Genomic DNA, 141,423 nt, shown 5'->3' with positions numbered 1-141,423 from the left:
TATGCAACAGTCATACCATTACTCAAAAACAGCAAGCTTGACCCTACCTGTCTTTCTAACTATAGACCTGTCTCCCTCCTGCCTTTTGCCTCTAAACTCCTTGAACGTCTTGTATTCTCTCGCTTGCTCCATTTTCTCAAAACCTATTCTCTCCTAGACCCTCTACAATCTGGCTTCCGCACTGCTCACTCCACGGAAACAGCCCTCACTAAAATAACTGACAACCTCCATGCTGCCAAAGACAGAGGTCATTACACTCTGGTCATATTACTCGACCTCTCTGCAGCATTTGACACCGTGGACCACCCTCTTCTCTTTCATATTCTCCATACTCTTGGTATTCGGAACAAAGCTCTATCCTGGATCTCATCCTACCTCTCCCATCGTACTTTCAGTGTCTCTTCTGCTAACACCTCCTCCTCCTCTATTGATTTCTCTGAGGGGGTACCCCAGGGCTCTGTCCTGGGACCTGTTCTCTTTTCTCTGTACACACTCTCTCTAGGTGAGCTAATAACATATTTTGGGTTTAAATATCACCTCTATGCTGACGACACACAAATATACTTTTCAACACCCGACCTTACACCTGATGTACAAACCAAAGTTTCTGAATGTCTCTCTGCTATATCATCCTGGATGGCCCTCCGCCGCCTTAAACTCAGCATGGCTAAAACAGAGCTCCTCATACTTCCTCCCAAACCTGGCCCTACTACCTCCTTCCACATTACTGTTGGAACTACGATCATTCACCCAGTAGCCCAAGCACGCTGCCTAGGGGTCACACTCGACTCCTCTCTCACATTCGCCCCTCACATTCAAAACATTTCTAAAACTTGTCGCTTTTTCCTCCAAAATATAACAAAGATACGCCCTTTCCTCTGTTGCTCGACTGCTAAAACTCTGACTCAAGCCCTCATTCTCTCCCGTCTTGATTACTGTAACCTCCTGCTGTCCGGCCTTCCTGCCTCTCACCTGTCTCCCCTACAATCTATCCTAAACGCTGCTGCCAGAATCACTCTACTCTTTCCTAGATCTGTCTCAGCATCTCCCCTCATGAAATCCCTCTCCTGGCTTCTGATCAAATCCCGCATCTCACACTCCATTCTTCTCCTCACTTTTAAAGCTCTACACTCTTCTGCCCCTCCTTACATCTCATCCCTAATTTCTCGCTATGCACCATCCCGACTCTTGCGTTCTGCTCAAGGATGTCTTCTTTCTACCCCTTTGTATCTAAAGCCCTCTCCCGCCTTAAACCTTTTTCACTGACTGCCCCACACCTCTGGAATGCCCTTCCCCTCAGTACCCGACTAGCACCCTCTCTATCCACCTTTAAGACCCACCTTAAGACACACTTGCTTAAAGAAGCACATGAATAGCACTGTGGATATTCTGAACACAGGATACATAAAGATTGGCCCCCTGCAGACGCACTTACCAGAACTCCCTCCTACTGTCTCTGTACGTTCTCCCTACCTACCAATTAGACTGTAAGCTCCTCGGGGCAGGGACTCCTCTTCCTTAATGTTACTTTTATGTCTCAAGCACTTATTCCCATGATCTGTTATTTATATTATCTGTTATTTATTTGATTACCACGTGTATTACTACTGTGAAGCGCTATGTACATTAATGGCGCTATATAAATAAAGACATACAATACAATACAATAGAGAGACGATGGGGTTTAGAGGGGATGGGCATGAGGGGAGGGGGAGGTGGGAGGGGGTGGGAGGTGGAGGAGGGAGTGAGAGGAGAGGGTTGGGGGTATGGGGATGACAGGGGTTAGAGAGGAGGGGGCTTAGAGGGGATGGGGCATGAGATGGGATGTGGATGAGAGGGAGGGGTGAGAGAAGAGAGGAAGGCTGAGAGGAGGGGTGTGGGAGTAGGAGGTGGGATGGAGATGACGGGGGTTAGAGGGGATGGGAGAGGAAGGGGGGATGGGGATGAGAGGGGTTACGGAATGAGAGGGGGGTTAGAGGGGAGGGAGGGGGTATTGGTGGAGGGGATAGAGGGAAGTGTTGGGGGGGTGAGGGTAGGGGGGGTGAGGAGAGAGGGGTTGGGGATGAGGGTGGGGTGGGGGGGAGAGCAGGGCAGTGAGGGGCAGAGGGGTGGTGATGGGAAGAAAAGGGGGAGGGAGAGAAGGGGGGTGAAAGTGGAGGAGGAGAGGGAGAGAGGATGAGGAGCGGGGTGAGAGGAGGAGAGGGAGAGAGGATGAGGAGGGGGGTGAGAGGAGGAGAGGGAGAGAGGATGAGGAGCGGGGTGAGAGGAGGAGAGGGAGAGAGGATGAGGAGGGGGGTGAGAGGAGGAGAGGGAGAGAGGATGAGGAGCGGGGTGAGAGGAGGAGAGGGAGAGAGGATGAGGAGGAGGGGGGTGAGAGGGGGAGGTAGGAGGGGGTGAGGGGATAGAGATGGGGATTAGAGCGGATGGGGATATGGATGGGAGTGGGGAGAAGGGTTACAAGGGAGTGACGGGGGATGGGGATATGAGGGGTTAGAGAGGGGATGGGGAAGAGAGAATTGGGATGATAGAAGAGGAAGGATGAGGTGGGGTGAGAGGAGGGGATGGTGAGAGAGGGGAGGAGGGGTGAGAAAGGAGGGGGTGGGAGGAGAGGGGGTGAGGGGATAGAGATGCGGGTTTAGAGCAGATAGGGATGGGAGTGGGGAGAGGGAATTGGGATGAGAGGAGGTGATCAGAGGAAGGGCGGGTGAGGAGAGGAAGGGGGGTGAAGGGAGAGAGATGGGGATTAGAGCTGATAGGGATAGGAGTGGGGAGAGGGGATAGAAGGGAGGGAGAGGGGTTGGGGTGAGGAGGAGGGGGGTGAGGAGGAGGGGGGTGAGGAGAGAAGGGCGGGTGAAGGGAGGGAGAGGGGATGGGGATGTGAGCGGGAGAGGGGATGGGGTGAGGAGAGGAGGGGGGGTGAAGGGAGATAGATGGGGATTAGAGCAGATGGGGATGGGAGTGGGGAGAGGGGTTAGAAGGGAGGGAGAGGGGATGGGGATATGTGAGTGGGAGAGGGGATGGGGGAGAGGGAATTGGGATGAGAGGAGGGGGGTGAGGAGAGAGGGGTGAAGGGAGAGAGTTGGGGATTAGAGCAGATGGGGATGGGAGTGGGGAGGGGTTAGAAGGGAGGGAGAGGGGATGGGGATGTGAGCAGGAGAGGGGGGTGAGAGGAGGGTGGTGGTGAGAGAGGGGAGGAGGGGTGAGAGGAAAGGGGGGGTGAGAAAGGAGGGGTGAGAGGAGAGGGGGGTGAAGGGAGAGAGATGGGGATTAGAGTAGATGGGGATGGGAGTGGGGGGATGGGTTAGAAGGAAGGGAGAGGGGATGGGGATGTGAGAGGGGATGGGGAGAGGGAATTGGAATGAGAGAGAAGGGGGGTGGTCAGGGGAGGAGGGGTGAGATGAAAGGGGATGAGAAGGAAGGGTGAGGAAAGGGGGGTGAGACGGGAGGGGTTAAGAAAAGAAAGCGGGGTGAGGGAGGAGAGGGGTTAGAAGGGTTGGGGATGAGAGGTGGGTTAGAGGGGGAGGGAGGGGGCAGTGAGGGCGTTGAGATGGGGGTTGAGAGATGAGGAGGGGGTGAGACTAGAGGGTAAGAGGAGAGAAGGGGTGAGAAGAGGAGAGGTGAGAAGGAGGGGTGAGGGGTTGGGGATGAGAGTGGTTAGAGGGGAGGGGAGGAGGAGGGGTGAGAGAACGAGGGTGGGAGGGTGTGAGGAGGGAGGGGGGTTAGATGAGGGAATGGATAGTTAAAAGAGGGATAGAGGGAGACGGGGAGGAAGGAAGATGGGGAAGAGAAGATTAGAGTGAATGGGGAGGGAGAGAGAGCTAGGGGAGGGGAACAGAGAGAGTAAGGGAGGGAAGGGGAAAGAGGGGGGTGAGATAGGGGAGCAGGGAAGGGAGAGAGTCAGAGTGCTGAGCTACGGGTGTGTCCGTCTTTGTCGTGGTCTCTTATTTTGTACATATTTGTGCAAGCATGTGATAGAGCTACGAGTGACAGTCATACATTGCATAGCCACGCTCTCGGGGACGCAGAGAGGGGACAGTGACAGAGAGGGGGCTTACAGTGAAAGAGAGGGGTGTAGTGACAGAGAGAGAGGGGGAGAGTGACAGAGAGAGAGGAGTACAGTGACAGAGAGAGAGAGGGGGACAGTGACAGAGAGGGAGGGGGACAGTGACAGAGAGGGAGAGGGGGACAGTGACAGAGAGAGAGAGGGGGACAGTGACAGAGAGAGGGGGACAGTGACAGAGAGAGAGGGGGACAGTGACAGAGAGAGAGAGTGGGGGACAGTGACAGAGAGAGAGAGTGGGGGACAGTGACAGAGAGAGAGAGAGGGGGACAGTGACAGTGATAGAGAGAGGGGGGCAGTGATAGAGAGAAGGACAGTGATAGAGAGAGGGGGCAGTGATAGAGAGAGGGGACAGTGATAGAGAGAGGGGGGCAGTGATAGAGAGAAGGACAGTGATAGAGAGAGGGGGGCAGTGATAGAGAGAGAAGGACAGTGATAGAGAGAGGGGGGCAGTGATAGAGAGAAGGACAGTGATAGAGAGAGGGGGCAGTGATAGAGAGAAGGACAGTGATAGAGAGAGGGGGCAGTGGTAGAGAGAGGGGGGCAGTGATAGAGAGAGGGGACAGTGATAGAGAGAGAGGACAGTGATAGAGAGAGAGGGGACAGTGATAGAAAGAGAAGGGCAGTGATAGAGAGAGGGGACAGTGATAGAGAGAGAGGGGGCAGTGATAGAAAGAGAAGGGCAGTGATAGAGAGGGGGCAGTGATAGAGAGAAGGATAGTGATAGAGAGAGGGGGCAGTGATAGAGAGAGGGGGGCAGTGATAGAGAGAGGGGACAGTGATAGAGAGAGAGGACAGTGATAGAGAGAGAGGGGACAGTGATAGAAAGAGAAGGGCAGTGATAGAGAGAGGGGACAGTGATAGAGAGAGAGGGGGCAGTGATAGAAAGAGAAGGGCAGTGATAGAGAGAGGGGACAGTGATAGAGAGAGAGGGGGCAGTGATAGAGACAGGGGGCAGTGATAGAGAGAGGGGTAGTGATAGAGAGAGAGAGGGGGGCAGTGATAGAGACAGGGGGACAGTGATAGAGAGAGAGGGGGCAGTGATAGAAAGAGGACAGTGATAGAGAGAGAAGGGCAGTGATAGAGAGAGAGGGGGCAGTGATAGAGAGAGGGGACAGTGATAGAGAGAGAGGACAATGATAGAGAGAGAGGGAGCAGTGATAGAGAGAGGGGACAGTGATAGAGAGAGGTGACAGTGATAGAGAGAGGGGACAGTGATAGAGAGAGAAGGGCAGTGACAGACAGGTGCCGAGGTCCGTCCGATGCTCACGTCTGAGGTTACCTTGTTAGCAGACTGATCCGTACTGTTCTCCTCACAACGGACAACAAACCTGTCTGACGGGTGACACAGAGTATCAGGAAGTAACAGTACTGAAAACTGCAGAGCATCGCACTACTAACCCCTCCCCTGCCAGAGACTGGAGAGCATCCCAACAGTGAGTGAAAAAGAGAGGGGTGGCTGGAAAGAGAGAGATGGAAGGAGAGGGAGAGGGCGGGTGGTGGTAGAGAGGCACGGAGAATTAACGAGGAAGTGAGAGAGGTGTGGGTAACAAAGGGGGGTAGTCAGACAGTCTGTGTGTCACCGCATGTCTACACACATACTACTAGTGTCTCTGCCAGGAGGAGAGAAGGAATGGGAACACGGGCAATAGGTGGAGCTATAGGGAGAGGTTAAATGGGGTTATAGCAGGAGCTCTATCAAATGGTTATATGGGGTAATAGGTACAGTTATAGAGAGCGATTTATGAGAACCAGGATCAAGTTTGGTTACAGATATGGAGAGAGCATAGAACAAGGATGACTAGAGTGTGGTTAAAAGTATGGAAAGCAGCAGAGACATCAAGTAGAATGACCTTGGGATTTTACTTCATGGACATCATTGGCTATTTTAGCAAGGAATGTCTCAGTTGAGTGAGCTGTACAAAAAGCCAGATTGCAGAGGGTCCAGGAGGGCATGGGAATGAACCCTTAGAATGTCCTATTGACATACCTGGTATGTCATGAGGTCTGGCACACCAGTGACCCATGTGACATATCAAGTACATCATCCTATTTAGCTTGCTTTTTGGTGGAGGTCTCGTTCATCGAATGTAGTGGTAGGCGGTCAGTAGATGACATCCACATGTAGAGAGAATACAAAAGCTGGCCAGCGTGAACCTCAAGGGAAGATGCAAAAAAATGGTTGGGAGCATAGGGTAGGGCTGATGTTAACAGTGGGAAGAGAGGTGGAGACCTACCCCACCACCCCAGCCATTGGGGCGTGGGGTGAGCAAGAAGGTAAGATCACCATAGGAGATGGTAATCTCCACAGCAGAGTCATATTGTGAGGGCCAAGAGAACGAGAGAAGAAGAGGTCATGTACAGCTAGAGCCTTGTTCATCAGAGAGAGGACATTCCAGAGGACACATGAGAAGGATAGAGAGAAGAAAGGGAGACAAGAAATATGTATTGTTAGATGGGTTAACACGCTTAGCACAGTGTGAGGCAGGGAGGCGTGGGCAAGAGCAGGTGTGTTTATGCCTAGGTCCAGGATTAGGAGAGATCCCCAGCAGCAAGACGGAGTAGAGAGAAAGGTGAGAAGAGAACTTGTGGGGGTGCTTTATATTGAGGTGTTCAGAAGTAGCTGGGATAGAGGTATGTAAATAGTGGAGCAGTGTATGGGCACAGGCAAAGGGGGAGGGAAGGAGAGATGTGGGTAGAGGGAGGAGTTGTGGGGAAGATGTAGAGAATAGAAAAGTCTACAAAGGAGTGAGGAAACTGCAAGCAACGGGCTAAAGGGAAGGCAGGGTGTGGTACAAGTTAGGGTTTAGGGGAGAAACAAAGGAATGATATAGCAGAGCCTAAAGCATGTGAAAGAGCAGATAAGGTCGTGTGTAGAGTAGGGTTCAGCTACAATGGGGGTCCCTGCTCAGCTAATCTATGATAAAGAAGTTGCACTATCAGAGATAATCAACTATTAGACAAAATAAAATACATTAGAAGTAGGAAACCGGTGCTTCAAAGGTTAATTGTATCCTTATAATTATATAAACACTGCGCAATTGGACTCCATATAGCTTGTAGGAAATATCAGAATCCCATAACCAGGGAATGGGGTACTAGTACCTAGTGGTCTAAGCACAATCATAAGAGGACATTGTATGTCCCCAAACTGACCAATAAAGTATAAATGAGGAAACAGAGCTGAAGTACCTCACTCAGTGGATGTCCATTTGTCCTCTCTGTCCATGTAGTCCACATTGCAGATCCAACGGTGTGCAAAATCTGCCCACAAGAATAGGCAAAACAAAAATAGAAACAGGGCAGAGCACTGTCACAAATGATTAGGAGGAGGCCGACATTTAGAAAAATATAAAAAAATATTTATTATTGGATCATAGCAGACCCCTTAGATCAGGGCTGCACAACATACGGCCCGCGGGCCGCATGCGGCCCCCCTGGCCTCTCTGTGTGGCCCGCGGTGACTCCGGCCGGGCGCCAGTTAATTAATTAAATTAAATATGTTTTTTTTTTTTTTTCCCCCAAAGTTTCAAAAATCGGCGGCGATTCATCCCCCTCCCCTCCTCCACCGCCCCCCTCCCCTCCCCTCCCCCACTGCCCCCCTCCCCTCCTCCACTGCCCCCCCCCTCCCCGCCCCGGTTTTGCAGTGCGCGGGGGCAGAAGCAGCATGAGGAGGATGCAGGATGCCGGGGAGGTCAGAGCATGCTGGGGGCGGGGCTTAGTTCCGGGGAGAGGATGTGCTGATCTAAAAGAGGTAGAGGTGTGTGTGTGTGTGTGTGTAAAACGGGCTGGTGGGGGGTGGGTGTGAAAAACGGGCTGGTGCAGAGGTGGGGGGTGGGCTGCTGACATGTGAGGGGGGGGGCTGCTGACATGTGAGGGGGGGCTGCTGACATGTGAGGGGGGGGGTGCTGACATGTGAGGGGGGTGGGCTGCTGACATGTGAGGGGGGTGAGCTGCTGACATGTGAGGGGGGTGGGCTGCTGACATGTGAGGGGGGTGGGCTGCTGACATGTGAGGGGATGGGCTGCTGACATGTGGGGGGGTGGGCTGCTGACATGTGAGGGGGGGCTGCTGGCATGTGAGGGGTGGGTGGGCTGCTGGCATGTGAGGGGTGGGTGGGCTGCTGGCATGTGAGGGGTGGGTGGGCTGCTGGCATGTGAGGGGGGGTTGCTGACATGTGAGGTGCAGGGGGGGAAGTGATGTGAGGTGCAGGGGGTGTATGATGTGAGTTGCAGGGGGGGAGAGAGTGTCATATTGAGGAGAGGGGGAAAGAGTGTCATTGAGAGGAGGGGGAGAGAGTGTCATTTAGGGGAGGGGGAGAGTGTCATATTGAAGAGAGGGAGAGAGAGAGTGTCATATTGAGGAGAGAGAGACTGTCATATTGAGGGGAGGGGGAGAGAGTGTTATATTGAGGGGAGGGGGAGAGTGTTATATTGAGAGGAGGGGGAGAGAGTGTCATATTGAAGGGAGGGAGAGAGTGTCATATTGAGGGGAGGGGGAGAGTGTGTCATATTGAGGGGAGGGGGAGAGTGTGTCATATTGAGGGGAGGGGGAGAGAGTGTCATATTGAGGGGGGAGGGGGAGTGTGTCATATTGAGGGGAGGGAGAGAGTGTCATATTGAGGGGAGGGAGAGAGAGAGTGTCATATTGAGGGGAGGGAGAGAGAGTCATATTGAGGGGAGGGGGAGAGTGTGTCATATTGAGGGGAGGGGGAGAGTGTCATATTGAGGGGAGGGGGAGAGAGTCATATTGAGAGGAGGGGGAAAGGGTGTGATTTAGGGGAGGGGGAGAGTGTGTCATATTTTGGGGAGGGGGAGAGAGTGTCATATTGAGGGGAGGGGGACAGTGTCATATTGAGGGGAGGGGGAGAGAGTCATATTGAGAGGAGGGGGAAAGGGTGTGATTTAGGGGAGGGGGAGAGTGTGTCATATTTTGGGGAGGGTGAGAGAGTGTCATATTGAGGGGAGGGGGAGAGTGTCATATTGAGGGGAGGGGGAGAGAGTGTCATATTGAGGGGAGGGGGAGAGAGTGTCATATTGAGTGGAGGGGGAGAGAGTGTCATATTGAGGGGAGGGGGAGAGTGTGTCATATTGAGGGGAGGGGGAGAGTGTCATTGAGAGGAGTGGGAGAGAGTGTGATTTAGGGGAGGGGGAGAGAGTGTTATATTGAGGGAAGAGAGACATGGGGGGATGCTGACTTGGGGGGGGGCTGCTGACATGGAATGGGCTGGGGGGATGTGGAGGGGGTATTGTGTTTTTGATGTGGAGGGTGGTATTGTGTGGGTGAGGGGGAGAGATGGGGTTATGAGAGATAGATGAGGATGATGATGATGGAGAGGTGCTGGAGGAGAGATGATGATGATGATGATGATGATTTAACCCGTGCGGCCCAAATTTTTTTTCCTTGGAGCAGTCCGGCCCTTCTCACTTTACGAGTTGGGCAGGCCTGCCTTAGATAGTAACAACGCACCTACGCGTTTTGGGCAGTTTGCCCTTTATCAATGTGTTGCATGACTTACATATCCTACCACTATCCCATGACAAGCCGAGGCAGGGAGGGACTGTGACTAATACTGCGAGGAAACGTGCCAAACGAAAGAAAAATGTGTTACGTAACCAGGTTAAGTACGTAGAGGGGAAAGTTTCAGGCTAGTTGCAGCCCAGAAACAATCGTGTGCGTACAATGCCCTTCCCCTATACTGGGTGTCTTTCCCTTTTACTTACCTGTAGAAACAAGAGGTAAGTACTCATATGTAAATATGAACTGCCCGTAAAAAATAACTTGGAGGCTTAATCCTCTGCTTCAACAAATGTGGTATTCAGGCGGTATAGAAATGGATATGGATGGCAACTGGTTATATATATATATATATATATATATATATATATATATATATATATATATATATATATATATATATATATATCCACTGTGTGCTCATTTGCATGTCATTTCCCAGAATCCCTTGCTGCAGTGGAAGTGCTGTATGCTGGGTGATAATGAGGAAAGGTGGGGTTGCAGACCTGCCTAAGACATGCAGATGAGCATACAGTTGTATTTGCACACATATATATATATATATATTAGATGTAGATGTATCTGTACAGTGTTAGCCGAGCTTATTAATCAAAAGCGAATAGACGATACCGTTCTGTGGCTAACGAAATGCTTTTTTATGTCTCGAAAGCTCAGTATCTCGAAAGCTCGCACAAATAAAAGCATTTCCTTAGCCACAGAACGGTATCGTCTATTCGTTTTGATTATTTATATATATATATATATATATATATATATATCTCCTGATGAAATCAGCTTGTCTGAAGAAACGCGTAGGGCTAGGTGTGCTGTGGAAATTCTAGTGTTGCTCATGACCTGCCGCATATTCCGACTACAAGCGTGCGACGTCACAAGCTGTTCCGCTGTATCCGGCTTCCCCCACCTCCCCCGGTGGGAACCAGGGTCATCTGCTGGTGTGTTCCCAGGGGAAGAGTTCGTGTAGAGCCCGTCATCGTGAGATCCTGCTGGACGGTGACTCACGAGGGTCAGAGCGGACCTGGTGGAGTTGCAGAGCTGCGGAGCAGTGGAGCAGAGGAGCGGACTCTCGCTGTACACTTGGGGCATGAGTATTATCTCATAAACTGCTGTTTTTACTTTGTTATTTGTGAGTTCTATGTATGAGCTTTTTTGGAATATTAAATACCCCTTTTGCACAGTAATGCACTAGGATCGGGCGCTTTTTTATTTCTTTTTAAAAAAATAATAATATATATATATATATATATAGCTGTCTGTGGGTGGTTTTCTGGGTATGCACCTTAACCCTGGCTGTGCTCAAAGCTGTGACCATGCAGCAAGCTTAAGCCTATAGGGAACCATGTTAAAAATGGTTATTGAGGCAAAAAGTGACACTGTGTGCTCATTTGCATGTCATTTCCCAGAATCCCTTGCTGCAGTGGAAGTGCTGTATGCTGGGTGATAATGGGGAAAGGCGGGGTTGCAGACCTGCCTCAGACATGCAGATGAGCATACAGCTATATTTGCATATATATATATATATATATATATATATATATATATATATATATATATATATATATATATCTTAATATATAAAATGGAGATTTGTGGGGTTGTAGATGTGGTGAATCTGATTGGTCCGTGGTCGTCACTCAGCCTCTGGCCAATCAGATTGGTCCGTATCCCTCTATGACATCACCCAACTGCCACTCTCTTCTCCTCACTCGCAGCTCACCTTCCCCCTTGGCCTCACCCAACTGCCACACACACGCACCCAGCGGCCCGGACCGCCGGCTCCCCGCCCCCATCACTTCCCAGCTCACCCCACCGCAGGCTCCCCCAATCACCCCCCCTCACCCGCAGCTCATTGCGCGTGCGCACAATGCTCCTGTTACCTAGCTCCATTGCTTGCCCGCGTGGGGAGGGAGATGGGTGCGGGGGGGTGGGGTGGTGGTGGGCAATCCTTCCCCTGCGAGCGGGTGACGCGTCGGTCCCGTGACCCGTCCCGCCTGCTCCTTCCCTTCCCTCTGGCCCCCTTCCCCACGGCGCTCCCTTTCTTGCCCACGTGGGGAGGGAAATGGGCGTGGGGTGTGTGACACTGTGTGTGAGTGTGTGTGTGTGTGACACTGTGTGTGTGACACTGTGTGTGTTTATGACACTGTGTGTGTGTTTCACACTGTGTGTGTGTGACACGGTGTGTGTGTCTCACTGTGTATGTGACACTGTGCTGCACAGGGGGGGGGGAACAGAGCTGCGCAGGGGGTGGGGGCTAGAGCTGCGCATGGGGCGGACTAGAGCTGCGCAGGGGGGGAACAGAGCTGCGCAGGGGGGGGAACAGAGTTGCGCTGGGGGGGGGGGTCAGAGCTGCAGAGGGCGGGACCAGAGCTGCGCAGGGGGGGGAGCGGAGAGAGGGGAAGCGGAGAAAGACTGGGGGAGTGGAATGAGGAGGAAGCGGGAAATTTGAATCACGGGCAACGCCGGGTCTCTCAGCTAGTATATATATATATATATATATATATATATATATATACATACCGTACTTATTACCTGCGCTCCTCCCTTTGTGAAGTACGCCGCTGGTAAGAGGATTGGCCTTACATATATGGAAAACAAAAGAATAATTCCTGCGCTCCTACCAATTTGGGCTAAAATATACCAGTGATTTGTTTACATTTAGAACGTAAGGCCGTGATTATACCAGAAATCGCTGGCGGCTGGAAAACAAATAGCTGAAATCCGGTGAAGGTTTACATACCAGCGCGCCGCCTGGGGCTGCAGGGCGACCTCTACTGAAGAGACTTTCCAAATAGTTTTTGGCAGGCGACGGCCGCGTCACATGAGCGGTTCAGCCAATGAGGGCGAACCGCTCATGGCCACGCCTCCCTGCGTCCGCCACGCCTCCTCTCCTGTTTCCCCTGTATGATCAAGATGCCGCTCGGCGGCAGCGCAGGGTGACGACACCGGATCACGCTGCTGCTCAGCGGCATCTGGTATAATCAAGGCCTTAGTCATTTGGTTGCATCTTTTGATCAAAACATGATTCAAGCCTGCCAACCTCGTCAAGGCAGACTGTTTAGCAGGTACCTACACTGAATACAGGAAGTCCTCGGTTATCCGACACAATGCGTTACTCAAAATGGCGTTGGATAGCGAAACGTCGTAAAGCGAAACACGTTTTCCCACAGGAACACTGTTTAAATGAAAGGTTCCGTTCCTGAAGGCATTTTTAACACTAAAATACACCAAATATTTTACGCAGGCAATAAGATATGCAGCACACACATAAATTATATAGTGTATATACTGTATTATATATAATATAACATAATATATAATAATATAATATATTATATAGTATAATATATAATATATAAATATTATATACACATAAACAACTTTGCAAAGTGTCATAAGAGCGTTGGATAAGCCGTTTTGGAATAATCTCGCAGGCGTGCCACAATGGCTACCGGCGGGGTAATTTTATTCAGTGCACGGTAGTCAATTGCAAGTCTCCATGTGCCATTTGGTTTCTTTAAAGGCCAAATAGGCTAATTGTTTGCTGATGTGCATTCTCTCAGCACTCCCTGCGGCAGCAGAGATGTAACAGTCTGTACTACAGAGGGTGAAGCCTCGGCGAGAAACTTGTACTGTCTGTGTGGGGGTGGGTCAGGTCCCTGAACCCATCCTTCCATATTGGAAACCCTTCCACAATATTTTTTTGATGTAGCCCACACAGAAGATAATTTCAGCAATATATTGGCAAGCTCAGGACCCTTAGTCGCCAGTAGGCTGGGTGGATCTAATACATCTGAAGATTTTATGGGAGACAAGGAAAAACATCTGTGATAATGGTTGGCCGCTGACTACGGGGCTCCATCCACAGGCGAAGATTATGCAAATCCAGAATAATACCAAACGTTCCCATAGAGTCAATTCCCAGAATAGTTCCCTCATGTGTCTTACGTCAGTATTTGTGCCTCCAACACTTTGTCAGCAATCTGCACTTGTGTTTTCTCTGAAAGATGTGATGTAATTGTGGCACCGCCAACTCCCATTAAGGATACAGCAGGTGCCCCTTTCTGTCTAGGTAAGTCAAGGTCAGTTACACTCACGGTAGAACCTGTGTCAATTAGGATATCAGCCGGATGGCCCCCTATCCGTCCGCTAATTCGTGGACTACCGTCCTTGACAATGTCAGTTAATTGGGCAGGGGGCTGACACTGCTATTGTGAACCGTAAGGGTTAGACTTGGGGTTGTAAACTGAGCCCTGAACCAGTTCAATTGGATCAGCCATGTCCAGAGACTGACCATTAGGCTTATTTAGTTTAGCCAATTCCCTCAGAAGTTGGGAGTAACGGGATTCCCCTTTATCCTGCCCATTCTTGTTTCTGTGTCTCCTGTCTGTCTCATGTTCTCTTTGTTCCAATCCTGACCTGTCCTGCCACAATTGTAACACTTGATATTTGCTTGGTTAAAGCGGCCCCCTTGATTACGGGCGACTGCTGAAACCTTTTTAGATTTGCCAAGAGGGGTTTACAGTTCCCAATCATTTATCCAGTCCTGTAAGACTGTGAGGAATTGTTCTTAGCTGCTGCTGGACTTAGAACTTTTGCAACTCATATTGACAGATTTATTATAAATCATTCTTCCTGGCAATGCACAGGTTATTAAGAATTTATATTAGTGTAGGGACCCTTGAACGTGGTCTGCCGTGAAGTTTGGCTCAAGGGCTTACAACAATTTGGCCAAAATGTTAAACTAAAAGACCATTTTATTTATTAGTTATTTATACATGTATATTTAGACACTGTACCATATATAAGTTTTTCTGGATGTGCACTGAGCTTTGTCTGTGTTTTATGTTATGTCTCTGGTTTTAAATATAAATTGCCATGCTCAGTAGCACTCCTCTGTGAAACTTATATGCTTATATATATGTTGTGGGTATTTTGGGGGTTCAATTTGAGCTTGTAGGTGTTCTGTATGTTTTATAATTCTTGTGCAGCTAGTCTTGGCTGTTTTGGAGGGTGGCAACCTCCTATCCAATTGAAGCTCACTCCCTCCCACATTTAAATGGTTAAAAGCTCACTCCATGGCATCTCCAACTATCAGGGGAACTTGCCTGCATGCAGTGTGATTGTGACAAATCTATTACAGAGTGCTTTTCCTGGTAATGTACAGGTTAATAAAAGCTTCAATCAGACTTAGAACTTTTGCAACTCATATTGACAGATTTATTATAAATCATTCTTCCTGGCAATGCACAGGTTATTAAGAATTTATATTAGTGTAGGGACCCTTGAACGTGGTCTGCCGTGAAGTTTGGCTCAAGGGCTTACAACAATTTGGCCAAAATGTTAAACTAAAAGACCATTTTATTTATTAGTTATTTATACATGTATATTTAGGCACTGTACCGTATATAAGTTTTTCTGGATGTGCACTGAGCTTTGTCTGTGTTTTATGTTATGTCTCTGGTTTTAAATATAAATTGCCATGCTCAGTAGCACTCCTCTGTGAAACTTATATGCTTATATATATGTTGTGGGTATTTTGGGGGTTCAATTTGAGCTTGTAGGTGTTCTGTATGTTTTATAATTCTTGTGCAGCTAGTCTTGGCTGTTTTGGAGGGTGGCAACCTCCTATCCAATTGAAGCTCACTCCCTCCCACATTTAAATGGTTAAAAGCTCACTCCATGGCATCTCCAACTATCAGGGGAACTTGCCTGCATGCAGTGTGATTGTGACAAATCTATTACAGAGTGCTTTTCCTGGTAATGTACAGGTTAATAAAAGCTTCAATCAGACTTAGAACTTTTGCAACTCATATTGACAGATTTATTATAAATCATTCTTCCTGGCAATGCACAGGTTATTAAGAATTTATATTAGTGTAGGGACCCTTGAACGTGGTCTGCCGTGAAGTTTGGCTCAAGGGCTTACAACAATTTGGCCAAAATGTTAAACTAAAAGACCATTTTATTTATTAGTTATTTATACATGTATATTTAGACACTGTACCGTATATAAGTTTTTCTGGATGTGCACTGAGCTTTGTCTGTGTTTTATGTTATGTCTCTGGTTTTAAATATAAATTGCCATGCTCAGTAGCACTCCTCTGTGAAACTTATATGCTTATATATATGTTGTGGGTATTTTGGGGGTTCAATTTGAGCTTGTAGGTGTTCTGTATGTTTTATAATTCTTGTGCAGCTAGTCTTGGCTGTTTTGGAGGGTGGCAACCTCCTATCCAATTGAAGCTCACTCCCTCCCACATTTAAATGGTTAAAAGCTCACTCCATGGCATCTCCAACTATCAGGGGAACTTGCCTGCATGCAGTGTGATTGTGACAAATCTATTACAGAGTGCTTTTCCTGGTAATGTACAGGTTAATAAAAGCTTCAATCAGACTTAGAACTTTTGCAACTCATATTGACAGATTTATTATAAATCATTCTTCCTGGCAATGCACAGGTTATTAAGAATTTATATTAGTGTAGGGACCCTTGAACGTGGTCTGCCGTGAAGTTTGGCTCAAGGGCTTACAACAATTTGGCCAAAATGTTAAACTAAAAGACCATTTTATTTATTAGTTATTTATACATGTATATTTAGGCACTGTACCGTATATAAGTTTTTCTGGATGTGCACTGAGCTTTGTCTGTGTTTTATGTTATGTCTCTGGTTTTAAATATAAATTGCCATGCTCAGTAGCACTCCTCTGTGAAACTTATATGCTTATATATATGTTGTGGGTATTTTGGGGGTTCAATTTGAGCTTGTAGGTGTTCTGTATGTTTTATAATTCTTGTGCAGCTAGTCTTGGCTGTTTTGGAGGGTGGCAACCTCCTATCCAATTGAAGCTCACTCCCTCCCACATTTAAATGGTTAAAAGCTCACTCCATGGCATCTCCAACTATCAGGGGAACTTGCCTGCATGCAGTGTGATTGTGACAAATCTATTACAGAGTGCTTTTCCTGGTAATGTACAGGTTAATAAAAGCTTCAATCAGACTTAGAACTTTTGCAACTCATATTGACAGATTTATTATAAATCATTCTTCCTGGCAATGCACAGGTTATTAAGAATTTATATTAGTGTAGGGACCCTTGAACGTGGTCTGCCGTGAAGTTTGGCTCAAGGGCTTACAACAATTTGGCCAAAATGTTAAACTAAAAGACCATTTTATTTATTAGTTATTTATACATGTATATTTAGGCACTGTACCGTATATAAGTTTTTCTGGATGTGCACTGAGCTTTGTCTGTGTTTTATGTTATGTCTCTGGTTTTATTTATCCAGTCCTGTAAGACTGTGAGGAATTGTTCTTAGCTGCTGCTGGACTTAAGAGTAGCACGTATGCTCCGCTCCAAAAATGGCATGCGAGCAACATCTGAGGATAGAAAACCAGGATCATTCATAGTGAGATCGCTCTGCCTGTGAACAACCAGGTGGTACAGATCATAATCCCAGATCATAAATTCTGCGGGAGAGTCTGTTATATTCATTTTCATGGATTCTAAAGTAGTTATATCAGCTCTGCTTTCTCCTCTCAAGATTCTTTTTATCTCTTCCAATCGTTCACATTTGCTGCCCCAACCTGAATTTCTATTCGGGCCAGCTAAGACTGACAATCCCACTGGAAGACAAATTGGGTGGGAGATGAGCTTAAATAGCTTACAGGCATCCTTTGCACTCAACTCATCATGTTCAACAATAGATTCAAAATACTGCATGAGCTGTGAAACTGGCAAAGTGGAGTAAAAAAATACCCAATAACAGCTTCAGCTGTGTGATATCTCTAAGTAGTTGTGTAAACAGGTGAACAAAAAGGCGCGAACAGCTTAATAAGGGGTGAAATAAATAATATTAATAAAAATGATGAAAAAATAAATGTGATGACCAAACCCCCACCTCAAACCTCACTGGTGGGACCTGTTTCACGGGTTCCAAAGTTTAGAAGTATCTCAGAACATCCAGGGGGAGCATATGGAGGAATGAGAAAACAAAACAAGATACACAAATATAAGTGCAGACGTAATGCAGTGGGTGGATAAATATAGCAGTGTCTTGGCTCATATAGCTATTCTACTCACAGGACTAAAGAGTAAATATAAGCAGTTGGCAAATTGGGTTGCCACCCTTGCAGGTATCTAGGCACCGGACCCCCTATCGATATTCCGTCAGCAAGTGCCACAATGTGCTAATAGAATAAAAGCATTTATCACAAATTGTGAATTGGAGATGTCCCGAGCAGCTCACCGCCTCCCTTAGGTCATCAGGCTGGCTGCCACGGCTCTGTACCCTGGATCGGAGCCTCCCTCTGTGCGCCCGTCTGATCCTCTGACGTCACGGCTGCAGGGTTGGTTCGCTACGGGTCGCCTCCAAGACCAAAATAGGTCTGCTGGTTTACTCAACGCGTTTCGCCCAGCTACCAGGAACTGTTCTCGGCTTCGTCAGGATGCGAAACGCGTAGTTCCCTGCCGGAGCCCATTGACTGAAGGACCCAGCCAGCCTGCTGACATCCGGTAAGCCCTCCTCTTCCGGTCCCGCCGTCGGACGCGATCACGGGAGGCACACTGGTGAGAGGAGCAGGACCGGACGATCGGGCTGATGCTGGGCTGTTGCCTAAGCTGTATCGTGAGTGTTATCTTGTTTTTTGCTGTTTTTGCACTTAATAAATCCTATTTTGCTTACTCACCGTGTTCGGCCCTCTTTCTTCTAATTTGGGCACCCGGGAGATAAGCCACTTGCATACTGCCTCCACTGGGAGGGTGAGGAAGCTATCCATTGCTTCTGGCAGCACTCTGCTAAAGAAAGACTGCCTATTAGATTCTGCAAACCAGCACAACTATCCCATTCAAACCTCTGACAGACAGCAGGCTATACAAAAGCCTGCAAATCACCCGCTCACACCACCCCTTTTTATTCCACTTACCCCCAATCTTAGATCTGCTCACAAATTGATCAATTTACCACAGAATTTTATTTAAGATTTTTTTAAGAATTTTTTAAAATTTTTATTTTATATTTTATGAGACAACTTTTATCAATGTATACTGTTTGGCTACCTAAACACTGATTACGTGTTCCTTATCTTCTCATTTCATCTTCTGAGCGAAATCCCGTGCGCTGACCAACCCTCCATCTCCACTGCAACTACAAGAAGATTCCGGGCTTTATCTTCTCTACAGGTCCAGCTGCAGAAAACAACAAGGGCAAGTATACACTACCCTTCATTTGGTTACACATTTCAACTTAGGTAGCATCACAAGCCTTAAAAAAACAAGGGAGCGCCCCAGCCTCTTTTCTTTTTTATAACAACACATGGTTACATTAAATAAAGAGAGGTTATACAGTTAATTCACATACATTTCATGGACAGATAGAGTTGGAAAATTCGGTTCAGGGGATAAAAAGGCTGGTGAGTTTCAGATTAAAATAGAGCAGTTTTAACATCACCAAACGGCTCACACCCTTTGCGGCGACGCAGATGTAGACTGAAGGGGTTCAGATTGAATGCAGCTGTGGTTTCAAAAAGCCCTTTGTCCTCTTGCATCATTAACATTCCAGAGGGTGGGACTGACGAAATACAGCAGTTAGCAAACTCCGATATTAACGCTTAGCCCGCTGGATATGTGCAGAGGGAGCAGCTCTTGGGGAACCCTATCAGGTGTCCCCCTTTGGGGCGATGCAGATGTAGACTGAATGGGTTCAGATTGAATGCAGCTGTGGTTTAAAAAAAGTCCTTTGTCCTCTTGGCTCATCAACATTCCCTCAATTTCACACTCCGGGGCTTATGCAGAGAGGTACTGCTTAAATTCGCCGCAGGATTGGAATTTATTGTTGTGCTATGCAGGGTACTCCGGTACCACGTTGTGCCTGAAATTGCTAATTAGGCGAGTTTCACTTGGCGTGAAACTCGCCATTCAGACCCGCGCGGTATTTGCCCACAATACAGCCAACTTTTGTTGGCGGGCAAAATTTCCCCTAAACGCGCCATTTAGTAGCTCCGATTGGCGCGTTCATGCGCATCGGAGATACTGGAATCGTGCGTCTTTTAACAGTGGCGAACTCACACTTCTCGCCACCCGTCTGGCGAATTTGACTAGTCCCTCCAAGTTCTCGCCACTAACTCTTTGATTGCGGACATTTTTGCCGCAAACCTGCCGAATTTCACCTTACCGTACCTCTCTGCATAAGCCCCTCCATCTTTTAATAATTACTGTAGAGTTAGAATTCAGTGTTTGTTCAATTTGATTGTGTCCATTCTCTGTGAGGACTTTTACTTTTTCTTCAGCAAGCTCCTTTTGGAGTGCTAGGTGCTCTTAAGCCAAATTTTGATTCTCCTCTTCAGCTGTGCGTTTACTTTCTGCAAGCACCTTTAATTCTGATCTTTCTTTCTCAAGTTCTTTTCGAGGGTGAGTTGCTGTTCAGCCCACTTTAGACTCACCTCTTGGGCTATGGAACGCATCACAGAAAGCATTGACAGAATGTTTCCTAATTTCACCTTCCCATCCTTTTTATGTGCATTACATTCTTTACATTGCTCTTGCAAGAATAAAAACTGATCAACCACAGGGGGATGCAGAATCCACTGTGAATTGACAGGCACTGTACTTTTGAACATACTTCTCAAAAAGTTCCATGTTGTATTTAATTCCTAGGAATGATCAGTCCCCAGCAATAAATACCACATGTATTACTACTGTGAAGCGCTATATACATTAATGGCGCTATATAAATAAAGACATACAATACAATACCACGTAGGACCAGTCACACACCCAAATCCTACGTCGCTATTACTCTATTGACTACCCACGACCAGGTCTTACACGTCTGTTCACTGGGGTGTCCGGCTCCCAAAGTGATCGCTTAACTCCGTCTGCTGTGAAACTCCTTGTGCAATCCACGATCCCATGATGCAGGGGCCCCTTCTGTCCCCTACCCACAAAGTCCAACTCCTCCTTCACACCACCGGGCCCACAGGTGTTCCTGGAAGTTGCCTTTCCAAGATCATGACGGGGTCACCAATGTAAAAAGGCGAGTCTGAAACGGAGGTGTGTTCAAAGAGTTGAAATCGTTTATTATGAGCGCAGCATCAATACGAGTAAAATAGCCAGCTCCGTCCTTTGTGTGCAAGATAAAGCAATCAAGAGTACTCTTCTCTCATCAAGACAAAGGAATCTTATTCAGGGCATATACTTATACCTTCAAAAACTCACACTAATCATTCTAGGTATTAGCATTCTCTCTGCGCATTCTCCCTTCTTTCATAACTCTTTCCTTTGTTTAGTGTTATCTGTTGCTGGGCCTAGCTGTGTGGGATGGTGTAAGTCTTGCTGTCCTGTATTGTGTCAGGAATTCCAAGTTTGGATTTTTCATGTTGCCTTGTCTCTTTGAGACATTAACGCATTCCTTGCTGGATCCCACTGGCCAAGTCTTATAAACAGTCTCTCTTGTTACCCAGAATCCTCTGAGAGTAAAGTCCAGGGGTGTTTCAGGTCCAAAAGCGCAACCTGAAAAGTTCCATTTACGACAACTCTATTGTCTATTCTTCAACCAGTTTTCAATCGAGGTGCAAATATTTTTATAGAGTCCAATATGCTTTATTTTGTACACTAACCTCATGTGGAACCGTATCAAAAGCCTTTACAAAATCTAAGTAGACCACATCAACTGCATTACCCTGGTCTAAATTCCTACTTACCTCCTCAAATAAACTAATGTTAGTTTGGCACGACCTAGCCTTCATAAATCCATGTTGACTATTACTAATAATTTGGTTATCCATTAGGTATTCCTGAATATTATCCTGTATTAAACCTTCACGTAACTTCCCCACTATTGATGTCAGGCTTACAGGTCTGTAATTCCCCGGTTGTGATCTAGCTTCCTTTTAAAATATAGGCACCACATCTGTTTTACGCCAATCTTGTGGTACTGCGTCTGTGGAAATAGAGTCCTTGAATATTAAATGTAATGGTTTAGCTATTACTGAACTTAACTCCTTGAGAACTCGTGGATGTATGCCATCGAGGCCAGGTCCGTTATTTACTTTAATTTCATCAAGCCGTCTATGCACTTCTTCCTGAGTTAACCAATTGTTTGTTAATATAGAGGTTGTGAATTCCTCCTGCGGCACTACTATTGCAATTGATTCTTCCCTGGTAAATACAGAGGCAAAGAATTTGTTTGATACCTCAACTTTTTATTTATGTAAATAATTTGCCTGCCCATCTCAAACTGAAAGGGTCCTATATTTTCTGTTCTAATATTTCTGTTATTAAACTTGTGAGTGGGGTACCTCAAGGATCGGTACTGGCATCCCTGCTTTTTAATTCTTTTATTAATGCCCTTGAGGTTGACATTAGTAAGACCACACCTTGAATATGGAGTACAATTTTGGGCACCACTCCTTAGAGAAGACATTATGGAACTAGAGAAAGTGCAGAGAAGAGCCACCAAATTAATAAATGGGATGGATAATCAGACTTATGAGGAGAGGCTAGCTAATGAGATTTTTTTTTACATTATAAAAGAGCTGGCTAAGAGGTGATATGATACCTATATACAAATATATTCAGGGAAAATACTGTACAAGGAGCTATCAAAATAACTATTCATCCCACGGGTACTACAAACGACACTGGGTCATCCTTTAAGTTGGAGGAAAGGATATTTCACCAGCAACAAAGGAAAGGGTTCTTTACAGTAAGGGCAGTTAAAATGTGGAATTCCTTACCCATGGAGACTGTGATGGCAGATACAATAGGTATCTTCAAAAACAGGTTTGACATCTTTTTAGGAAGGAAAGGTATACAGGGATATACAAAATAAGTAAACATGAGAAGGATGTTTATCAAAGGAGTAATTTGATTGCCAATATTTGGAGTCAGGAAGGAATTTATTTTTCCCCTAATGAGATATCATTAGAGGATGTGTCACTGGGGTTTTTGTTTGCCTTCCTCTGGATCAATATACTGTAAGTACGGATATAGGGTAAAGTATCGGTCGTCTAAATTTAGTATAGATTGAACTTGATGGATGTTTGTCTTTTTGCAACCTCATCTATTATATAACTATATACAGCTATATCTCTTCTCGTTTTAGGACAATATCATTTTATTCACTTTTGATAACATGTCTGATAAGTTATTTCTTTGCTTACTGCCATCAAATAAAAATATAACTTGTGAGCACATTCACGTCTCAGACAGGTCTGTAACCTTGCTTTTCCCCATTATCTCTTAGCAGACACTGACTCCACTGCAGCCAGGGATTCTGGGCAACGATATGCAAATGAGCACACAGTGTCACCTTTTGCTTCAAATCCATTTTAACATGGACCCCCTATAAGCGTATGCCTGCCGTATTTCACAGCTTTTCAGCACAGCCAGGGTTAAAGTGCATAGCAAGTAAACCTACACACAGACAACTATTCTGAGCTTTTGGCTCATCAGTGTGGAACTGGTTCTACTGGCTTCGTAATGTGACGCTCATTGTATGCTAGAGAGTGTTTTTGTCGCTTTTTTTACCCACCATAACTTATTTAATGTTTGGTGGAAACTTATATTCATCCAATATATATGTTTTATTACAACTATATTAATTTCCTCATATTTTAGATATTGAATGCATTTAAACATTTTTTAATTACCTTTAAGTTATTAGTTCACATTTCTATATATATACCTGTTCCAAAATTCTTTCCATGTTTCTTATACAGTTAATTGCTACAGGCTTCCTGGAGCAGCTGAGCCTCCCCTACGCTGACACCATCCTGCTCCGAACAATCGCACCGCAGCCCTGCACTAGGAACTAGCATTTTATGTGCTAGTAGCCACCAATCCATCTCCCTCATTCGGGGTATTCCTGTGGGACAGCTTCTCAGAATCAGGAGAAACTGCTCCACAGATGAAGAATTTGAGAGACAGGCAGAGTTAATTCCATAGTTACATAGTAGATGAGGTTGAAAAAAGACATACGTCCATCAAGTTCAACCTTTTCTAAATTGAGACGACAGATACTTTATCCTACTGTATATCTATACTTACAATATATTGATCCAGAGGAAGGCAAACAAAAAACCCCAGTGAACCATCACCCAATGACATCTCATAAGGGGAAAAATAAATGCCTTCCTGACTCCAAGAATTGGCAATCCGATTACTTCCTGGATTAACATCCTTCCCATGTTTATTTATTTGGTATATCCCTGTATACGATTCCTTTCTAAAAAAGATGTCCAACCATTTTTTGAAGATATTGTATCTGCCACCACAGTCTCCATGGGTAATGAATCCCACATTGCAACTGCCTTTACTGTAAAGAACCCTTTCCTTTGTTGCTAGTGAAATCACCTTTCCTCCAACCTTAAGGGATGACCTTGTGTCATTTGTACTGCCGTTGGAATGAATCGTTCTTTTGAAAGCCCCTTGTACTCTCCCCGAATATATTTGTATATAGTTGTCATATCCCCTCTTAGAAGCCTCTTTTCTAATAAATCTAAATAAATCTAATTTAGCTAGCCTCTCCCCAGAAATCAGATCACCCACCCCCTTTATTAATTTGGTGGCTCTTCTCTGCACTTTCCTGTTCTTGCCACATGACGCCTGTTCTCCGTTCTCTGCACAGGCTGACTGTAAAATGGCAATTTTATTTCGAGATTGGCTTGTTCACATTCAAAGCACTACATGTCCAGGGTTCCAGCTATCTGAGAGAGCTTCTAGTTCGCTACACTCCCATTCGCTCTTCAGATGAAGGACTTCTAACCGTTCCCAGAATCTCCGTGACTTCCTTTGGGGCCCTAGCTTTTAGCCACACTGCTCCCACTCTTTGGAACAGTCTGCCTCGTACAGTTCAAGAGGCCTCCTCTCTGGAAATCTATAAAAACAAGCTCAAGACCTACCTGTTTACCCAGGCATTTAATTAATGAACCACAACCTGTCCGGCATTTAATAGCGACAGTACCGCCCCATCCTGTATTGTATCTTTCCTTGTGTTTGGTCCCTTTTATAACCTTAAATGTTTTATTATTTTCTGCTTCTTGTTAATGTGAAGTGCCTTGGGTCCCATTGGGAGAAAAGCGCTATATAAATAAAGTTATTATTATTAATACAGTACATTCCCAAATACAGGGCTATTGTGCACTCACCAAAGGGGGTGCTGCAGTTACAATATATTCCCCTCCAAGGTATCACAGGGACAGAGCACAGAAAAGCACAAAGAGGAACTAGCACTCACAATGAAAAAACAGAGTGGAAAAATGCACTTAATATCTGCAACACACTTTTTTGTGGTAATCTCTTCAGTACAGGTAGAGTGACGCTTTCACCCCACAAAGCACAAAGCATTTTGGGATCATCTGTCCCTAACTACAGCGGTACTACATTACACTTTTGTAGAAGTCTGCAATACCAAACCAATACTAAATCTTGATATGCTAGAAAGCCTGACACTGCAAGACTGGAGATACTCTGAAAGTGAAAAAGCTAAAGCAAACATTTCCCCTGTATGTTATTTATTTGCCACCTGAGCATGGCGTTTTGTTTCAGAATCGTAGGAAAAAAAGAATGGTATCTGAGCTGAATCTCTTTTTCATTGAAGCACTGGAAATTAACAGAAAAGTGCAATATCTCCTGCACTATAAGTTCTCCAATAGTAAGTTGTTTTTTGTTGTTGTTGTTTTTTTTTTTTACAAATAAAAGACTTTTTTTTTTTTTGATGTATGAAAAGAAGCTGAATTGTAGTATTTTGAGCAAAATTTCCCTCCCCTCTACCAGAGAAACTTACATTTTTTTTAAAATTCCATTTGAAAACAAAAACAAAATCAAAGATCGCCGCTAGGGTCGACCTAGACTAAGGACTAAATTCTGTATAGACCATAGCGACCGTTTGATGAAAATTTGACTTAAATAAAGGGGGTACAGTAATAAAATTATTTAAAAGGCTTAGAAATGAGCTAAATATACCCACAGAAATGAACTATTAACGGATAAAATAACAGCCCCTTAATGATGAAAAACATATCAGATTCATTGATACCTACAATCAACAATGACATTTGGCTAAAGATATCCTCAGTAAGCATTGGCATATTTTGCTAGCCGACGATGAGTCAGGCCTCTGTAATCGCCGCGCCCCCCCATCCCCCTAGAAAATCTCGCACCCCCCAGTTTGCGCACTCCTGCCCTAAACCAGAAGGCTCCAAAAAGGTGATACAGTAGATGTAAAGAATGTGACTTTATGATAGCAACAAAAACATTCAAAAACTGTGATAATACACGGTCCTGACATCTGGAAACCCATAGACTGGCAGACAACAGGCATCATTTACATGGCAGTTTGTACATGCCCTCCCAAAATAGGTGGGAAAAACTAGACGCCTGCTAAAACGAAGCATCCTCAAGCATATTGGCACAGTTAGGAATAAGCTTGATACTGTACACCCATACAGTAAATAGGCACGACAATGAGTTCCACCATGGCGGCAGTCAAGTATTACAATTTATCAGAAAATACTAATTATCACTTGGAGTAAAGAAAGGAGACTGGGATACAGTGTTGCTAAACAAAAATCCAGACTGATTTACACCTTGCAAACACTGTACCCAAAAGGGCTAAACTTTTCATAAGATCATAGAATTAATAACAATCTCTGACTTTATTTATTTTGATCAATGAAGGAATATATATATATGTTTAATGTTATTGTTAAATCCTATTAATAAGCTGTATGAAGCCTGAAAGTGGGTAATCAGTGTGGCTGAGATATATCCATGTGAACCATAACCTGCCTAACAAAAGGACATAGTTCTAATCGAAGTGTATTTAATTAATATCAGCTTTGTACAGTATAACCCCCAGCCCCATGATGAGTCTTGCTATACCCCCAAAAAGACTGCACAGATTGCTTCCAGTATTGTGGAAGTAAGTTTTAACATTAGAGATCTCGGAGCGCCACAGCAGCTGCTGCACTGTAACATTTTAGTGTCATCCATTTGCTACAAGAATCATATCATGTGATACCAGTTTGAAACAATATAACCCAAGTCGTCACATTAAAACCCTTCCCAACCTTGCAGTTGTGGAGAAAGAGACAAATGTATCTGTATGTTTTAGATACAAAATTCCATACATTTGTAATATAAGCATACTTATTTATTGAGGCACCAAATTATGCAGAATCATAATAATGTCTGGTAACTAGCTATCGACAATATAGACCACAATGGTTGTTTTAATTGTGTAGAAAAAAAACTATAATCATATATACAGGATATACGCTACAATGGTCTCATATCACAAAAAGGAAGGAAGTACTATTAAACATTATACAAAAATAACAGCATAAAATAAAAAGATTAAATACATCTACAGTATATAGTAGCCATTAATTACTTGTTAGTATCACAATATGAAGCACAGCGGCTCCAATCACTTTATATATTGATTAAGCGTCAAGAAGCAGTCTATGGTCTTAATTTAGTAAGCAATGGGTTAACAGGAGGGACCAGAACTAACGGATCTACCTATAAATGCCCCCCTACCTCTGATGGTAGAGGTAATTGGCTGAGCCTTGAGAAAACGTGGTGTACAATGGAAACGCACGTCGGCAAAGCGGACTCCAGCCTATGTCACAAGGGAGGGGGTGCTTCACTATGGTGTTTCCACACAGCTTGCGCTGGTCCCATTGCTAGACACTTGCGGGCATCTTTTCACGGAGCACATTTCACAACCTTTAGCTTGGTTCTCTCTCTGTTATAGGGGTTTGAGTACGTTTTCAAGGGTGCCACCTGCACCTTGCATTCCTCTCCCCCGTGGTTTGTCTGTCTTCTGATATGATTCTCTATTCAGGCTGATGTACTATATAGAGATTAACACAATAACAAATTAAAGAGATAGCAGCCATTCCAGATGGAGATCGATTAATAATTATAAATCAGGATTTCAAATGGACACTGACTACAGGATCTATCTGGCTAGATATCCTGAATAAATATAGGTGACATTACAGCTAAAATAAACTGATAGGCGAACTGGGTTGTATATAGGGTATCAACCATCTTAGCTTCCAGTACTCCACAATACACTTTGGTGTTGAGTACTTACCAACAGAGAGAAATGTAATTATGATCGCAGACAGTCTTTGGAGTTTATACTGTACAAAGCTGATATTACTTAAATACACTTCGATTAGAACTATGTCCTTTTGTTAGGCAGGTTATGGTTCACATGGATATATCTCAGCCACACTTATTACCCACTTTCAGACCGTTTATTGTTGGCACTGAGCATATTGCACTGGGATCCTTTGTTGTGTTTGAGTTTGCTTTAGACTCATCCTAGGTGTGCACCTCTGCCTAATTCTTACACAGGCTGAGCAGGGGTTTTCTCTAGTTTGTTTCCCCCACATTATTCCCCAAACCTCTGAATGGAGACCAAAAGGAGGATCGTGTCCGATACGGTCACTACGGAAACATCCAAATGATGTTCCTCTTCGGAAAAAAGGAAAGCTCCTTCACATCATATGGATCTTCAACTCTTGAACTCCAATCCCTCCTGAGAACAGTAGAACAATTTTCTTCAGGTGCCTGTAAGACTTTACCAACTTGACCTGTATGATGTTGAATTGCCCCTTCAAGTCTTTTTACATGGGGCCTGTGGCAGGACGGCCTGTAGCCGAGGTCAGGGAACAGTCCACACGTGTAGTTTCAGGATAACGAAAACGTTCAGTGGCTTTATTTCTCCACAGCATAACATGACATGTGGGTACACTGTCCCTTTAAACACCAAAACAAATCCTGCTCCACATTGGGAGAACTGACTAACACTCCAGGCCTATCTAGCAGGCTGGCTGGCTAAACCATTTACCAAACCATAAGTGTATATTAAGCAGTCAGGAAAACAAATGAACAATTCTTACTTTGGTTGGAAGAGTTAGTTTGGTGAATCCGTCTGGCTAGCAGCTCACATAGCAGAGTTCTCTTGTCTAAGGCAGCCAGCTACTGCCAGTAACAACATCATTTTATACCTTGCTGGTTATCAGGTGTCAGCTTACATCCTGATTACCTAGATTCCTCCTGAGTTAACCTTCTGAGTGCTGGATGAAGCACTCAGACATATGTTTCCCAGGCATAACTGATAGGGGGTGACTTCACCCTGTCACAGGACCCTTCTTCCTTTTTTTTAGCCTGAATACAATTCTGCTTTTATCTTTTTTTCCACCTGGATTACTTTTTCAGTATGATCCTCTGTTATTTCCCCTGATTATTCTTCAACTGAAAGTGAATTTGAGGAGGTTCCCTCTAAGGGATATTCTAACATGCCAGTTCCGAGCTATTTTTGCACTATCCGTAGTTGCTTCTCCTGCAGGAGGATCTGGACTAATTCTGTCTGCAACTTTCAAGGCACGATCATAAAGTGTAAAGTTTTCTTCAAAAAAAAAATCCCTGCTCCCATATGCCTGAAATATTATTTAATGTTTCTGGACAATTCATATTAGAATGCCCAAATGTATCACATAAATTGCACTTAATCTTTGTACAACTTTCCTTCTCGTGGCCCAAGGACGGGCACAAGTTACATTGTGGAACGTTGCATGCATTGCTTAAATGTCTGAATAAACCATATCTATGGCACATGGTGGGCTGACCATAGTAAAAACAATTTCCTATGTTTCTTCCAATGAAGAAAGAATTGGGCAGGTGTTTTCTAAGATTGCCCTTTTGCCTATGTCTGACTTGCACTTTCCAGCCTCCTGTCCAGATGTCCTCCTCATCCATGATTCTTGTAGGTGAAGCCATTACTTCACATCGTTTGCCTAAGCCATATACGTATATCAGAAATTGGGACCAACTCATGTCTAAAGAGAATTGTCACAGTCTTAATTTTCGGTTTAGACACAGGGATAACTGCAGGAGGCTTCCACAATTCAGTCAAATGTTGTCCAGAAATAATTCAAAGATTGAGGTCTTTTAAAGCTGACATGATACTCACAGGAATCTGGAACATGGATAAGTGCATACATGTCATCTGCTCTGAAGCCCAAGGATTCCTTTAATAGATGTCTTCCAACAAAAATCTTGCCAGGGCTTATTTCCTTGCCTCCTATATACTAAACCTCAACCTTACAACATTTCTCCTTTTCAAAGGTTGAGCATTTCTGGCAACAGCGCTTACAAAGGACCCACTCCAGGTTGAAGGAGGTGCTGTATGAGCTGGGGTTACTTGAAAACGATTAGTTTGCTTTACACCAACTTCTCATTGGGCCACTCCTTTATCAGCAACCATCTGCATTGAAGTAGCAATTTTAGCCACTCTAGCTTTCAATTCAGCCGCAGGCACTACAGAGTTAATGCTCTGCTACAGACCCTGACAACCTGGTCAGGAACTACAACTCTGCCTTATCCTCCTCTCTTGATCTACATGCCCCGCTTTCTCTCTCCCGCCCTCGCCCTTCTAACCCTAGACCCTGGCTAAATTCCCACACGCGCATGCTGCGTTCCTCCACTCGTTCCTCTGAACGCCTCTGGAGGAAATCTCACACTCTCGCAGACTTCCTTCACTACAAATTTATGCTATCCTGTTTCAACTCTGCCCTCTCGCAAGCTAAACAAGACTACTTTTCTGCACTAATCAACATGCACAAGTCTAACCCATGCCGACTGTTCTCTGTCTTTGATACTCTACTCAAACCACCCTCAGCTGCCTCTCCTTCCTCCATCTCCGCTCAGGACTTTGCTGACTATTTTAAGGAAAAGGTGGAATCCATATGTCAGAACATCCCCTCTGTTTCTTCCTCCCATCCTACACCTCTTCCTAACTCTCCTCCTGCCTTCCTTGACTCTTTTTCCACTGTCTCAGAGGAGGGTTTGTCGCTGCTGATCACCTCTTCTCCCACTACCACTTGCCCTCTTGACCCCATTCCCTCCCATCTCCTAAAACCTCTTGCTCCTACTATAATCCCTACGCTCACACACATTTTTAACTCCTCCCTCTGCTCTGGAACCTTTCCATCCTCCTTCAAACATGCAACAGTCATACCACTACTCAAAAACAGCAAGCTTGACCCTACCTGTCTTTCTAGCTATCGACCTGTCTCCCTCCTGCCTTTTGCCTCTAAACTCCTTGAACGTCTTATATTCTCTCGCTTGCTCCATTTTCTCAACACCTATTCTCTCCTAGACCCTCTACAATCTGGCTTCCGCACTGCTCACTCCACGGAAACAGCCCTCACTAAAATAACTGACGACCTCCATGCTGCCAAAGACAGAGGTCATTACTCTCTGCTCATATTACTCGACCTCTCTGCAGCATTTGACACCGTGGACCACGCTCTTCTCTTTCATATTCTCCATACTCTTGGTATTCGGAACAAAGCTCTATCCTGGATCTCATCCTACCTCTCCCATCGTACTTTCAGTGTCTCTTCTGCTAACACCTCCTCCTCCTCTATTGATCTCTCTGTGGGGGTACTCCAGGGCTCTGTCCTGGGACCCCTTCTCTTCTCTCTGTACACACTCTCTCTAGGTGACCTAATAACATATTTTGGGTTTAATTATTACCTCTATGCTGACGACACACAAATATACTTTTCAACACCCGACCTTACACCTGCTGTACAAACCAAAGTTTCTGAATGTCTCTCTGCTATATCATCCTGGATGGCCCTCCGCCGCCTTAAACTCAACATGGCTAAAACAGAGCTCCTCATACTTCCTCCCAAACCTGGCCCTACTACCTCCTTCCACATTACTGTTGGAACTACGATCATTCACCCAGTAGCCCAAGCACGCTGCCTGGGGGTCACACTCGACTCCTCTCTCACATTCGCCCCTCACATTCAAAACATTTCTAAAACTTGTCGCTTTTTCCTCCGCAATATAACAAAGATACGCCCTTTCCTCTGTTGCTCGACTGCTAAAACTCTGACTCAGGCCCTCATTCTCTCCCGTCTTGATTACTGTAACCTCCTGCTGTCCGGCCTTCCTGCCTCTCACCTGTCTCCCCTACAATCTATCCTAAATGCTGCTGCCAGAATCACTCTACTCTTTCCTAGATCTGTCTCAGCATCTCCCCTCATGAAATCCCTCTCCTGTCTTCCGATCAAATCCCACATCTCACACTCCATTCTTCCCCTCACTTTTAAAGCTTTACACTCTTCTGCCCCTCCTTACATCTCAGCCCTAGTTTCTCGCTATGCACCATCCCGACTCTTGCGTTCTGCTCAGGGATGTCTTCTTTCTACCCCCTTTGTATCTAAAGCCCTCTCTCGCCTTAAACCTTTTTCACTGACTGCCCCACACCTCTGGAATGCCCTTCCCCTCAGTACCTGACTGGCACCCTCTCTATCCACCTTTAAGACCCACCTTAAGACACACTTGCTTAAAGAAGCATATGAATAGCACTGTGGATAATCCTGGACACATGATACATAAAGCTTGGCCCCCCTGCAGACGCACTTACCAGAACTCCCTCCTCCTGTCTCTGTACGTTCTCCCTACCTACCAATTAGACTGTAAGCTCCTCGGGGCAGGGACTCCTCTTCCTTAATGTTACTTTTATGTCTAAAGCACTTATTCCCATGATGTTATTTATATTATCTGTTATTTATTTGATTACCTGTATTACTACTGTGAAGCGCTATGTACATTAATGGCGCTATATAAATAAAGACATACAATACAATGCTGTTTCTGATGCTGCTAATTAACATCTGATGTTCTCCCCTTGGGGCTATGAGTCACGGGACGTGCCAGTAAGCAAGGAGAGGTTTCTCACACACTGAATTAAAGCAACCATTTAGTGCGTAGAATAATTAACTCTACAACACACCAAAGAACTGTTATATATTAGAGAGAAATGACAATGAGAAATTGTTGGGTCAAAGCCGTTATATTTACAATGTATCCATTATCCTGCTATTTGTATTAACGCTGTATACGTTTGGCTTTTGTACACAGTTTTCATTATTAAAATTAATTGCTGAATCTATATGTTGCGGCCAAATTATGGAAGTTGGCAAAAATGGAACATTCTAATCTGCACCACGTGATCGGTAACAGTCTATGAAAGACTGTATATGGTAATAATTCCATTGGTAGGTCACCTGACACGCTCAGCCTTGCATATCCCTATGAATACACGCCATTTTGATTATCTGGTGTGACTCTTTTTCCTATGTGAAGGAGAGATCACTCTTCAAACTTCCCGAGTCTCAGCCGTGACAAATTTGTCTCCTAATAAAGTCCAAGTAAGCACAGATTCTTTGGCTCATTGCTCTCAGGAACAAACTCCTTTTCCACCTGTGCTGGATTTCCTACCAACATTTCTATAACGCATTTATTTTGTGGCTCCCTGAAATTCTTTGTCATCTTTAACCTTTCCCAAGATGGGAGTCTGAGATAACCGGACGACACAGGTTTCTTTACATGAGAAATTACTTTTTACCGAATCTTCTGCTGCTTTTGCCATCAAGCTCTGGGAAGCTGGAAGATCGGAAACAGACCCCGGCTCACAGTTTGATACACACAGGGAAGTGGTTTCCCTTTTCAGAAGCCTTTGGAGCCCATTTTCCTGGCTGTTGCTTTCTCCTGTAGAACCATGTGGCTGCCGGTCCTTTGCTTTCCTTTCTTAAGCTGCTTTACCGTTTAGATTTTTCCTTGCAGTTGATTGATTTAAAATGACAGGATACAGGCCAGCATTTTGCTGGGTTAAGTTTTACCCTCTGTATTGTCTTTAGGCTTTCTGGGATCTAGTCTCAATCCCACTTCTTTTAAGTGTCTGCCAACTTCTTTTTTTTGTTGAACTTTTCACGTGGCTCCAACGGGGGGCTCTGGCTTCTTGATCCACAACACGAATATACGCTCAGCACAACACTCTTGGTTTGCTCCTCATTTGTTTTCAAAAAGGCAAAACCCAAGGCCGACACCGCTGCTGCAGCCTGCAGTCTCTCCTACATCCATCTCCACTAACCCTTGGATCTAAGGCCATCCTAGATTACCTGCAGCCCATCTTGGAGAAGTTATATTGAGTAATAAGAGTTATGGGGAGGGGTTATATGGAACAATAGGAGAAGTTATAGGGAGCGGTTATATGGGGGGAATAGGCATTATAGGGCGTGTTTATATGGAGCAATAGGAATGATAGGGAGTGGTTATATTGGGTAATAGGAGGGGTTATAGGGAGTGGCCCGTCAGTGATACTCAGAGCATTGCAGAGCAACCACAGTGACACAGTTACCACCAGTCATTTATTAAAAAAGATTCATCACTCGATTCAGGACAGCAGAGCGGGGAGGCACTCTGGGTCCTTATTGGGGTAATAGTGGTAAATACAAATAATTAGTAAAGTCTCTGCATTATAAACACTCAGTCTCCCTGGGGGAACAGGGACATGTGGAGTGGGAAATCCAGCACCTCTGATCTGCCTTAGGGCAGGTCCACCAGTCCTCTCTCTCTCTCTCCTGGGTCAGGGTTAGGGACCTCCTGGTGGTGTCCAGCCCCCCAGCGCCTTCTCCAGGTGACGAGCGAGGGCGATTGTGAGGTGGTCGTTGTAGTGAGACGCGATGAGCTGTATACCGAGAGGAAGCCCCTCCTCACTCAGGCCCAGGGGACACTGTGTGACTGGGACACCCAGAACGTTAAATATACCTAAAGGGATGGGGAGAGAGAGACGACGTGAGAGATAGACAGGGGGAGACGAGAGGGGGTGGGAGGTGAGACGTGGGGGAGGAGTGAGATAGCATGAGAGAGAGAAGAGGGAGCGTGAGAGGGAGGGAGATAAAAAATGTCTCTGTGTCAATGTCACCTTGCTCATGAGGGACAGACTTCAAGTCACCTAGCTTCCCTCTGCCAGTGTCCCTGTACCACGTGGGGCACTTACCTGTATAGGCAAAGTTGAAAGGCATAGCAATTGGCTCGTGGTGTCTGGGGGCGATCTTGGGATGTGAGGGGTACAGCAGGATCCCGTCTGACCCCAGCAGGGTGTTGATTTCGTCTTTCAAGTTTCCAGCCATCTTCTCCAACCTCTCATTTGCCTGAGTGTTCAGGTGCGTCAGCTTCTCAGTGAGAGCCAGACCTGCGCAGATCAGAGAACGGGTACAGATTAAAACTCCCGCACTAATATATACAGCCTCCCCCTCACACACACAGCGGCAGTGCCAGCCTACCCCTCACACACACACACACACAGCAGTAGTGCCAGCCTCCCCCTCACACACACAGCAGCAGTGCCAGCCCCCCCTCACACACACACAGCAGCAGTGCCAGCTTCCCCCTCACACACACAGCGGCAGTGCCAGCCCCCTCACACACACACAGCGGCAGTGCCAGCTTCCCCCTCACACACAGCAGCAGTGCCAGCATCCCCCTCACACAGCAGCAGTGCCAGCCTCCCCTCACACACACAGCGGCAGTACCAGCCCCCCCCCTCACACACACACACAGCAGCAGTGCCAGCTTCCCCCTCACACACACAGCAGCAGTGCCATCCTCCCCTCACACACACACAGCGGCAGTGCCAGCCTCCCCCTCACACACACAGTGGCAGTGCCAGCCTCCCCCTCACACACACACACAGCGGCAGTGCCAGCCTCCCCCTCACACACACAGCGGCAGTGCCAGCCTCCCCCTCACACACACAGCAGCAGTGCCAGCCGCCCCCTCACACACACAGCAGCAGAGCCAGCCTCCCCCTCACACACACAGCGGCAGTGCCAGCCTCCCCTTCACACACACAGCGGCAGTGCCAGCCTTTCCCTCACGCACACAGCGGCAGTGCCAGCCTCCCCCTTACACACACAGCAGCAGTGCCAGCTTCCCCTCACACACACAGCAGCAGTGCCAGCCTCCCCCTCACATACACAGCGGCAGTGCCAGCCTCCCCCTCACAGCGGCAGTGACAGCATCCCCCCCTCAAATACACACAGCAGTAGTTCCGGCCTCCCCCCTCACACACACAGTGGCAGTGCCAGCCTCCCCCCTCACACACAGCAGCTGTGCCAATCTTGCCCCCTCACACACACACAGCAGTGCCATCCTCCCCTTCACACAAAGCAGCCATGCCAGCCTCCCCCCTCACACACAGCAGCAGTGCCAACTTCCACCCTCACACACAAACGGCAGTTCCAACCCCCCCCCCCCTTCGCACACAGTGGCAGTGCCAGCCTCCCCCTCTTACAGCGGCAGTGCCAGCTTCCCCCCTTACACCTGACCCCAATTCTGCGCTCGACTATTTCCAATCCGAGTTCTTAACACTCTGTGATGCCCATGCTCCACTATGCAGAATAAGGGTATGGAGGGCCCACCTTCCATGGGTTACAACTGACCTTATAGCACTCTACCAGTTCAGGGATGCCTTGTGGAAAAGCTACAAAGTAACAGGCACTACCAAGGATCTCAATTACCACAGATGCCTGTGGAACATGTGCACAAGGCAAACAAGGCATGCAAAAGCACAATATTACTCTGACAATCTCCTCCAGACTACATCAAATCCAGCTAACTTCTGGAAGGTTATCCACAACATATTCCAGCCTTCTAACCATCAACAACCAAGTAATATTACTAAGGGGGATTAGAAAAAAGGGTGGTGTGTATAGCGCTAAAAATAGAGGTGAATACAAAATGTAATACAAATATTAACAACAACGTGGTGGATAATATTGATAATAATTAAATAAAATATGGCAAGGCTGCCAGGAAAAACTAACCCAAACACAGTTAGTGATAGACAAAAAAAACAATACAGACCGGCGCCTTAAAGTCCAAATGGGTGATATATAAAAGTCCAATGGATGGCTTGGAATATCCAATAGATGGTGATCTAGTCCAGTGGACCATCAGGTTCCTCAGCAGCAAAAATGATATGACATGCAGGGGAGACAAGAGGACAAGATCATAGTGTAACACAGTATGGTTATAACAATTAACACATAGACATAGACAGACAGGCACACACAACACTAAACAAATAGGCTGACTAATACAATAATGATTGAATGAACACGATAAAATACAGCAGGCTGGTGACGAGCAGGTCTAGGATCCGGTGTGTAAAACCGAAATCCTACTTACAGCAAGTCCCTAGGATAAGCGCAGGTGAGTGGAGTATAGATGGTCCGGCGACAGATGTTGGTGGACGCGTGCCACGTGTAGATGCCTGCAGGAGCATCCTCGGATTACTGCCGATGATGGCGACGCTGCCTTCTACTACACGGGACGCCTTCCGTTGGCGCCCGGAACTACGTCACAGCGGGCGGGACAACACACCGGATCTCACTGCCGATACAAGCTCCTATGCACTGCGACTCCCTGCTGTTTTCTGGACAAGGCATGCACCTTGTCAGCTTCAGAGAGAGAGAACAGGTGCTGCTGCTTACACAGTTCTACCTACATTCATCAGCTGTATTGGTAGAGGAGCAGACCCTTGAAGCAGTTCCTGGAGTCGCAGTGCATAGGAGCTTGTATCGGCAGTGAGATCCGGTGTGTTGTCCCGCCCGCTGTGACGTAGTTCGGGGCGCCAACGGAAGGCGTCCCATGTAGTAGAAGGCAGCGTCGCCATCATCGGCAGTAATCCGAGGAGGCTCCTGCAGGCATCTACACGTGGCACGCGTCCACCAACATCTGTCGCCGGACCATCTATACTCCACTCACCTGCGCTTATCCTAGGGACTTGCTGTAAGTAGGATTTCGGTTTTACACACCGGATCCTAGACCTGCTCGTCACCAGCCTGCTGTATTTTATCGTGTTCATTAAATCATTATTGTATTAGTCAGCCTATTTGTTTAGTGTTGTGTGTGCCTGTCTGTCTATGTCTATGTGTTAATTGTTATAACCATACTGTGTTACACTATGATCTTGTCCTCTTGTCTCCCCTGCTGCTGCTGAGGAACCTGCTGTCCACTGGACTAGATCACCATCTATTGGATATCCCAAGCCATCCATTGGACTTTTATATATCACCCATTTGGACTTTAAGGCGCCGGTCTATATTGTTTTTTTTTTTTTATTACTAAGGGGGATATTACTCTGACAAACCCCACTGACATTGCAAATGCATTGTAAGGAATCGGGGAACACGTCCTTTGCGACGTGTTCCCTCCTTACCTGCATTGCCTCAGACCTCCACTCTGGTACCAGTGCGTGCGCGCCCCCCGCTCTGTTTACAGAGCGCACGCGCAGCTCTTCTAGAGTTCCACGGAGCTTAACTCCGCCCCCTCGGACGTGCCGCGCTTCTCTCTCGCGCGACAGGCACACGTGATGACGTGCACCACTCCCCAGCTGCGTGGCAAGTATTCTCCAAGCTCACTTGTCTCCTGTTGCCAATCCGTGTCTCCGGAGGCCGCGCCTCCATTCCACCTCCTGTCTCATTGCATCTTGTATGCCTTATATGCCTTGCTCATTCACTCCTGCTTTGCTGAGCACAAATGGTTGTAGCCTTGAGCTCCTGCGTTTTGTTGTGCCTTGCTCCTTTGTCCTGTGTTTACCCTGCAGCTTGATTCTTCGTGTACTGTCCCGACTTAACCTAGGAACCCCTCTGGATACTGACCCCGGCTTATCACCTACTCTGCGACCTCACTAACCCAGACCACGGCTATACAGACCACTACAACTCTAACTTCTCCAACCCCAAACCACGGCTCTACGGTCTACTATGATTCGGATCCCTCCAACCCCAGACCACGGCTAACAGACTTAACTATTCTTACTTCTCCAATCCAAGACTCTGGCAAGTATCTATTACCCACTCTCTCCAACCCAGACCCAGCTACGTTGACAATCCGCCTGCCAGGCACGCTTCCGCTGCGGTGGGTGCGTGGTTTAATACTTTCCCACCTCAGTACCGGGGACCTGTCTTGCTCGTGGGCAGCTCAAGCATTACATGCATTCAATGACTACTTTGTGGGGTGTACTACAAACTTATTAGCGAAACGCAACCCAAACCACAAACAGGAATCTCATCCTGGGAGTGCCCACATAGCCCCACCCCCTCCCAACACTGCCCACAATTTTAATTTGGCCCAGTATCCGACGAGGAGATTACACAAGCGCTCCTCAAACTAAAACTAAGCAGCCAATGTGGACCTGACTTACTACAATCTAAGTTCCTACGACTTGGTCCCCCAGCCATTGCCAAACCAATTGCTTCCATAGTTAACTCTATCCTGTCCATAGGCCATATCCCTAAGAACTGGAAAACTGCCAGAGTTGTCCCAATCTTCAAAAGTGGGGACAAAAACACTGTCTCACACTACAGGCCAATCTCACTTCTCCCAATTCTATCCAAAATCATGGAAAAATGTGTTCACTCCCAATTAAGCGATTACTATACCAAGACAAATTTCCCTAGCCAATTCCAGTCTGGGTTTCGCCCCAAACACTCCACCGTAACTACCCTGCTAAACGTTTGCAATGAAATCCAGTGTGGTATGGAACTGGGACAACTCACTGGTGCAGTATTCCTAGATGTTGCAAAGGCTTTTGACACAGTTGATCATGTTATCCTGCTTAACAAACTCCGGAGCTCTGGAATAGGGAAGCATGCTTTAAACTGGTTTCAGTCCTACCTATCAGGTAGATCCCAACATGTGTCCATCTCAGGCTCTAACTCCAACCCTCGGGAGAGAAATTACATCCTGCTCTGATTCTACTACCTTACAAAATTTAGTATCATCAGCAAAGATGGAGACTTTGCTCTCGATCCCAACCTCAAAAACGGGCATGTAACACTTAATAAGTGTATCGGAGGGTATGAATAGCCTGCTGGCTCACCATCCCGTCGGCTCCACGTGATCCACGTAGCGAAACGCGTAGAGTGGGAGTATCTTGCTGCGGAGCTGTAAGGAGAGGAGTCATTGAAGGCCAGCCCCCACCTGACCGAGGAAACCTGATCTGACGTCAGACGCCGAGCCGTGCGGTGACGCAGTGGAGCAGAGGCAAAGACAGACGAGTACCGGGAGTTGCGGGATGGTGAGCCAGCAGGCTATTCATACCCTCCGATACACTTATTAAGTGTTACATGCCCGTTTTTAACTGTCACATTGTGAGTGTATACTTTTTTTTACATAGATAAACTTTGAAAACTTGGTTGATCTGTGCTATGCCAGTTTGTTCTCTCTTTTTGGGTCGTATCCTCCTGAGTTACCAGAACCACCTTGATGACTACAACTTCACATACTCACCACTGACTAATAGTCAACCCTGCTGTTTTGACTCTTACATCTTGTAAGTAGTCATTTCTAAAGAGCCAAGATTGTGAAATCTTTTATATTACCCATTTCCATTCTGCTGCACTTAGAATTGTTTTGTTTCTCCCCTATGCTCCCCCTGGATTTCGTGTCTACAGCCTCCCACTCATATACATAGCAGCTGTGCCGGCCTCCCTCCCGCCCCCACACACACAAACACACACACACAGTGGCAGTTCCAGCCTCCCCTCACATACACACACAGCGGCACTGCCATCCTCCCCCTCACAAAAACAGCGGCAGTGCCAGCCTCTCCCTCACACACACACTCAGTGGCAGTGCCAGCCTCCCCCTCATACACACAGCGGCAGTGCCAGTCTCCATTCTCACCAATCGCTGGCAGTGTATGGTTTGAGAGACCAAATATCCATTTCACGAGCTCCCAGCTTGGCCACAAAGCTCTGCCGTTACCTGACATTAGTTCTGCAAAACTCTGCGGGAGACAGAGAGTATTACAGGGTATATTCCAGCAGTCACTGTGTGCATATAGCAAGGTATACTCCTGCAGTCAGTGAGCGTGTGTGTGTGTGTATAGCTGGGTAAAGTCACCGCAGTAACTGTGAGTATATCAGGGTATATTCCTGTAGTCACTGTTTGAATATAGCATGGTATATCCCTGCAGTTACTGGGTGTGTGTATATACAGCAGGGTATATTCCTGCAGTCACTGTGTATATAGCAGGGTATATTCTCCGCAGTCACTGTGTGTAGTACATCACAGGGTATATTCCTGCAGTCACTGTGTGTGTGTATATAGCAGGGTATATTCCCACAGTCACTGTGTATATTCCAGTAGTGACTGATGTATATAGAAGGGTATATTCCTGCAGTCATTTTGTGTATATACAACAAACGACAGACAAGCCCAATGCTACATCCAACATGACAAAAATACACAGTAAAATACTTATATATTCTCTTGAAAAGGGGTCATTTAGTTTAACCCTTTGGCCAAAGCGTTTTAAGCCACATCAAGGCAGACCCTGTTCGCAAGTCCTAACACTACCAGATAAAATACTAATATACCTATATTAGGATTAAAATTCTCATTTACCTCTATTAGGAGGGAGAAAGACCACATTGGATCTATATCCAGTAGAATGAAAAGGACCTACTAACTTCCCAAGTTAGTAGGTCCTTTCATTCTACTGGATATAGATCCAATGTGGTCTTTCTCCCTCCTAATAGAGGTAAATGAGAATTTTAATCCTTAAATAGGTATATTAGTATTTTATCTGGTAGTGTTAGGACTTGCGAACAGGGTCTGCCTTGATGTGGCTCGCAAGCTTACAATGCTTTGGCCAAAGGGTTAAACTAAATGACCCTTTTGCAAGAGAATATATAAGTATTTTACTGTGTATTTTTGTCATGTTGGATGTAGCATTGGACTTGTCTGTCGTTTGTTGTATACATATGCCACGCTCAATAGCTCTCCTTTTTGACACTTATATAGGCAGACCGTCTGAACAATTTATAATGGATAAGTGAAAAAGGGAGTTACACTCACATGGTATCAGTTAAAAACAAGCATTTAGATCTCTCTGGATCTCGCTGGCCGGATGGATGGTGTCTCCTCTTCCCCTCTCTCGTGGCGTGCGTTCCAGCGGTGCGTTCCACTCAACCGGAAGTGATGTCATCCGCTACGTCCACTTCCTGGGGTTTCGGCCGGCGCTGAAGAAAAACGTCACTCTACGCGTTTCACCACATAGGTTTCATCAGGAGTGACGTTTCAGTGGATAGGGGCGGTGTATATACCCTAATTCTGGGTCTCATTAGTCAGAAAAACACCTGATACTACTTTAACTCATAGTATACATCTGTGGCTATAATGAGCTATACAAAAATGCTATCTCTCTATTGCACACATATGAAATTTATAAGTTAACTCATATATGTTGTGCAAATAACATTTTTGGTATACAGTTCTTAAAAATACATATTATTTATACAATCATTTTAAAATACATCAGGTTTGTTAAAAATATATATTTGGTTGAAAATATATATATACTATTTAATCTTCAGTGCAAATATTAGCAATAAAAAATGTATAAACTTTAAATATAAAATACACTGCCTAAAAACACTTTAAAATAGTTAAAACAGGTATTACAAAGAAATTATCTCTAAACTGGAGGTATATATGTGGAAAGTGCTGGGCAAGAGGCATATTTCTAAAAATAGAAAGATAAAATGTTAGTGCATTATAAAATCATAGGAAAGGTTTAAGATCAAATTCTAAATTCAAACCGGATGGAGATATAGTTTTTAGTTCGAACATCCAGAAGGATTCCCTTTTAATCAATGCTTTATTTCTGTTTCCTCCTCTCCAATGGGGCATAACTTGTTCGATTGCTTTAAATTTTAACCCCTTGGGGTCCGCATTATGTACCATCAAGAAGTGGTTTGGAACACTATGTGTGGTCATTTTTCGTTTAATATTTCCTATATGTTCCAAAATGCGTGTTTTTAGGGGTCTTATAGTTTTCCCTATATACTGTAGACCACAATCACATTCAATCAGATAAATAACGAAATTGGACCTACAGTTTAAATGCTGTTTTATACTATATACCTAGAGACACAGATAGACTTTCTTATAAAATGTATTGAATTTGTCCTAACAAAAAAATTTTTTTGGTTTTGTGATGAGTTTTTCCTGCAATTATGTGGAACCGCCATGGGGACCAAATTTGCCCCCAGCTATGCCAATCTATTGATGGCCATGTGGGAAGATCAGTATATATGGTCTTGGATAGGTCTTGGGGCAAATTTGGTCACATGGCGGAGGTTCATTGATGATATTGTCTTTGTTTGGAAGGGTACATTGGAGGATCTAGATACATTTCTTCTGTATCTGAACAATAACGAGCTAAATCTTAGATTCACCTCCATTGTAAGTAAAACCACTGTAAACTTCCTGGACTTAACAATTTATATAGAAAACAATGTTATTAAAACAAAAAATTTCTTCAAAGATGTGGATGCAAATAATTACATCCTACAGTCCAGTTGCCATCTTAATAAATGGATTAACAACATTCCATATGGCCAATACTGTAGACTGAAACGAAATTGCACTGATAACAAAGTATATGAAGAACAATCAACTACACTGTCCAGGAAGTTTGCAGAACGGAACTACAGGCCAAATGTCATCCAAAAAGCGTTGGATAAAACAAGACAAATATCCAGAGAGTCTATGTTGATCCCCAGAGAAAAAAGTGGGGAAGACGATAAGCTAAGGGTACCCTTTATTACTCAGTATAATAGGGATGCACACAAAATAAATGATATATTGAACAGTCACTGGTCTATATTGAGAAATGATCCCATTATAGGAACTGCACTGCCCAACAAGGTTCAAATGGTATATAGAAAAGCACCGAATGTAAAGAAATTTGTAGCACCTAGTGCTTTGAGGAGTCCTACTGTAAATAAAAACCCAACGTGGTTACAACCACCGAAAGGGTTCTTTGATTGCAAATTCTGCACTGCTTGCCATTATAGTTGCAAGAATACTAATACCTTTGAATCTAACATCACAAAAAAGGTATATAGTATAAAACAGCATTTAAACTGTAGGTCCAATTTCGTTATTTATCTGATTGAATGTGATTGTGGTCTACAGTATATAGGGAAAACTATAAGACCCCTAAAAACACGCATTTTGGAACATATAGGAAATATTAAACGAAAAATGACCACACATAGTGTTCCAAACCACTTCTTGATGGTACATAATGCGGACCCCAAGGGGTTAAAATTTAAAGCAATCGAACAAGTTATGCCCCATTGGAGAGGAGGAAACAGAAATAAAGCATTGATTAAAAGGGAATCCTTCTGGATGTTCGAACTAAAAACTATATCTCCATCCGGTTTGAATTTAGAATTTGATCTTAAACCTTTCCTATGATTTTATAATGCACTAACATTTTATCTTTCTATTTTTAGAAATATGCCTCTTGCCCAGCACTTTCCACATATATACCTCCAGTTTAGAGATAATTTCTTTGTAATACCTGTTTTAACTATTTTAAAGTGTTTTTAGGCAGTGTATTTTATATTTAAAGTTTATACATTTTTTATTGTTAATATTTGCACTGAAGATTAAATAGTATATATATATTTTTAACCAAATATATATTTTTAACAAACCTGATGTATTTTAAAATGATTGTATAAATAATATGTATTTTTAAGAACTGTATACCAAAAATGTTATTTGCACAACATATATGAGTTAACTTATAAATTTCATATGTGTGCAATAGAGAGATAGCATTTTTGTATAGCTCATTATAGCCACAGATGTATACTATGAGTTAAAGTAGTATCAGGTGTTTTTCTGACTAATGAGACCCAGAATTAGGGTATATACACCGCCCCTATCCACTGAAACGTCACTCCTGATGAAACCTATGTGGTGAAACGTGTAGAGTGACGTTTTTCTTCAGCGCCGGCCGAAACCCCAGGAAGTGGACGTAGCGGATGACATCACTTCCGGTTGAGTGGAACGCACCGCTGGAACGCACGCCACGAGAGAGGGGAAGAGGAGACACCATCCATCCGGCCAGCGAGATCCAGAGAGATCTAAATGCTTGTTTTTAACTGATACCATGTGAGTGTAACGCCCTTTTTCACTTATCCATTATAAATTGTTCAGACGGTCTGCACTATGTCCAGTTGTATCTTTTATTAAGGTGCCTGGGAGTCCACATATCTGGGGGAACATTGAGTTCTGCATCTCCTGTCCACCGAGTGAGCAGCATCTTAAAAGATACCTTTATGTGCCTTATACCCTCTCACGTTTATTGCGCTTCTAGGACATTTCTTCATACTGTGTGTGTATATAGCAGGGTATATTCCTGCAGTCACTTTGTGTGTATATAGCAGGGTATATTCCTGCAGTCACTGTGTGTGTATAAAGCAGTATATAACTCCTGACCGGCTCTTCAGCTGATGACATCATTGCTGACCATATCTGGAAGGAGTAGCGCAGGTTGTGTATTCTGAGCGGCTGCACGTGCACACCGAGCGTCGACTCCAACTTCTCAACCACCTGGGGGGGAGGGGGATAAACGGTATGGGCAGAGCTGGCTTCTGAAGTGGGAGACGTCTCTTCTCCACGCTCCTTCGCAACCGTCTCACACATCCCTCCCTCTCTTGCACATCCCTCTCTCACATCCCTCCCTCTCTCACACCCGTTTCACACATCCCTCCCACTCTCACACCCATGTCACACATCCTCTCTCCCACATCCCTCCTTCCCCATCTTTCTCGCACACCCCCTCACACTGAAACATATCCCTCCTCTCACCAGTCTCTCATCCATCACACACACACACACACACACACACACACACACACACACACACACACACACACACACACACACACACACACACACACACACACACACACACACACAGCCCCCCCACACACACACACACCCTTCTCTCTCACAGATCCCTCCCTCTCACACCAATCTCCCACATCCCTCCCTCTCTCACATCTGTGTCACACATCCTTGTCTCTCACACACCCGTCTCACACATCCTTCTCTCTCACACATCCCTCCCTCTCACCCATCTCACCCATCCTTATCTCACACATCCCTCACTCTCACACACCCGACACACATCCTTCTCTCTCACACATCCCTCCCTCTCTCACACCAATCTCCCACATCCTTTTCTCTCACACATCCCTCCCTCTCTCTCACACCCGTCTCACACATCCTTCTTTCATACCCATCTCACACTTCCCTCCCTCTCTATCTTTCTGACACACCCTCACTCAAACATATCCCTGCCTCTCTCACCAATCTCTCATCCATCCCTCTCTCCCACACACACATCCCTCTCACACATCCCACCCTCTCCCCACCACATCCCTCCCTCTCTTTCCCATTTCCACCCTCTCCCATATCCACACCCTCTCTCCTGCACCCCTCTCTCACATCCCAATACCCCCTCCACCTCTCTCACACATCCCCCCTATCACATCATCCCCCCCCCCCGTCACCCCTCTCTCTCACCCGTCTCTGGGCCTGTACTAGTTCCTTATCCACTGGGGACACAAACGGTCCCCCACCGTCATTCTCCATAGTGAAGAAACGGAGACTGCGGAGAGACACCTCCTCATCCAGGCGCAGCCTGCGAGACAGACAGAGAGCTCAGAGAGAGATAGAGACAGCTCATCACCCAGACGTAGTCTGTGAGTCAGAAAGAGACAGAAACACCTCTTCATCCTCACGCCACTCCCTGCCACTCTCTCCCCCTCAATTCCTGGCACTCTCTCCCCCTCACTTCCTGGCGCACTCACCTTCACTCTCTGGCACTCTCACGCCTTCACTTCCTGGCGCTCTCTCCGTGACACTCTCTTACCCTCACTTCCTGGTGCTCTCACACAATCACTTGCTGGCGCTCTTGCACTCGCTCCCCGGCGCTCTCTTGCACTCACTTGCTGGCGCTCTCTCCGGCCATCACTCTCAGCACCGGGGTGAGGTCCTCAGCGTATCGACACATAGGACCCGTGCACAGGAAGTAGCAGCGTAAGCCGTGGGCGTTCGGGAACTGGCCCTCATTGGGGACCACCCCTGGGTACAGTGGAGGGACAAGACGTGACTACAGCAGTGACAGTTATTACACGTGATCGTCAGATAGGGGGGTGGGAGCAGGTGGTTACGGGGGGTTCCTTAGTACGAACAGAGGAATATGGAATATGGCATCCTAATGTTACTGTAGCCAATTGTCATCATTATTATTATACTATATGCCATATCACTGTGCTCTCTCTCTCTCTCTATATACATGCACAAACAAACAGGAGTATATAGACAGAGGGGGCATATATACACAGGGGTACATAGAGGTGATAAATATACAGTGGTACATACAAGGGGTATATATACAGAGGGGTACATGTATTGTGTACCTGTAGTCGGCTTGTGTCCGTATACTCCATTGAAGAACGCCGGCATCCGTATACTGCCTCCGATATCAGAGCCCACCCCGATCACAGATCCAGCTGTTCCCAGGATACAGCCCTCCCCACCTGTATGTATAGTATGTATAATATAAATATATATAGTTCATTTTAGTTGTTCTCAACCTGTAAAGTTTTGCGATACCCCCTTAAGTGGAGGCGTGCTTTTACTTAAAGAAATTAAGATGCTGATAATGATATACACATGCACACACACGTATGCACTACCCCCAGTACACAACCCTCCCACCTGCAGTCTTCCAAGTCTCTGGCTGGAGCCAAAACATAGACACAATAAATATCACTTATTGATGATTTAAGTGCTTGCCCTTCTCTTTACCTACTGTACTCTACACACTGGGTTCAGAAAAAACGGGACGCCTTTTATTTTTCGTTGTATCTTGCAGCAAACTCATTCAAATTTCAGGAAACTTTGAGCAATTCTAGGCCTGTCACAGTAGATTATTACATTTAAGAATTACTTGATAATCTAATAAATATTCTTTTGGAATTGGCGACATCATAGTGACCTCATCAAGTGCACAGGTACAAAATGGTGTTTAACGAAAGAAGATAAACACATTATAAAGTGCTTGAGACAGAGCAAGGATTGTGGTCCAAAACGCTTACATACATAGCTATACTGATAAAGGATGGCCGCTAGGAGGCCTGGAAAAACGAATTTGTATCGTTCAGGAGTGGGAGCAGCTGGATCAACGCGTTACCGATGCTTCAATCAGACAGTTCTTGTCTCCAGGCATGCATTTTAGCAGAAGGAGGACATAGTAATCTAAGTGTTTCAGATTTGATTACAACAGATTAATGCATTTACGAGCTACGAAGGAAAAACTCCTATTTCTCGCTTAATGATCACGTACCTCCCGCAGTGTATCTGGTGCTTGCTGACATAATACAATGACATCAATTTAGATAACATCAGTTGATTGTCTACATTGTGCTACAATGGTGCAAATTTTCATGGGCATTGAGCTTGCAATATATAAGATATAATGAAAAACAAAAGGTTGTGTGTGCATATATATATATATATATATATATATATATATATATATATATATATATATATATATATATATATACACACACACATACATACACACACACACACACACACATATACATATATATACACACACATACATAAAAACATACACACACACACACACACACACACACATATATACATACATACACACACACACACACACACACGCACGTATGTATGTATGTGTATATATATATATATACACATACATACATACATACATGTGTGTGTGTGTGTGTGTGCGTGTGTGTGCGTGTCTGTATGTATATACACATATACAGATAGGCCATACATATAGTTATCTTGTCCTCTCCCTGTCCCCCTCTCCCCAGATCTACTCCCCACCACGTGACAGAAGTTATAGGAGTTCCTGGGACCTCCGTCTCATCTCTCTTCCTAGTCTCCCCCACCCCTATCTTTATTGTTCTCCCCGCCCCTTCACCCCCCCCTCTCACCGGAGCTGCCCCCCACCATGTGGCGGGGGTTGTAGGGGTTCCTGGTCTTGCCGTACACCTTGTTGCTGCTCTCGTACCACATACACAGCTCACTGCAGTTAGTGACCCCCAGCGGGATCCCACCCGCTCTCTTCAACCGTGACACCACCACTGCGTCTGTCTGGGATCGCAGCTCGCGGCGAGAGAGGAGGCCGGAGCTGTTCGGCATGCCTGGGTAAGAATGTGTGTTATATACATACATATACCTTCATTTCGCATATACGGTGGGCGTATTCAAAATGGCCACCCTTTGTGCTCACCCTCCAGAGCGAACGCTTCTTTAACAGTGAATGGGACCCCGAGGAGGGGGAACTTGTCTCGAAGGGTCTCCACATCCTCTGTCCCTGCGGACACCAGGTCATCGACGCTCTGCGCCTCACGTAAGGCGTCATCAAACCGCTCGCTCACGAGGGCGTTAAGAGCCGGGTTCACCTCCCGGATCCTGGAGATGAAGGACTGGACCACGTCACTACTCCTGAGCTGAGGACAGAGAGGGGACAGTGACATACCCTGTTATATACACATATATACCCTGCTGTATATACACACTGCTCCGGAGCCGAGGACCGTGACATACTCGGCTATACACACACACACATCATCATATGCAGCCATTATCAATCCACTGCTGGATGGAGGCCTCTCCAATGATCTCCCAGGTACTGCGCTTAGAAGCCTCTCATCTCCAAGTATTCACCATGCTTCCTTATTTCACAATGTTGCTGTGAAAAGCTTTGATGACACAGTGTCTCCCTGCCGCACTCCCTTGCTGATCCTTAGGCCTCGGGCATGGTCAGTGCGTACTGAGGCGCGCTTGTACTTACCTGTGTGCCCCTACAGCCGCAATGAGAGCGGCTTTAGCGGCGCAAGTGCGCGGAAGCGTAGGTCTTAGCAGAATTTTACATTTCAGCGCTCGCCGGAGTGCAGGGCCGGTCACGTGAGCGGTTCGCCCAATGAGGGCGAACCAGCTCCGTGACGTGACTGGCCCGCCCGCTGACACGCCCCCGGACGGCGCGCTGTCTAAGGCCAGGGAAAGCACCCGCTTTCCCTGAGCCTCAGCGCGTCTCCGCACGCCAGCAGGAACCCTGGTCGAGGCCTTATCTTGCTTGTATCTTCATGTAATCTAATGGCTGATGTGGCTTTCTTGGGGTCTTCTTTGCCTCCATTCTTATGAATGAGTATTACTATGGCATTAATCCATTGTTCTGGAATTTTTCTGTTTTTCAAGCAGCATGTACAGAGGTTTTGGAAGGTTTTTCTCCATTTACAAAATGTTTTATCAGGAAGTAATCTATTGAGAGTTACCTCTCGTTCTCAAGTATGTTTCTTCCCTAGCTTTTTTCAAGATTTCAGTTGTAATTCTATCTTCCCCGGGAGCCTTCTCATTTTTAATGGATTTTATTGCCTTTGCCACTTCTTCTGGAAGGATGCGTGGTCCACCATTGGTGGTTTCTTCTCTCTCTTCCTCTGCTGAATTATGTCCTGCGTCATCTGTGTTCTTGTACATTTTTATTTAGAAGTCCTCAACTCTCTTTATGATAAGTGCACAGCCTTTTATTGTTGATCCATTGTCTTGTTTGAGTGCAATGATTTACTTCTTCCCCATCATAAGTCATTGCTTTGTTTTCTTCAAGCATTTGTTATCTTCAACAGTCTTCCTCACCATATCACAGTTACATTTTTTTATATCGAGTTAGACATTTGTGGATTGTCTTGCACAGCTCTGCATATTCAATTCTTGTATCTCAGGATTGCTTCTTTTCTTGTAGTTTCCTCAGTCACGGCTTTGTCTCATCTGCTATTTTCTTCATAATTGTTTGTTAAAGTGACCCCATGCATTTCGAGCAAGCTTAAGCGATTTTCCAGCTCCAGTTGAATTTGTCTGATGTTATTTTTGAGGTTATTGATGTTGATAGTTTTCATCTTCACATTCAGATGTAAGCGGCAGAGAACCAATCAGTGATCTCCCCATGTGCCCAAACTGTTAAGGACTGTGCAGTCTTCAATCACGTGTTTCAAGTTAGCTAGGATATAGTACATTTCATGCTTTATTCCATTGGGTTTATTCCATGTCCATTTTCTATTTGGATTCCTCTTGAAGAATGAATTCATGATGTAGAAATGTTCACATTTTTCAAATTCTACCAATCTGTCCCCATGTTCATTCCTGTTACCATAACCATACTTAATGCTGGGCACCAATCTTTGCATTGAAATCTCCCATAACGATCTTTAGGTGACAATTTCCTTTTTCTGTTTAGTTGGTTGATTTCATGGTAGAAGTCTCCCACCTCATTCATTGTCTGTGTGACTTAATGTTGGAGCATACTCTTGGATTATTTGAAGCTTGTATCTTTTTGTCTACTTAATGACGATTCTTGCTGCTCTTCCAGATGAGATTTCATACGTCACTATGTTGTTTCTCCATCTCGTTAACAATGACGCCAACTCCACTGATTCTTCCATTTTCTGTACCTCACATTTTCTTCTTTCTTCACTAAGACCAACAATATCCCATTTAATATTTTCAAGATCGTCTTCCAGTGCTGCCTCACTGGAGAGTCCGTCAGTTGTAAGTAGCCAGCTCCAAGTTTGAATGACAGCTTTTGTTGAACCTCTGGGAATTCTTAGCACCCTCTGCCTTCATACCTTCTTCCTGAATGCCGTCAAGCCCAGGGACATTCCAGCCTCCGGAGAATGCGGGCTCTTGCTTCTTGGCGTGTTCCATATTTGGGGGTTGAGGCATTACTTGCCACACCGGCCCCATTTCCATGTTGGAAAGTACCTTTCCCACTTTAGCTGGTATATTGTTTAAGCTTTCATAGTATTGTATTGTATGTCTTTATTTATATAGCGCCATTAATGTACATAGCGCTTCACAATAGTAATACACGTGACAATCATAAATAACAAATACAGATAACGGGTCATGGGAATAAGTGCTTCAGACATAAACGTAACATTTAGGAAGAGGAGTTAATGCTCCGAGGAGCTTACAATCTAATTGGTATGTAGGAGGAACTTACAGAGACAATAGGAGGGCATTTTGATAAGTGCTTCTGCAGGGGGCCAAGCTTTATGTATCATGTGTCTAGTAATATCTACGGTGCTACTTATATGCTTCTTTAAGCAAGTGTGTCTAAGGTGGGTCTTAAAGGAGAGTGTGCTAGTCGGGTATTGAGGGGAAGGGTATTCCAGAGGTGCGGGGCAGTCAGTGAGAAAGGTTTAAGGCGGGAGATGGCTTTAGATACAAAGGGGGTAGAGAGAAGACATCCTTGAGCAGAATGCAAGAGTCGGGATGGTGCATAGCGAGAAATTAGGGCCGAGATGTGAGGGGGAAAAAATGAGGAGGAGAATTGAGTGCGAGATGCAGGATGATAGGAAGCCAGGAGAGTAATTTCAGCAGGGGAGATGCTGAGACGCAGCGTTTAGGAGAGATTGTAGGGAGACAGTAAGGCCGGACAGCCAGAGGTTACAGTAATCGAGATGGGAGAGAATGAGGGCCTGAGTCAGAGTTTTAGCAGTCGAGCAACAGAGGAAAGGGCGTATCTTTATAATATTGCGGAGAAAAAAGCGACAGGTTTTAGAGACGTTTTGAATGTGAGAGGAGAATGTGAGAGAGGAGTCGAGTGTGACCCCTAGGCAGCGTGCTTGGCTACTGGGTGAATGATGGTACTTCCAACAGTAATGTGGAAGGAGGTAGTAAGGCCAGGTTTGGGAGGAAGTATGAGGAGTTCTGTTTTTGTCATGTTAAGTTTAAGTCGGCGGAGGGCCATCCAGGATGATATAGCAGAGAGACATTCAGAAACGTTGGTCAGTATAGCAGGTCAGGGGTTGAAAAGTAAATTTGTGTGTCGTCAGCATAGAGGTGATATTTAAACCAAAGAGATGTGATTAGGTAACCTAGAGAAAGTGTGTACAGGGAAAAGGTCCCAGGACAGCGCCTGAGAGAGAGATCGATAGAGGAGGAGGCGTTAGCAGAGGAGACACTGAAAGTACGATGGGAGAGGTAAGAGGAGATCCAGGATAGAGCTTTGTTATGAATACCAAGAGTATGGAGAATGTGGAGAAGAGGGTGGTCCACGGTGTCAAATGCTGCAGAGAGTTCGAGTAATATGCACAGAGTGTAATGACCTCTGTCTTTGACAGCATGGAGGTCATTAGTTAATTTAGTGAGGACTGTTTCCGTCGAGTGAGCCGTGCAGAAGCCAGATTGTAGAGGGTCTAGGAGAGAATGGGTGTTGAGAAAATGGAGCAAGCGAGAGAATACATGACGTTCAAGGAGTTTAGAGGCAAAAGGCAGGAGGGAGACAGGTCGATAGTTGGAAAGATAGTTAGGGTCAAGCTTGCTGTTTTTGAGTAATGGTATAACGGTTGCATGCTTGAAGGAGGAGGGATAGGTACCAGAGTTGAGGGAGGTGCTAAATATCTGTGTCAGCGTAGGGGTTATAGTAGGAACAATATGTTTTAGGAGATGGGAGTGAATAGTGTCAAGAGGGCAAGTGGTAGATGGAGAAGAGGAGATCAGCAGTGACACATCGTCCTCTGCGACAGTGGAAAAGGAGTCCAGGAAGGCAGGAGGAGACTTAGGAAGCAGTGTAGTATGGGAGGAGGAAACAGAAGAGATGTTCTGACAAATGGATTCCACCTTTTCCTTGAAATAGTCAGCAAAGTCCTGAGGTGAAATGGAGGAAGAAGAGGCAGCTGGGGGTGGTTTGAGTAGAGAGTCAAAGACAGAGAAGAGTCGGCGTGGGTTAGATTTGTGTGTGTTGATTAGTGAAGAAAAGAAGGTTTGTTTAGCCTGAGAGAGGGCAGAGTTGAGACAGGATAGCATAAATTTGTAGTGAAGGAAGTCTGCAAGAGTATGAGATTTCCTCCAGAGGCGTTCAGAGGAACGAGTGGAGGAACGCAGCATGCACGTGTGGGAATTTAGCTAGGGTCTGGGGTTAGAAGGGCGAGGGCGGCAGTGAGAAAGCGGGGCATGTAGATCAAGAGAGGAGGATAAGGCAGAGTTGTAGTTCCTGACCAGGTTGTCAGGGTCTGGAGTACAAATGAGAGAGGAGAGGCATATAGAGCGCAGGTTTCTGCAGAAAAGAGGGGGAGATGGAGAAGGGGAGAAACGAGAGAGAGAAAATGACATGAGGTGATGGTCAGAGAGAGGAAAAGGGGAAATGGAGAAAATCGGAAAGAGATAAGTTTTTTGTGAAAACCAGGTCTAAGTAGTGGTCATCCTTGTGGGTGCTGGCTGCAGTCCACTGTTGAATGCCAAAAGAAGAGGTTAGAGAGAGAAACGGGAAGTCCAAGGGAGAGAGGGGTCATCAATGTGGCAGTTGAAGTCCCCAAGGAAAAGAACAGGGGAATCTGAGGAGAAAAAGAAAGCAGGATTCAAAGTGAGAGAGAAAGGCAGAAGGGGGATGAGTAGAGGTAGGTGGGCGATAGATGACCGCCACATGGACAGGTGGACAGGGAGAGAAGAGAAGATCTGGACAGTGTGAGCCTCAAAGGAGGGAAAAGCAAGAGAGGGAGGAATATGAAGGGTACGGTAACAGCAGAGAGGGGGGAGGAGTAGACCCATGCCCCCACCCCTGTCATCAGGGCGTGGAGTGGGGGAGAAGGAAAGGCCACCATAAGAGAGGGCAGCTTCCAGAGCAGAGTCAGACTGAGTGAGCCAGGTCTCAGTTATAGCAAATAGGAGCAGAGGGGGAGAGAGAAAGAAGTCATGCACAGAGAGGAACTTGTTAGAGAGGGAGCGAGCATTCCAAAGGGCACAGGAGAAAGGGAGAGAGGAGGGAGGGTGGCAGTAGATGGGTATGAGGTTGGAGGGGTTAACACCAGAAGGAGTAGAAGTTGCATTTTGCAGGCGAGGGCAAGTAGAAATAAGGCAGAGACCGGGATTGGGAGAGATATCCCCAGAAGCAAGGAGGAGAAGCATGGAAAGAAAGAGAATGTGAGAGGAGGATTTGTAGGGGTGTGTTTTATTGCTGGGGATATAGCTGTGTAGTGTCAGAGGACGCAGGTAAGAAAGGAGTTCATGTGAACTGAGAAGTGGTGAAGGAAAGAGGGATGGAGATATATGAATAGAGTTGGAGACATGGGGCTGGTAGAAAGAAGTGCGTATTTTGAAAAGAAGAGTTGTCAGAGCAAGTATAAAGAGTAACAGCGGCATGGTTGAACCTACCAGCCCAAGTGCCACTATACATCTTCTTAAACACCTGTTGCCTCCATCCCACCACTTTGAGGCAGAGATAAGGATATGAGTATACATACATATATATACACATACATATATATGCAAATATAGCTGTATGCTCATCTGCATGTCTTAGGCAGGTCTGCAACCCCGCCTTTCCCCATTATCACCCAGCATACAGCACTTCCACTGCAGCAAGGGATTCTGGGAAATGACATGCAAATGAGCACACAGTGTCACTTTTTGCCTCAATAACCATTTTTAACATGGTTCCCTATAGGCTTAAGCTTGCTGCATGGTCACAGCTTTGAGCACAGCCAGGGTTAAGGTGCATACCCAGAAAACCACCCACAGACAGCTGTTACGACCTTGATGGGTCTCATCAGTGTGGGGTTGATTTTACTGGGAATGCAAGAGAGGCTATGGGATAGGCTAAACCATAATACTGAGTTAAGTTATGGTGAGTAAAAAAAAGTGACAAAAACCCTCCACTGGAAAGCAAATATGCAAATATAGCTGTATGCTCATCTGCATGTCTTATGCAGGTCTGCAACCCCGCCTTTCCCCATTATCACCCAGCATATATATACATATACACATACATCACACACACAGTCACGCCTTGGCAATAATTGAAATACGGTGCAGCGCAGTCAGGTGGAGCAGGGGTGCGCAAACTTCATGTGCTGTGCCCCCTGCCTGCTCTCCCCCTGAGTCGCGCCCCCCTTACCTTTAATGCGGCATCAAATGACGCCACGTTGTTCACACCACGTGACCCTACGCGTTTCTTCAGTTGAGACGGATTTCATCAGGGGATGGACTCAATTAATGATTGTAAGCATTAAATTGTGCTCAAATTCAATTGAGAAACTCCACATTGATTGCCAACTTAAATCATCTGTATTATACCACCAAAAGTGATTTTGAATAGCTATAAAAGCAAAAAAAGAGATAATTTATATATATTGATTATTCTACATTCTTCCTGTAATTATACAGGTAAATAAGAATTTTACCCCAGGTGAGTGTTGGGTCCTGCTACGGTCATGCCTTGTAAGTGGCAGCAGGCTTAAGACGCTTTGGCCAAAGGGTTAAACTAAATGACCCTTTTTACAAGAGATATATAGGTATTGCACACACACACACACACACACACACACACACACACACACACACACACACACACACACGGCAAGATAATTCATTGGGTTTCTAAATATCTGTATCTCCGATTCAATCTACATTTGCCCAGGACATACGTGAAAACGAGAGGTAACTCTCAATGTATTACTTCCTGGTAAAATATTTTATAAATAAAATATTTTATAAATAAATTTGAATTTGTTTAAAAAAAAAAATTAAACTCTTTTTTGCGTAGGGTCACATGGTGTGAGCAACCTACGGTGGCTGATTGTATGCTTGACTTGGAGCCAGAGAAGAGACCAGATAAGACCTGCCAAAATTGCCCGCGTGTATTGGGAACTTTCCATACCAGGAACTAGAACGCTGTTACCTTGGGTTGCCGGAGGATTCTTTAGACTGCGACACCTGCAGCAAAGTTCCAGGATACATCTTTCGACGGAGCAAGCAGATGGTGTCTGGACTTCTTCATGTCTTCGCATGAGTCCGCTCATACCATGCTCGAATTTCATGACTAATTTGTGAGTTTTAAATTGTCTCAATTCATTTTATTAAATCCTTTATACTCAGAATTATACTAGGATCGGGCGCTTTTTTCTCTTTTCTTTTTCTAGGTTGACATATGGGAGGTTGTTGACCCCAGAAAGAGGCTGCCAGTATCCAAACAGACATTATTAAAGGTCATATCAAGAGTTTGGTCACAGATTCACCGCGATCCATCGTATGAACTTGGGACTTTTTTTCCTTTCATTTTTTATATACAGGCATACCCCGCATTAACGTACGCAATGGGACCGGAGCATGTATGTAAAGCGAAAATGTACTTAAAGTGAAGCACTACCTTTTCCCACTTATCGATGCATGTACTGTACTGCAATCGTCATATACGTGCATAACTGATGTAAATAACGCCTTAGTAACAGGTTCTATAGTCTCCCCGCTTGCGCACACCTTTGTTACAGGTAGGGAGCCGGTATTGCTGTTCAGGACGTGCTGACAGGCGCATGCGCGAGCTGCCGTTTGCCTATTGGGCGATATGTACTTACTCGCGAGTGTACTTAAAGTGAGTGTACTTAAAGCGGGGTATGCCTGTATCTCTGAAACGTCATAGGGGTAGGTTTATTGGCTCATCTGCTTTATATAGCAGCTACTGATCCCCTACTAATTCTCCAATTAGTGCAGGTATAATACACCCCAGTGTCAGTCTGGACATGCCCCTCCATTGAACGGTAGGTGAATGTGTAAGGCTGACAGAGAGATGTATATATGTAAGTTGTATTATATTCACACCAGGGAATTTGTGCACCCTGTTTACCTTTATAGCAAAAGTAAGTATGATACTGGCTTTAGCCAGATTTTAATTGCACTACTCACTTAAGCTCATGCTTTATTTAACCCCTTCAGGGCTTTAACACTTTTTTCACCAGTCCATGGGACAATTATTACATTTATATACAGTATAGTGTAGGTACCTGCATTAAACGGGTTGCCTTGACGTGGCATGCAGGCTTACAAAAGCTTTGGCCAAAGGGTTTAACCAAATACCCTTTTTCATGAGAATATTATTTTATCTTAGCCTAATTGGTAGGAGCGCAGGAATCGTTCTTTTTTTTTTTCCTTTTTTTAATATATGCGTGTTTTTAAATTATTTTTCAGAAATAATTTTTAATTTCTTTTTTATTTACTTATTCATGTATTGTTTTACTCTTTCACATGGTGTATATTAGATGCAGACTTTTAGTCATGCCATACCTGTCACATTAATAAATAAAAATAAAACAATCAACATATCACCACTCTTTTATAGTTTAACTTGGTGATTTTTTTTACTTAAACGCATTAATTCTATGAGTGTTAAAATGTCACTGACAAGCAAATCAGAGCAATTGCATTTCTTACTGAAAAACTCTGGAGAGCAGCACCACTTTCAAACTAAAAGTAAAGCTGTCAGAGCCACAGCTCCAAGACTATGAAACCTACACACCTGAAACTTTGCATACTAATGATATTTTTTATTTTGGGACGGTTGGGTTTTTTTTTCTTCCTGGTTTTAATTGTTCTTCCTGATTGGTTGTTACCTCTCTGCAAGACCACTGATTGGTCAGTTTCTCAGCGCAAGGCCGCTGATTGGCCTTTGCTTTGCAGGGGGGTACATGATTGGTTGCCGTGCTGAATTGGAGGCCATCCACACATTCCTTAGGCTGGTTCTATAGTGCGGGCACGCGCTACACCGTGCGCGCGCGGCAGTTTTAGTTGGCTAAGGTGAGTCAGCCATTCTATGATGGTGCCGCACGCGCGCACGGCAGGGAGCGGACCGACGAGGGAGAAGATGAAGAAATTAATGATTTTGCGCCGCTACCGGCGCTGTAATATATGTATGTGTATGTATGTTTGTGCGTGTGTGTATGTATGCGTCAAAGTTAAATAAATAATATTTTTATTACAACATTTTTTTTTATTTTTTAAATATTTAATACATAATTCACAATCTCTACACACACATACACATATACACACAAACACACACAGTACCTTCACTCACAGCATACACACGAAAAGCATGCAGCACGTGCACACGCTTTCGCACATGCACGCGCACGGCCGCAAACAGTATAGAACGGCCATTATGGGGAAGAGTGTTTGTCATGGGGTTGAGGGTTTAGGGAAGGGGAGAGGTGTGGGTGTAAAAGGGAGGGGGAGAAGTGTGGGTGTAAAAGGGAGGGGGAGAGGTGGGGCTGTAAGAGAGTGAGGAGTAGAGGTGAGATGCAGGGGGGGGGCAGTGATGTGAGGTGCAGGAGGGGGGAGAGTGATGTGAGGTGCAGGGGGGGAGAGTGATGTGAGGTGCAGGAGGGGGGAGAGTGATGTGAGGTGCAGGGGGGGAGAGTGATGTGAGGTGCAGGGGAGGGGGGAGTGATGTGGGGTGCAGGGGGGGGAGAGTGCTGTGGAGTGCAGGGGGGAGAGTGATGTGAGGTGTAGGGCGGGGAGAGTGATTTGAGGTGCATGGGGGGCCGAATTATGTGTGGAGCTGTGAAGGGGGGGGGGGAGCGGAGCTAGAGGGGGAGCGGGAACAGTTCATTCCGGGCAACGCCGGGTATCTCGGCTATTGTGTGTGTGTGTGTATATATATATATACACACACACACACACACACACACACACACACACTAACATTTAAAATACATTAGAATACTTGGAACCCTAAACAGAATGCGGTTCACTGTATCAACTTTATATACCTCAGGCGAATAATATAGTGGGCCTGTACGAACGCACGTGACGCACACTTTTCGTGTGTACGGTCCGTGTTGCTGTGAGTGACAGGCTTGGAAGGTACTGTGTGTGTGCGTCGCTGTGTGTGTGCGTCACTGTGTGTGTGTATATTAAAATTTAAAAAAAGACATGCTATGTGAAGAAATTATTTATTGACATATCACACACACACACACTGAGCGGCGCAAATACTTACTTTTCACAGTCTTCCCCGCTATCGCCCGGCTCCACGCTCACTGCCGTGCACGCGGCCCTAGTATACAATGGCTGGCTAACCACAGCGCAGCGTGCACCCACAGCAGTGCGGTGGACATCACACAGAGCTTTGCGCATGCGCAGGGTATGTGTGCGAATGGCAGCCTATAGGACTAGGATAAGTTCCACATGGGAACTGCAGTTCCCAACAGACCATGGGGCTGCAAGATCACCTGGCTACGCTTAGCCAATAGGGTGCCAGGATTCTCCTGAGGGGAACATTGATACATTTTGCACGTCTGAGCTGGGACAAGGACAGGGTAAGAGGTACGTGCAGGTGTCTGTAGTATCTGCACTAGGCTAGAAACCCGTTAGGCCCCGACTCCCCTCAGTGTGTGGTTGCTGCAGGGACCGGCCCATAGGGTAGGGACACGGCCCTGTAGTACCAGTGAGGGATAGTACTGTAGTACCAGTGAGGGACACAGCCAGGACACGTTGGTATCCTGGCCCTTGGTGGTCTGCAAATAGATCACCCTCTGCAGAGTGAGAGACCTTTCTGGACCCGTGGATCCCAACGACAGCATCTGCGCGCCCGGGTGTGGCATCACCCGGCAGGTACCTCACCACAACACGTGCACCAACGTACACCTCCGTTTAAGTGGGCAGTGTTACAGTTGTGGCACTATTGTGTGTTGATTATGATCATTATTATGCATATAGTTACATAGTATTTATTTACAAATTTATTGTATCTGCCATCACAGACTCCATGGGTAATGAATCCCACATAGTAACTGCCCTTACTGTAAAGAACCCTTTCCTTTGTTGCTGGTGAAATCTCCTTTCCTCCAACCTAAAGGGATGCCCCCGAGTCCTTTGTACTGCCCGTGGGATAAATCGTTCTTTTGAAAACTCCTTGTACTGTCCCTGAATATATTTCTATATAGTTATCATATCCCCTCTTAGACGCCTCTTTTGTAATGTAAATAAATCTAATTTAGCGAGCCTCTCCTCATAAAATAGATTGTCCATCCCCTTTGTTCTAGTTATACCATTGTTTATTGTATGTGTACTGTAACACTAGAATCCCGTACAGGTGGAGGCGCTACTGAGCATCGTTCCAGGGTACACCCCAGGCTCCCAGCAGCGGAGGCTCATGCCACCTGTGAGCCACCAGGTATTGCACCCTACCCACCACCCTACACACACACTGTAGCTATACATCTCCAGGGGAGGGGGGTGGGGGAGAGATAGAGATAACCTGTGCTACACTTACATATAGAAATATTGAACAATAATTCATACTACAAATATGAGTGACAGGAATCCCCATCCTCTGCCTCACACAGTGACGTCACTAAGCTAGGGGCGGGATCACGTGACCCCGGCCGTCCCCCACGACTACATTTCCCGGCATTCCTCTCACCTGCCCGCGTCGGATCTTCTCAGCCAGCACGGCCGCCGGTGTGAGGAGCAGCGGGTCTCGCGGGGGCTCCGGGCGGGGCGGGTCACTGGTAAATAAGGCGAGCAGGCGGATCAGCGCGAGGAGGAGGCGGGAGAACCCGCGGAGCGCAAGGGCGAGGAGCATCACGTGACCGGGGGTGGGGGGCGGCGGCAAGAGAGGAGAGAGTCCCAAGGGGACACGTGACGTAGAGAGAGCGAGGGGCGCGAGGCGCGAGCCGCTGAGCCGAGCTCTGAATGACACAACCCGGAAGTACCGCGAGCTATGTGTCTGTTGTGAGTGGGTGATGAATCAATACAAGAAACTTTATTCACACAACCTGACACGGACAGTGAGGAGACTATAAATATATATGAATATATCCAGTGTGTGTGTGTATATATATATATATATATTACACATAAATATATACACATTTATGAATTGGGTAGTTTTATTCATTAGCTTGATGATATTTTGTATTTTTGCACTTCGTTGATTTATGTGAAACGTGTCCTCCAGTGATGGATCAATTTTAATATGTGAATTTTAATCATGAACAGATTGATGTATTTTTTTGCATTTTGCCTTGATTCATTGATTGATTAAGTGCCCAGTGAAGGTATAAAATATTATTTCTTTGCAACGTTAACCCTGATGAAGCACAGAGTGCGAAATGCGTTGAGGTATTGTTGACAGCTGTAGCATATGTCACATCATAATTTATTTATCAAATGTTTTACAAGGAAGTAATACATTGAGAGTTACCTCTCGTTTTCACGTATGTCCTGGGCATTGAGTTAAGACAAATAAGATCAGACTCCAAAAGACTATTCATGGTCCCAAGGCTCAACAAAGTATCCGGACGTTCCTCCTTCTCCTTCCGTGCACCCCAAAACTGGAACAACCTACCAGAGACTCTCATATCCACCACCAGCTTAAGTTCTTTCAAATCTAAGGCTGTCTCACACTTTAATCTGGTCTGTAACTGTTTCATACGCTCATAATATATATTTTCTTTAACTGTGCACGCAATGTCTTGTATATACTGCACCGACACACTTTATTCGAGCAAATACCCAGTATGTACCTGGCAGATACCTGGAATGCGCCGTTCCTCACCTCTGACAAGCCCCGTTGCGTTTGCCTTCCCAGCCTGGGTTCATGCCTGGCTGACGGGCGGCTGATCTGTTAAATGATAATGATTAGGATTTAATAGGCTGCAATGCTTCGCGTGTCTACCAGATGGCATAAATTCATGAATTGTAATGCAGTATATATATATATACTGTGCAGTATTGCAGCCAGCGGGAATAAAATGCTTCAATCCCTGCTTGGAAAATACCTCAATGCACTCGGGCAGAAAACAGTCACAAACCTCAATACACCCGGGTATACCCGAAATCGTGGGACTAGCCGAGCTCGAATAAAGTGTGTCGCCAGTGTAATGTATACCTTGTTCATTTATGTAACTGTACTTGTAACCATGTATTATTTGTTTTACTCTGTGCCCAGGACATACTTGAAAACGAGAGGTAACTCTCAATGTATTACTTCCTGGTAAAATATTTTATAAATAAAATAAATAAATATGGTTATAAGGCAGCGCTTATAGTGCCGGCGACAGACGCCGCATCAAAACAAATGCATTGCCGCCGTCGCGTGCGCTTATAGTAAGCGTGGCACGATCGCTGGAAGTCATCTCAATTTAATTTTTCCAGCGACCGTAGCCTGACGTCGCCATCGCCGGCACTATGAGCGTAGCCTAAGATAAGCACTCCAGTATACCAAAATTAATACACTTTTTATTACAAATAAAGAAAAAACATGCTATTTAAAAACAAGTCCTCTCCATAACAAAAAGACTCCATGAAAAAGCACAAAATATATGCCACAAATAATGCATAAAGGTCTAAATCCTATGCTGCCTACCACTGTAAACTGTGGTCCCTGACAAAAAGGGGGTCTATAAAAATAGTGTGTTCGACGTAGACCTGGCGGTCAAAATGCAAAATCTTGGATAAACAGGTGGTAGCTAAAAAACTCTTAATACATAAGCTCGAGACAAGGCTGAAGAAACACTGCCGGGCAGACATGCGCAGAAGGACTAAAGACTATGGAGTTTAAAAAAAAATGAAACAGGAAATACAAAAATGGATATCGGCACTTTCTAGCAGGAATAAATGAACAGAGTAAATGTTCAAGTCACAATCGCTGGATATAGGCCAAGGAACAAATCGATCCTTAAATCATAACAGTCTTGGCTGTAGTAAAGAGTAAGCGTGCATCATGGATGTCTGAGAGGATGTAAGACAAGACCTACCCTAACACGCGTTTCGCCCTGTCCTCTTCCAGGGGCTTGATTAACAGCTTGGAGGCACACTCATTTAAGTGCTTCGAAAATGGAAGAGCACTAGTGAGATCACCACATCAATTGGTAGTTTCTCATGACGTTAACAGACGCTTGATCTGCAACAGCAAACGAACACAAAGCACAAACAATTAGCTGTGTGTATTAACCCTGGTTGCATAGATAAGTCACATGCTCACAAGTGTGCTGTTTGAGACATGGTGTATTGGACATATTGAGGCGAGAGATTCATTTGAGGGACCTTGTGATGTGAAGATTGGATCAACTAGATAACTGTATTAACCTTTGTCCCATATAAAGGTCATGGGGTCACAGGTGGGCCGTATGTGACAGAGCACTTGTGACCACAAAACATAATGGGGACTTTTTAGTGTCAATTGCGTGTAATCGGACCCGGGTTAGATACCACCAAAATAGTAGTTTGCAAGCACTTTCTTTTCAGAGTGGTGCATATTGAACTCGAGGCACGTCGCCTCCAAAAAAAAACACCCACTCGTCTACTTGACTGGGAATAGATACAGTACCCGTGGCAGGAGGTTCATATTGACAGAAAGTATTCTTCTGATCCAAGATATACAATATTTATTCCATGATTCTGAGTCTTTCTTGATTGCCGTGATGAGTTTTGGGTAATTTAAATTTGTATAGGGAGTCTGATGATTTTGTGAGATTGACTCCTAGGTATGGTACGAAATGTGTTTGCCATAGGAAGTTGAAATTCACCTTCAGACGTTTTACTGGTTCCGTGGGGAGGTTAATGCTCAGAGCCAGTGATTTGGTCGGAATTATTTTGAATCCTGAGCCTTTCCCGAATTCTCCTAATGTTTGGACTACATTTGGGAGTGAAATTAGTGGTCTAGAGATTCAGTAGCACATCGTCCGCGAATTTGGATATTTTGTATTCTTTGCCTCCCACTGGGATTCCAAAAATATTGGAATTTTCTCAAATTAGGGTCCCTAATGGTTCTATGGAGAGGACAAATAGGTGTGGGGATAGAGGGCATCCTTGCCTCGTGCAATTTCCGATGTGTATCTGTTCCGATAGAACCCCAGACCCTTTGATCCTGGTGGTCGGGCACTGATATAGTCTGCAGAGAAACACCCCCTTGACCATAACTCAAAATAGGTAGTTCCACTCCAGCCTGTCAAAAGCTTTTTCTGCATCTAAGGAGAGCAGCATAGTTGGGATTTTGAGAGAAAAAAAACAAAGCATAGCATATTCCAAAAAAGTCTGGGGCTAAGCGTGGGTAATAAGAAAATTAGTTTTTATTGGAGGTGAACAACATGGAGTGTGGATAAGCCTCGATGCGTTTCACGCTATGATAGCGCTTTATCAAAGAGCATCCTTTTTTTTCTCTCCACACGGGAATCTCTTCTGTTTACATTTTGACCGGATGCACGCACAAAAGGACGGTACACACCAGCAACGACAGCACACATCAGCAATGTGAGTACAAATCTTGTTTTTCATAAAGATTGCAGTGACAAGAATTACACTCTAGGGTCATTGCCTACCCAAGGGGTTTACTGAATCATCACTGTTTTAACACAACAGTTGTTGACACGGGTAATACTCCATTTATTGGCATGTTTTAACCCATTAATGAGTTTCCCTACCTGATCGTGGTGGACTAGGAGTTGCATAAATTCCTTAAGTCTGGTGGCTAGGATCTTGGAATAAATGTTGTTGTCAGTATTGTTGAGAGATATCGGACGATAGATGGCTCAGTTACCGTAGTAGGATCTTTGCCTTTCTTTAGAATAAATACCTTATTGGCCGCTACCAAGTATTCAGGGATCTGCTTACCTTTCAGGAATTTATTGAAAAGTGTGAGGAGACGAGGGGTGAGGGCACTCTCCAATTTTTGGTAGTATGCATTTGAGAGGCCGTCTGGACCTGCGGACTTCACATGTTTGAGACCTTTGATCTTTGTTACGTCCTCCTCTGATATAGGAGAATTAAGGGGAGTTTGGGATATTGGAAGATAGGGATGGTAGTTTGTAGGCTGAAAGAAAGGAGTCGAGCGACGTTTGGGTGACCTTATTAGAGTCAACTTTGTTGCCGTTGTATAGTCTTTGATAAAATGCTTTAAACGGTTTCATTATTTCTATGGGGTCATGTGTCAATAGAAAAATAAATAGAATGAACTTGCACTCACCCTGTCTAACACAATTCAGCTGGAGGTGCTATGATCCTGCATCCACACTGCAAGATGCATACAACTATACAAAAAACAGGCAGACACAGGCCCAGCCTGACGAAGGGGCCAGGAGGCCCTGAAATGTTGCTCTATTGTGCACATATAACAGTGTGTCTGCGAACATTTCCTCTCCCTGTGTGTGCTGATTTTTTTCTGTATTGCTTCTTTTTTTTATATATTAAAGAAGAAACTTGGTGAGACCAAAAGCAAAACGTAAGCCCTTCATCATTATTATTTTTGAGTGCTGATCCAGGTTTGTTTTTTGTATAGTCATGAGTCAATAGTCCATCGGTTTGAAGTATGGCGTGGATGTTATGTAGGGCGGGTGAATTGTGCTGTTTTCTGGCAAAAAAAGGCTTGTTGCCTTATTCGTGAAATATTTGTGAGGTCCATCGCATAGCCTTCTCAGCCTGATTGGCTAGTATGAAGTTAAGTTCGCTATATACCTGAATGAGCCTCTTGATATATGCTTTGTGTGCTTCCCAGATTATGGGGAATGCTGGGTCTCGAGTGACATTGATGTCAAAATAAATTTTAATATCACTTTCGAGCTCCACTCGGATCTCTGGAACACATAGTAGGGACTCGTTGAGATGCCATTGTCGAGCTGTATTTGGGGGGTTGAGGTTTGGCACCACTATATCTATCATGGCGTGGTTGGACCAGGTGATGCCATGTATTGTTGGCTGAGAAATTTGTGAAATGAGATGGGCATCAATTAAGAAATAATCAATTAGAGAGTAAAACGTGTGTAGTGCTGATAAAAAATTGTAATCCCAGACTCCCGGGTTTAGCGTTAATCCAGACGTCGATCAATTAATGGTATTTCATTGCTTCTATTAAGATCGTGGAGTCAGCCGGGACCGATCCTTGACCATGGGACTGTTGTGGGCCAGATCTGTCTAGCGCAGTGTTGAAGTCCTCTCCTACAATCAGACGTCCCTTTCTGACTTCTCTGAGGAGGGTAAGAAAATCCTCAGAGGGGCATTCCGCAGTATTGGGGGCATACACATTCACTATGGTGATCTGCACCCCCCTAAGCATATGAACCAGAAGAATGTATCTACCCTCTCTGTCCTTCTTGACAAGATCAGGCCTGAATGGAACTGTGTGTGGTCTAAATTCCAAATGTTACGTACTGGAACTTACATGCATACTGTTTTGTACGTATATACACACATATACATGTAGATACACATATAGATACACACACACACACACACACATGTAGATGCATACCTGTGTTATAAGATAGATGACTTGAAAGATAGTCCTCATATCTTGCTGACTGACAGGGGAACATTTATCATGGAGAAAGTAGAGAGCAGTCCCATCGCAGAAAGACACGAGGGAGGGGGAGGGAGTTTCGCCTTCTTATATTATGCATGCTCCAAGGTTCAAGGACAGAGAGGGAGAGATAGTTAATTTGCTGATATACAGGGGAAGGGGAAAGGTTAACAAGAAATAAATGTATGTGTGTATATATATGTCTGTGGGTGGTTTTCTGGGTATGCACCTTAACCCTGGCTGTGCTCAAAGCTGTGACCATGCAGCAAGCTTAAGCCTATAGGGAACCATGTTAAAAATGGTTATTGAGGCAAAAAGTGACACTGTGTGCTCATTTGCATGTCATTTCCCAGAATCCTTTGCTGCAGTGGAAGTGCTGTATGCTGGGTGATAATGGGGAAAGGCAGGGTTGCAGACCTGCCTGAGACATGCAGATGAGCATACCGTTATATTTGCATATATATATATATAGCAGAAAAAAGTTCCAATTGCGCTGACTGACAAACAAGGTATTCAAAATATAAAATAGTTTTTAAAAGAATCCACTTCTTTTCTGCATATGCCTCACGTGGGTGCTTAGTAGGGACTTAGTGTACTGGGTCCTTGCAGATTAACACCATTGGACTACCAGCTCTCACTTTTATTTTCTTAAATTTAAGTTCATGTATTTGTTGTGTGTTACATATATTACACATATTATTATTCATTTCGGGTGCGCTGTGTCTTTTTGTTATATGTATGTATATATATGTATGTTTTTATGACAAACTTCTTGATGGCTTTGTCCTTGGGCACACAGCGTATATATATACACACAAACAAAATACCCGCAACAGACTGCAATAATAACGGACACTAAAGTCAGGTAAGTAAGATGATAAGTATATAATCACCCCTGAAGATGCTGAGGGCAGCAAATATATGACAACAAGAAACAAACGAGACCCTTGAAACAGCACTCCAGTATATCCAAAAAATACAACATTTATTCAAGCAATATCAAGAAAATATATACAACATATAGTTACATATACATACATAGTTACATAGTAGATGAGGTTGAAAAAAGACTTCCGTCCATCAAGTTCAACCTATGCTAAATTTAGACAACAGATATTTTATCCTATATCTATACTTATTGATCCAGAGGAAGCCAAACAAAAAACCCCATTAAGGGGAAAAATTAATTCCTTCCTGACTTCAAGAATTGGCAATCGGATTAATCCCTGGATCAACATCCTTCCCATGTATACTTATTTGGTATATCCCTGTATACCTTTCCCATCTAAAAAGATGTCCAACCTTTTTTTGAACAAATCTATTGTATCTGCCATCACAGTCTCCATGGGTAATGAATTCCACATTTTAACTGCCCTTACTGTAAAGAACCCTTTCCTTTGTTGCTGGTGAAATTTCCTTTCCTCCAACCTTAAGGGATGGCCCGAGTCCTTTGTACTGCCCGTGGGATGAATAGTTCTTTTGAAAGCTCCTTGTATTGTCCCTGAATATATTTGTATATAGTTATATATAGTTATCATATCCCCTCTTAGACGTCTCTTTTCTAATGTAAATAAATCTAATTTAGCTAGCCTCTCCTCATAAGTTAGAATGTCCATCCCCTTTATTAATTTGGTGGCTCTTCTCTGCACTCTCTCTCTAGTTGCATAATGTCTTTTCTTAGGATTGGTGCCCAAAATTGTACTCCATATTCAAGGTGTGGTCTTACTAATGCTTTGTAAAGGGGCATAATTATGTTTACTTCCCCTTCCATCCATTGCCCGTTTGATGCAAGACAAGATCTTGTTTGCCTTTGCAGCTACTGCATGACATTGGGCACTATTGCTAAACCTGCTGTCTACAAGCACTCCTAAATCCTTCTCCATCAAGGATTCCCCCAATATATCTCCATTTAATTTGTAAGTCGCCTTTTTATTCTTGTATCCCAAATGCATAACCTTACATTTATCTGTATTAAACCTCATCTGCCATTTACCTGCCCACGTTTTCAGTCTCTCCAAGTCCTTCTGAAGAGAAATTACATCCTGCTCTGATTCTATTACCTTACACAATTTAGTATCATCAGCAAAGATGGAGACTTTGCTCTCGATCCCAACCTCAAGGTCATTAATAAACAAGTTAAAAAGCAGGGGTCCCAGTACCGATCCCTGAGGTACTCCACTCACGACTTTAGCCCAACCTGAAAACGTTCCATTTATGACAACCCTCTGTTGTCTGTCCTTTAACCAGTTTTCAATCCAGGTGCATATATTATTACTGAGTCCAACTTTCTTTATTTTGTACACCAACCTCTTGTGTGAAACCGTATCAAAGCCTTTGCAAAATCTAAGTAGACCACATCAACTGCATTACCCTGGTCTAAATTCCTACTTACCTCCTCAAAGAAACAAATAAGGTTAGTTTGGCAAGATCTATCCTTCATAAATCCATGCTGACTATTACTAATAATTTTGTTTTCCATTAGGTATTCCTGAATATTATCCCGTATTAAACCTTCAAGTAATTTCCCTACTATTGAAGTCAGGCTTACAGGTCTGTAATTTCCCGGTGGTGATCTAGCTCCCTTTTTAAATATAGGCACCACATCTGCTTTACGCCAATCTTGTGGTACTGAGCCTGTGGAAATTGAGTCCTTGAATATTAAATGTAATGGTTTGGCTATTACTGAGCTTAACTCCTTGAGAACTCTTGGATGTATGCCATCGGGGTCAGGTGCCTTATTTACTTTAATTTTTTCAAGTCACTTATGAACTTCTTCCTCATTTAACCAATTGTTCATTAATATGGAGGTTGTGGCTTCCTCCTGCGGCACTACTATTGAACTTGATTCTTCCCTGGTAAACACAGAGGCAAAGAATTTGTTTAATACCTCAGCTTTTTCCTTATCTCCAATAATCTGCCTACCCATCTCACACTGAAAGGGTCCTATATTTTCTTTTCTCATTTTTTTGTTATTAAGGTACTTAATGAACTTTTTAGGGTTGACCTTACTTTCTATTGCAATCCTTTTTTCATTATCCATTTTTGCTAATTTGATTGCCCTTTTGCAATTTTTGTTACATTCCTTATAATTCTGATACGATGTCTCTGTCCCTTCTGACTTAAAGAATCTAAACGCCTTCCTCTTCTTGTCCATTTCCTCCCCTACCTGTTTATTTAGCCACATTGGTTTTGACTTATTTCTTTTATACTTATTACCCAAGGGTATACACTGATAAGTGTGCTTTTCTAACAATATTTTAAAGACTGACCATTTATCTTCTCCATTTTTCCCTGCAAAAACATCATCCCATTGTATTACTACTAGATTAGACCTCAGTTTATTAAAATCTGCCTTTCCAAAGTTGAAGGTCTTTGTTGAACCCAAGTAATCAGTTTTTTGATAATTTATTTCAAATGAGACCATGTTATGATCACTGTTACCCAAATGTTCTAGGACTTGAATATTTGTTATTACTTCCACATTGTTTGATATGACCAAATCCAGTACAGCCTGGTTGGTTCCTCAATAATTTGGGTCATATAATTGTCTTTAAGCACCCCCAAAAACCTGTTTCCTTTTGTTGTAACGCTAATCTCATTGCCCCAGACTATGTCTGGCTAATTAAAATCCCCCATTATGCAAACATGACCCAGTTTTGATGCCTTCTCCATTTGCAAAAGTATTTTAGCTTCCTCAATCTCACAGATATTTGGTGGTTTATAGCATATTCCCACAAACATTTTCTTTATACTTTTACCTCCACTGCTAATTTCTATCCACAAAGTCTCTACATTTTCATAATTCCCTTCATAGACATCATCCCTTATAATAGGCTTTAAATCCGGTTTAACATATAAACATACTCCACCTCCCCTTCTATTTGTTCGATCCTTCCGAAAAAGGGAATAAGCCTCTAAATTAACTGTCCAGTCATGTGTTTCATCCCACCATGTTTCAGTAATGCCTATGATATCATACTGCTCCCTTGCAGCTATTAATTCAAGCTCCCCCATTTTATCTGTCAGGCTTCTTGCATTAGCAAGCATGCATTTCAGTTTTTTTTCAGCCTGTACTATTATCTTATCTCCTCCTTCTTTTCTGCACCCACTTGGTTTAGTCTTTAGAAGTTTTCTAGTATTATCTGTATATAATTAAAATTCCTGAAGTAATAAAGTCCCAAGTACCTACCCTAACTGTCAATTATATTTAATATGTGAGTACTGTATGCAGAAACATATAATTATCATAATAAATGGTACTTGCACACCACATACTGTAAATAGAAAACCATTATTAAACCTAATTAGTTGGACCAGGTGAAAAAAAATAATAATTTTCACCTTAACCCCTAATACACCGGCCGTTGTGAGCTGAAGCATAGGAGATACAAGACATTCCTTAATAATATATCACACAAAGCATAGTGGTAAGAGAAACCACACACTGTGAGCAACAGCCCTAGGTAAGAAAAAGGGGATTAAAGTTTAAAGATGGTAGCGCTCCCATATGAAACAATCCCTGTAAGACACAATGTGGCAAGTCCCAGTATAAATTACAACCCATGTTTCCATACCAGAGGGGACAAAACCTAAAAGATCTATTGATCAGTGCAGACAAAAAGGATGCCTACACTGAACCCTATTTTTTGGATAATCCAAAACCAGGTTGTTATAAATGTTACAACTGTTCGGTATGTAACAGCCTCAATACGGGTACTGATTTCACTCGCCCTAGAAGTGGGAAAAAATACCAAATCAAAGGGAGAATAACATGCACAACTGTGTTTGTTATTTATAAAATCACATGTCCTTGCGGCCTCAGCTATATAGGAAAAACGAAACACATGCTTAAAACAAGATATATCGAACACCAAAGCAAGATCAATAATGCTACTGAAGAGACTGAATTGATGAAACATTGCAGGGAATTTAGGCACACAGTAACCTCACTCAAGTTAATAGGTATTGAACTAGTTAAAAACAACTTGTCAGGGACAGACAGGGATACTCTGTTATTACAACGTGAAGCTCTGGATATTTACCTTAGATACGGTTTTCCCAAGAGGGCTCAATGATGATCTATCCCTAGGTTGTTTTCTGACTGAGAGGTGAACAGGTACCTGCTGCTGCTGGAGGTCTCGCTTATGTTTCGGTCTGTATGGTTGTTCTTAAGGGATATATCATGCTATCACACCTTGGAGTTTTTTTTAATTTTAAAGAGTGTTAAGCATCTTTATTAAAGAATTGCAGATTTTAATTTGAGTGTGTTCATGGATTGTATACTGTTTTTTCCTCATTTTATACTGAGCTTGCTGGATATTCCACTAAAACCTCTCTTTATTCACTAATCATCAACACAGGAGGCATATAAAGATGATCGTGGGAATAACAGATCTATATACACACTGCTCCCACATCACATATGGATGAATGCACTAAAGGAGCGATTTTGAAGAAAGGGGAGGTCCCTGCTGCCAAGAATACATCATGGAGCAATGCAGAGGTCCTTGGCTCCGCCCCACGCCTGGAAGGACTGAAGAAACCTTGAGGCGTCAGAGGAAGGGCAAGAGGGAATGTCCAGGAGGCGGATCTACGTTGGATACCTAACGCGATGACGTCACACGCATTGGAAGGCTGGAAGACGCCCCATGATGACGTCACAGATGTCGCAGGACCAGCAAGAAGACAAGCATATTCGAATGGAGGACAATCACGGACAATTGTGGACACGTGGGAGGGTGTATATAAGACACTGTGTTATGTTGGTTTTTATCATGCCATTAGCATTTGAGAAAGGCCATAGGGGCTGAAACGTCATCATACTGGCTAAATAAATCTTTTTTCACTAGCAGAAATCCGTAGTGCCCAGGCTCTTCCTTCCTAAGTCCCAGTATAGTCCTTTAGTGTCAGCACAATACATCCAGTGTGCAGCATACATTCAATCCGGGTCCCAGATTTACAAGCAAGTGCAGAGGCTCAGCGAGATATCCCCCAGTAGTAAATGGATATCTATTTGTAAGTATTAGAGGGTGCTGGAGAAGAGGTAAACCTCCTCCCCTGAACTCCACGGACACCGGAACTCGCAGACAAGCGGCACAGGACACAGCGGTCTTCTGCAGCTCAACAACACTGTAAAGCCACGGACACAGCGGGTCTCAAGGAGCGCGAAAGCAGGACAGTCAGCCAGGGGGTACCCCAGGAAGCAGACGGACTACCCCTACTTCTCCAGCGTTCTTTAATACTTACAAATAGGTTTTCTATTTATGTGTAGTGTGCAAGTACTATTTATTGTGATAATTATATATTTCTGCATACTTACATATTAATTATAATTGACAGTCAGGGTAGGTACTTGGGACTTTATTACCTCAGGAATTTTAATTATATGTTGTATATATTTTCTTGATATTGCTTGAATACATTTTGTATTTTTTGGTCATACTAGAGTGCTGTTTCAAGGGTCCTGTTTGTTTCTTGTTGATATATATATATATATATATATATATATATGCAAATATAACTGTATGCTCATCTGCATGTCTTAGGCAGGTCTGCAACCCCGCCTTTCCCCATCATCACCCAGCATACAGCACTTCCACTGCAGCAAGGGATTCTGGGAAATGACATGCAAATGAGCACACAGTGTCACTTTTTGCCTCAATAACCATTTTTAACATGGTTCCCTATAGGCTTAAGCTTGCTGCATGGTCACAGCTTTGAGCACAACCAGGGTTAAGGTGCATACCCAGAAAACCACCCACAGACAGCTGTTTCGACCTTGATGGGTCTCATCAGTGTGGGGTTGATTTTACTGGGAATGCAAGAGAGGCTATGGGATAGGCTAAACCATAATACTGAGTTAAGTTATGGTGAGTAAACCTGCCTAAGACATGCAGATGAGCATACAGTTATATTTGCATATTTGCTTTCCTGTGGAGGGTTTTTGTCACTTTTTTTACTCACCATAACTTAACTCAGTATTATGGTTTAGCCTATCCCATAGCCTCTCTTGCATTCCCAGTAAAATCAACCCCACACTGATGAGACCCATCAAGGTTGAAACAGCTGTCTGTGGGTGGTTTTCTGGGTATGCACCTTAACCCTGGCTGTGCTCAAAGCTGTGACCATGTTAAAAATGGTTATTGAGGCAAAAAGTGACACTGTGTGCTCATTTGCATGTCATTTCCCAGAATCCCTTGCTGCAGTGGAACTGCTGTATGCTGGGTGATGATGGGGAAAGGCGGGGTTGCAGACCTGCCTAAGACATGCAGATGAGCATACAGTTATATTTGCATATTTGCTTCCCTGTGGAGGGTTTTTGTCACTTTTTTTACTCACCATAACTTAACTCAGATATCTCTCTCTCTCTCTCTCTCTCTCTCTCTCTCTCTCTCTCTCTCTCTCTCTCTCTCTCTCTCTCTCTCTCTCTCTCTCTCTCTCTCTCTCTCTCTCTCTCTCTCTCTCTCTCTCTCTCTCTCTCTCTCTCTCTCTCTCTCTCTCTCTCTCTCTCGTGAAAGAATTATTGACAGGGGGCTATAGAGAAGACAAAGGGTCTGGGGTTATTGGTCTTTCATCTTGTCTCCTCTATTGTATGTGTGTAAGTCTGATAAGTGTTTATTGGTCATTCTGTGTACAGGATGACAATGTAACTACCCAGAGCATACAGGAGCATGCTGATGTGACAATGTTACTACCCAGAGTATACAGGAACATGCTGATGTGACAATGTTACTACCCAGAGTATACAGGAACATGCTGATGTGACAGTGTAACTACCCAGAGCATACAGGAACACGCTGATGTGACAGTGTAACTACCCAGAGCATACAGGAGCACGCTGGTGTGACAGTGTAACTACCCAGAGCATACAGGAGCACGCTGATGTGACAGTGTAACTACCCAGAGCATACAGGAACACGCTGATGTGACAGTGTAACTACCCAGAGCATACAGGAGCACGCTGATGTGACAGTGTAACTACCCTGAGCATACAGGAGCACGCTGATGTGACAATGTAACTACACAGAGCATACAGGAACACGCTGATGTGACAATGTAACTACACAGAGCATACAGGAGCATGCTGATGTGACAGTGTAACTACCCAGAGCATACAGGAACACGCTGATGTGACAATGTAACTACACAGAGCATACAGGAGCACGCTGATGTGACAATGTTACTACCCAGAGTATACAGGAACACGCTGATGTGACAGTGTAACTACCCAGAGCATACAGGAACACGCTGATGTGACAGTGTAACTACCCTGAGCATACAGGAGCATGCTGATGTGACAATGTAACTACACAGAGCATACAGGAACACGCTGATGTGACAATGTAACTACACAGAGCATACAGGAGCATGCTGATGTGACAATGTAACTACACAGAGCATACAGGAGCATGCTGATGTGACAATGTTACTACCCAGAGTATACAGGAACATGCTGATGTGACAGTGTAACTACCCAGAGCATACAGGAACACGCTGATGTGACAATGTAACTACACAGAGCATACAGGAGCATGCTGATGTGACAATGTAACTACACAGAGCATACAGGAGCATGCTGATGTGACAATGTAACTACACAGAGCATACAGGAGCACGCTGATGTGACAGTGTAACTACACAGAGCATACAGGAGCACGCTGATGTGACAGTGTAACTACACAGAGTATACAGGAGCACGCTGATGTGACAATGTAACTACACAGAGTATACAGGAGCACGCTGTGATGTGACAATGTAACTACCCAGAGTATACAGGAGCATGCTGATGTAACAGTGTAACTACCCAGAGCATACAGGAACATGCTGATGTAACAGTGTAACTACCCAGAGTATACAGGAACATGCTGGAGTGACAATGTAACTACCCAGAGTATACAGGAGCATGCTGATGTGACAGTGTAACTACCCAGAGCATACAGGAGCATGCTGATGTGGCAGTGTAACTACCCAGAGCATACAGGAGCATGCTGATGTGACAGTGTAACTACCCAGAGCATACAGGAGCATGCTGATGTGGCAGTGTAACTACCCAGAGCATACAGGAGCATGCTGATGTGACAGTGTAACTAACCAGAGCATACAGGAACATGCTGATGTGACAGTGTAACTACCCAGAGCATACAGGAACACGCTGATGTGGCAGTGTAACTACACAGAGCATACAGGAGCATGCTGATGTGACAGTGTAACTAACCAGAGCATACAGGAACATGCTGATGTGACAGTGTAACTACCCAGAGCATACAGGAACACGCTGATGTGGCAGTGTAACTACACAGAGCATACAGGAGCATGCTGATGTGACAGTGTAACTACCCAGAGTATACAGGAACACGCTGATGTGACAGTGTAACTACCCAGAGCATACAGGAGCACGCTGATGTGGCAGTGTAACTACCCAGAGTATACAGGAACACGCTGATGTGACAGTGTAACTACCCAGAGCATACAGGAGCACGCTGATGTGGCAGTGTAACTACCCAGAGTATACAGGAGCATGCTGATGTGGCAGTGTAACTACCCAGAGCATACAGGAACACGCTGATGTGACAGTGTAACTACCCAGAGCATACAGGAACACGCTGATGTGGCAGTGTAACTACCCAGAGCATACAGGAGCACGCTGATGTGGCAGTGTAACTACCCAGAGCATACAGGAGCATGCTGATGTGACAGTGTAACTACCCAGAGCATACAGGAGCATGCTGATGTGGCAGTGTAACTACCCAGAGCATACAGGAGCATGCTGATGTGGCAGTGTAACTACCCAGAGCATACAGGAGCACGCTGAAGTGACAGTGTAACTACCCAGAGTATACAGGAGCATGCTGATGTGACAGTGTAACTACCCAGAGCATACAGGAGCATGCTGATGTGGCAGTGTAACTACCCAGAGCATACAGGAGCATGCTGATGTGACAGTGTAACTACCCAGAGCATACAGGAGCACGCTGATGTGACAGTGTAACTACCCAGAGCATACAGGAGCACGCTGATGTGACAGTGTAACTACCCAGAGCATACAGGAGCATGCTGATGTGGCAGTGTAACTACCCAGAGCATACAGGAGCATGCTGATGTGGCAGTGTAACTACCCAGAGCATACAGGAGCATGCTGATGTGACAGTGTAACTACCCAGAGCATACAGGAGCATGCTGATGTGACAGTGTAACTACCCAAGATCTAGGCTAAAAAAAAAAACGACAACACACGACTCTCATAGGGAAGTATATCAATAAAATTGTGATTGGTATGAAAAGGTAAGTAATGCACGTATAACAAAATGTATAAAATCAGGCTTACCGTAAAGAACCGAGTCAGACCTGTTCAGGAATACATGGAACAGCCCTGCGTAGTATTACCTGATCAGGTGGTTCCTGGCGATCAAAGGTAAGAGCCGCGTATACTGGATCACTGTACGGCAGCCAAACGATGAAATAGCAAGTGGTAGTTCCCTCACTCCTAGTCCGTTGAGCGGTGTGATCATACACCAGGGAGATAAACTCTCTCGTCGACTCGTGCTGGGGCGCAAGATGATGACGTCACTGCCCACTGTACTCCCGTGGATTACAAAAATGTCTCACGGCCCGAGAGTGGTGAAAGTTTCCCTTTGTTCCAATCACTAGTTCAGGAAGTTGCTTAAAGAATATGTTGCCAAACAAAATTCCAACGCGTTTCGTAGCTTGCTGCAACTTCAGCAGGGTTAATATTACAGTGAAAATGCACATCTATGTATACCCCTCCCAGGCTTCTAATAGGTCAGAAAGGGGAAGGTGCACAAATGTTGGATTATTCCAAGTGCAATTGATTGCTAGTGATATCAAATAGGCGCCATCTTGTGGTGCCTTAATATTACTACATGCCCTGAACGTTTAATAAGTAAAAAATACATTAAGACACATTTCTAAGGTTAAAAGAAATTATGTTTCCAAATATAAATCTAGCTAAAATGAGAAGTAAGAGAACCTAATAAAAAAATATAAATAAAGAGAACAATGAATTGAATAAAAACAGGTTTGCTACATATAGTAGGCAAATAAAACTATCACAGACAAAGCATGGCCAGATGATATATTAGAGTGGACAACAATATAGGATAAATAGATATCTCCTATAGCTTGCGTTTAAGGACATGATTATATCAAACATATTACTGGATAACAATCATAGGAAGGATATTATTCCAGCTAGAAAACAAATAGGACTAATAAAGTGACAGGATGTCTATATCCTCATTCAACCACACCGGAATAAGAGTTCTCAGCTTGAATATCCCCAAAAATTATTGTTTTGACTGGGCCTTCTCATGGTCTCCCCCCCCCCCCCCCTTCCTTCTGTCCACTGGAATAACTTGTATCCCTTTATAGTGTAATAGTGTAAATGAGAGGGATCTTGGTTATGGTGTGTTTAAAAATTACGGGTACGCTATGTTTGTCAAAATCAATGCTAATATTGTGCACGTGTTCAAGTATCCTCCTTCTCAATTGCCTCTTGGTTCTCACTATGTGGTGGAGATCACAGGGGCACTTAAGATACACCACATACATAGTGGTACCCGAAATGCAGTCTTCAATAGCAAATCTCTCGTTTGCAATCCGAAAGGTAAAGGACTTTCTCTACTGATGGAGCATCTTGGATGTCAGGCACTTGCCACATGCAAAATTGCCAGGGAGTTTAGTGGGCAACCAAGTTGAACAAGAGTTACCTTGTACTCCTTGTGAAGATTGAGATAATGTGCGTGGCTCAGGCTATATGAAGACAGACTATCATCACCTCCATTCTGGCGCAGTAGCCATTTTGAGTGTTTGAATGTATGTATATTTGTATATGATTTGTGGATGATTGATATCCTGCAGTGTATCGCTCCTAGATGTAACTTGCCCTTGTATAATTCCTACGAGTCATGAAAGAAATTGAAATTGCATTTGTAAGAGGTTTTTCCTGCCTTAGACAATTCTGCTGACCTTAGGTTCTGTTATCTGACAGATACAGTACACACAGGGCTAAACAGGGTTACTCCTTAAAGTCAGAAGGTCAAGAGGCCCACATTATGGTAAATTATAGGATAAGAATATAGCAATGTGAAGCATATTTATGTATCAATATGTATTTTTGTATGTCATCATATTGTTTTTTATCTCTAAGCCAGCCCCCTTAAAGGGCGTATTACTCATTTTGAAATGTATACAAATGTGATACCAAGCAATATGTTTTCAGAGGCATGAGTTCATTTTTGAATTCTTTTCTCTCAATTGTACCTTGGTGCAGATAAACTCACGTTGATACTTTGAACCCTTGACTCATTGATTTTATTTCTACGCTTTCACATCCTAAATGTGTCATTAGGTGCCAAAACATTCTTGAAATTGAACATTTTGTTTTTTTATCATAGGTCACAGTGTCTACAAAGATCGGGTGGAGTAAGTGGACAATGAGGGGTCTAAGAGGGTATATTTCATAGAAGTACCCATTTGGAAGGGTAGTCAATAAGCGTGACGCTGCCCATTACTGCTAGAAGACCCTCTGTAGAGTGTTACAGTGCAGAATCACACCCATTGCTCTGCCCGTGATTGTTTTTGCATGACATCTGAAAAGCTGTATGATTTTGAATATGTAAATGTTATTGATGTCATACCATGCCTGATATTGTGGTTGTATTATGTGAAGATGTGAATGAATGCAGCTGTATTATCCTGTGTACGTAGGATTTGAGTGTTTTAAATATTTCAACTGTTGTCATTGTGTAATGTTTGAAAGAATGTTGGAGGCAACATTATGTTTGATAAGGGGACTGTGTAGCCCCCTCTTGGAGGTCTACTAATTTCTGTAAAGGGTTGATTTGCCGTAGGGCATGGGTTCGCAACTCCAGTCCTCAATAAAACTCAAATGTTCAGGTTTTAAGGATATCCCTGCTTCAGCACAGGTGGCTCCGTCAAAGACTGAACCACTGATTTAGCAACCTGTACTGAAGAAGGTATATCTTGAAAACCTGACCTGTTGGGTGTTAAGGATTGGCGTTGAAGACCCCTGCCTTAGACGGTTAACTGTGTGGGCTCAATCAGGTTACTCACCTCCCCATCATGTAATGTATGACGTCAATGTAAGGGTATATATAGCCGCCTCTTATGTTCCAGAAGCAAGTTCTTAAGAGTTCTGACTGGGGTCCTCACTGTGAGTCCTGTACATAGGTTCGTGTATTTAAGAATATGTATTAAGCTGTGTCCTGTCATCCTTTATCGTTTTCTAGTTAGTAACGTGCCCTTTCTCAGGTAGCGCCTGTTGAAAGTACGGGCAAACCTAATTTTGTGAGATGCTAATTGTCCTCGTCTCATAGGGTTGCCCCTACAGCAGTCAGACCGCCACTGTCCTCATAGGGTTGCCGATACTTCAGCCTCCATTCACACTGGACCCACCTGTCCAGCAGGTTCTCACGGCATCAAAGCCTCCCTGCAAGCTGTTCCCGCTCTATCCTTTGCGATGTGCACCCTACTCATGTATCTCCCCTAGATAGGACCCCAAACTATCAGTTGATGACGTCTCAAGAGTTATTGTTTGCCATGAGTTTCTGTCAAGGTACAACGTTTGTCAATACCTGTGAAATGTTTGAGACAGCCGTCAATAAAGCACTTATTTGTTTTATAAGTTCCTGGTGCCCGTCTTTTTTTCCTATCCTTTCATCCGCACCCAGCCTGCGCCCTACATAGGAGACTGAGCACTGCCATTGTACATTATTAATCTGAGGGGACCTCCCTTAGAGCCAGGTAAGGCTGTGCCTATAGTGCCGTCGATGGCGACACGACGGGTGACGTCACTCGTCGCCACTGGCGAAAGTTATGTTTCGCCGGGCGGCGGCGTTGCGGGATTCCGGCAATTTGATTTGTTCAAGGACCGTCACATGACGCGACGGTCCTTGAAAAATCAAATTTTGCCGGCTTCACAGTTTTCACGAAGGCGACGTCGCTCCGTCGCGTGCACTATAAGCGCGGCCTAAGGAGGGTTACATACAGGTCAATAAAAAAAATAACTGGTTGCTTGCGAGCTGAAAATGATGAGACTGTATCTAATATCTCTCTATCTAGAGATATATAATGTAATGTGTCAAGAATCAGCAACATCGTATCCGCGAGAGTAATATTACCCAGATGTGTTTAACATAGGATGAAAGAGTATGCACACACGGTCTCAATATCTGGCATTTTATTCTTATATAGCGCTTACAGTGTACGCATCGCTGTACATAGAAGTTTGCAGGCACGATGAGTCCCTGCCCCGCTGAACTTGCACTTGGTTAGGCTGCGCATATAGTGCCGGCGACGCGACTTCAGGCTACGGTCGGTGAAAAAATCAAATTGAGATGACTTCCAGCGATCGCGACCAAGCCGTCGCTCCGTCGCGTCACGCTTACTATAAGCGCACGCGCCGGCGGCAATGCATTTGTTTTGACGCGTCGCTATCGCTGGCACTATAAGCGCAGCCTAAGCCATTTGCCGAAGGATCTGCCTGGGGGTGGTAATGAATTTCTATTCATCTTTGGAAAGTTGTACAATGGCAGTATTCTTGGAAATAAATTCACTAGTATTTATTATTATCTCCACTTCCTATCGTTGTTTGAGTAAAACGACCGCCCATGAATACCTCAGCACCACTGTCATTATGTTCACGAATAATAAAGTTATCCTATTTAGAGCCGTATTCAGGGCGGAACTAACTTCTCCTTTCAGACGGGCGGAAGTGGCACCTCTCCCCGCAGGCCGGGCGGAAGCGCCTCTAGGAGCCAGGTTGCAGTGTTGGCGGAAGTGACGCACCACCGGCTGGAGATGGCGGAGTGGAGCCCGGTAACGCTGTTGTCGGTGCTGTTAGCGTTTTGTGCTCTCACCGTGCGGGACGTGTATCGGGTGCAGCCGGCCCCTGTCGAGACCCAGGAGAGACCGCTGCTCCGCCCCGGCCCGCGGCTACGCTTTCTGTACTGGTGAGAAGGGGGAAGGGCTTCCACGGCCGCTTCTCATTGGTCCCCTGTGCGAAGAGGGCGTGGCTATCGTGGGGATGTTAATCTATGGGTCAGGTTGTGTTGTCATATGGCAGAATGGCCAGGGCCGTGTGACGTCACAGCACAGTGATGCATGCGTATAAATGGGGAGACCTCTGTCTATATACGGGGTGTGTGTGTGTATATAAACGGGGGAACACTATATAGAAAAGGGGGGAGAACTATATAGATGGAGGGAGCGCTGTATAAATGGGGTGTGCGTATAAATGGGGAGCACTGTATATAAATGAGGTGTGTGCGTAAAAATAGGGGGCGCACTGTATATAAATGGGGTGTGCGTATAAATAGGGGGAGCACTGTATATAAATGGGGTGTGCGTATAAATAGGGGGAGCACTGTATATAAATGGGGTGTGCGTATAAATAGGGGGAGCACTGTATATAAATGGGGTGTGCGTATAAATAGGGGGAGCACTGTATATAAATGGGGTGTGCGTATACATGGGGAGCACTGTATATTAATGGGGTGTGCGTATACATGGGGAGCACTGTATATTAATGGGGTGTGCGTATAAATAGGGGGAGCACTGTATATTAATGGGGTGTGCGTATAAATAGGGGGAGCAATGTATATAAATGGGGTGTGCGTATAAATAGGGGGAGCACTGTACATAAATGGGGTGTGCGTATAAATAGGGGGAGCACTGTATATAAATTGGGTGTGCGTATAAATAGGGGGAGCACTGTATATAAATGGGGTGTGCGTATACATGGGGAGCACTATATAAATGGGGTGTGCGTATAAATAGGGGGAGCACTGTATATAAATGGGGTGTGCGTATACCTGGGGAGCACTGTATATAAATGGGGTGTGCGTATAAATAGGGGGAGCACTGTATATAAATGGGGTCTGCGTATAAACGAGAGAAGCACTATATATAAATGAGGTGTGTGTGCGTATAAAAGGGGGGAGCACTGTATGAATGGCGTATGCGTATAACCGTCGGGGCTCTGTATATAAATGGTGTGTGTGCTTAAAATGGGGGGGAGACAGCACGACGGAGAGAAGACCCTAATAGACGCCCACTACTCTACTAATATCAAAAATAAATACATTTTATTAATTATATGAACTGAAGAACTATAAACACGGCGAATTAAAAACCAAGTTAGAGCGCTGAGCAATCTGTTAACCCATCATAGAGTTGAAATTGTATACGCTGTCATTTAAAAGTATACAAACTCTATAGGTATATGATGATTCCTGCTAACCTTTCACACTATGTGAAAAATTGTTGTGTAGTGAGGTATCCTGATAAATGACCTTAATAATAACCACTGTCAAAGGTATATTTGAAACACAGACAACGGACATAAGTAATGCTTGACAAGCACCACTGCCTATTCCAGAGCAAAGCACAATACTGCATCGGTGTTAATATCCTGCAGTATGCCTACTCCATAGAAGTACTTCCTCTAGATACACTCAATATCTGCAGTAATTAATTGGGGCACTGTAGAATCCGTCTGTTGTGCAAACCACCACTTTATAAAGTAGTGACAAATAAAGTAGTTAACTGTTTATACTGATGTCTGATTGTACAGACTTGGCGAGCACCGTAGTCAGATGATGACATAAATATTCTGGCTCACCTCAAAATTGTCTACAATGGCTAATAACTTGGCTCATAACAATTATTGAAAAATAGACGTATTGGATCCGATGTAAGCTGTGAGTCATATAATAACACCCACCCGCTGTGCAAACATCAATGCTAGTGTATAATAGAAGTTGCTCAAAGCTGAGATGTAAACTGGCAAAGTGCTAGTGGTCTTATATAGGCAAACATATAACTAAAGACCTCTAAATCTCTCTCAATTAATGTTTGCCTAAATTGGCCCACAACATAGTTTAGCTTGCTAAAGCATATGTACTACATATAGAGACATGGACCTGCCATAGGAGGTCTATTCATACAGTTATCTATAAATCTTCAGAGTGCACATTTCTTATTTGGAAGTCTGATCTCGGTGCACATGGTGGTAATCACTGGTAACGGCTGTCACACACAATCATGAGTGATACCCAAGTCTGTCTCAACTAGTGCTTACCTCATTTGGCTCACATCAAAGTTTAACTTGCTGAGGTATTAGTATCAGCTGAAAAGACACGACCACCATATAAGAGGCAGTGTTAACATGTACCATAGACTCCTAACATCATAGTGTACATAAAAGGTATATTAATCTAAAAGCTTGGTACACAGTGAATGACACGTAGGAAAAACCGCCACAGACCTGCGCCTATAAACTCATGTCCAAAGCTGTCTCAACTAGCGGCTGCCTAAATCGTCCCACAACAAAATGTCGCTTCCTAGTTGGTATTATAATTACTAATGTATGAAATCTTCCAACTGATTGCAAACCGAAGCTGCCACCTCAGTCGCGCTCACGATGTCACCCGACGCGCGTTTCATTCCATGAATGGCACTTCTTCGGGGGTGGGTGGTGCTCTGCAGGAGCCGGCGATTTATACCTAATGGTTGCCATGACAGTCACACGAACACAGGTGAGTGAATTTTTATTCGTCTCGCGCGATCTTCGGAACCAGTCATGGACGAGGTAAACAAACACCCGGCACCCTGCAAGTCCGCATGAATTAAAAAAGTGTCAAGCAAAAGGAAATACTTGAATAAAATAAAACGGTTATAAAAATCACAAGATGTCCGGATATTATTTACATAACTATATACACAGGGTGTATAGCTCATAAAGCCAAGTGGATAAATTATAGCAGTCATAGTGGTATGCAGATATTAATGAAATCTCTTAACTGAGACAACTACCTATATGTGAACATATGCTATAAGAAGCAACCAGCAATGACAGTGCCCCTGACGAAGAGAACACAGTTCTCGAAACGCGTAGGGCTGACATTGCTCTGGTTGCTAGTGAGTGTTGGGAACCTACACTAAGTTGCTGGGAAGACACAGATTGCAGAGTTTCCTGACCGCCGTGTTTGGAGAGGTAGCTGATGACCGCCCGTAGTTCAACCCCCGATCGATGACACACGCCGACGTCAAGAGTCACCTGACGCGGAAGTGAAGGAGTTCGCCGATCGAGAGGAGGAGGGCAAGGACTCATACAAACCCTGACAAACAGACGAGTAAAGTGCCTCTGTTCCTGCGGTCTAATCTTAGTACCGAAGTGCCTGTACCAACTACATTGTTGTAAGTGTTTATAACCGTTTTTAATTGCTTATAAACATAATCATACTACTCTATGGGCCTTGCGCTTTTTTATTTTTTGTTTCCCATATGCTATAAGAAGGCTGAATGTGCAAAGCCTTCATTGAGACCTTTGGGGGATTGTGTGCCTAACGTATAGATCCATTTTGCTTCTTTACGTGAAAGGGCATTATCCAAGTCCCCATACATTACATGTATTCTATTTATGTTGTTTATATTTATAATTTCTCACGATATTTAATCATTTGTGTCTTTTTCCACAACATTTCCCCCCCCCCCCATTTAGTTATTGTTCATGTGTTGCGACTTTGTATATATTTGCTTTCAAATGATTTGTCACTGAGACATGGGGACATAGGCAAACTCTTCAATCAATTTGATTTTCTTTCAAACATTTGTCTCACCTGAGAGTGACTGACACATTACCTCCACTCACTTCCTGGCTCACATCTCCGCCGGGGTCCGTTCTATAACGATACACTCCAGCACAGTCACTCTTTGATAAAGCACCTACGCTGTGTGAAACGCGTCGGAGGACTTATCTGTTCCCCATGTTTGTTCGTTTAGTATAATAATGCTTTTTTCTCTGAGATCACGTCCAGCCGGTGCCATTTTTCTTGCTGTGCACCGGTTTGTTCCGCGTCAGATTTCCCTCTTATATTGTGTGTCGTTGTGTTACTGTGTGTGTGTATACGGTATGTAGCTGTGATGGGTTGTTACATTGCGTACAGTTGTGTTACATGGTGTGTAGTGATGTATTGTTACATTGGGTCATTGTGTGTATTTGTGACATGCTGTGTTACATTGTCACCCCACAGTGTGTCCTGAGGGCACCGCCGTGTGTATGAGGAGTACTCCCGCACCGTGCAACAGATTTACCCAGATCTGCAGATCCAGGGGGAGAATTATCTGCCCCACCCCCTGTACAGGTAAGAAGCCCCACCCCTTCTAACTGCCCTGTCCCCTCTCTACCTGCCACGCCCCCTGTACAGGTGAGAAAGCCCACCTCCCCTACCTGCCCAAACACCTCCACCGTCTCTTTCTGTCCCACATCTTGTACAGGGGAGAAGCCCCTCACTCTCTGTCTCTTCCCCCTCACTCTCTGTCTCTTCCCCCTCACTCTCTGTCTCTTCCCCCTCACTCTCTGTCTCTTCCCCCCTCACTCTCTGTCTCTTCCCCCCTCACTCTGTCTCTTCCCCCTCACTCTCTGTCTCTTCCCCCTCACTCTCTTGTCTCTTCCCCCCCTCACTCTCTGTCTCTTCCCCCCCTCACTCTCTGTCTCTTCCCCCCCTCACTCTCTTGTCTCTTCCCCCCTCACTCTCTTGTCTCTTCCCCCCCTCACTCTCTGTCTCTCCCCCCTAACTCTGTCTCTCCCCCCTCACTCTCCGTCTCTCCTTCCCCTCACTCTCTGTTCCCCCTTTTTGCACAGGTGAGAAACCCCGCCTCCTCTGCCTGCCCTCCTGTTTAAATTTCAGCCCCTCCTCTTTTCTCTGACGCCGCCCCTTCTCTCTGACTCCACCCCAGACACTCTGCATCTGGCCTGTCCGTGATTAAGCTCCTCCTCCTGGGTTTGGTTCTCACCGGTTACGACCCGTTCCCGGCCCTCGAAGCCACAACCCCTGCCATCTGGACCTGGGGCCAGAACAACAAGGTGAGTGATGTCATCTGAGCAATGTAATGCCATCATAACGGGGTGTGGTGTTAGCATGCTATACAGATGATGATTTCAGACTATGATGTCACTGTGTGGCGTTAAGTGATGTCATTGTGATGCCACAGTCCTGTGTTGTCACTGATGTAATTGTGCTGTGATGTCACAGTGATGAAGTCTCTAATGTTGTGATGACAGTATCACAGTAATGGCGAGATGATCACGACGTCACAGTGATTTAGGCCAATGTGTCAAAAACTGAAGCCGTAAATTCATTGCTGTTTTTTGAACAAAATTTGATTAGCAAATTGAGAGAGAAACACACGCGGAGAGACACCTACGCACAAACAGTAGCACACCTGGGATACCTGGGAGATATGCTAATAGGAGTAATTACCATATACTTTGCATATCCTATTAGCATATTTACCTGGTATCTCAGGTGTGCTTCTTTTGTGCATAGGTGTCTCTCCGCGTGATATATACTGGTGTGTTTAAGGGGATATACGTAGCACTTGGGACTAGACTAAAATCGGTCTCTCTCTCTCCCGCTCCCTCCCCAAGCCGCAAAGAAACGCCATATTCACGGCAAATTCAAATATCGGCAAAAGGTTCACCGATCTCTAATGATGTCACATCTCCTCTCTCCCCTCTTCTCCTCTCATCTTTCCCCTCCTCTCCCCCCTCCTCTCCCCTCTTAGGTCTTCTCCTGTCTGATGATTTTCTTCGTGTCCAACATGTTGGAGAATTTCTGTCTTTCCACTGGAGCCTTCGAGATCCTGTACAATGGTCAGAGCACTGCGGAGCCTCCCACATCGCCACACACAGAGCACTGCGGAGCCTCCCACATCCCCACACACAGTGCTGCGGAGCCTCCCACATCCCCACACACAGAGCTCTGCGGAGCCTCCCACATCCCCTCACACAGAGCTCTGCGGAGCCACCCACATCCCCACACAGAGCTCTGCGGAGCCTCCCACATCCCCACACACAGAGCTCTGCGGAGCCTCCCACATCCCCACACACAGAGCTCTGCGGAGCCTCCTACATCCCCACACACAGCGCTGCGGAGCCTCCCACATCCCCACACACAGAGCTCTGTGGAGCCTCCCACATACCCACACACAGAGCTCTGCGGAGCCTCCTACATCCCCACACAGCGCTGCGGAGCCTCCCACATCCCCACACACAGAGCTCTGCGGAGCCTCCCACATCCCCACACACAGAGCTCTGCGGAGCCTCCCACATCCCCACACACAGAGCTCTGCGGAGCCTCCCACATCCCCACACACAGAGCTCTGCGGAGCTTCCCACATCCCCACACACACAGCTCTGCGGCGCCTCCCACATACCCACACACAGAGCTCTGCGGAGCCTCCCACATCCCCACACAGAGCTCTGCGGAGCCTCCCACATCCCCACACACAGAGCTCTGCGGAGCCTCCCACATCCCCACACACAGAGCTCTGCGGAGCCTCCCACATCCCCACACACAGAGCTCTGCGGAGCCTCCCACATCCCCACACACAGAGCTCTGCGGAGCCTCCCACATCCCCACACACAGAGCTCTGCGGAGCCTCCCACATCCCCACACACAGCTCTGCGGAGCCTCACCTCCCCCCCCCACACAGCCCGGCGGAGCCTCCCACATCCCCCCCCCAGTACACACACAGCCCTACGGAGCCTCCTAACCCCCTAATCCCCCCCCACACACACACAGCCCTGCTAAGCCTCCCACACCCCTCCCACCACACACGGCCCTACGGAGCCTCCCACACAGCCCTGCTAAGCCTCCCACACACCCCACACAGCCCTGCCCTCCTATGAAGCACCAAAGATTTTTAACAATAACAGACTATACATTTTTACTCTCTCTCCTCTCCCGCCTCTCCTGCCCCCTCTCTCTCCTCTCCCGCCCCCTCTCTCTCCTCTCCTGCCCCCTCTCTCTCCTCTCCCGCCCCCTCTCTCTCCTCTCCCGCCCCCTCTCTCTTCTCCCGCCCCCTCTCTCTCCTCTCCCGCCCCCTCTCTCCTCTCCCGCCCCCTCTCTCTCCTCTCCCGCCCCCTCTCTCTCCTCTCCCGCTCTCCTCTCCCGCTCTCCTCTCTCTCCTCTCCCGCCCCCTCTCTCTCCTCTCCCGCCCCCTCTCTCTCCTCTCCCGCCCCCTCTCTCTCCTCTCCCGCCCCCTCTCTCTCCTCTCCCGCCCCCTCTCTCTTTTCTCCCGCCCCCTCTCTCTCCTCTCCCGCCCCCTCTCTCTCCTCTCCCGCCCTCTCTCTCCTCTCCCGCCCCCTCTCTCTCCTCTCCCGCCCCCTCTCTCTCCTCTCCCGCCCCCTCTCTCTCCTCTCTCTCCTCTCCCACCCCCTCTCTCTCCTCTCCCGCCCCCTCTCTCTCCTCTCCCGCCCCCTCTCTCTCCTCTCCCGCCCCCTCTCTCTCCCGCCCCCTCTCTCTCCCGCCCCCCTCTCTCCTCTCCCACTCTCCTCTCCCGCCCCCTCTCTCTCCTCTCCCGCCCCCTCTCTCTCCTCTCCCGCCCCCCTCTCTCTCCTCTCCCGCCCCCCTCTCTCTCCTCTCCCGCCCCCCTCTCTCTCCTCTCCCGCCCTCTCTCTCCTCTCCCGCCCCCTCTCTCTCCTGTCCCGCCCCCTCTCTCTCCTCTCCCGCCCTCTCTCCTCTCCCGCCCCCCTCTCTCTCCTCTCCCGCCCCCCTCTCTCTCCTCTCCCGCCCCCTCTCTCTCCTCTCTCTCTCCCGCCCCCCTCTCTCCTCTCTCTCTCCCGCCCCCTCTCTCTCCTCTCTCTCTCCCAACCCCCTCTCTCCTGTCTCTCTCCTCTCCCGCCCCATCTCTCTCCTCTCCCGCCCCCCTCTCTCTCCTCTCCCGCCCCCCTCTCTCCTCTCCCGCCCCCCTCTCTCCTCTCCCGCCCCCTCTCTCTCCTCTCCTGACCCCCTTTCTCTCCTCTGTATCTTCTCCCCCCTCTGTATCTTCTCCCCCCTCCTCTCACACCCCCTCTCTCTCCTCTCCCGCACCCTCTCTCTCCTCTCCTGCCCCCCTCTCTCTCCTCTCCCGCCCCCTCTCTTCCTCTCCCGCCCCCCTCTCTTCCTCTCCCGCCCTCCTCTCTTCCTCTCCCGCCCCCTCTCTCTCCTCTCCCGCCCCCTCTCTCTCCTCCCGCCCCCCTCTCTCTCCTCTCCCGCCCCCTCTCTCCTCTCCCGCCCCCTCTCTCTCCTCTCCCGCCCCCTCTCTCTCCTCTCCCGCCCCCTCTCTCTCCTCTCTCTCTCCCACCCCCCCTCTCCTCTCTCTCTCCCGCCCCCCTCTCTCTCCTCTCTCTCTCTCTCCTCTCTCCTCTCCCGCCCCCCTCTCTCCTCTCTCTCCTCTCCCGCCCCCGCTCTCTCCTCTCTCTCTCTTCTCCCGCCCCCCTCTCTCCTCTCCCGACCCCCTCTCTCCTCTCCCGCCCCCCCCTCTCTTCTCTCCTGACCCCCTTTCTCTCCTCTGTATCTTCTCCCCCCTCTGTATCTTCTCCCCCCTCCCTCTCACCCACGCTCTCTCCTCTCCCGCCCCCCTCTCTCTCCTCTCCCGCCCCCCTCTCTTCCTCTCCTGCCCCCCTCGCTTCCTCTCCCGCCCTCCTCTCTTCCTCTCCCGCCCCCCTCTCTCTCCTCTCCCGCCCCCCTCTCTCTCCTCTCCCGCCCCCTCTCTCTCCTCTCCCGCCCCCCTCTCTCCTCTCCCGCCCCCCTCTCTCCTCTCCCGCCCCCCTCTCTCTCCTCTCCCGCCCCCCCTCCTCTCTCTCCTCTCTCTCTCCCACCCCCCTCTCTCTCCTCTCTCTCTCCCGCCCCCTCTCTCTCCTCTCTCTCTCCCGCCCCCCTCTCTCTCCTCTCTCTCTCCCGCCCCCCTCTCTCTCCTCTCCCGCCCCCCTCTCTCCCCTCTCCCGCCCCCTCTCCCGCCCCCTCTCCCGCCCCCTCTCTCTCCTCTCTCTCTCCTCTCCCGCCCCCCTCTCTCTCCTCTCCCGCCCCCCTCTCTCTCCTCTCTCTCCTCTCTTGCCCCCCCCCTCTCTCCTCTCCCGCCCCCCTCTCTCTCCTCTCCCGCCCCCCTCTCTCTCCTCTCCCGCCCCCCTCTCTCTCCTCTCCCGCCCCCCTCTCTTTTCTCTCCCGACCCCCTTTCTCTCCTCTCTGTATATTCCCCCCCCCCTCTGTATCTTCTCCTCCCTCCTCTCACACCCCCTCTCTCTCCTCTCTCCCCCCTCTCTCCTCTCACAGATATCCCTATCTGGTCTAAGTTGGAGGTTGGTTTTGTTCCGGATGTTAAGGAGCTTCTACACATTCTGGAGACTCAGATGCAGATTAAACCGATGAGGGGAGGAGAGCAGAACCCCCCTTGGGGGGTGTAACATGGGTAGAGCGACCATGGGAAGGGTGAAGGAGGGCGAGGGATGGAAATGCCCCTGTAACCTGTCTGTTTCCCTCTTTCTCTTCTCGCCCCTCCGCCCTATCTCATTCCCCCTTTCTCCCTCTCTTTCCCCCCCAATTTCTTCATCTCTCCCTCCCTTCATTTCTCCCTCCTCTGCCCCACCCCTTTTCTCCCTCCTCACTCCCCATTCTCCCTCTCTTCCCCCCTATTCTCCCTCTCCCCCCTCTCCCTCTTTGGATATATGAAAGGTTGCACTGAAAACCCATTAAGTGAGTGCAGCTCGGAGCTTCTTCCAGAGAGAGAGATGGGGGGAGGGGTGTGAGTGGAGGGGGGAGGGGGGGGGGTAAGGTGTGGTGGGGAGGAATGAATATGGCACCTTGGAAGCTAATAAACTTATACCTTTAGTACTAGTGTTATCTGTCAATACCCCATCCTATGGACTGCGGGACCAACTGCTCCCTATAACCCCATCCTACAGACTGCAGGGTCACTCTGCTCACTCTAACTTTATCCTACAGACTGCGACGACACACTGCTCCCTATAACCCCACCCTGCAGACTGCGGGGGTATCACTGCTCCCTATAACCCCACCCTACAGACTGCGGGGGTCTCACTGCTCCCTATAACCCCACCCTGCAGACTGTGGGGATCACACTGCTCCCTATAACCCCATCCTGCAGACTGTGGGGATCACACTGCTCCCTATAACCCCACCTTACAGACTGTGGGGATCACACTGCTCCCTATAACCCCATCTTTCAGACTGCAAGGATCACACTGCTCCCTATAACCCCACACTACAGACTGTGGGGATCACACTGCTCCCTATAACCCCACCGTACAGACTGTGGGGATCACACTGCTCCCTATAACCCCATCCTGCAGACTGTGGGGATCACACTGCTCCCTATAACCCCACCCTACAGACCGTGGGGATCACACTGCTCCCTATAACCCCATCTTTCAGACTGCAAGGATCACACTGCTCCCTATAACCCCACCCTACAGACTGCGGGGGTCTCACTTCTCTCTATAACCCCACCTTACAGACTGCAGGGTTCACACTGCTCCCTATAACCCCATCCTACAGACTGTGTGGGACGCAGGCAGTGGCCAAGCTCTGCCGTGTAGTGCAGGGAGCAGCCAAACCCTGTTTAAATAAATGGATCCACCGTAGAGGCTGGGAGACCTCACGGTAAGAAGTCGGGAGGCTGCTGCCCTCACTGCTGGCTCGAACGGAGAAGATACAAGCAGTGCAGGTGAGCACATGGAGGATGCTGACAGAGACTTCTCACAAGGACTGTAGCCCAGAAGGGGCACCGAGGGGGTAATTTGACCATGTACCCGTTCTCCACAGCAAGCTTTTCCCGGCGGTGTAGCCAATTGGCTGGGTCCAGTGTCTGGGCAAGATACCTGCCACCAAGGTAGCCGGGAATGTTGAGGAGTAGCTACGTATTTGTCCGTTTTTGCGGTTGTTGGCTTTTTTAGGCGATTTTAGTCAGCAGGTGGATCTGGAATAGACACGTTTATTGACAGCTACAAGTAGCTAGGTTAGAAGTCTACCATGGCGACGTAGCATATTCATTTGCAATGTCTACTCAAAGCCGCAGTGAGGGGGAGGCATTGGAAGGACTCTTGTCCGCGATAAGGGAGCCGGCGAAGCATGGTGGAGGCAACCTGGATCCTCGGTGGCTGGCCCATCTACTGGTCCGCCAGATGCTAGTGAGTGGTATTTGCTGGGCTGAGTAAAATCCTGTTCCACTCCACCCAAGACACTTCAGCCTCCAGAGACGTTTTTCCCGACTCCAGCGATCGCAGGAGCTCTTCTACTCCAGTCGAGATTGAGCCCCTTCCTGTGTAGTGGAGAGTAGGCAGCTGAGTAACGGATCCAGTGGTGTGTACCCCTGCAACCTGTTGTGTGTGAAGGCCCTTTGTGTCTACATTCCCCTATTTGGTAGTAAAAGAGAAAATCTGGAAGGGAGAATATATTGATATCCCGTCATTATTACACATTATTAAGGAAGCTGTGTCTGACCAATCAGATGACGAGAAAACGAGCCATACCAAACATATTCTATAGCTGGCTTCCGTATTACATTGCCTTGGCCAGTGTAATTGGGGGGAAAAATGCCCAGAAAAATGTTCAAATACCAAGATATAATTTGTATACGGTATATGTGGGCTTGGTATGGTTTAAATACAAGTTATACCGTCAATTTTTATTTGCCCAGGGTTTAAATGGGGGAGGAAGGACATGGATTGGTGGCTGCCCACTATGTCACCTCAAAGAGTTTCTCCCTTCCTCTCTTCCGCCGGCTCTGCACAATCCGGGGTGGGGCGGGGGGGGGGGGGGGGTTGGGAGCCCAGAGAAGAGGATTGTGTTGGTTATTTAATTCCAGCACCGGTGGTGGGAGTTGGAAAGAGGCAGGTGAAAGTGAACGCAATGTTATCTTGGTTAAGCCCAATAAGAGGTCGGCAGCTTTAAGTGACGGTTTTGTTGTAGCTTGTTATAGGAGGGCATATAGGTTGCCAATCTAAAGTCTCTGCAGGGTTGCATGGATTTGGTCAGCGCTAAATTATTAAACAAAATGAAACTGGGTGGGAAGAAGGGGCCTTGTGACCATCCCCACTTTTCTAATTGATCACTCCTTCCACTAGAACCAGTTCCTAAAAAAAGATGCTTATTGCCTCATTCATCACATCTGTACCCAGAAGGGGCATCGGTCAATCATAGAAACATAACTTTTGACGGCAGATAAAAACCACTCGGCCCACCATGTCTGCTGTAAAATTTCAGACCCTATATAACCCTTGGCTTCCTTTCGTATTTAGGCCAGCCTCATGTCTATCCCAAGCACGCTTCAATTCCCTTACTGTATTTTCCCCCACCACCTCTGCTGGGAGGCTATTCCATGGATCCACCACCCTTTCCGTGAAGTACTTCCTCACATTGCCCCTTAGTCTGCCGTCCTCCAGCTTCAGAGAATGACCTTGTTCTAGCCCAACCCTTTGGAGTATGCTTCCCTCCTGTACTTTGCTGAAGCCCTTTATATATGTGAAAGTTTAAATCGGATCCCTTCTCTCCTCTAAGCTGCACATGTTAAAGCTGCAGTTCAAGCTCCCGTTTTTTTTTTTTTTAACTTCAATAGTTTCAGGTGGGCAATGTCTACGTGTCAGGACGAGCTCACCACAAACGAGGCGGGACCACGGTGCTGAGGTGGGATAGGATATAACGCCACCCACAGCCACGAGGGCACGTCTTGAGAGTAGAGTGGTCTGGGAGTCCGAGTCGGGGCGGAGAGGTACGGATGGTAGAGGGTGCTGTTAGCCAAGTCCGGGGTTAGAGAGAGAGAGACGTAATCGTTTACCGTTTGTCGGGTTCGGGGTGCCAGAGGTGCAGAGAGACGTATTGCCGTATGCCAAGTTCGGGATGCCAGAGGTGCAGATAGTCGTAGAGGAAGCCGGTTCGGTACACGAGGAAGACTGCAAAACAAGACAGGACTAGGGAGGCAGAGAGTGATGAGAACAACTGGTTCTATGCTCAGCCGATGAGTCAGTGAACCTGTCAGGTATAAATAGGTGAGAGGATCCAATGGCAGCGTAGCCAGGTGGGGGGGTGTAGATGGGCCAGGCTGTGACAGGGATAGGTCCAGAAGGACTCCTGGAGGAGGAGCTATAGAGCCCAGTAATAAGGCTGCATTTGATTGCAGCAATGGAAATAGGTACTGTGCCTTTAAGAGGCTGGTGCGCCTCCGTGTGGCTGCGCCTGTGGACGTGTGAGAGGGCACGCGCCCAGACCTGAGAGCAGAAGAAGAGGACTGACGTGCGCGCGCACAGAGGAAACGGAGCTCGGCGTCCTGGCGGAGGGATCCGTGTGAGACGCGGGAAGCCCTGGCAGAGCTGCAGGTAAGTGGGGAGCACGCTGAGAGCGGCGTGACTCCCCGTTCGTTACACTACGTACCTAAAGAACTGCATAGCTGCCGGTCACTTCGTTCTCCGTCTATTGATCGGCGAAGTTTGGCGACATCTTTAGATCTGGGGAATGTAAATGGTTGCTATAGGAACAAACATGCTTGTTAAAATAGAATACAAGAAAATCGGTCTTTCAAAGTTGTTTTTTTTTTTTTTTTAAACAAAATGCTAAAAGTATTTTTTCTTAGTACAGAACTGATTTATTAAAAAAAAACACACATGCAGGATATTGACTGAACTGCAGCTTTAACGTGCTGTAGTATCTCCCATGGAGTCTTATGCTGTAGACATCAGAACAAGCTTGAGACTATATCTCACACATTTATAAAACCCAAATAGAAGAGCTAGATGGATGGTGCACAATCATGGAATGAAATAAGCACAAACATTCACATAATAGGAAAGAAATTCCCAACAGATTGGCACTCTTCATTTACCTTTATTACAAATATAAATATATCTCAATCAATAAAAAAAGTGTCGTGCAGATGAAAATGAATGAGCAGAATACACTTCTTCACACTAATTCTAATACCCATCAATATATCTACGATGATATGAGACACATGCAATACAATATTGTAATCGGTGACGTATTAGTAGACTAAGAATCAATATGCAAATGGCCACTAGGTTTGAAAGCCTGGAAAAGGTCTGTCGGACCCTTTTGTATTACCAATACAATTAACACAGCCTATTAATCTAGGCAGATATCACAATAGACACTATAGAAAAAATAATTGTATTGGGTTCAATAGATAATCTAGTTGGGGACCTGTATCAAAGTCCTGATGGGGTATAAACTGTTCGTATTGATGTCTCTCTCCGGGGACACACAAATTGGTGGTAATCGGGCAGACGGCAATTGTGAGGGATATTAGTGTAGCGCCTCAGCCATCAGCGTCTTATCCTTGCTTCGCTGCTACAGGAGTGCCGCTCCTCTGACTGTGGTTTTTGGTGAGGGATTATTGATGTAGACTGACCACATACTGTTGTGGGTCAGATACATCGATGACATTCTCATGAGCTGGGGTGGTTATGAACAGAGCTTGCAGGAGGTTCTGCATATTCTTAATTCCAATGATATTCATTTAAAACATCCAATGGAATTTGATCCTAACTCCATTTATTTTTTTAGAGCTAAGAATTTTTACGTGAAACTAATGGCAGTCTCAAACATGATATTTCATAAAGAGATTGCAGCGAACAGTCTTCTGCATGCTACCAGTCACCATCCTATTTGCAATCTCTGCGGGGGCACCTAAACTTTGCTAGCAGAGTTATGTCAATGGGCTGTTACCCTTTCCCTTGGAAGAAACACTTGGCCCCTATCAGAACATTGGAATTACATTACACGTTAAAGCTGATTTAAAAATGTTGCTTGATCCAGATGTGCCCTGGAGCAGTTGCAGCTGGCTCAGTAGAGTTTGATGCTTATTTTTTAAGGCGGTTGTAATGAGAATAAATAAATACAGGATAAGCCAAAAATAAGATATTTTTACCAATGTAAAAATAGATGCAAGAAAGCCTGATCAACAAATGTATATACAACATCTCGGACAAGAAGCATCATGAACATGGGTAGCACTTATATTAATCCTGTACTAGCTGAAAAATATCTGAAGCAGTGTGATGTTACACCTTGCCTCTGTATAAAAGTGTATAGTACTTGTGAGAGACGTGCAGAGGTACAACCAGGGAGACAGATTTGGGGAAATTAAACCATGGCTTTATTCAGCCTGCCACTTTAAACAATGCAGAGCATACAAAAATAAACAGCCTATCACTGTGTAAGGGCTAACTCACTTCCCCAGTCCCTATCTGCAGGGCTGGGGGGAAAGCCCCTTACCAACCTATCACCCCAAAGCCTAATGAGGTACCTCAAAGCAGGTGGCCCTTCATGTCTGGGTCTGGATTGGTGTCAGTTGTGGGGCCAGCCTCCGGCATGTTTCAGGGTCCGCTGTGTCCTGGAATAGTCCTTGGGTCTTGATGTCAGCTCACAGTCCTCCTGTGTGCTCGAGTCTCTCTGTCAGTTCCCACCAGGAGGCTTTTACACTTGTCTGATTTAACCATGTGGAGATGGGTTAATTGTCTAGTGCAATTAACCAGCTCCCTGCTGGATTACTCAGACCACTGAGGCTTTCTATTGAAGACTCATTGAGATAGGGTTAATTCCCTGTTACAGTACTTAATACACAATGGTCGACACAAACGAAACACAGAATTCGCTATATACAAAAATAGTATATACTTATCCACCATCCAGAGGCAGAGATATCAGGCAAACGTCCGCTGTCCAGGAACTATAAGTATCCACTCGGCTGCAAAATATGAAAATTGGGGAACAAGTAAGTGGGAGTGTAATAAAGAAACACAAAAAGGGGGCAATGTTTTGGAGAGAAGGCTTCAGGCCCATTCCCTTATGTTACAATGAACGACGTACTTCCCTTTCTCTCTCTAAAAAAGTTCCCAGAAATGAGCTAAAAAAGCAGTAAGTTCAAACGTTTTCCGTGAATCCTGAAAAGACAGAATGAATCAGCCTGAATTGAGGACATCCGTCCTCCATCTTAAGACGGTGCAGGCGTCTGACGGCCGTCGCTCACGTGACCCGCTCTTAGCCAATCAGGGCCATTCTTTTTTTTTTTTTCAAAATTTTTTATTAGGCATTTAGATAATTCACAGTATGCATGAAACAAACGATAATACAGCCTAATACAGATTTTCTCCTTTTGTTGGTTAGAGAAACCGGAAATAAAAGAGGAAAGCTCACCGCTCCCCTGACCCTCCAGGGGCTATGTGGGGAGCGCGAGTATGGAAACAGAGAGTAAGAGTGGGAATAGGAAGGGGAGGGTGGGTGGGGGGGGGGGGAGATACCCATTGCTTCCCGTGTCCTCAGTCTATTTTCATTGGTGCCCCTGACCTGGTTTTCCTTTCTCTCTCTCTTTTTTTTTTTTTTTCCCATATGTGGATTAGTGGCGTAGAGGTGCCATATGGGATAGCCACGGATCCCATGTTTTGTTAAAGGAGTCAGTGGATCTTTTCAAGAAGGCAGATAGTTTCTCCATATTCATCACCTCTTGCACCCTATTTTTTAATCAGGGCCATTCTTGATCAATGACGAGGATCGCGTCATCCCGTCGTCATGATAACCAGACGCTTCGTTACCTGCGCAGACTCCCCAGGCATATATATATAGCAATATGCAGGAGAAACATACAAACAGGCAATCAGAGATTAATCATATACTGAAAATATGTGCAACACATCCCAATATATCAAGATGAGATCCCTACCTTGGAGAACATTAAACGTAGAAGATTGTTATCAAAAGGCAACTTGTACATCATGACCATAGATAAGAATGTTAGAGGGGAAAGGGGGCTTTACACAGAGTATGATAATAGTTTATCCTGACCAGCATTTTATAGACACCCTCACATGGAAACCACTACAATATATGGAAAAGACTCGGTGCCATAACAAGGCGGATGAGACCACAAAGAGCAAGGACTCCGATCATAGACAGTTGGGTATAAGTGGGAGGACATGGGCTCATCCCTCAGTCCACATGGCAATGGCACCAATGGGGATACCATGAATGGAGATCTGGGTGAAGACAACAGATAACCAACAAATGAAACAATCGGATGATGGAAACTGCCCAATGTGCATCAGACTTCTCTGATGACAGAGGACATCCAACAGCAACAAGTCATCAGGATTCCCACTATCTAAAAGTAGAGACTCCACCATCGGCTGGACCCTGCCCATTCAAAGGAAACAGGAGAAGTCTAACTCTTTGCTAATGCCATTGGGACGCATGGTGTTAAGCCTGCGAATCCAATTTGTCTCTCTCTGTAATAAATCTGGTAATGCTGCATCCACTACGTGGTTTCTTGGCTCAAGTTATGCCCACCATGTGTGAAATGGTGTGCCGCCGAAGTCTCCATATCACCCCTTTGGATTGCAATTTTGTGCTGTCGAATCCGGTCCTTGACACATTGAGTAGTCCCCCCCAGATAACCCAGTCCACAGGGACATTTAATCAAATATATGATATACTTGGATATACACGTATAGTACTTTTTGATAGAGAATTTCCTGTATGTGGATGAGCGAAATTGGGACCTTTTTATACACTCCCACACTGCAAGCAACTACAGCATCTGTCATGTGGCAATGTTATATCCTAACTATGTATACATAGTAACTGTTAGGTGCTTAAAGTCCTATTTTTTTCCCTAACATAACTCTAGATGAGCATTGAAAGGGTTAATCATTGGCGATCTAATCTGGGATTATATTATAAGGATCCCTATTAGTTGCACTCATCCACAGTGTAGATAGACGGACATCGAAGGACCAATTGGTCACTGGGTAAAGATCACTTGGTATGGTAATAGTAATAGGCTATTATCATGGCCATGGTAAGTCGCTACAGCAAGATTCCCGTAAAAAATGCAACAAATAATATCGTTTTATTAACAAATATTACACAATGAGAAGTGCATAAATATTTAGAGTGAATAGTTAAAATCCCCGGTGGTGAGGTAGGGCTATTGTATGCACGTATATTCTCCTAGAACAGATGTTAACCACTTCACAATACACTTATATATTTATTTTATCACAGTGTAACCGGATCCAAATTCAGTATATTGAAGTGGGATAACTGAGATAGGATCAATGCTACAGCAGTAGGAACATCCACAGGAACAAATGTCAGATCTATAGCTCAAAAATCATTGGTACTGCGAAGGGCTAGTAATAGTCTTGTGCCTCTCTAAATATACTTAAAACGTATTTATTTATAAAATAAATAAAACGTATGTACACCTCCCATGATTCCAAAGGGGTGTGTGTGTGTGTGTATATATATATATATACACAGAAGCAGCCGACACAAAAATTGGGTGCTTGTCCCATAAAGCAATAATAAACCATACGATACCGTTTGAAGCACGAGATCAGGAGACAGCACTCTGGTAAGTTTGATCACAAGTTTTTGTATTGAAAAAGACACATAAACCGACGTTTCGGTCCCCCAGTGGGACCTTTCTCAAGGTGGTGCCTTGTGTGTATTTGTGTCTTTCTGTGCATGTCTCTGTGTGTATTTGTGTCTTTCTGTGCATGTCTGTGTGTGTGTATTTGTGTCTTTCTGTGCCTGTCTGTTAGGGTCGCCAGGTGTCCAGTATTAAACTGGACTGTCCTGTATTTGGACACTTAACAGTACAAAATGAGGCAATACCGGGCATGTTTCAGTATACTGGTATTACCTCTCTGGACCTTAGTAGGGAACTAGGCAGCTTCCTCTATCCTGTTTGGCTGCTGCTGGGTAATGCAGCCAATCAATAGGCGGTGTCAGGAGGGTGGCGCTAAGGAGAGGAGGAAACAACATGGAACAGAGCAGAGAAAGGTGTGTGTGTCTTGAGCATCTGTGTGCGTGGTTGTGTCTCGCACCTTTCACCATTGTGTCTAGTATTTTTGGAGAAGCCACCTGGCAACCCTACTGTGTGTGTGTCTGTGTTTGTATTTATGTTGTTCTGTGCATGTCTGTGTGTCTCCGTGTGTGTATTTTGTGGCTTTCTGTGCATTTGTGTGTCTCCCTGTGTGTGTATTTTGTGTCTTTCTGTGCATGTTGTGTGTGTGTGTGTGTATTTTTGTCTTTCTGTGTATGCCTTTGTGGGTGTATTTTTGTCTTTCTGTGCATGGCTGTGTGTCTCCCTGTGTGTGTATTTTTGTCTTTCTGTGCATGTCTGTGTGTGTATGTGTATCCAGCGTGCTGTGGAGCCTGCCACATCTGGAGCAGAACAAAGCTCTGTGGGGTCTCCTATCTCTCATTAACACTAATCTCTTACTAATTATTTCTACTGTAACATGTGGAGTCAAACACGGAGAGCTCCCAGGATGTGTGTGTGTGTGTGTGTGTGTGTGTGATCCTCCGTGCCCGGCACTTAAGGAGGTTACATGCGCTAAGTATTTACGTGGCTGTGCTCAGTCTCTGTTACCTTATCGGGGTACTGGATCTGAGCAGGCTGGACGTGTGCGGGTGGAATAATGATGGACACCAGGAACTCTTGTAGTACAAACAACGAGCCTTTATTAACATTCATTGATAAGGTTCTTCTCATCAGTCGCATGCAGTATATTTAGCGGTTGATTCACATTGTCGTATTGTTTGTACTATTATCTTCTGCTTCCCTAGGTGCCCTTATCTTGACACCCCTAGGGGAGGTACTAACACTTGACTTGGTTTGGCTGGCCTGACCCTGTTCTGCATAACGTCTGTTGTGCCCAGTTACTCTCCTCTCAAGCCCCTTGTGGGCTCTTGGACACTGTGTACTATAAAGAGATCCTTGTCCCGGTTCTGTATTCTGACTTCTAGGCATGCAAGTTCTGAGGCCAATCGGAGCCTTCCGGTTGGTCTGGTTCTGTTACACCCTGGAATCCCTCTCTTGGAAACCTCAGTAGGGTATATGCCTTCTCTGTTGTTAACTACTTAGTACCCGCAGATACGGCCAAGGTGAACAATCTGAAGGGATACTTGCCCGGACTACAACATAATAAACAGGGACAGATCCCTCTTGACGTACTTCTATACACACAGGGACATATCTACAATATATACAGTGAGGCTCCTCCAAGTGTTACTCCTCCAGGTACCTGGTTCTAGAACATTCAGGGCAAACCTTATATACTCTAGTCATGATGTCACTGGTCACCACACCTATGATGGGTGTAACCTCTAATCTAACAAGTCACTCTATGCCAGAGGACGGGAGAGGGGGGTTACTCTGTGTGATCTCACACAGTTAACCCTCTAGGGTCCATAACCCCTTAACTATTAGTAGTCCCCAGCAGGGGGCTACACTCGTATGCATACCTATATTTATTCACTTCAAAAACGGACTAGGATTCATAGCTCTGCCCCTTTTTTGCACTGCAAAATCATTGATAACATCACACATTATTATCGTTTTATTGTAAAGTGCCAACATATTCCGTGGCGCGGTACAGTGGGAGTACAGAGATCTGATAATTATATACACAGTCCCATGCAAATATGTAGAAGCATGCATGAGACACATCCAGGGGTGGATTGTATTTACCTGCCGGCCCGGGAGATTCCACGAAGAGCAACCCAACTCCTGTAGCGTCTCGGCGTCATGCCGTCGCATCTTCATGTGACCTCATGTTGCTATGGCAACGTGACGCTGCTGGATGAGGGCTGCTCCGGAGAAGGTAATACCACCCTCTAACTCGCTCACCCCCCTCTCAATACACACACCTAGCGGGCCGGCTGCTCCGGGGACTCCAGCTCCCTCTTCCAGTCGGGTGGAAGTTGGATCCCGGCGCTCACAAGACGAAGGAGAGGGAGCACCAGCCCTCAGTTCCGTACCACCTCAGTTCCGTACCACCTCAGTTCCGTACCACCTCAGTTCCGTACCACCTCAGTTCCGTACCACCTCAGTTCCGTACCACCTCAGTTCCGTACCACCTCAGTTCCGTACCACCTCAGTTCCGTACCACCTCAGTTCCGTACCACCTCAGATCCGTACCACCTCAGTTCCGTACCACCTGAGTTCCGTACCACCTGAGTTCCGTACCACCTGAGTTCCGTACCACCTGGGTTCCGTACCACCTCGGTTCCGTACCACCTCGGTTCCGTACCACCTGAGTTCCGTACCACCTCAGTTCCGTACCCCCTCAGTTCCGTACCCCCTCAGTTCCGTACCCCCTCAGTTCCGTACCCCCTCAGTTCCGTAACCCCTCAGTTCCGTACCCCCTCAGTTCCGTACCACCTCAGTTCCGTACCACATCAGTTCCGGGGCGGCCACGCTGATACGCCCTCGGTTCCGTACCACCTCAGTTCCGTACCACCGGGGCGGCCCTGATCGCCAGATAGGGCAATCCTCCCAGGGACACATCACACAATCTGATGACATCAACTATAACTCTTCACATTCTCTCCCGCTCTTCTCTCCCCTCGTTCCCCTTTCCCCCCGTTTTTCTCTTTCACCCCTGTTCTTTTCCCCCTGTTCCCTTTTCTCCTCCTCTCTCCTCTCTTCCCACCCTCCCCCTCTCTATTCTTCCCCACTCTCTCTGTTCCGCCCCCTCTCTCTGTTCCGCCCCCTCTTTCTCCCCCCTCTCTTTCTCCCCTCTCTCTTTCTCCCCTCTCTCTTCCCCTCCTTTCTTTCTTCCCCCTCTCTCTTTCTTCCCTCTCTTTCTCCCCCCTCTCTCTTTCTCCCCCCTCTCTCTATTCACCCTCTCTATTCCCCCTCCTCTCTTTCTCCCTCTCTCTTCCTCCTCTCGCTCTCTCCCCTATCTCTCTTCCCCCTCTCTCTCTTCCTCAACTGTTTCTCTCCCCCCTCTCTCTTCCCCTCTCTCTTTTCCTCCCCTCCTCTCTTTTCCTCCCCTCCTCTCTTTTCCTCCCCTCTCTCTTACCCCTCTCTCTTCCTCCCTCTCTCTCTTCCTCCCCCTCTCTCTCTCTTCCCTCCTCTCTCGCTAACGCCCTCTCTCCCTGCTCTCTTTTTTCCCTCGTTCTCCCACCTCTCTCTCTTACCCCTCTCTCTTATCCCTCTCTCGTACCCTCCTCTCTCTCTTACCCCTCTCCCCATTCTCTGTCTTCCCCCTCTCTCTTCCCCCCCCCCTCTCTCTTCCCCCCCCTCTCTCTTACCCCCCCTCTCTCTTACCCTCCTCTCTCTCACCCCTCTCTCTCCCCCCCTTCTCTCTCCCCACCCTCTCGCTTTTCCTTCCCTCTCTCTTCCCCTCTTTTCCTCCCCTCTCTCTTTTCCCCCCTCTCCCCTCCCTCTTCCCCTCCCTCTCTCTCTTCCTCCCCCCTCTCTCTCTCTCTCTCTCTCTTTCTCCCGCCCTCTCTCTCCTTCTCTTTCTCCTGCCACTTCTTCTCTTTGTCCCCCTTCTCCCCTCTCTGTCCCCCCTCTCTCTCTTATCCTCCTCTCTCACCCTCCTCTCTCTCCCCCCTTTGTCTCTTACCCCTCGCTCTCCTCTCTTCCCACCCTCCCCATCTCTATTCTTCCCCACTCTCTCTGTTCCGCCCCCTCTTTCTCCCCTCTCTCTTTTTCCCCTCTCTCTTTCTCCCCTCTCTCTTCCCCTCCTTTCTAACTTCCCCCTCTCTCTTTCTTCCCTCTCTTTCTCCCCCCTCTCTCTTTCTCCCCCCCTCTCTCTATTCACCCTCTCTATTCCCCCTCCTCTCTTTCTCCCTCTCTCTTCCTCCTCTCGCTCTCTCCCCTATCTCTCTTCCCCCTCTCTCTCTTCCTCAACTGTTTCTCTCTCCCCCCTCTCTCTTCCCCTCTCTCTTTTCCTCCCCTCCTCTCTTTTCCTCCCCTCCTCTCTTTTCCTCCCCTCTCTCTTACCCCTCTCTCTTCCTCCCTCTCTCTCTTCCTCCCCCTCTTTCTCTCTTCCTCCCCCTCTCTCTCTCTTCCCTCCTCTCTCGCTAACGCCCTCTCTCCCTGCTCTCTTTTTCCCCTCGTTCTCCCACCTCTCTCTCTTACCCCTCTCTCTTATCCCTCTCTCGTACCCTCCTCTCTCTTACCCCTCTCCCCATTCTCTGTCTTCCCCCTCTCTCTTCCCCCCCTCTCTCTTACCCTCCTCTCTCTCCCCCCTCTCTCTCCCCCCTCTCTCTCCCTCCTCTCTCTCCCCCCTCTCTCTTCCCCCCTCTCTCTCCCCCACTCGCTTTTCCTTCCCTCTCTCTTCCCCTCTTTTCCTCCCCTCTCTCTTTTCCCCCCTCTCCCCTCCCTCTTCCCCTCCCTCTCTCTCTTCCTCCCCCCTCTCTCTCTCTCTTTCTCCCGCCCTCTCTCTCCTTCTCTTTCTCCTGCCACTTCTTATCTTTGTCCTGCTTCTCCCCTCTCTATCCCCCCTCTCTCTCTTATCCTCCTCTCTCACCCTCCTCTCTCTCCCCCCTCTCTCTCTTACCCCTCTCTCTCTTACCCCTCTCTCTCCCCCCTCTCTCTCTTACCCCTCTCTCTCTCCCCCTCTCTCTCCCCCCTCTCTCTCCGCCCCTCTCTCTCCCTCACTCTCTTACCCTCCTCTCTCTTACCCTCCTCTCTCTCCCCCCTCTCTCTCCCCCCCTCTCTCTCCCCCCTCTTTCTCCCCCCCCTCTTTCTCCCCCCTTCTTTCTCCCCCCCTCTTTCTCCCCCCCTCTCTCTCTTACCCTCCTTCTCCCCCCCTCTTTCTCCCCCCCCTCTTTCTCCCCCCCCTCTTTCTCCCCCCCTCTTTCTCCCCCCCTTTTTCTCCCCCCCTCTCTCTCTTACCCTCCTCTCTCTCCCCCCTCTCTCTCCCCCCTCTATCTCCTCCCTTCTCTCTCCCCCCTCTCTCTCTCCCCCCTCTCTCTCTCCCCCCCTCTCTCTTCCCCCCCTCTCTCTCTCCCCCCCCCCCCTATCTCCCCTCTCTCGGTCTGTGTGTTATACACGGGTAGCGATCCCTCTGTGTTATGCACAGGTGGTCTCTGTGTGTGTGTGTTATACACACGCAGCAATCTGTGTGTGTTTTATACACAGGTAGCGGTCTCTGTATGTATGTTATACATGGGTGGTGGTCTCTGTGTGTTATACACAGGTAGCGGTGTCTCTGTGTGTTATACATGGGTAGCGGTCACTGGGTGTTATGCACGAGTAGCAATCTCTGTGTGTTATACACGTGTAGCAGTCTCTGTGTTATACACGGGTAGCAGTCTCTGTGTTATACACGGGTAGCGGTCTCTGTGTTATACACGGGTAGCGGTCTCTGTGTTATACACGGGTAGCGGTCTCTGTGTTATACACGGGTAGCGGTCTCTGTGTTATACACGGGTAGCGGTCTCTGTGTTATACACGGGTAGCGGTCTCTGTGTTATACACGGGTAGCGGTCTCTGTGTTATACACGTGTAGCGGTCTCTGTGTTATACACAGGTAGCGGTCTCTCTGTGTGTTATACATAGGTAGCGGTATCTGGATGTTATGCACGAGTAGCGATCTCTGTGTGTTATACACGGGTAGCGGTCTCTGTGTTATACACAGGTAGCGGTCTCTGTGTTATACACAGGTAGCGGTCTCTGTGTGTTATACACGGGTAGCGTCTCTGTGTGTTATACACGGGTAGCTGTCTCTCTGTGTTATACACGGGTAGCTGTCTCTCTGTGTTATACACGGGTAGCGGTCTCTCTGTGTGTTATACACGGGTAGTGGTCTCTGTGTGTTATACACGGGTAGTGGTCTCTCTGTGTGTTATACACGGGTAGCGGTCTCTCTGTGTGTTATACACGGGTAGCGGTCTCTGTGTGTTATACACGGGTAGCGGTCTCTCTGTGTGTTATACACGGGTAGCGGTCTCTCTGTGTGTTATACACGGGTAGCGGTCTCTCTGTGTGTTATACACGGGTAGCGGTCTCTCTGTGTGTTATACACAGGTCTCTCAGCCCCTCCCCCTGCAGGAAGTGTCTGCTCTGAATATTTCTGTGTCTGAATTGCATTGTATTACAGACGCTCACTGCCTGCGAGAGACGGGGGTGTGAGTACTGTGTGTGTGTATGTGTGAGTATTGTGTGTATGTATGTGTGAGTATTGTGTATGAGAGTATTGTGTCAGAGTACGGTGTGTGAATATTGTGTGTGTGAGTATTGTGTCAGAGTACGGTGTGTGAATATTGTGTGTGTGAGTATTGTGTCAGAGTACGGTGTGTGAATATTGTGTGTGTGAGTATTGTGTCAGTCTACTCTGTGTGCAAGTGAGTATTGTGTGTGGTGAGTATTGTCAGAATACTATGTGTGAGTATTGTGTCAGAGTACTGTGTGCGTACGAGAGCATTGCATCTGTGTGTTCAAACTCCATCTCTCTCTCCCTCTTTCTCTCCCTCTTTCTCTCTTCCCCTCTTCCCTCTCTCTTCCCCCCTCTCTTCCCCTCTTCCCTCTCTCTTCCCCCCTCTCTTTCCCTCTTCCCCCCTCTCTTTCCCTCTCCCCCCCTCTCTTTCCCTCTTCCCCCTCGTCTTTCCCTCTTCCCCCCTCTCTTTCCCTCTCCCCCCTCTCTTTCCCTCTCCCCCTTCTCTTTCCCTCTCCCCCCCTCTCTTTCCCTCTCCCCCCCTCTCTTTCCCTCTCCCCCCCCTCTCTTTCCCTCTCCCCCACTCTTTCCCTCTCCCCCCCTCTCTTTCCCTCTCCCCCCCTCTCTTTCCCTCTCCCCCCCTCTCTTTCCCTCTCCCCCCCTCTCTTTCCCCCTCTCTTTCCCTCTTCCCGCTCTCTTTCTCTCCCTCTTTTCCTCTCTCTCCTAGATCTGGCTACTGCCTGAACCCAGCGAGAAGCGGGGAGCAGAGACTGCAAACTGCAGAGCGCAGAGCGCAGAGAACGCAGAGCAGAGGTATGTGACAAGGGATGAGGGAATGTGTTGTGAGTGTGTGATTAGCGGTGTGTGAATATTTATCTCTTCCCCCCCAACATTCTCTACCCCCTCCTGCTCCCCACTCCCCCCCCCATTCTCTACCCCCTTCTGCTCCCCCACTCCCCCCCCCATTCTCTACCCCCTCCTGCTCTCCCACTCCCCCCCCATTCTCTACTATTCTTCCTCTCCCCCCATTCTTCCTTTCCCCCCCATTCTTCCTTTCCCCCCATTCTTCCTTTCCCCCCCATTCTTCCTTTCCCCCCATTCTTCCTTTCCCCCCATTCTTCCTCTCGCCCCCCGTTCTTCCTCTCGCCCCCCGTTCTTCCTCTCGCCCCCCGTTCTTCCTCTCGCCCCCGTTCTTCCTTTCCCCCCGTTCTTCCTCTCCCCCGTTCTTCCTCTCCCCCCGTTCTTCCTCCCGCCCCCGTTCTTCCTCCCGCCCCCGTTCTTCCTCCCGCCCCCGTTCTTCCTCCCGCCCCCGTTCTTCCTCCCGCCCCCGTTCTTCCTCCCGCCCCCGTTCTTCCTCCTCTCCCCCGTTCTTCCTCTCCCCCGTTCTTCCTCTCCCCCCGTTCTTCCTCCCGCCCCCGTTCTTCCTCCCGCCCCCGGTCTTCCTCCCGCCCCCGTTCTTCCTCCCGCCCCCGTTCTTCCTCCCGCCCCCGTTCTTCCTCCCGCCCCCGTTCTTCCTCCCGCCCCCGTTCTTCCTCCCGCCCCCCGTTCTTCCTCTCGCCCCCCGTTCTTCCTCTCCCCCCTGTTCTTCCTCTCCCCCCCGTTCTTCCTCCCCCCCCGTTCTTCCTCCCGCCCCTGTTCTTCCTCCCGCCCCCCGTTCTTCCTCCCGCCCCCCGTTCTTCCTCCCGCCCCCCCGTTCTTCCTCCCGCCCCCCCGTTCTTCCTCCCGCCCCCCCGTTCTTCCTCCCGCCCCCCCGTTCTTCCTCCCGCCCCCCCGTTCTTCCTCCCGCCCCCCCCGTTCTTCCTCCCGCCCCCCCCGTTCTTCCTCCCGCCCCCCCGTTCTTCCTCCCGCCCCCCCGTTCTTCCTCCCGCCCCCCGTTCTTCCTCCCGCCCCCCCCGTTCTTCCTCCCGCCCCCCCGTTCTTCCTCCTGCCCCCCCCGTTCTTCCTCCCGCCCCCCCGTTCTTCCTCTCGCGCCCCCATTATTCCTCCTCTCTATACTCTCTCTCTCTCTTCCCCTCTCTCTCTCTCCCCCCCTCTCCCTCTCCCCCTCTCTCCCTCTTCCCCCCCCTCTCTCCCCCTCTCCCTCTCCCCCTCTCCCCCTCTCCCTCTCCCCTTCTCCCTCTCCCCCTCTCCCTCTCCCCCTCTCCCTCTCCCTCTTCCCCCCCTCTCCTTCCCCCCCCCCCTCTCCCTCTCCCTCTCTCTCTTTCTGGGTAATGGTGCTCTGAGCTTAGTGTAAATAATACATTTAGTAGATCTGTACAGTGACTCATTCACTGTGTGTCTCTCCTTCACCTACAGTACTATTGTTTTTCTCACCCTTTTTCTTTCCCACTCTCTCTCCCGTTCTCCCTCCCACTGTCTCTCCTTTTCTCACACTTCCTCTTTCTCTTATCCTATCACACTTTCTCACACGTTCTCCCCCCCCCTCTGTCTCCTTTTTCTCTCTCCGCTCTCTCTCTCCCTCCTCTCTTTTTCCGTCCTCTTTTCACATCCTCTCTCCCCACCCTCTTTCTCTCTCTCACACATTTGTTCTGTCTCTCGCACGTTCTCTATCTCTCGCACGTTCTCTCTCTCTCGCACACGTTCTCTCTCTCGCACACGTTCTCTCTCTCGCACACGTTCTCTCTCTCGCACACGTTCTCTCTCTCGCACACGTTCTCTCTCTCGCACACGTTCTCTCTCTCGCACACGTTCACTCTCTCGCACACGTTCTCTCTCTCGCACACGTTCTCTCTCGCACACGTTCTCTCTTGTTCTCTCTCTTGTTCTCTCTCTTGTTCTCTCTCTCGTTCTCTCCCTCACACGTTCTCTCCCTCACACGTTCTCTCCCCAGAATGCTTGGCCCTGTTTTCCAGCTCCCTACGGTTCCACTGCAGACTTTGTCTGAGTTGGAGAGATTCTGTCTTCAGGAGATAGCTCTCCACAGACTGCAGGAGCGTGGACTGTGCTGTGACATCACACCAGGTGAGCAGACTGTGCTGTGACATCACACCAGGTGAGCAGACTGTACTGTGACATCACACCAGGAAGTTTAACAAAAGGAATTAGGGAGCCTCTCCCCTGCAGAATTTACAATTATAACTGGAATAATGGGAGAGTTGCAGAATACAATAGGAGAAAGTGCAGTGTAGAATATATTTGAGGGGACCAGTACGAGGAGAAGCCTCAGGCTCAAACTAACCATATGCTTCGCCGATGAGGTGAGCATTCTGTAGAGACCATTGGAGCAGAGAGGAGACAGCTTTGAGCAGAGCATAAGGAAAAAGAAGGGGTATATAGCAGAGATCAGAGCTGAGAGGGGCAGAACAATGTAGGGCCTTCCAGCCTCTCAGGTATATAGAGTCAACACTTAGTGCTGTTTTATTAGAATTTATTTTGTTTACACATAAGCGGTCTTATTTTAGAGGGTTTCTAAGTTAATGTTAAGTTTTATATCATTTCATTAAACATATATACTGTAGTGCGTCGCAATTTGGGAGGCTTTTTCTGTGGTACTTCTTTGTAGTGTTTATTTTGAGAGCCTTCCTGTCTCTCGCCTGTCTCCCCTAAAACCTATCCTAAACGCTGCTGCTAGAATCACTTTACTCTCTCCTAAATCTGTCTTGGCGCCTCTCCTGCTGAAATCCCTCTCCTGCTGAAATCCCTCTCCTGCTGAAATCCCTCTCCTGCTGAAATCCCTCTCCTGCCGAAATCCCTCTCCTGCTGAAATCCCTCTCCTGCCGAAATCCCTCTCCTGCTGAAATCCCTCTCCTGCCGAAATCCCTCTCCTGCTGAAATCCCTCTCCTGCTGAAATCCCTCTCCTGCCGAAATCCCTCTCCTGCTGAAATCCCTCTCCTGCCGAAATTCTCCTCCTCTCTTTAATGCCATTCAGCCCTCTGCCCATCCTTACATCTCAGCGCTAATCTCTCACTATACCCTATTCTGCCCGTCCTTACATCTCAGCGCTAATCTCTCACTATACCCTATTCTGCCCGTCCTTACATCTCAGCGCTAATCTCTCACTATACCCTATTCTGCCCGTCCTTACATCTCAGCGCTAATCTCTCACTATACCCTATTCTGCCCGTCCTTACATCTCAGCGCTAATCTCTCACTATACCCTATTCTGCCCGTCCTTACATCTCAGCGCTAATCTCTCACTATACCCTATTCTGCCCGTCCTTACATCTCAGCGCTAATCTCTCACTATACCCTATTCTGCCCGTCCTTACATCTCAGCGCTAATCTCTCACTATACCCTATTCTGCCCCTCCTTACATCTCAGCGCTAATCTCTCACTATACCCTATTCTGCCCGTCCTTACATCTCAGCGCTAATCTCTCACTATACCCTATTCTGCCCCTCCTTACATCTCAGCGCTAATCTCTCACTATACCCTATTCTGCCCGTCCTTACATCTCAGCGCTAATCTCTCACTATACCCTATTCTGCCCGTCCTTACAGCTCAGCGCTAATCTCTCACTATACCCTATTCTGCCCGTCCTTACACCTCAGCGCTAATCTCTCACTATACCCTATTCTGCCCGTCCTTACATCTCAGCGCTAATCTCTCACTATACCCTATTCTGCCTGTCCTTACATCTCAGCGCTAATCTCTCACTATACCCTATTCTGCCCGTCCTTACATCTCAGCGCTAATCTCTCACTATACCCTATTCTGCCCGTCCTTACATCTCAGCGCTAATCTCTCACTATACCCTATTCTGCCCGTCCTTACATCTCAGCGCTAATCTCTCACTATACCCTATTCTGCCCGTCCTTACATCTCAGCGCTAATCTCTCACTATACCCTATTCTGCCCGTCCTTACACCTCAGCGCTAATCTCTCACTATACCCTATTCTGCCCGTCCTTACATCTCAGCGCTAATCTCTCACTATACCCTATTCTGCCTGTCCTTACATCTCAGCGCTAATCTCTCACTATACCCTATTCTGCCCGTCCTTACATCTCAGCGCTAATCTCTCACTATACCCTATTCTGCCCGTCCTTACATCTCAGCGCTAATCTCTCACTATACCCTATTCTGCCCGTCCTTACATCTCAGCGCTAATCTCTCACTATACCCTATTCTGTCCGTCCTTACATCTCAGCGCTAATCTCTCACTATACCCTATTCTGGCCGTCCTTACATCTCAGCGCTAATCTCTCACTATACCCTATTCTGCCTGTCCTTACATCTCAGCGCTAATCTCTCACTATACCCTATTCTGCCTGTCCTTACATCTCAGCGCTAATCTCTCACTATACCCTATTCTGCCTGTCCTTACATCTCAGCGCTAATCTCTCACTATACCCTATTCTGCCCGTCCTTACATCTCAGCGCTAATCTCTCACTATACCCTATTCTGCCCGTCCGTACATCTCAGCGCTAATCTCTCACTATACCCTATTCTGCCCGTCCTTACATCTCAGCGCTAATCTCTCACTATACCCTATTCTGCCCGTCCTTACATCTCAGCGCTAATCTCTCACTATACCCTATTCTGCCTGTCCTTACATCTCAGCGCTAATCTCTCACTATACCCTATTCTGCCCGTCCTTACATCTCAGCGCTAATCTCTCACTATACCCTATTCTGCCCGTCCTTACATCTCAGCGCTAATCTCTCACTATACCCTATTCTGCCTGTCCTTACATCTCAGCGCTAATCTCTCACTATACCCTATTCTGCCCGTCCTTACATCTCAGCGCTAATCTCTCACTATACCCTATTCTGCCTGTCCTTACATCTCAGCGCTAATCTCTCACTATACCCTATTCTGCCTGTCCTTACATCTCAGCGCTAATCTCTCACTATACCCTATTCTGCCTGTCCTTACATCTCAGCGCTAATCTCTCACTATACCCTATTCTGCCTGTCCTTACATCTCAGCGCTAATCTCTCACTATACCCTATTCTGCCTGTCCTTACATCTCAGCGCTAATCTCTCACTATACCCTATTCTGCCCGTCCTTACATCTCAGCGCTAATCTCTCACTATACCCTATTCTGCCCGTCCTTACATCTCAGCGCTAATCTCTCACTATACCCTATTCTGCCCGTCCTTACATCTCAGCGCTAATCTCTCACTATACCCTATTCTGCCCGTCCTTACATCTCAGCGCTAATCTCTCACTATACCCTATTCTGCCCGTCCTTACATCTCAGCGCTAATCTCTCACTATACCCTATTCTGCCCGTCCTTACACCTCAGCGCTAATCTCTCACTATACCCTATTCTGCCCGTCCTTACATCTCAGTGCTAATCTCTCACTATACCCTATTCTGCCCGTCCTTACACCTCAGCGCTAATCTCTCACTATACCCTATTCTGCCCGTCCTTACATCTCAGCGCTAATCTCTCACTATACCCTATTCTGCCCGTCCTTACATCTCAGCGCTAATCTCTCACTATACCCTATTCTGCCCGTCCTTACATCTCAGCGCTAATCTCTCACTATACCCTATTCTGCCCGTCCTTACATCTCAGCGCTAATCTCTCACTATACCCTATTCTGCCCGTCCTTACATCTCAGCGCTAATCTCTCACTATACCCTATTCTGCCCGTCCTTACATCTCAGCGCTAATCTCTCACTATACCCTATTCTGCCCGTCCTTACATCTCAGCGCTAATCTCTCACTATACCCTATTCTGCCCGTCCTTACATCTCAGCGCTAATCTCTCACTATACCCTATTCTGCCCGTCCTTGCATCTCATACCTAATCTCTCACTATACCCTATTCTGCCCGTCCTTACATCTCATACCTAATCTCTCACTATACCCTATTCTGCCCGTCCTTACATCTCAGCGCTAATCTCTCACTATACCCTATTCTGCCCGTCCTTACATCTCAGCGCTAATCTCTCACTATACCCTATTCTGCCCGTCCTTACATCTCAGCGCTAATCTCTCACTATACCCTATTCTGCCCATCCTTACATCTCAGTGCTAATCTCTCACTATACCCTATTCTGCCCGTCCTTACATCTCAGCGCTAATCTCTCACTATACCCTATTCTGCCCGTCCTTACATCTCAGCGCTAATCTCTCACTATACCCTATTCTGCCCGTCCTTACATCTCAGCGCTAATCTCTCACTATACCCTATTCTGCCCGTCCTTACATCTCAGCGCTAATCTCTCACTATACCCTATTCTGCCCGTCCTTACATCTCAGCGCTAATCTCTCACTATACCCTATTCTGCCTGTCCGTACATCTCAGCGCTAATCTCTCACTATACCCTATTCTGCCCGTCCTTACAGCTCAGCGCTAATCTCTCACTATACCCTATTCTGCCCGTCCTTACATCTCAGCGCTAATCTCTCACTATACCCTATTCTGCCCGTCCTTACATCTCAGCGCTAATCTCTCACTATACCCTATTCTGCCCGTCCTTACATCTCAGCGCTAATCTCTCACTATACCCTATTCTGCCCGTCCTTACACCTCAGCGCTAATCTCTCACTATACCCTATTCTGCCCGTCCTTACACCTCAGCGCTAATCTCTCACTATACCCTATTCTGCCCGTCCTTACACCTCAGCGCTAATCTCTCACTATACCCTATTCTGCCCGTCCTTACATCTCAGCGCTAATCTCTCACTATACCCTATTCTGCCCGTCCTTACACCTCAGCGCTAATCTCTCACTATACCCTATTCTGCCCGTCCTTACATCTCAGCGCTAATCTCTCACTATACCCTATTCTGCCCGTCCTTACATCTCAGCGCTAATCTCTCACTATACCCTATTCTGCCCGTCCTTACATCTCAGCGCTAATCTCTCACTATACCCTATTCTGCCTGTCCTTACATCTCAGCGCTAATCTCTCACTATACCCTATTCTGCCTGTCCTTACATCTCAGCGCTAATCTCTCACTATACCCTATTCTGCCCGTCCTTACATCTCAGCGCTAATCTCTCACTATACCCTATTCTGCCCCTCCTTACATCTCAGCGCTAATCTCTCACTATACCCTATTCTGCCCGTCCTTACACCTCAGCGCTAATCTCTCACTATACCCTATTCTGCCCGTCCTTACATCTCAGCGCTAATCTCTCACTATACCCTATTCTGCCCGTCCTTACATCTCAGCGCTAATCTCTCACTATACCCTATTCTGCCCGTCCTTACACCTCAGCGCTAATCTCTCACTATACCCTATTCTGCCCGTCCTTACATCTCAGCGCTAATCTCTCACTATACCCTATTCTGCCCGTCCTTACATCTCAGCGCTAATCTCTCACTATACCCTATTCTGCCCGTCCTTACATCTCAGCGCTAATCTCTCACTATACCCTATTCTGCCCGTCCTTACATCTCAGCGCTAATCTCTCACTATACCCTATTCTGCCCGTCCTTACATCTCAGCGCTAATCTCTCACTATACCCTATTCTGCCCGTCCTTACACCTCAGCGCTAATCTCTCACTATACCCTATTCTGCCCGTCCTTACACCTCATACCTAATCTCTCACTATACCCTATTCTGCCCGTCCTTACATCTCATACCTAATCTCTCACTATACCCTATTCTGCCCCTCCTTACATCGCAGCCCTAATATCTCATTATACACCTGCCCGACTCTTCTGCTGAAGGATGTCTTCTGCCTACCCCTTTTGTATCTAAAGTCCTCTCCTACCTAAAACCTTTCTCGCTTTCTTTCTGCCCCACACACCCTTTCCCTCAGTTTCCGAGACGCACCCTCTCTCTCCACCTTCAAGGCCCGTCTCAAAACTCACCTCTTTAACAAAGCATTTCAGTATCTCCAAAGTATTCACCCCTTGCAGACACACTTATCACAACACCATCCTACTGTATCTGTAAGTTATCCCTACAAACCACTTGGACCATAAGCTTTTCAGGGGCAGGGACTCCCTAATGTTTGAAGAGCTTATTCCCATTATTTTGTCTTGTGTATAACTGCTGTGAAACGCTACATACATGGATGCTGCTCTATCTAAATAGTGATGTACAAACACCCAGTTTTAGACATGTTAAGTTTCGGGCGATGGAGGATCATCCAGCCTGAGATGGAGACCATCAGTGACTTGTGACTGGATGTCAGACGTAAGCTCGGGGTAGAAAGATACAGTTTTGCCGTCGTCAGAATAGAGGAGATATTTGAAGCCAAAAGTGGCTATTGCCAAGTGAGAGTGTAAATAGAGAGGAAGAAAGTGGTCCTGGGACAATGCCCAACAGATAGAGCCCCGAGGCACGCCTAACAGATAGAGCCCCGAGGCACGCCTAACAGATAGAGCCCCGAGGCACGCCCAACAGATAGAGCCCAGGGGCACGCCCAACAGATAGAGCCCCGAGGCACGCCCAACAGGTAGAGCCCCGAGGCACGCCCAACAGGTAGAGCCCCGAGGCACGCCCAACAGATAGAGCCCCGAGGCACGCCCAACAGATAGAGCCCCGAGGCACGCCCAACAGGTAGAGCCCCGAGGCACGCCCAACAGATAGAGCCCCGAGGCACGCCCAACAGGTAGAGCCCCAAGGCACGCCCAACAGATAGAGCCCCGAGGCACGCCCAACAGATAGAGCTCTGTTGCACGCCCAACAGATAGAGCTGAGGCACGCCCAACAGATAGAGCTCTGTTGCACGCCTGAGGCACGCCCAACAGATAGAGCCCAGGTGCACGCCCAACAGGTAGAGCCCCGAGGCACGCCCAACAGATAGAGCCCCGAGGCACGCGCAACAGATAGAGCCTCGAGGCACGCGAGGCAGGTAGAGCCCCGAGGCACGCCCAACAGATAGAGCCCTGAGACACGCCCAACATATAGAGCCCCGAGGCACGCCCAACAGATAGAGCCCCGAGGCACGCCCAACAGATAGAACCCCGAGGCACGCCCAACAGGTAGAGCCTCGAGGCACGCCCAACAGGTAGAGCCCCGAGGCACGCCCAACAGGTAGAGCCCCGAGGCACGCCCAACAGGTAGAGCCCCGAGGCACGCCCAACAGGTAGAGCCCCGGGGCACGCCCAACAGGTAGAGCCCCGGGGCACGCCCAACAGGTAGAGCCCCGGGGCACGCCCAACAGGTAGGGCCCCGGGGCACGCCCAACAGGTAGGGCCCCGGGGCACGCCCAACAGGTAGAGCCCCGGGGCACGCCCAACAGATAGAGCCCCGAGGCACGCCCAACAGATGGAGCCCAGGGGCACGCCCAACAGGTGGAGCCCCGGGGCACGCCCAACAGATGGAGCCTAGGGGCACGCCCTACAGGTAGAGACCCGTGGCACGCCCAACAGGTAGAGCCCCGAGGCACGCCCAACAGGTAGAGCCCCGAGGCACGTCCAACAGGTAGAGCCCCGAGGCACGCCCAACAGGTAGAGCCCCGAGGCACGCCCAACAGTTAGAGCCCCGAGGCACGCCCAACAGGCAGAGCCCCGAGGCACGTCCAACAGGCAGAGCCCCGAGGCACGTCCAACAGGCAGAGCCCCGAGGCACGCCCAACAGGTAGAGCCCCGAGGCACGCCCAACAGGTAGATCCCCGAGGCACGCCCAACAGGTAGAGCCCCGGGGCACGCCCAACAGGTAGAGCCCCGAGGCACGCCCAACAGGTAGAGCCCCGGGGCACACCCAACAGATAGAGCCCCGGGAGGCACGTCCGACGGACAGAGCCCTGGGGGCACTCCCGGCGGACAGGTTAAGCAGGACGGGAGAAGAGGAAGAGCTAGCAATGTAGCCACTGAAGGAGCAGTTAGAAAGATAAGAGGAGTACAAGGAACAGATACAAATAGAGTAGGAGGAGTGGTGAACAGTGTTACAAGCAGCACCGAGGTCAAGCAAAATTACAAGGGGGTAGAGCTCTTGTACCTTAGCAGTGTAGAGACCATGCATGTTATTATGTCTCTCTGCGTGTTATTGTATCGCTCTGCGTGTTATTATGTCTCTCTGCATGTTATTGTATCGCTCTGCGTGTTATTATGTCTCTCTGCATGTTATTGTATCGCTCTGCGTGTTATTGTATCGCTCTGCGTGTTATTATGTCTCTGCGTGTTATTATATCACTCTGCGTGTTATTGTATCGCTCTGCGTGTTATTGTATCGCTCTGCATGTTATTGTATCGCTCTGCGTGTTATTGTATCGCTCTGTGTGTTATTATACCCCTCTGCGTGTTATTATAGCACTCTGCGTGCTATTAAATAAAATCAAATCAGCTTTATTGGCATGACGAAAGAACATTTCAGTATTGCCAAAGCGTGAATAATAGGGGGTGGGGGACAATAATTACACGAATACTAGGGGGTAGGGTATAATGATTGCACGGTATATGGGTAACAGTTTCGCACAGGGGTGTAGGGGTTAGTGGACGTCTCTCAGCTTGTGGCAGGTGCTGATATAGTGTGCTATTATATCACTCTGCGTGCTATATGGCTCTGTGCACGTTGTTGTATTACTTCTCAACGCTGTAGCTGTTCCCCTGGCAGTGAAGAGGTTGCTGTTTTAACATGTCAGACATCTGGGGTCTATAAACCCCTGGAGTGGGGGAAGTGGCTGAGGGGGGTGGGGTGGCCCGGGGTGGTGACACACAGGGGAGGGGGGGGCACAGGGTTGGGGGGGGGGGGGGCACAGGGTTGGGGGGATGTGGCAGATGGGGGGGGGGTCACTTTCCCAGGCTGGGAGGAAATTAATGTTTATTTTGGGATTAATCATGGAATGTGAAGCTCCAGCCAGAGACAGCTATATGTCCTCGAGGTTATACAGCTCTGCATCCCAGACACAGATACATGTCCTAGAGGTGCTGACCTGTGCACCCTGCGAACTGTCCAGTCCTAGAGGTTCCACGCTGCTTGCTTCTCTCAAATTGAACTGTTTATATTTACAATTTATATTGTAGATTTGCTAAAGAGAAAGAAATCTGTGCGGCGGAGGCTGGATAAAAGAGGTACCGACTATAGAGTGCCCCCTGTATATAACACACTCGCCTGTATGTAGTGCCCCCATATATAATGCACCCAAATGTATATAATGTACCTGCCTGTGTATAGTGCCCATCTGTATGTAACCCACCTGCCTGTATATAGGAAACCCCTGTATATAACACACCGGCCTGTATACAGTGCTCCCCTGTATATAACGCAGCCACCTGTATATAGCACCTCCTTGTATATAACGCACCTCTGTATATAGTGCTTCCCTGTATATAATGTACCTGTCTGTATATAGTGCCCGCTGTATATAACGCACCTGCCTGTATATAGTGCTCCCCTATAAATAAAGAACCCCCTGTATATAATGCGCCCTGCTGTATTTAACACACTGGTCTGTATGTAATGTGCCCTGCTATATATAGTGCAGTCCCCTGTATATAATGCCCCCCATTATAAGGACACCTACCTGTTAATACAACACGTCCTTTGATGTTTTACCGCCTTGATTTTACTATTTTTTCAATGTATATGAACAAACACTTTCTCCCTCTCCTTCTCCCCCCACGTCCCCCGCTCACCCCCCTCACCCATCTCTCTCCCCCCTCACCCATCTCTCTCCCCCCTCCTCCTCCCACCTTTCCCTCCCCCTCCCTCTCCCCTCCTCCTCCCCCACTCGCCCTCCTCACCCCTCCCTCTCCCCCTCCTAGCTTTCCCCCCCTCCCTTCACCCTCTCTCCCCCCCTCCCTTCACCCTCTCTCCCCCCCTCCCTTCACCCTCTCCCCCCCTCCCTTCACCCTCTCTCCCCCCCTCCCTTCACCCTCTCTCCCCCCCTCCCTTCATCTTCTCTCCCCCCCCTCCCTTCACCTTCTCTCCCCCCCCTCCCTTCACCTTCTCTCCCCCCCCTCCCTTCACCTTCTCTCCCCCTTCGTCCCTCTCACTCTCCCCACTCCCTTTCACTCTCCCCCCTCCCTTCCACTCTCTCCCTCCTGCCCTCCCTCTCCTCCCCCATTAGCAGTCTTGCTTTAACATTCTGATTGTGATACGTTCTTTCGTTGTATTATTTGTTTGGAAAGCTATAATAAACACGCCACCCCTTTTATAAGAACACCCTGTTGTTAAAACACACAGCTTATATACCACCCCGCACCGTGTCCTTGCCGTGTCCCCACAGACTGTCCCCTCAGGGTGTTCGGGGTCCCTCTGTCCCATGTCATCGCTCAGGACTGCACGGAGCGTCAGCGCGTCTCTGCTGTGCGGCACCGCCGGTTCTGCGACGAGGTGGAGAGCAGCGTTCTCAGCTTCCTGGTGACCACACAGCGTGTGCCCTCCCGAAGACATGGCCACATCCTGGGGACATCGCTGGAGCTGACAGCGGAGCCACTGTCACCGACATTCAGGGACAGCATAACACGGGAGCGCAGGAGGGTGAGGAGGGTGAGTGGGGGGTGGAGGGGGAACCTGTGCAGGGGACAGTGTGTGTATGCGAGGGAGCACAAGTCACTCACCTCTCTCTCTGCTAACACTGCACCCTGCACTCACCTCTCCCTCTGCTAACACTGTTACCCTGCACTCACCTCTCTCTCTGCTAACACTGCACCCTGCACTCACCTCTCCCTCTGCTAACACTGCACCCTGCACTCACCTCTCCCTCTGCTAACACTGCACCCTGCACTCACCTCTCCCTCTGCTAACACGGTTACCCTGCACTCACCTCTCTCTCTGCTAACACTGCACCCTGCGCTCACCTCTCCCTCTGCTAACACTGTTACCCTGCACTCACCTCTCTCTCTGCTAACACTGTTACCCTGCACTCACCTCTCTCTCTGCTAACACTGCACCCACCTCTCTCTCTGCTAACACTGCACCCTGCACTCACCTCTTCCTCTGCTAACACTGCACCCTGCACTCACCTCTCTCTGCTAACATTGCACACTGCACTCACCTCTCCCTCTGCTAACACTGCACCCTGCACTCACCTCTCCCTCTGCTAACACTGCACCCTGCACTCACCTCTCTCTCTGCTATCACTGCACCCTGTGCTCCCTTCTCCCTCTGCTGACACTGCACCCTGCGCTCCCCTCTCTCTTTGCTAACACTGCACCCTGCGCTCCCCTCTCTCTCCCTCTGCTAACACTGCACCCTGCGCTCCCCTCTCTCTCCCTCTGCTAACACTGCACCCTGCGCTCCCCTCTCTCTCCCTCTGCTAACACTGCACATTGCGCTCCCCTCTCTCTCTGCTAACACTGTACCCTGCGCTCCCCTCTCCCTCTGCTGACACTGCACCCTGCGCTTCCCTCTCCCTCTGCTAGCACTGCACCCTGCGCTCCCTCTGCTAGCACTGCACCCTGCGCTTCCTCTCCCTCTGTTAACACTGCACCCTGCACTCCCTCTCCCTCTGCTAGCACTCCACCCTGCACTACCCTCTCCCTCTGCTAGCACTGCACCCTGCGCTCCCCTCTCCTGCTAGCACTGCACCCTGCGCTCCCTCTCTCTCTCTGCTAGCACTGCACCCTGCGCTCCCTCTGCTAGCACTGCACCCTGCGCTCCCTCTTCCTCTGCTAGCACTGCACCCTGCGCTCCCCTCTCCCTCTGCTAGCACTGCACCCTGCGCTCTCCGTTCTCTCTCCTTTAGTACGTTTCCCAGAAGTAGAATATTAAATCCCTCAGGTTTCAGAGGAATGTTATTTATTGAATGAATTTGACAGTGAATATGGGGACAGGAAATCGGATCCAGACGCTGCTGACGAGTGTTACAGTATCAGGGGACAGCGTCATATCCCAACTGTCACATTTATTGGATATTTCACGTGTGACGTGAGCTCCTTATACAGGAAAAGAGAACGGAATATCGCTCCCTATAACTCCCCACATTACCCCATATATCGCTCCCTATAACTCCCCACATTACCCCATATAACGCTCCCTTTAACTCCTCATATTACCCCATATATCGCTCCCTATAACTCCTCATATTACCCCATATAACGCTCCCTATAACTCCTCATATTACCCCGTATAACTGCTCCCTGTAATTCCTCCTATTGCCCCAAATAACCTGTCCCTATAACTCCTACTGCCCCATATAATCTCTCCCTAGAATCCCTCATATTACCCCATATAACCGCTCCCTATAACTCCTCCTATTGCCCCATATAACCGCTCCCTATAACTCCTCCTATTACCCCATATAACCGCTCCCTATAACTCCTCCTATTGCCCCATATAACCTCTCCCTATAACTTCTCCTATTACCCCATATAACCCCTCCCAATAACTCCTCCTACTGCCCCATATAATCTCTCCCTAGAATTCCTCATATTACCCCATATAACTGCTTCCAATTGCCATGGTATATAATTGCCCTGCATGTCCCCTGCCATGGTATATAATTGCCCCGTGTGTCCCCTGCCATGGTATATAATTTCCCTGCATGTCCCCTTCCATGGTATATAATTGCCCCATGTGTCCCCTGCCTTGGTATATAATTGCCTTGCATGTCCCCTGCCTTGGTATATAATTGCCCTGCACCCCCCCTGCCATGGTATATAATTACCCCGTGTGTCCCCTGCCATGGTATTTAATTGCCCTGCATGTCCCCTGCCATGGTATATAATTGCCCCGTGTGTCCCCTGCCATGATATTTAATTGCCCTGCATGTCCACTGCCATGGTATATAGTTGCCCTGTGTGTCCCCTGCCTTGGTATATAATTGCCCTGCATGTCCCCTGCCATGGTATATAATTGCCCCGTGTGTCCCCTGCCATGATATTTAATTGCCCTGCATGTCCACTGCCATGGTATATAGTTGCCCTGTGTGTCCCCTGACTTGGTATATAATTGCCCTGCATGTCCCCTGCCATGGTATATAATTGCCCCGTGTGTCCACCGGCCACGGTATGTAATGCCCTGTGTGTGCCCTGCAGGGGGCCCTCTCCGTGGACTCGATCACGGAGCTGGATGACAGTAACGCCCGTCTCCTGGAGGCTCTGCACTTGTCACATCCCGCGGAGCTGCAGAACCACAGGGAGGAGCAGAGCTCACGGCTCAGTCTGAATCCCATCTACAGGCAGGTGCCACGGATCGTGGAGAGGTGCTGCAGTCACATCGAGAGCTACGGTGAGGGCGGGGGACACACGGGGGGGGGGGGGGCACGTCACGGGATACAGGGAGGCACCTGCAGGGGTTAGGGGAGTCGATACAGTGAGAAACATCAAGAGATACAGTGAGACACGGGGGGACACGGGGGGACAGACGGGCACATCAGGAGACACAGGGAGAGGGACACATCAGGAGTCACGGGGAGGGACACATCAGGAGACACAGGGAGAGGGACACATCAGGAGACACAGGGAGAGGGACACATCAGGAGACACAGGGAGAGGGACACATCAGGAGACACAGGGAGAGGGACACATCAGGAGACACAGGGAGAGGGACACATCAGGAGTCACGGGGAGGGACACATCAGGAGTCACGGGGAGGGACACAGGAGTCACGGGGAGGGACACATCAGGAGTCACGGGGAGGGACACAGGAGTCACGGGGAGGGACACATCAGGAGTCACGGGGAGGGACACAGGAGTCACGGGGAGGGACACATCAGGAGTCACGGGGAGGGACACATCAGGAGTCACGGGGAGGGACACAGGAGTCACGGGGAGGGACACATCAGGAGTCACAGGGAGGGACACATCAGGGGTCACGGGGAGGGACACATCTGGAGTCACGGGGAGGGACACATCTGGAGTCACGGGGAGGGACACAGGAGACACGGGGGAGGGACACACACCAATAGCCACAGTGAGATGAGGGGGAGAAAGGGGGCCACATTGAGAGCCATGGTGACACGGGGGGGGGGGGGGTGGAATGTGAAACACAGGAACCAGGGAACAGAGATTACATCTAGAGCCATGAGATATGGGAGAGTAGGGGGGGGGGGGCAAGAGGACACATCAAGAGTCACGGCGACACCCAGAGGTAGGGGCAGAGAGACAACTTGAGAGCCACGTGAGACACGGATTGGCTGAACACAGGAACACAACGAGGGACACGAGGGACTGATCGAGAGTCGTGACAGGACACGGCGTACGGAAACACACACGTCACGTGGAAAGCCACAGTGACAGTGGCACCGATGTCATATCATGAACCACAGTGAAACACAAGGAGAGGGGACCAGGTGACCGGTGACATGCTTAGTGCTGGAGGAAGGTGATGTGGTGACAGACTGTGGGACCTCGGGACTGTGACACCGTGACATACAGGACCTCGGTAGGGTGACACGGAGACAGAAGGCACCTCCCAGTAAGGGGACAATGCCACAGTGACTTCCTGATGCCGGGACACAGTGACATGGTGACATCACTTGCTGAGTGTGTCTTTGCTGACACGTTGACGGTGACACGGATGCAAGGACATGCTGGTGCGATGACTCGGTGACACAATGGCGCGGTGACACCAGATTTTATGTTCCAGGGCTTCAGACAGTTGGAATTTTCCGCGTCGGGAGCTCGAAGAAAAGAGTCCAACAGGTACACGTGTTATACGGAGGTACAGAGTGTTACATGGAGCCATACAGAGTATTATGCGGAGATATAAGGTGTTATAGAAAGGTCCAGGGTGTTATATAGAGGTACAGGGACAGGGTCTGATAGAAAGGCCCAGGGTCTGATAGAAAGGCCCAGGATGTTAGACAGTGCCCAGGGTGTTATACACATGTTCAGGATGTAATACAGATGTACAGGGTGTTATACAGAGGTGCAAGGTGCTCGAGAGGTACAGGTTGTTATACAAGGGTAAAGGGCATTATACAGAGGCACAGGATGTTATAGATAGGTACAGAACGTTATACGGGGTGTTTATAACAAGGTCCTCCTGTCTCAGCTGCGGGAGGAGTTTGACCTGGGAGGTGACAAGTTCCTCGGCGAGGACACATGTGTACATGACGTGTCCGCTCTGCTCAAACAATTCCTGCGGGAGCTGCCAGACCCCGTGCTGCCCCGGGAGCTGTATCCAGCGTTTATATACACAGCGGGTAAATATACCGGGCGGGTAAATATCCAGGGAAAATATACCGGGGCGGGTAAATATACCGGGGTAGGTAAATATCCAGGGAAAATATACCGGGGCGGGTAAATATCCAGGGTAAATATACCGGGGTGAGTAAATATACCGGGGTGAGTAAATATCCAGGATAAATATACCGGGGCGGGTAAATATACCGGGGTGAGTAAATATCCAGGATAAATATACCGGGGTGAGTAAATATCCAGGATAAATATACCGGGGTGGATAAATATCCAGTATGTATGTATGTATGTATACATATATACACACACTCTGCGGGTAAAATATATATTTTGCGGGTGAATATCCAATGTTTATATACACTGCGGGTAAATATCTGTGCGTGTGTGTGTGTGTATATATGTATATGTATATATATATATATATATATATATATATATATATATATATATATATATATAGTAGATGGTGCAGAACAATAGGCACTCCGTCTGGTTGAAAAAATGTGGGTGCATGTCTGCATGTCTTAGGCAGGTCTGCAACCCCGCCTTTCCCCATTATCACCCAGCATACAACACTTCCACTGCAGCAAGGGATTCTGGGAAATGACATGCAAATGAGCACACAGTGTCACTTTTTGCCTCAATAACCATTTTTAACATGGTTCCCTATAGGCTTAAGCTTGCTGCATGGTCACAGCTTTGAGCACAGCCAGGGTGATAATGGGGAAAGGCGGGGTTGCAGACCTGCCTAAGACATGCAGATGAGCATACAGTTATATTTGCATATTTGCTTTCCTGTGGAGGGTTTTTGTCACTTTTTTTACTCACCATAACTTAACTATATATATATATATCTACATACATATATATATATCTACATATATATATATCTACATACATATATATATCTACACATATATATATATATATATATATATAAAGGTTATGGGGGGTAAAAAAGTGACTAAAACCCTCCACAGTAAAGCATAAAGCAACTTTAAATATTCCTGTATATTCATTTGCATGTCTTAGACAGGTGGCATTGTGTGCTCATTTGCATGTCATTTCCCAGAATCCCTTGCTGCAGTGGAAGTGCTGTTTGCAGAGTGATAATGGTGAAAGACAGGGTTGCAGACCTGCCTAAGACATGCAAATGAATATACAGGAATATTTACAGTTGCTATATATATATATATATACATGTAGCGTACAATGAATATATATATGTGGCGAAACGTGCGCGTCGGGGCTCCTTTGTTTGTCTGGGATCCGGCGGTGCCGGTGGCTGTCCTACTCTTTCCTGCTGCAGTTTTGAATTTGGCGCCTACATCGCTCACGGAGCACGCGCATTGCGGCGATCTGATTACTCTGAACAGACTCCCTTCACATGCAGACACACAGCTTCCTGTTTGTCTTTCCTTGGACCAGTGCTAAGTACAATTTGGCTGTGTGTTGACCTTAGTCTATAGCTTTGCTGCTACACTGTGTGTGTATTTCAGCCTGTGTATGATCCCACTTGTGTATGCTTTTGCTATGATGCCAACATGCCATTTATTTATGAGTTGTTACACTCAGTACTTTTTGAGCGGCCGGTCCTAGTGTTTAGAGGCTAATTCTTTGCCTCCACACTACAGGTTCTGCATATGTACTAATTTTTGGGGTATTTCTGTTTGTTCACACTCCGCTTTCTCATGGTTTATTCAGCTTAGTCATACAATGGCTTTAATTGACTATTTACCAGTACTGACTTTATATTGCTGTTTTCAGTGTGTAGCTTAGTTTGTTATCAGTGTTCTAAGATTAGACAGTCCTGGGGACATTGTGGGTACTTTGTATATTTTTTATGTGTTTAATACATTTTGATACTTTTGTATGCTAGAGTGCTATTTTGGGATCTTTTTTCTATTTGTTTCTGTTTTCTTATATATATCTATATATATCTACATACATATATACATACACACACACACACACACACACACACACACACACACACACACACACACACACACACACACACACACACACACACACACACACACACACACACACACACACACACACACATATATATAACGGGGTTGGTAAATATCCAGTGTTTATATACACTGTGGGTAAATATCCAGCGTTTATATACACAGTGGGTAAATATACCGGGACTGGTAAATATCCAGCGTTTATATACACTGCGGGTAAATATCCAGCGTTTATATACACAGTGGGTAAATATACCGGGGCTGGTAAATATCCAGCGTTTATATACACTGCGGGTAAATATTTAGCGTTTACATACACTGTGGGTAAATATCCAGCATTTATATACACTGCGGGTAAATATCCAGCGTTTATATACACTGCGGGTAAATATCCAGCGTTTATATGCACTGCGAGTAAATATCCAGCGTTTATATACACTGCGGGTAAATATCCAGCGTTTATATACATAGTGGTCAGAGGCAGAACTAGGTATTTTTGCGCCTGGGACAAGTTCCTCCCACTGCCCCCCACCCCATTTTATAGATCCAAGACCAAACAATCCTGTAATGTTTAACGGTATTTGTGAATGTTTTCTATGTTGCTGGTTACCTTTGTTCTTGGATACCTAACACTTACCTAAACCAAGCGTTCAATACACAATATATACAGTATTAAGTTTGTAGCCCTCAAAGCTTACCCAAGTTCGGGAAGTGGCTCCCCCAGACAAAATAATTGCCCACCCCCTGCTCTACTCTCTCAGGTAGCTGCACCCGTATGAGTTTCCAGATTTTGCCTCTGGACAGCACCTGGGATCTGGATGGCCTTTTAAGGTAGTTTTTAGTAACGCCATCAAACCTCTCCAGTGAGGAGTTGAGCTTGAAAAATATGTAAATAGTCGTTCCACCGTTCCAGAGAAACATATCATACAAGGTGTTACAGATGCTGCCTGAACGCCAACTCAATTAAGGGAATGGGCGAGACAAATTTAGCCGGACTATTTAATGCCTGTATTCCACCCTGCATGCCCTTGTATTTACATAACCTGACCGCACACGGCGGATATATTTAACCCATTATTTTCTAACTGTGCTGTGACCTCCTTCGCAAAATACCTTCTCCTGTGTTTTTATTTCTTCATGCGATTCAGTAAAGTCTAGAAAACTTTCCGGGACCTCCAAGTTTCCTTTCTTCGCAGCCGCGTATCTGGTTACCCGAGTCATGTGTCGCTAACGAGAAACATCTGGGGTAACAGTCAAATACCATTGTAAACGTTTCCAGTTGCAGAAGCCCTTCTTTGGACGAGCAATTGGCCGTGGGGGTTTTGACTGCGTTTACCCAAAGCGATACACGGAAAAGAAAACGACGCACCTCTGATTTTTGGAGTGAACCTGCCAGTCACGTTCGACTTATTCCCCCACTAACATCTTTCTAAACCCATCAGAGGGTAACCGTCTACCGTCGGTACTTTGTGATACCGAAAAATCGGGCATCTTTGCCTAAATCAGACCCTTGACATAGGCGGCGTCCATAGCAGGGGAAGCCGCGCTGAGCCGCACGGACGCTCCGCGATGAGCCCCTGCATCCTCAATGAGGATGTCTTTAGAGGGGGCTCCCGCGAGCGTCCGCAGGCGTGCTGAGGCGCTGGGATTTTCAGGCGACATCAGAGCCTGTTTCTCAGCGCGCGGTCGGCTGAAAACACCCAATCGGCGCCAAGTCGCGTCATGATGTCGACGCGTTGACGTCGGCGCTTCGCGGGCTATTGGCCCAGCGACGTCACTGCCCCGCTCACCCTCCCCTCTGCCACCTGATCGCGAACGCTGGCTCGCCTGCCAGTCCATGGAATCGCTCCTGACCGAGCAGGCGAGCCTCAGCGTCAGCGCGGAGGAGCGCGGCTTCCCCTTCTATAGACTCAGCCTTATGGCATCTAACTTTGTCAATCATGACGGGCCATGTCGCCGGGTCCTTAACCTTTTATCTGTGGGTGTTCATCGTAATATAAGCAGACATTACCTAGTCCTTTTGAGGATGTAACTGTTCAATTTAACCTGAATGACCAGTGTGACGGGCTGACCTGTAGGTGAGGTCAACGAAACATCTACACGCAAGTCCCTGTTACATACAGCGCACACAGTTTCCTCTGGATTTGGACGTTCTCTGTGATCTTCCTGGGACGTCGCCCACAGAGTCTACAGAATGTGTCTGTTCGTTATAATCTAAGGCTGAGTCCATAGAGACTCCAGCCGTTCGGAGTCCGGGGGCGTGTCTGGGGGGGCGGGCCAGTGACGTCACGGAGCTGGTACCGCCCTCATTGGGCGAACCGCTCACGTGACCGGCCCTGCGCTCCCGTGAGCGCTTAAACTAAAAAAAAATTGCCGCACGCCTGCGGACGCGTGCGCGAGCCCCTGCTAAAGCTGCTCTCATTGCGGCTGCAGGGGCTCACTGTCAAGCGTGAGCAGGGGGTCAGCGTCTAAGCGCTGACCATGCCCGCGGCCTAACGCAGGGGTGGCCAACTCCAGTCCGCGTGGGCCACCAACAGGTAAAGTTTCCAGAATATCCCTGCTTCGGCACAGGTGGCTGATTATGACTTAGCCACTGATTAAGCCACCTATGCTGAAGCAGGGTATACTGAAAACCTGACCTGTTGGTGGCCCTCGACGACTGGAGTTGGCCACCCCTCATTTTCACTTTTGGGTTGGAGGCACTTTGACTACTGCTGAGATAGTTTCTCTTCCTCTTGTTCCCTAATTGTCCTCTTCTTGGGGCGCTCAGCCCCCGATGGACGTTTCGTAGCCACGGTTGATGCTTGAAATTCTTAAACTCTCCAATCGCCGGAATGAATCTGAAAGTACAAAGTGTTAATCGAGAGGTTTACTGGAATTGGAAGTCGAGGTTCGGGTTGCGCATGAGTCATGGCGCTTCGTTATTTGTACATTAAAGAGGCTGATCTATCTCATGCCCTTTCTTGTATGTTCCCACCGAGCACCCAGCATGCAGGATTAACGCGCTATCCTTTGCAATGCTGAGATTCTTGGGCAGTGTCACGTTCACAGCAGCCGACAGCTTTCCCGGGGCCCAGGACTAGAGTTTCCATCGGCGCCCCAGGTTATGGAGCGCGGAGGGTTTCCCTGTCAGTCCTCCCCCCCCCCCATTCACTCTCTCACTCGCACCCTCTTTATCGTGCATCTCGTATTTCTGAATGTGGAATCCATCCCTTTCTCATTAGTTGTTCAAGTTTTTGGATAATAAACGACTGTTTTAATAAAAATAATATGTCAAATTAAGTAGTGTTTGCAAAGAGAGCCATGAGGTTCTAGCATTATTTTCTCTGCTTGGTTTAACATTCTCTCTCTCTCTCATTCTCTCCCCCCCTCTCTCTCTCTCTCTCTCTCTCTCTCTCTCTCTCTCTCATTCTCATTCTCATTCTCATTCTCATTCTCATTCTCATTCTCATTCTCATTCTCTCTCTCATTCTCATTCTCTCTCTCATTCTCATTCTCTCTCTCATTCTCTCTCTTTCTCTCTCTTTCTCTTGTCTCTCATTCTCTCTTTCTCTCTCATTCTCTCTTTCTCTCTCATTCTCTCTTTCTCTCTCATTCTGTCTCTTTCTCTCTCATTCTCTCTTTCTCTCTCATTCTGTCTCTTTCTCTCTTTCTGTCTCTTTCTCTCTCTTTCTCTCTTTCTGTCTCTTTCTCTCTCATTCTCTCTCATTCTCTCTCATTCTCTCCCTCTGCCCTCCTCTCACCCCCTCTGCCTCTCACCCACTCCCGGGTCCAACCTGTGGAGCGGGGGCTGTCCTGGTGGCAGAGGCAGGTCCAACCAAGCGGTAGATACTGGAATTTGGGCCCGATTTTTACGGGGTGGACCTCCCTCCAGTGCCCACAGTGTACTCTGCGCTTTACAAAAGAGACTTATAATCTAAAGAGAGCTTGTCACTGCCCCCCCTTCTGATCAGGCGGCTTCCAGGGCAGCTTCCCCATCCTATTTCTACCTCTGACTATGTGTAAATGTCTGGCATTCATATACACTACGGGTGAATATACCAGGGGTGGGTACATTTCCAGTGCCTATATACAGTGCGGGTAAATATAACGGGGGCGGTGTATATCCAGCGTTTATATACACTGCTGGTAAATATAACTGTGTGGGTGTATGTCCAACATTTATACTCACTGCGGATAAATATCCAGCATTTATATACACAGCGGGTAAGTATCCAGTGTTTATATACACAGCGGGTAAATATCCAGCGCTTATATACCCAGCAGGTAAATATCCAGCATTTATACAGACTGCGGGAAAATATCCAGCATGTTTCTATACATAGCAGTTAAGTATCCAGTGTTTATATACACAGCGAGTAAATATCCAGCGCTTATATACACAGCTGGTAAATATCCAGCGTTTATATACACAGCGAGTAAATATCCAGCGCTTATATACACAGCTGGTAAATATCCAGCGTTTATATACACAGCGAGTAAATATCCAGCGCTTATATACACAGCGAGTAAATATCCAGCGCTTATATACACAGCGAGTAAATATCCACGGGGTCGGTAATGTTGCATGAAGCTGTCCAGTGTTTATTTATAGAGCGGGCAAATAAGAGTGGGTAGCCGTGTTTCCATATAGTAAAAAACAAGGGAGAGGGAGAAGGTGATATGATCCCTCTTATTGGACCAACAAGTAGTTGACATGTTACAAGCTTTCGAACTCTCTGTGTTCTTCATTGGGTATGGCAGAAATACAGAAACAAAAAGATTATATACAGTGTTTGCAAGAGGAATATCTGGTTGCAATGGATGTTTAGAGGAAGTGAGAAATAAGATAAGGTGGAAGCTGGTAGCCTGGTGTGCAAATAAACAGTAGAGATAAAAGGCTTTTCTGTATTGAAATCTACATATATGCATGCATACATACAGTGACTACATACAGTGTATACATGCTGAAAACATACATCTATACACACACCCATAAATTGTAATATATATATATATATATATATATATATATATATATATATATATATATATATATATATATATATATATATATATAAAAATATATATTATGTGTAACCCCCCCCTCTAAAGGGATATTAGTATGGTTAGTGTGTACCAGACCCACCCTGTGTTGGTATAGGACCATGACATCACAGAGAGTATATAAGGAGAGGGGAAAGTTCGAGAGGGTTAGGTTCCAGGAGGACAAGAGAAGCAGAACCTCAGGGAAAGTGGATAAGTAATGGTTATAAAGAAATGTTTACCCCTTACGTCAGGATCCCATAAGAAGATTAAACTAGTATAATATAAGATTTGAAGTAGGCAATCGGCATGCCACAGAGGGCCTCAGTAACGAGGAACAAGGGGGACCCGAGTCTCAGAACGGTTAAGCCACTAAGAGATATACCTCCCTCTGAGTGTTGTGGGCATTCATGGAAGCGCATAAAACATCAATAACCATAAAGAAATAAGTGTGTGTGTGTACTATATATGTGCATATATATGAGTGTGGATGCATGTATGTGTATATGTATGTGTGTGTATGTATATACATACCCGTTATAACGGGGTCCACCCGATCCGACCACGTTATAACCAGGATCACGATTAAAAATAAATAAATGGCCTCTGCGATCAGGGACTCCGCGTCCGCCGGAGGGGGTGAGCTGGGATAACTCTCCCAGCTCTCCCTGAGCCCGGTTGCTGCGGCAGCAGCTGATCTGTGCAGAGAACTTGTGAGTCTGCGACAGGGGGGTGGGGGGGTGTAGCGGGGAAAGTATCCCACGGAGTCAGGAGAAGCCAGGCTGTCAGCTGTCTCTGTGAGTCCCCCCGGCCAGAAACCAGCTCCCTTCTCTCCTCCCCCCCCAGTGGAGGTACGGTGTGTGTGTCAGTGTGTGTGTCCTGACCAGGAACCAGCTTCCCTTCTCTTCTCCCCCCCAGCAGAGGTAAAGGGATGGAGGGGAGGTGTGTGTGTGTATGTATGTATATATGTCCTGTTATTTATATTATTTGTTATTTATATGATTACAACATGTATTACTACTGGGAAGCGCTATGTATATTTATGGCGCTATATAAATAAAGACATACAATACAATACAATATATGTGTGCGCGTGTGCGTGTATATGTAAAGAAAAAGAAAGCGCACAGTGTTCTCAAATACAAAAAATTACCTAGGCGCCAAAGACAAGAAAGAGAAACAAAATAGTGTAGTCTGTTACAACTCTTAAAAGACTTCTTTGCAGATCAAAGTGCTTCTTGTTTTAAGGCCTATAACCATGAATGGAGATCTGGATCTTGTCACGGTATGTGATTTTGATCTAATTTCCTGTCCTCTTGTATTCCACCTCAAATATGAGAAACGGACATCGTGCAGATCTGGGACACGAAACTTTGTATCAAATAAAATCGCACTTACAATTTTTGCTGTAAAATCGGGCATATTCTGGGAAAGAGCCCAATAATGAGGATTAGGTATTTGTCTCTGCACGGACGGATCCCAAGCTGCTCTCCTGCACGCCAATTCCTCACGTTTACAGGTATCCGGACCGGGGTGATGACGTCACAGGCACAGCGTCTCTCGCCTCACCCGTCAAGTGTAGAGTCCAATAGTCCAGGGAATAAACGTAACCCTACGCATTTCGCATACACAAGCTTCGTCAAGATGTTCATCCGTGGTATCATCAATCATCAATGATCATTATTTAGTTTTGCGTAAAAAACACGCCTCCACTTAAGGGGGCATCTCAATACTTTACCGTTAAACCAATTCAAATGATATACAACTGTCTTGCTAGACAGGACAAGCCAGAAGGAAGAGGTAAGTCTTACACCGAGCCCGAAGCGAGTTCCAGACCCCTGAAGGTGCACACGAGAAGGCCCGCCCTGCGCTGGAAGCAGTATCCTTGGCACGGAGAGGCAGACCCCCTCTGGGGACCTGAGATCATGGCCAGTATCCCTCTTCTGCTTCAATCGAGACTGTAGATAGGCAGGCCCTTGACCTTGCAAGGTCATTAAGGCCAACTTGAACCGAACCCAGAAGACCACTGGAAGCCGGTGCAGATCGCGAGAGATGGGAGTAATGTTCTCAAAGCGAGAAACACGTCTCAGCATCCGAGCTGCAGCGCTCTGCACCAGCTGGAGCCTCCGCATCAGGCACACCGGTAGTCTCGCATATAAGGCATTCCCAAAGTCCAACTGCGCCAACACAAAGGCATGAACCAGTGACTTTGGGCGAAGTGGGGGGTGCCGCCATGACGTCACCCGGCAGGTTCACCCTCATTGGCTGAACTGCCGGGGGAGCATGGCCAGCGCTCCGTCGCCAGATCTGAACACAGTTTTCCTGTCTTCAGAAAAATCTGGTCGCGCAACGCGGCTGCCAACCCTGGCTGCGGGCCCGGCCCCATTGAGGGGCGGTTCTTGACCCTGCAGCGCGCACCATAGCGGGGACCTAGCCTGACTGTCCGGGCTGCTTTTGCATTTCAATAGAGAAAGCCTTTTATGTCTCTACTGTTGATGTTCACACCAGGCTACCAGCTTGCACCTTATCTTATTCCCACTTCCTCTCAACATCTACTGTAACCAGATATCCCTCTTGCACACACAATATTGTGTGTCTGTATTTCTGCCATACCCGATGAAGGACCCTGAGAGGTTGGAAAGCTTGTAACATATCAACTTCTTGTTGGCCCAATAAAAGGTATCATACCCCCTACTCCCTCCCACTCCTCTGTTACTGTAAATATCCAGCGTTTATATACACAGCGGGTAAATATCCAGCGTTTATATACACAGTGGGTAAATATACAGGGTGCAGGTATAGCACTGCCGTGTGTGTAACACAGACTCTCCTGTGCTGCAGGTTTGGACCCCGCGGAGCGGCTTTGCGCTCTGCAGTTCCTGCTTTTCCTGCTTCCCCCCTGTAATGCGGACACACTGCTTCGCCTGCTGCAGCTTCTGCATAAGGTGGCTCTGCAAGCGCAGGACACGAGCGGCGCCACGGGGGAACAGGTGAGAAGAGCGGCGTGTGTGCGTGTTTGCAGAGCGCTATTCCTGTGATTGCACAGAGCACTATGTGTGTGTAGAGCGCTGCGTATGCAGAGCAGTTTGTGTGTGTGCAGAGAACTGTGTATCTGTGTGTACATAGCACTTTACTTGTGTGTGTGCAGAGCGCTGTGTGTGTGCAGAGCACTGCGTATGCAGAGCACGGTGGTGTCTGCAGAGCACTGTGTGTGTGTACATAGCACTTTACTTGTGTGTGTGCAGAGCGCTGTGTGTGTGCAAAGCGCTGTCTGTGAGCACAGAGTGCTGCATATGCAGAGCACGGTGGTGTGTGCAGAGCACTGTGTGTCTGTGTGTACATGGCACTGTACATGTGTGTCTGCAGAGCGCTGTGTGCGTGTGCAGAGCGTTGTGCCTCTGTGTGTGCTGTATGTATCTCTGCTCTCTCGCCCACAGGTGCCCGGTAATAAAATGTCCGCCTCTAACCTCGCCACCATATTTGGGCCGAACCTGCTGCAGAGCGATAGGGCTGCAGAGCACGATGTGCAGAGCATGCAGGACAGCGGAGCGCAGATCAGGGTGACGGAAACACTAATACAGCATCACCAGGAGCTGTACATGGTGCGAACAGCGGCGGTGCCAGACTCCCTCTATATACACACACAGTGCCAGCCTACCCCCATATACACACACACAGTGCCGGCCTCCCCCATATACACACACAGTGCCGGCCTCCCCCATATACACACACAGTGCCAGCCTCCCCCATATACACACAGTGACAGCCTTCACCTATATATACACATAGTGCCAGCCTTCCCCCATATACATACAGTGTCAGCCTCCCCATATATACACAGTACAAGCCTCCCCCATATATACTCACAATGCCAACCTACCCCATATACACACACAGTGCCAGCCTCCCCCATATACACACACACAGTGCCGCCTCCCCCATATACACACACAGTGCCAGCCTCCCCCATATACACACAGTGACAGCCTTCACCTATATATACACATAGTGCCAGCCTTCCCCCATATACATACAGTGTCAGCCTCCCCATATATACACAGTACAAGCCTCCCCCATATATACTCACAATGCCAACCTCTCCCATATATACAGACAGTGCCAGCCTTCTCATCATATGTACCATCAGGACATAATAACAATCATCTGTTCCTTAGCAGGTCTAAAAATTAGGTAAATACAACCTCAGATGAACAACAACACATGACATATTACACCGTGTCATGATTTATTTAACAAAAATAAAGCCAAAATGGAGAAGCCATGTGTGAAAAACTAAGTACATCCTTACTGCTTCCATAGGAATTAAGATGCTAAGTAGCAGACAGCTGTTGCTAATCAAATGCCCTTGATTAATTGATCATCAGCAAGTGTGACCACCTCTATAAAAGCCGAAGTTTTTAGCAGTTTGCTGGTCTGGAGCATCCAGGTGTGTGTTAACACAATGCCAAGGAGGAAAGACATCAGCAATGACCTTAGAGAACTAATTGTTGCTGCCCATCAATCTGGGAAGGGTTATAAGGCCATTTCCAAACAATTTAAAGTCCATCATTCAACAGTGAGAAAGATTATTTAAAAGTGGAAAACATTCAAGACAGTTGCCAATCTTCCCAGGAGTGGACATCCCAGCAAATTCACTCCAAGGTCAGAGAAATTGCAAAATACCCAAGAGTTACATCTCAGACTCTACAGGCCTCAGTTAGCATGTTAAATGTTAAAGTTCATGACAGTATAATTAGAAAAAGACTGAACAAGTACGGTTTGTTTGGAAGGGTTGCCAGGAGAAAGCCTCTTTCTAAAAAGAACATGGCAGCACGGCTTAGGTTTGCAAAGTTGCATCTGAACAAACCACAAGACTTCTGGAACAATGTCCTTTGGACAGACAAGACCAAAGTGGAGATGTTTGGCCATAATGCACGGCTCCACGTTTGGAGAAAACCAAACACAGCATATCAGCACAAACACCTCATACCAACTGTCAAGCACGGTGGTGGAGGGGTGATGATTTTGGCTTTTTTTTTGCAGCCACAGGACCTGGGAACCTTGCAGTCATTGCGTCGACCATGAACTCCTCTGTATACCAAAGTATTCTAGAGTCAAATGTGAGGCCATCTGTCCGATAGCTAAAGCTTGGCCGAAATTGTGTCATGCAACAGGACAAGGATCCCAAGCACACCAGCCAATCTACAACAGAATGGCTGAAAAAGAAAAGAATCAAGGTGTTGCAATGGCCCAGTCAACGTCCAGACCTCAACCCGATTGAAATGCTGTGGCTGGACCTTAAGAGAGCTGTACATAAACAAATGCCCACAAACCTCAATGAACTGAGACAACGTTGTAAAGAAGTGGGCCAAAATTCCTCCAAAACGATGTGAGAGTCATACAGAAAATGATTACTTCAAGTTATTGCTGCTAAAGGTGGTTCTACAAGCTATTGAATCATAAGGTGTACTTAGTTTTTCACTCATGGCTTCTCCGTTTTGGCTTTATTTTTGTTAAATAAATCATGACACGGTGTAATATGTCATGTGTTGTTGTTCATCTGAGGTTGTATTTACCTAATTTTAAGACCTGCTAAGGAACAGGTGATTGTTATGCCCTGATATGTAAAACCATAGAATTCAATGAGGGTGTACTTTCTTTTTTCACATGACTGTATATGTGTATATATATATATATGTAGAGGTATCAGTACCGTGTTAGCCGAGCTTCAATAATCAAAAAATAAATAGATGATACCGTTCTGTGGCTAACGAAATGCTTTTATTTGTGCGAGCTTTCGAGATACACTGATCTCTTCTTCCGGCGATGTTACAATGAATGAAGCAAGCAAAAGCTATACTATAAACAGTGTCTATTGGAATGTTATATGTGCTGGTCCTTCCCCTGGTGTGGATGTGTTTTATGGCTGGAGGTGTCAAAAGGTTACTGAAAGCAAGTGATGAAAGAGTGTGTATGTGTATCAGTGTGAATAAAAATGAATGGCGAGCCCACAGTATATACAGTGCCCCACAAAAGGTGTGTGTGGAGTGGGAGCGGACACAAATGGTGTGGGTGGGTGTGGAAATGCGAGAGTCAGCAGCACAACCAAAAGTGTGTGTGGATACCCTGTGGTCCCCACTGGTGTATAGGGATTGAAAAACAAGGAGTATAAGTATGTGTGAGAGACAGCTGTGTGTGCATACATATCCACACACACTTTTGGTTGTGCTGCTGACTCTCGCATTTCCACACCCACCCACACCATTTGTGTCCGCTCCCACTCCACACACACCTTTTGTGGGGCACTGTATATACTGTGGGCTCTCCATTCATTTTTATTCACACTGATACACATACACACTCTTTCATCACTTGCTTTCAGTAACCTTTTGACACCTCCAGCCATAAAACACATCCACACCAGGGGAAGGACCAGCACAGATAACATTCCAATAGACACTGTTTATAGTATAGCTTTTGCTTGCTTCATTCATTGTAACATCGCCGGAAGAAGAGATCAGTGTATCTCGAAAGCTCGCACAAATAAAAGCATTTCGTTAGCCACAGAACGGTATCATCTATTTATTTTTTTATTTTATATATATATATATATATATATATATATATATATATATATATATATATATATATATATATATATATATATATATATATATATATATATATATATATATATACCACGACTATTAAGGTTATGGTGGGTAAAAAAAGTGACTAAAACCCTCCACAGTAAAGCATAAAGCAACTGTAAATATTCCTGTATATTCAGCTGTGTTTAAAGCAGCATGCATTGGCTAAGGGTTGCTCATGTAATGTGAGCATGAGATAATAAAAAGTGGCACTGTGTGCTCATTTGCATGTCATTTCCCAGAATCCCTTGCTGCAGTGGAAGTGCTGTTTGCTGGGTGATAATGGTGAAAGACAGGGTTGCAGACCTGTCTAAGACATGCAAATGAATATACAGGAATATTTACAGTTGCTATATATATATAGCATATATATATATATACACACACAGTATATACACACACACTGCCAGCCTCCCCACATATATGCACACAATGCCAGCCTCCCCCAATATACAACAGTGTCCCAGTCACACTATGTCCCAGTCTTGTCCCTGTCACTCTTTGTCCCAGTCTTGTCTCTGTCACACTGTGTCCCAGTCTTGTCCCTGTCACACCGTTTCCCTGTCTTGCAGGTCCCCTGTCTCACACACCGGGACATATTAATCAGTTTGCTGCAGACGGATCCGGAAGTTATTGATTACTTATTACGCAGAAAATTCTCCAGCGCCCAGTAAGTCTCACTGTGTGTGTATGTATGTATGTGTGTATATATATATATGATAAAGCACCTTCGCAGGTGTGAAACGCGTCAGAGGACTTACCTGCACCCATACATGTTTGCTCATAGCGCAAGATACATTTTGTATTCTCGGAGCTTCACGTCCAGCCCTTCCTCACTTTTGCTGTGCGCTGCCATTCTTTGGATTCTATGTCCTAGAATTAAAAATGATTTCTTATATCCAACAGAATAACAGAAGTTACCGCCCAGGTTCTTTGTCCAGCACAACCTGAGTGGTTTGAAACGTCGCGCTTCGTAACTTTTGTTTTCCGTTGGATGTAATAAATTATTTTAAAATCTACACCTGGAGAGTGCGATGGACCTTAGTTTTTGCACGGATAACATTTTTGACCTGGCGGGGTTTCCCTGCTTCGGCTGCCGGTGCCCCCTTAAGAGAAGTAGTGCACAATAGTGAAACAATAAGGGGCGCTAAAGTGAAATAACTAAAAATAATGAAAAGTGATTATTAGATTATAATCTGTTAGGGTTACCTAATACCGTAATGTTTATGGGTCCTTGAAGAGGATTGGTGTTCTGCATTGGGTTCTTGATTCCCCTATAAGCAAATAGACAAACAAGAAAAAACAGAAAAAAACTCTGGCGCATAAAGCCAATTATCTATATGGAATACAGAGCTTGCTGTGCCGAGGTGCCTAAGGATGAAGCATTCAAAACAGGTACATAACGTATGACATGCACATTTATTAAAATACACAAGCAACAATAAAAATATCTAGAATAAGACTTAAGATACCTCAACCTTACGGGAACTGAATAATATAAAGCAATAATATGCTCTAATACACATCCGACTTAATATATGTCCATTTACCCTCAATCCATAGAGACAAAGGTTAGTGATGAGAAGACATATAAGGAGGGGTTCCTGAATCACTTCAATAGTTGATTGAATAAAGCGCTTTATTTATCATTCCGGAAACGGAGACAAACAGGGGGTCCTCTATATCTCTGATTTTAAGTTAGATTCTACCTGATTGGTGTGCAGCTACACAGAACTGCGACACTGATCTTTCAACGGGTATGTATAAACTGTACCAAAATCAATTTATAAAGGATATGTCACAAAAAATACTTCAACACCGTATAGGTGTAATGCATGGGAAGATATATATGCACGCAGCTTGCAAGATATTCTTAGCATATTAAAATGTCCTCTTGGCACAATATGTCCTGATATTTACCTTGGCTTCTGTGTAGTTTGTTGTCTCAGCATGTAGATTTTCTTTCACTTATTATAACACCGCCGCCTCCTGTCTGGCGTGTGTGCTCACGGCTTATCCGATCCAACGTGGGGTAGGTGCTAGTGGAGGCAATAGAGAGTACCTATACTGTAATGGCAGAAGCAGTTCTCTCACCACGGTGTCCGCGTTACGGCTAGAACCTAGTACACTGGTTCTCACCTCCCCTGTCTGCCGACGTGATCGTCTGTCCAGGTTCACGCACACGTGGCTTGCGTGGTTCGGGATCTGTGATTGCTCCAGGGAACAAATACTGCTGGGAAGCCAAGGATACCTGTCCATATGTATAGAGGACATTCCTCCTCTGGGTTCTCCACTCCAGGGATGCAGCGATGCAACTAGACCGCTGTTCCTCGTTTCCCACTCAGCCTTCATCCATTCGGGTTACTCTTCCTCCAGCTCTGCGTCCACAGCTGACGTCCCGTCAGGGTTCAAAGTTTGGCACCAAGACAGGGTATGCATAACTGATTAGAACTAGAGCTTAGTGGTTCAAGATCCGGAACCACCGAGCTGTAGTTCTAATCAGTTACACATCCTCTATCTTGGCGCCAAACTTTGAATATGTGGTTAGAGGTACCACCCTCAATGAGCAAACTCTCCTATTGCCTGAGATTAATTTCAAGCTAACTATAGGAGTTGGTATCTATCTGTTGGGCAAACAAAGGCATATATGTTAAGACGTGCAGCTATCTCCAGAATTAGGTGTTATAAAAAGCACTGTTTATATAACTTGACGCTGTTTCCTCTCTGCGAGGCATAGAAAAACCTGTTGGGTCCTCCCGGTAGTTCCTCTGTACTGGAAAAAGGATAGTAGGCACTATCTGTATTAGGTGTCTATTGGTCAAAGTGTGAATACATCATTAACCCTTAGTATGAGAGGGTAATGAGTAGCGCCAGGTGTGTAATAGTTAGTTGTATTGGCATCCATTGTAGAATAGAGGGTGCCCCTAGGGGGTGGGTGTACCCCGCTCAAACGCCAAGGAGGGTGCTAGAGTTTTTCAAGTATAAAGAAACGCCACTAGTATTGCGGTAAAGGGGTCCTGCCAACAGGGAGTAAAGGACACGTTATAAAAACCTGTAGGACCTGCTAGTGAGGAGTCACTGTTCAAGAAAAAATACAGCAGTCACATGGCTAGGAAAACAAACAATCGGATGCTTTAAATGCCACAAGTGTAGAGCGTGCAAACTTGTCACTACAAGCAAAATATTCACCTATTGGAATGGCACAAATACCTATCATTTAAAAAACTTTCTAAATTGTAAATCTGCTGGTATTATCTAGCTAGCCACATGTTCATGCGGACTCAAATACGTAGGTAGGACTCGTAGAGAGTTCAGAAGACGTAAAATACTGTAATTTGCTATTCTGCATGTAACAACACTTCTGCTATAAAATGGAAAAGTTAAAACTCAAAGCATATCTTTTGAAGTTTTTTAGCGTCCACAACATATGAATTAATCACATGACAAAGCTGCAGGCAGGTTGCCATGACAACCGAAAAGTTTAAAGGGGTGGACAATGACGCTACTAACGCCCACCCCGGAAGAAGGCGTGACTTAGCAACGCCGACACGTACGTCGGGTTACAGCCAGTTAGCAGGATCACCGGGGGTCAGAGGCGTCCGTGAC

The 141,423-nt window shown here is 46.8% G+C and overlaps 2 protein-coding genes and 1 pseudogene across 4 annotated transcripts in view; 2 read left to right on the top strand and 1 right to left on the bottom strand.

Moving 5' to 3' along the window:
* Positions 1 to 33,820: 33,820 nt before the first annotated feature.
* Positions 33,821 to 60,913, bottom strand: FAAH2 (fatty acid amide hydrolase 2). The gene is made up of 10 exons (XM_075573092.1): positions 60,608 to 60,913; positions 48,647 to 48,866; positions 48,348 to 48,557; positions 46,776 to 46,895; positions 46,302 to 46,437; positions 45,877 to 45,994; positions 44,785 to 44,898; positions 40,168 to 40,270; positions 34,472 to 34,666; positions 33,821 to 34,239 (listed from the first exon to the last, which is right to left on the bottom strand). The coding sequence occupies exons 1-10, from the start codon at positions 60,767 to 60,769 to the stop codon at positions 34,064 to 34,066; spliced, it is 1,554 nt and encodes a 517-aa protein (XP_075429207.1). The 5' UTR covers positions 60,770 to 60,913; the 3' UTR covers positions 33,821 to 34,063.
* LOC142467427 (thioredoxin reductase-like selenoprotein T) lies at positions 60,865 to 91,095 on the top strand (annotated as a pseudogene).
* A 14,290-nt stretch (positions 91,096 to 105,385) lies between these two features.
* ARHGAP36 (Rho GTPase activating protein 36) overlaps positions 105,386 to 141,423 on the top strand; it is a 51,356-nt gene continuing 15,318 nt past the window's right edge. Inside the window, exons 1-11 of one of the 3 annotated variants that reach the window (XM_075573089.1) lie at positions 105,386 to 106,248; positions 107,002 to 107,087; positions 109,105 to 109,235; positions 118,104 to 118,151; positions 119,309 to 119,571; positions 122,061 to 122,253; positions 123,613 to 123,668; positions 124,021 to 124,171; positions 134,009 to 134,157; positions 134,605 to 134,769; positions 138,390 to 138,487. In XM_075573089.1, coding sequence (XP_075429204.1) covers positions 109,106 to 109,235; positions 118,104 to 118,151; positions 119,309 to 119,571; positions 122,061 to 122,253; positions 123,613 to 123,668; positions 124,021 to 124,171; positions 134,009 to 134,157; positions 134,605 to 134,769; positions 138,390 to 138,487 — 1,253 coding nt within the window. In that variant the 5' untranslated portion in view covers positions 105,386 to 106,248; positions 107,002 to 107,087; position 109,105. Of the gene's footprint in view, positions 106,249 to 107,001; positions 107,088 to 108,729; positions 109,236 to 118,103; positions 118,152 to 119,308; positions 119,572 to 122,060; positions 122,254 to 123,612; positions 123,669 to 124,020; positions 124,172 to 134,008; positions 134,158 to 134,604; positions 134,770 to 138,389; positions 138,488 to 141,423 lie in introns of those variants that run through there. The other 2 variants (XM_075573091.1, XM_075573090.1) reach the window with 2 other exon arrangements.

Source organism: Ascaphus truei, chromosome 16 (assembly GCF_040206685.1).
Source record: "Ascaphus truei isolate aAscTru1 chromosome 16, aAscTru1.hap1, whole genome shotgun sequence".
NCBI classification, from domain to species: Eukaryota; Metazoa; Chordata; class Amphibia; order Anura; family Ascaphidae; genus Ascaphus; species Ascaphus truei.
Note: the sequence above shows the minus strand (reverse complement) of the source record. Positions and strands in the feature narration are given on the sequence as shown.

Excerpts from the sequence above, each read along its gene's own strand:
- FAAH2 (XM_075573092.1), bottom strand. The coding sequence starts at position 60,769 with ATGCTCCTCGCCCTTGCGCTCCGCGGGTTCTCCCGCCTCCTCCTCGCG. Across the intron at positions 46,896-48,347 it reads CATGGTGGGGGGCAGCTCCG|GTGGGGAGGGCTGTATCCTG; the intron begins GTGAGAGGGGGG and ends CTATACATACAG. Across the intron at positions 44,899-45,876 it reads TAGTACAGGCCCAGAGACGG|GTGGTTGAGAAGTTGGAGTC; the intron begins GTGAGAGAGAGG and ends CCTCCCCCCCAG.